Below are 129,799 nucleotides of genomic sequence, written 5' to 3'. Positions count from 1 at the left end.
TTATTCATGGGAAAACTCTTCTGACTTTTTTTGCACTTTAAAAACGATTCATTTTCCACATCACTTGGAACAATTTAGAGATCTCTTTAAGATATATGAAGAGCTCCTTTGCCTAAAAAGGTCGATCTTGTGAGTAGCCAGCATGCAAAAAAGAAACGTAATGCCTAATGGCATGAAAGGGTTAAAGAAAACTCTTTCAGGTCATGCATCTTAAAAACTCCTTGGGATATTTTGAGTGTCTTTTTGTTTAAAAAATAATTACTAAATTGAATGAGTTAAAGTTCTTCATGTGCAGTAATGATGGCTGGAATTCTGTTTTGACGAATATTGGTACATTGCATGAAGTAATATTTGGAGTTTTTTCATTGCTCCTAAGAAAAATGCTAGAATATTTAACGGATAACAAACAGAGTGAGTAGCAGGTTTACGTATCTGACATCTTGCTTGTGTTAACTCCTCTTTTCCCCTTTTTTGGCAAAGTTTCATGTGTAAATACACCACAAAAATCCTAAGACTCTTCTTTGTCTCTCTCATTGTCTGCTTGTTACTTGTATTTTTGCCGGTTTTACTCAAACGTGCTCATATGTTATGTTCTTGATGCGTTTAAAACTTGAAAAAAAAAGAATCCAGATTATGTTCAGAATACCAGATTGTATTCCTCCTTGTGTGGTTAGTTCCTCCTTTAGTTGATTTTTCAGATTACTATAAAAAGAAAAAGAGTACCTCTTTGTAGCTGTTTTAGAGGTGCATGTGTGCGTGCAATTTTTTTTAACTTTAAACCTGAAGATAGTGGTGGCAGACAGTTCTCCTGTGGTTCAGTGTATTCCACGTTAATAGAAGCAAAGCACACATTTCTGTTTGGCTCATCCATGCACTCTGTAGCTAATATATCCAAAAAAAACCCTACTGGTAGCTCACCATTTCGGCAAATATTTGATAATTGAGACAAAAAGCAAAATCCAGTTTATAGTGGATTCCAAAATATTTGGGGGGGGAGTTGGATCAAGTCTTTTGTGGGTTCATAGTACTAAAATCTCACCTGATTGAAGGTGTTTACCTTCACTAACTAGAGTGAAGGGTCACCAGAATCATAGCAAATTAGGGTTGGGAGGGACCTCCAGAGGTCACATCTAGTCCAACCCCCTGCTCAAAGCAGGACCAGCCCCAACCACACCATCCCAGCCAGGGCTTGGTTGAGCCAGGCCTTAAAAACCTCCAAGGATGGAGATTCCACCACCTGTCTGGGTAACCTGTTCCAGTGCTTCACTACCCTCTTAGTGAGAAAGTTTTGCCTAATATCCAACCTCAACTTCCCTTGCTGCAACTTGAGCCCATTGCTCCTTGTTCTGCCATCTGTCACCACTGCGAACAGTCCAGCTCCATCCTCTTAGGAACGCCCCTTAGGGTAGTTAAAGGCTGCTGTCATTCACTGGGATATGGGCAAGCTGGTTTTATTATACAGCATTTTGTGATATCTTACGAATTATTGCCCAAAATAATTTACATCCAACTACTACTACTGCCGCAATAGAGCATAAATGAGAATCAGATCTGCTTTGCACTGGATGCCAGGTTACCAGGGTAATTGTTGGCACGTTATTATGCTGATGCATTAATGTACCAGGGCAGCTACTTATTGAAATGGTCTGATTTAATCTTTCACTCTGTATTAGCAGGATTACTACTAACTTCAAAGTGAACTGCAAGCACGGCTTCTCCCTACTGAAATATTTTGGTTTTAAGACTAATGTCCTGGGAACTTTGCATAAATGATCTTCCAGGCATTTTTGCATGTGGTGGCTGTCAATGAATACTTCTTGCCAAATTATCACTTCTAGCCCTTATTCACAGGCACAAGCTAGGGCCAGAAATTACACACAAACTGGCATAAGGGATTAGAAACCAGTTCAAATCTGTCACACAACAGACATTCAGTCTATATAAACTGCTTTCAAAATGGCTGAAACCAGTTTAAGATAAATCTGAGTGGATGTTGCATAAGACTTAACTGAGTTAGGTTAAATCAGTTTATTGAACTTCTGGCCCAGATCACCTTCAGACTCAAGTTAACTTGCAGTCTCCCAGGATGCTTTGCAACCCCCAACCCTGCCCCAGAAACCTCCCCTTGCAAGATGGGTGGGCTAACCTTGGCCCAAGCTGTCTGCTACAAGGCAAAGTACAGAGAGTCAAAAAGCCTGGGGCTGAATCTATTCAGTGTTTGCAGGTTAGTCTAAAATGTAGAGATTAAACTGAGAAGCAAGTGAACAGACATTCACTTTTGATTTGGGAAATGCAGCCACATGCCTGCAATGGCCCAGGCCAGAAGCTAGGGGGTGCTAGAGCATGCCTGCCAGCCACTGCCAAAGGGAGGGACTGGAGCTCCAAGGCTTTTTCCCCCTCCCTGCTGGAGTGAAGGGGGCACGGCCAGGCCCCCAGCCTGGGGCTAGCACACTGGTGGGAGGAGGTTTAAATCCCACATAGGACCCCAGCCTGAGTCTGCCTGGGTAGCGTGGCAATGCCTGCCAGGCTTCTGCTGCCCCTGCCAGGCTGAGGAAGGGGTGGGTGGGGAAAAAGGTAGTGGCATTGAATTCGATGTGCTTTGTCTCTGCTTTGGTATTCCAGTCTCCCACCTTTTACAGGTTCTGCTTTATAGTGTAAATGTAGTTCTCTACTTTCTTTAGTCACACTAGCCCAAGTAGTCTGGGACTCTCTCCTGTTCCCTTAGCTCTGGCTCCAGCACATACACGTGAAGATTGTGCCAGGTCTTTGCCAATACCTCTCAGTCTGGTCCTGTAGGGTTGGCCCTGTGCTCCCAGCTGGCAGGGGACCAGTCCTTCCAGCTCTGGTTCCCCAGCCTCTTCCACCTCCCCCATGGCCTGGGGGCACTGAGGGGAATTATGCCCCCACCCCTTATCAGCTGCTTACTCCAGTCTCTGCTAGAGGTGGGAAGGGGTGGACCCTGCTGGTCTGCTGGCCCCCTCCCAAGCAGACCCTGGCTGGGGTCCCATTCAGGTGGGAGAGGGGGTTTAAATCCCTCTTCCTCCCCTCTGCCTGAGCCTGTCTGCCCACACCCCCACCCCTCTGCTCCAGCAGGAAAAGTCTGGCAGGAGTTGCCACCACCCCTGGGCAGAAACCCAGCCGGGTTTCCTGCCACCACCCCCTTGTCAGCCAGCCACTGCTCCAGCTAGGGAGCAGAGAGGCAGGGTAAACTCTGCTCTGCTCAAATAGCTCAGCCCAGGGCTGCAAAGCATCCTGGGATGCTGGTGGACTGTGATTTAACTTGAACCAGGAAGGAGCCTGGGACAGAAGTTTCATAATCTGGTTTGACCTAAATCAGTTAAAACTGATTTTTATTAGTAGATGTTTTGGATGGGGAATCCAGGAAAAAGATGACAAAGTTGAGATGGAAATACAAAGCGCCCGAGTGAGGGACTAACAATCGAGGGATGGGGGAGAGGAGGGGAACGCGACTAGGTTACATACCATACAATGTTAGCCAACTAAGCCTGGGGATGGGGGGATGTGAAAGGAGGAAGGGGAGGGGAGGGGGGGGTTGCGACACTGAGAGGGAAAGGAGATAGATACACGCATACCCGTTACAGTGGTCTGCAATGTTGGAGGAAGTGGCTCGGAGAGAGCGTCTCAGTCCATAAAGTCTGATCGTGGGGGTCCTCTTTGGGTGGGGCGGGGTTGTCCGTGGCAGCGAAGTCCTCTCGACGCGAAGCGAAGCGGGGCGGGGGGCGGTTCAGGCAGCGGTGTCCTCCAGGTCCGGTCCGGCGGCGGCTCGTCTGGAGGGGTCGATGTACTGGCGGTGGCCCGTGATGTGCTCCACGTAGATGTCGCGGGACCAGCGGATGGTGTCGGACATCATGAGGCAGCGCATCAGCTTGGTGTAGCGGCGGGAAACGCGGCATGTGCGGAGGACAACCAGGTTCATCTTAAACCAGTTTCAGCCATTTTGAAACTGGTTTATGTGCACTAAACTTCTGTTATGTTACAGGTTTAAACTAGTGTCTGATCACTTAAACTGGTTTATGTGTAACTTCTGTCCCTAGCCCAGTGAGCAGGGAGGCATGCTCTAGCACCCCCCCTCCTCCCCCCGGGCCACTGCATTCTGGAATCAAAAGTGGATGTCTGGTCACTTGCGTATTGGTTCAATCTACACAGTTTAGGCTAACCTGAGAAGATTGAATCAATTCACCCTCGGGCTTTTTGATTGCCTGTACTTAGCCACAAGAAGCAATCTCCAAAACACCAATAGGATGCTTTCACCCATGGGTAAAAGCAGGGGAGATGATGGCACTGCAGATGCCCTGTCACTGCAACCCCAGGATAGTTACTGTATGCTAAGAAGATCCTATTTCTCTTTGTGTTAGTTTGTTCCCTGACTTCCAGAAATGGGGGTAGTGAAACCGTCCCTCTCTTCTTTTGAAAAGGGATCTAATTCAAAATTAGATCCCAAATTCAAGTATTGTATTATGCAAATACACTATCAAAAACTGTCTCATTCCCTCCCATACACACCCTGGTGTTAACATGTTGGTAGCTTTTATAGTGCTAATAAATATGCCTTGAAACACCCCGAGGAAAAATTAAGCAACTGTGTGAACTACTGTTTGTTTTGAAAGGAGGAGAAAGGAGTGAAGGAAAAGGAAGCCTTTCTGTTTGAAGTTGGGTCTGTCTAGGTTGTAAAGAAGTACAGAGATGGGTCAGACCATTTTTACTGATGTACTGAAGATTCATGGAAATAACATCAGTGGATTAGTGAGTGATGCCAGGAGAGCCTTGGGCTCAATGCCAAGCAACAAAACAATGAAAGGAACTCAGAGGTGTGGCAGAGGCCAAAAGGGTCTTTGAGGGGCTGACAGTCTTAACAATATGCTACTCTTGCACGTGGCAGAGACTGAACTAAACCTAAGGTAAGAGGAGGAATTAAAACATTTCAAGAACAGGTTAGATGGACACTTGCCTGGGATGGTTTAGTCAGGGATGATCCTGCCTTGAGCCAGGGGGCTGGATTACATGACTCATAAGGACCCACTATAGCCCTACTTTCCAATGATCTTACTTCTGCCAAACTAAAATAATTAGTTAATAGAGAATTAAAATGTAGAATAAAAGTGACACCAGCTTCCTTAGCAGATAGAATTGACTTGTCATTAGTTGAAATTGATTTGTTTGTTAACTTGAATTATTTCACATTAAAGTGCCTGGCGTCCATAAGCATTTTTTTCTGTTGTTGCAATTCATCTGGTGTTTCAGCAGACAGGCTTAAACGCACTGTAGAAGCGGGTTTACCTAGAGGTGGATGGAGTTTACCCATTCAAAGGTACATGGCAATGCAGTCTCCATCCTGCAACAGGTCTCGCACACCGCCTAGGTTCTCCCACTCGATGCAGGGGTGAGGCAATCCAGTATGAAATGTCTGAGTACAAGTCTGAGCTCATAATCTGAACTATCAGAATGATACAAGGTGAAAGTGCCTTGATTATAGCGTGACAATGCAATGCATGTGAACTGTACTTGTAGCCACTGCTGTGGATTACTTAATGCAAGTACACACAACCCACAAGTTGCAAGAAAAGAAAAGAAACATTGAGCAGTACAACAGCTAAGGAGGCAATTATCTTCAACTGCCTTTTATTTTAGGGCCGGTGGTAGGGGGAAAAAAAACCAGGTTTCTTCACGGTTTTCTAATGGCCGAAGTTATTTCTTACAGATTAAATGGATCCAAGATGCTATTTGCAAGCCTTCGCACTGGATGTTGATGAGCTTAACAGACACGGGGCAATGGATTTTTGCATTAACTATTTCAAACAGATGACAGAATTGGCAAAACCTGAGCTCAAAGAGACTTCACAACAAGTGAAAGTCTGTTGTTATGGTTGCCTGAACTATACGATATTTTTTATGTAATACTCTTGAAAAATAAGATGCCACATTGTCCCCCTGGTGTTACACAAAGATAAAAATATTAAAAATGACAAGCTCTGTATGATAACCCCTGGTGAAACGGAGAATTTGTTCGTTTTCATATGATACCTTAATCAATATTCAGTTCTTTCAGAAGGTACTATCATATAGGCTTTTAAGCTTAGTAGTAATTTGTCATCCCTTTGTAACAATATGAAAACGGTTCAACAGTGTCTTGGTTTTCTGAAGAGAGTAACATAAAAGAATCTCACAGGCTAGGTAACATTTTAAGTTGCTAAAAAATAGGATATCTTTATTTCTCTGTGCCCTTAAAAGAGGTTTGGAAATTTTTCATCTTTTCTCTTACTAATCTAAAAGCTTTGAAAAGGTTTTTAACTCTATCGTGAATCAGAGGTTGAAGTTTAGCTGAATTACTCATCTGGGGCTATAACAAGAAATTTAATTGAGTAATACTGTGAAACATATGTTGTGTACTTCATGCAATAGTACTGATATGTATTGCGCACCTAGTCAGACTCACATGGTGCTGAAGACATATCCATAAATGGTCTTTCCATACTTAGATATCCATACAGTATGGATACATTATATAATTATAACAACTAACAGGTATACTGAGGATTGTTTTATTGTGCTTTGCAACTGATTATCCTATGCATACTGCATAACATATTCTATGTTAATGAATGGTTGGACTTAATATCCAATAATTTACCAACAATATCTGTATTTACAAACATTATTTTATGTCCAGTCCACTTTTTTCAGAAGGCAAGCATTCTCTTACAAAGTTTTAAAGACTAGAACTTGGTTCCCTAATCTCAGCTAGAGGTACTCTTTTATGGCTTGCATCACTGTTCTAACCACACACCTTTTCCCCATCAGCTATTGCTTAGAATAATTATTAATTAACTAAAAAATGGGTGGGTGGTGTGATGCTGCAGCATTCTCATCTATAAAATCAGCCATTTATAATTACATCCTTCATTGTCAACTGCTTGCTTTTACTTGAACAAGTTTTCTAGCCTGAAATGTGTCTTGCCCTCAAGAAGGTAAACTTCCCAAGAGTTTGTACCCACTATTTTCCTTGCAAAAGAAACACCTAGACTGTTTTTCAGCCTAGTCTTAAAAACTATTAAAGCTGGTCATTTTTCCTCAGTAACATGCAATGTTTTTTACTTCTAGTTTCTTCCCAGCCTCGATTAAAACAGCAACACTTGTCAGAAACAGAAGAGAGGGAGTGGCAGGGATGGGGTGTGGCAGAGAAAAGGTACAAAAGCAAATATAGAAAAAAATAACTTGCTGAGAAACCTAAGTCCTGATTCCATCAAGTTGCTCATGCTTTGGTATATGCACACTTAGTGCAGCTTCACCTGAATTACGCAGTGGGTAAGGCCTCTTATCAAAGCAAGGTGGCTAAAAACTTTCCCTTTCTGGTGCTTTTATGGAGGAAAATGTTACTCCTAGAATAATCAAATGTTCACTTCAACCCTAATTGCAAGCTCAGCAGAGGATGGGTATTTCAGTTCTTCTAATGCTTTATTTCATAGTTTCACTTGAAATTGTTGGTAACAGCCAGGGACAATATTTTCGTTTGGGCAAAAAAGTGAAGATTAGATTTAAAAAATAAATCAGTCGGGAGATTTTTGAAGGGAAAGGAAAAGCCCAGTATGTCATTACCTGTATTTTCCTTTCTATTTGTTTTCACGCATCATTTTTTCCCAAGGTTCATTTAGGATTTGTTTCAGTGGTGAAGGCAAAGATCAAAACTTTGGTTGCATTCCAGCATATCCTGGGACGCTGTGGTGTGCACTCTACATTTCTGGAGGCAGCTTGTGACTGCATGTATGTGTTCTTAATCGGGGGTTTTATTAATACACTGCAGATATACTACACGTTATCCTGCCTGCTCACCAACTGCATACGGTAGCTCGTCTACTTTGCCATAACGCAGTGAATGGGAATGCTCACTTAATTTGTCAAATGGAGCAGACAACTCCTTTACGTGTGGGATACAGCGTCGTGAAGGTGGGGGGACCAGACTGTGGCACTGAGGTGCATAGAACAATTTAGGACCTTTACACATGCTATTAGCAGCTTTGCAAGAAGAAGAATCTCCCTGAGCTTGCACAGAACCAGGACAGATGAGAACTACAGAGTATCTTTGGAGTGACATTATAGCCTCAATGGTCTAGGAAATGTGCAAGGGGCAAGAATATTTTTTTGGGGTACTGTCCTTTATTTAGTTCAAGCTCTGCTGTTTTTTGAGACCTGAGAGGGGGGTGTGTGCATATGTGGGCAGAGGTTGTGTTGCAAGCCTAATGGGGGTGCAGCTTTCTCTGTCTCTGCTAGGGCCAGGCCCTGGTTTCTTGGTGCTCTGAAAACTTTCTTAAAATCTCTCTCACTCAGGTAGTGAGTTCAGCTGATCACCTCTGTGGGAGCTTGATGCCGAATTATATAGGACTGAATTAAGCACAGGCTCAGACCTGTTCAATTTAAAGCTTTTATTGTTTCACAAAGTCATAAACTAAAGGAGGTCTGTTGGTTCACGAGGTTCCCAAATCAAGCCCTTGCTCTCTAACCCGGAGGCTAGGCGCGGCTCCCTGATTCAGTAGTCTCAGAACTGGTCAACAGCTCATTTAAAAGGAGTCCCTTATCTTTTTTTTAGGCAAAAGATACAAAACTGTCCCCATGGTGGAAGTGAGGCATCTAACATAACTTTACTATTAGTTATATATGATAACACTTATACATACGCATTTCTAATTCTTACTTCTATTGGTTATTTAGTTAACTTATCTATATTATAATATCAGGTGATACGCTTTGTATTATAATCATTACACTTCTTATGTTAATCCTTAATGACCTTTATATTTCTTATGCTAATTTTCTATAACCTAAATACATTATTCATCTATATGTTTTGCTGGTTTTTGCAGGGTTAAAATGTCAAAACTGACATAATATGCGGTTGTTTTTTCGTCATTGCGGTTTAGCCATGCAGTTTCCTATTCTTAACAATGTAAGCGGCATGTCTGCTATTTTTATCAATGTTCAAAGGTCAGAAGTTCAGTATTTTCATCTAAGGGTCAGAAAGTGATTACCAGAATGTCAATCACTGACTCCTCAACCTCCTTGAAGCATTCTGGGAGTTTTAGTGCATTTTTTTTTTAATGCTGGCCTTGCTTCGCATAAGCACTCTCTCACAACCTCCATATCTAACTATGGCGGTAGGACAGATTTCTCTCTCTGAGCCAGCTGTGCTCTCTAGGCCTGTCCTTCAGGGCTGCCTACGTGTGGATACTTTTACAGGTATCCAGGTTGTAGCCGTATCGGTCCAGAGGCAAAAAGGAATCGGGACTTGTGGTAGAGATGATGGCAATCAGGACCCATGGTAGATGTGATATCTTTTATTAGACCAACAATATTTTTGCAAAAACATTTCTTTAATTGTAAGCTTTCAGGCACAAACACCCTTCATCGGGCACTGGAGAAAAGATTGTAAAAGTTCTCCTGGGTAGAAATGAAAGTTCGTATTTCATAAGATTTCACAGAGGTGTCAATAGATGGACAAATCCATTGTTGATTTAATAAAAGATCATCTCTACTACAAGTCCTGATTGCCTTTTCCTCTAGACTAATATGGCTACAACCTGGATACCAACTATTTTTGCAAGGGGCAGGAAGGCAGCTGGGGTCAAATGATTTTTTTTTTTTTTTTTTGCAAAAATCTGGTTGGTCTAATAAATATCACCTCTCCCATGAGTGGTGATACTCTTACAGATCATAAAAGGGTAAGAGGATGAGCCATGGTGTTTAGCAGAAGGCTGGTGCTGCTTGGGTCAGCCTCAAGCTCAGAGGCATGGGCAGACGCAGCTCTTTGAGGAGTAGTACCTTTTATGAGACCAATGAAATAGCTTGGGAAAAAATTGTTCTTTGCAAGGTTTTGGGCACAAACACACAGGCACTGGGAGTCTGCTGGCGTTATTGGAGTTCTCCAAGGTAGAAAAGCAGCTGGGGATAGTTGAGTGGCTCTGTGCACGCCTCAGGGGTGAGCAATCAGGAGTCATAGTAGAGATGATATCTTTTGGTAGATTTTTTTGCCAAAAAAAAAAAATTTTAAGCGTAAGCTTTTGGGCGCACACACCCTTCGCCAGGCATCAGAGCTCTTTTCCAGGCCCCATGGCAGAGCAGCCTGCCAGACCCGCCCCTCCCGGGCTTGGAGCCGCGCCTGCGCATTGCCCCTCTCTCCCCCCTCCTCGGACATGCGCAGAGACCACCCCCGGCCGGGCCGAGCCCCGCGCCTGCGCAGTGCGCGCCGTCCGCCTGCCCGCCCGCCCGGCTGGTGTGTGCGGGAGACAAGATGGCGGCGGCGGGGGCCGCGGCGTGAGGGGCCGAGCCGACGCCGAGCAGCCGGGGCCGCGGGGGCGCCATGGCGCTCAACAGCGCCCAGGTGAGGCCCAGCCCCGCGCGGGGGGCCCGGGGGCCGCTGGCGGAGCCGGGGGGCGGCGCTGGGCGCGGGGAGCATGCTGCTGGCTAGGCCCCGCGCCCTTCTGCGGCCTCATTCAATCGCCTCGCGGCGGCGCCGGCGCCTCCCCGCCCCCTCCCTCCCGGGGCTGGGGCCGCTCCCGCTCCTCCGCTGGCTGCGCCGGGGCGACCCCGCCGCGTGCGAGTGCGGGTGTGAAGGGACGGGAGGTTTGCGGACAGGACCGGGGTGGGGGTAGAGGGTGCAACACTAATGGGGGGCTGCTTTTCTAATTTCTTTTCTTTTTTTCTTTTCTTTTCCATTTTTTTCCTGATTTTTTTTCTTTTCTAATTTCTTTTTCCTTCTCTTTTCTTAATTCCTTTTTCTCTCTTCTCTTCCTTTCCTTTATTTTTCTAATTTATTTTTCCTTCTCTTTTCCTGATTCCTTTTTTCTCTTCTCTTCTTTTCCTGTCTCTTTCTAATTTCTTTTTTTTTTCCTCTTCCTTTTCCTAATTTATTTTTTCCCTTTTTTTCCTTTCCTTTCTTTCACTCTCTGCCGGGCCCTCAGGGCTGTCACTTCCCCCCCCCCCCCCCTTAAGTTGGAGCAACTCCCACGTTCGGGTAGCTCTGTTTGTCTGTGTGTCTTTGCCAGGCCCTGGTTTTTCAGAACTAACCCCCCCGCTTTTAAAAACTTGGACCAACTCCCTTGTTGGGGTAATACTAGCCAGGCTTTCCAATGCAAAGCTCTCTGCCTCGGGCACAGGAAGCTGTCTGCTCTGGATGAAATGCCCTCCCCTCCCCTTTCCTTTTTTTTTTTTTTTTGGAAGTTGGGGGAGGTTGAAAGGTGTCCCAGTAGCTTGCTTTGGGCCTCCTGCCTTTGCAAGAAGAAAAGGCAGGGGGCGGGGCAGGCAGGGGTTGGGGCGGGGCGGGCTGGGGCGGGACAGATGTTTGAATGGGCAAGGTGGAGGTTTGGGGTTTTAAAGAAGGGTGTAAAGCAAAAAATGCCTGCGCGCACTGACGGGTGCTTCTTTTTGTAGGCAGATGAGGTTGTTTGAGTCAATCGGATATCTTTTCTTAGACCAACTCAAATAGTTGGAAAAATGCTTAGCAAGTTTTCGGGCACAAACGCCCTTTGTCAGGCTGAGGAAGCATCTTTTTGTAAGCATTTATCTTGCAGGGGTGGGGGCACGCCAAAGTTTTCGTGAACTTGGATGCCTGCTGCCCATTGTTTCCTGGGGTTGGGGGAAAATGACATTTCATTTAAAAAAAAAAAAAAAAAAAGTGTTAAACCAGAATGGTCATATACTAGGTTTTGTTCTGTTTTCTTTCTGAAAGTTATTGACTAAAAGATACATCTCTAAGAAAACTTACTATTAATTATAGCATTTTTTTTAAAGCAAAATTTATACTTGATGAAACTACTCTAGTTGCATTTTTGTCAGATCTGATTTTGTAAGCTTTTTTTGGGGGAGGGGGACACTTAGTGCTTGGTTTCTTTGCCTTGTCATTGTAATTAAAGTTTCTGCACCTTGTTCATTTGTACTTAATGTATTAGTACATAGCATGGTGATTATAAAGTTTTATGCTCCATAACTTTGCAAGAGCTTGACCAATACATGGTAATTAGCGAGCAGACTACAACTTGCAACCTTTGAAAACAGAAATTGCAAGGTTCAGCTTGCAAGCATTTTTGTTTTCTTCTCCATCCACCCTGCTCTCAGTCCCTAGAGTTGAGAATAACAGGCATTGTATACAGGTATTTTTATTCGAGTGTCATGTGAAAACTGAAAGGCAGGTTTTCATGATGTACCGCAGATCTTGGTTCATGTCCTGATGTTTCTTGTTGAGAAACAGAGCTGATCAATTAGTAGAACTGCACAATACTTAAAAATAAACTAGTTAAGTGTAACATGCCTTCAGCGTTGTGTTGTTTTGTAATGAAAATCATTAAGGCCCTGATCCAAAAGAATTTAGTTTAATTTTACATACTCTTGAGTATTCCTGTTGTCAGTGAGACTGCTTTTGAGGTAAAAATCAGTATATCAAAGTCAAGATTTAGGGCCATTTGTGCATATCTTTAACAAATAAGTTGCTAGAACAGTTTTGCCAATGGTCTTGGTAAATTTATTTTTATCACTGGATTTTACTCATCTGTATTTCTTAATATAGAAAGGTATTGCTTTAAATGTTTGAAGTAGAGAGATGAGTGTAACTTGGCAGGAAAATGACTTCTGAGGGCATCCTCAATAGAAGTTTATGGAAGGCTGAGGTGAAGAAGAAAAGTTCCTTATATGAGCGAAGGTGAAGTTTTTGATGCAGCTGTGTTACTGTTTTTTAACTTCATTAAAATGTATTGGTGTAAAGACTGAGGAAAAAAAGCTTAATATGAACAAAATGTTTCAAAATTGGAACTCTAAATCACATTGTTTTATTAGCCTTGTAATATTGCACATGGCATCATGGAGACAGGCAAGCAGCTAAGAGTATTTGTCTTCCCCCATGATAGGTATATTTGAGTTTGATTGCTAAAAATAGTTTGTCACAAAGGAAAAATCATAATTTGCAGCTCGGGAAGACTGTTTTGAGAAATCTGAACTATGCAGCCTAATTTGCACAACCAGTGTTCTCATACCAAGAGATTTTTAGCAGGATGGGGGAGACTAAACATAGGTTTTCATTACACATATAGTGCTTTTATGTCTGTTGAAAGGAGAGTGTCTGACTCGTTGAAAAGCTCAGTTTAAAATTAGTTTTGATGATCTGTACAAAATGAATTTGAGAATATCCCAGCACAGTTCAACTGCACTGGCTGCTTGTGCTTTTTAAAATTATTATTCTAAGAAGCTATTTTGTAATCATCTTAGTTAAACACTTAAGAATAGTTGTCACGTTGTTATGGGTGTGTTCTGAACCTATTTCAAATCTATACAGTGATTTTTGGTTCTGGGTTGGCTGCTTTCTTTTCAAAGGTAGATCTCAAAGTAAACCAGTTGTAGAAGAGATTAGGCTATTTTTTAATATTATAAATGCTTGAAATTATATTTCAGTAGGGAAACTTCCCAAAAAATCTCCCTTTTAAAATAAAAATGAAACTTCAATGGAAGTGTAGAAATTTCTTTACAGGAAAATGGCTGCAATGATAGTCATGAGTCCTGTGAACAGTTCCTGGCTTTGTATATGGAACTTGTGAAGACAAATGGGGAGAGAGATATAAAGGGAGAATGCTCAGAGAACAAAATAAGCAGAAACAATTTAGTCTGGTAGTAGATAAATTTTGTGTCATACTGACTGTAACATGACTAAACTGAAAACTTATGAACCAGTTTGCTGTGGGGACTTCGTCAATTCTAGATCGCAGCACTTTTTAAAAGGCCTTTTTATTGTTGATAATGTATGTCTTTAATGAATCCAGTTTCCACACTGTCTAATTAGAGTGTGTCTGTTGTCTAAGCATGCTGCTGCTTCTTCCATTCGGTTATTTTACTAGTTCTAAAGCTGAAGGGGAAAAATTGATTTCTCATATAGATGAACTGAAGCTGTTCAGTTTCTTTTTTTGGTGTGATACATGTGCAACATGCTGTGTCATACAAAACAGACAAATCTGTTGTAATAGAGCTTGCTGGCCTTGGTCCAGTGGATTATAGTCATTTGTCACTTTAATGCCATTTCAGCAGTGTAGATAGATGTTCATCTCCAAAGAATTACACATGCTAGAACTGCAGTTTTTCTTTTGGTGGAAATGCTTTCTTTGTGATCATTTAACATACAACTCAGGATTTAGGAACATTGTATGGAACAAAGATGCTTCAGAGCAGAAAAGCCTCATGGGATATTTTGATGCTTTTAAAATTGGGATTACAAACCAGTACTCTGTTGTGTAGCCATAAGGTGGTTCTTTTACGAAACAGGACTATAAAGACTGCTGATTTGGGATGGTATTACCAGTAATGGGGAATGGGTGGGGTTGGGATCTTTTATTTTACCGGGTTTGTCCTACAGTGTAATGGATAATTCTTCTAAGTAATTTAAAATATAATTCTATCTGAAAGTTAATATTAATGTGTTCAAAGTTTAACTCTTTAAGCTTGTCTGTTCACATTGGTTCAAACAGTTTTTTGTGATATGGAATGATTTAAATGGGGATGATCCTACACTGAGTGGGAGGGTTGGACTAGATAACATCAAGGCTCCATCTAGCCCTATTTTTTTGTGTTTTTAAGTGATAATCAAAGTGATAAGGAAGCACGCTAGTTTTCTGACTTGTACACAAAATATTGAGAGTATCTAGCTTATTTGCATGTATTCTTAATATCAATATAGTATTTACATTTCCCCTCCCCCTTGGTCTGAAATAACTTGTATTTAATATTTAGGCAATGATGCAAGGCTAGTCTGTTTTTTTTCCTTGTTTTTTGATGATAGTTAAGTCTGAGTGGTGCTGCAGGCAGATCCAAAGAATGTATTAAAAACTAGTTGCACTCATACTTATGTATCATGTGGGTTTTTGAAAACAAATTGTAATGGGTGCTCTTTCTTGTAGCATACTGAAATGTAAATAAATGATCATTACTATTTTGTGGGTGTGATGCAAGTTATAGTTTCTAAATTTACATTTACATGGGCTTCATGTTTAGCAAAACACATCCTCAGAGAGTTTATATCTTAAGGAAGGAGTGGTGGTGGAAGCACTCTTGCTGTGCTGTTGTAACAGCACTATTTGGAAATCATTAAAAGTTCAATATTCTGTAGCTGTCTTTGAAAAGTAGTTGGGGGATTGACATGGCTTTGGCTTTGCAGTCATGGACTTTACATGGGTTACCAATCTGTGTGGTTGGAAGTATATTTTCTGCCTTGTGCACTTCTGCATGCTGTCACATTTGAATAGGTTGAACTGATTACTGTTTGGTATGAGCTGTAGTTAAGGAAATATCACTTTGGTTAATGATGGGGAAGGACAAACATTTTTATTTAATGCTTAAGTTTTCTTAATGAAGGAGGATTTGGAAGCTGTTGAAATGGAGAAGAGGAAATACTCTCTGTACCAAAAACTCTGCTGTACAGACATACCATAAAAGTAATGTGAGCAAAACATCTAAAAGCAGTCTTAAAAAAAAAAAAGTAGATTTTCTTCCAGTGATTTTATGTAGTAGATGTCTCACATCTCCTTCCTCCCTCAGAACAGGACATAACATACTAGCTAAAAGGACAGCACAACAGTAGTGGTCTGTATTTTTTCAGTGCAATGGATAGGATTTTTCTTTTTATGCATCATTTACAACTTACTGCAGTAATTTTAGGAAGTCAGGGTATTTCCTCTTATTCTTTTCCCTGTGAAAGCTACAGATTTGCAATGATTTTATCAGCCTTATTAAAAGTAAAGCTGCTGCACATTTTTCTCACAGAGAGAGTGTATTTGTGGTGAAACTGTAAGCTTAACTCCTTTGCTGATATCAGTGATGTGCTTACCCTTCATAGTACTTCTGTCTTGAAAGTAATGACTGTTTTCAAGGGTAGTCAACTCTTTTACCATATACAGCATGTTACTTACCATGTGCATAGACCTTTTTTTTTTTTAGTGTAGAAAAACACTAATGCAGACTTTGAGGCTCCATGTATGCAAGAAACCATGCTTCTTTAGACCTCCAAGGCACTAGATATTGTGCTACAGACTTGACTTCTGGTGTGCCTTAGAAGTTTGTTTGGCTGATCTGGTCTGCTGTAGTGGTGGAAAAGTTACAAATTCAGAAGCAGCTTCCCCTGCAAGCCCAGAGGTAATGGGTGCAGATCTAGAAGAGAAGGGAAGGAAGATATCGGTGAGTTGCATCATGGTGTGCGGGGGTACCACGAATACTGTTTTATTCCAGGCTGGATGTTAGGTAGAGTTAAAAGAAAGTAAAAAGGAAATGGTTGCTCTGAAGGTGGAGACTCAGTTTGATTCAGCTGCCTGTCTAATTATGTTTGTATTGCATTACCAATGTGTACTTTGAGGGTGCATAGTAAAAGACATGCTTCATCCTAAAAGCATGAGACAGAGGGATGGGAGGGTAGAGGGGCACAGAAGTACAGACATGTTTGACATAACAGGTAGCTAGAGTTGGAAATAGGAACCAGGTGTCTTGAATCTCAGGCTAGTGCTCTAACAATTAAACCATGCTGCTTCAACTGAGGCATTGGTAACCAAAATCAGAAATAATGCCACTGCAGGGTGAAAATCCTCTCTCTCTTTTTCCCCTTGTCTTCATAAAAATATAAAGCCCAGCTCTTTGAATTCCTAGCTCGTGTTCTACAATTCATTGGTATAAAGCCTAAGATGTGGTGTGTTGAAAATCAAAAGTAATTATGAAGTGTTTTGGGAGAATGATTAAAATGTAGGTCTCTAAACATAAATTTGAGTTTTAGTAGGGGAGAATTAGCTTTATTGATTACATTATCTGTAGATTACAAACAACAAAGCAGGAGCTATGTAATAAAACTGGGAGCGTGAGTTGCAAGGCAGAAAAGATGAAATTATAAAATTTGGTTAGTCACCACCTATATTTTATTCTCAGCCTCAACAAAAAATCAGTTTGAGTAGCTGCTCAACAAAGAAACCTCCAAAAAGGTCTTAAATCTTGTGTTTGCAGACAATGTTAATTATTTTCTCAGCCATTTTATACGTAAGCTTGTGGAGGGGGGGTAAAGACAGGGAAAGTGTATTCCTTCTAGTCTCTCGGCTTCTTATTAACATTACGACATTATGATGTTTGCTGCTATTAAGGAAATTTAGCAGTTGAAATATGTAAGAGCCAGCAACACGCATCCCCTGTGTTCTGGGGACCACTAACAGGTGCTCTGTGGACAACAGCGTCTGCATTTTTGAATGGATTAAGATGTCAGTGTAATCAGCTTGCTGCATGGCATTCAACACCAGTGTGGTGCTTGGCTAAACCCCAAGTTTTCGAGTAATACATCATATCATGCTTTGTGTGTTACTTGAATGTGCTTCAGAACGACTTCTTGCATGATAATCATTGTGTTTAAATTGTTAGTTTTTACTTCATCCAACCACAGAGGGACTACGGCCAAAGGCCAGAGGATAACTCTTCCATAATCATTTCAAATGTAAGGTTCCAACACATTCCATATGCTTTTGGAATAATCAAAAGTTATAACACCGAGTTTGCGTGAAGTCAGGGAAAATGATATTCTTGTTCACCGAAGTCTTGTTATTAGTATCCTTCCACATTTTGAACTGATTGATGTGTAAGTAAATAAGATAGGAATGACTCTGGTGCTATTTGATGTCTGTATGGCTTAATAAGACACACTTCCAAAGTGGATGTGAAACCAAAGATGACAACACTGTCTGCTTAGAAGCTTTCTTTTTTAATGTGCTGATTAAAGGTGTACAATTTCAAAGTGAGGAATATCCTGGCTTTACAAATGACAGGTCACAATCTATAGAAATCTTATTCTGTGGGTTTAAAAGAGTATTTTACAGTTTTAATGTTTTACTAAGTTAATTTCATTTCAAAATTTGGAAGAAGGGAAGATATGTTAGCTTGTTATCTTAATAAAGTGAGGAGTTCAGTATTTCCTATATTCTGCTTGTTGATATGTGCAAAAGGAACATAAAGGACCACAGGAGAAAAACCAATGTAAGAATAGTAAAGGACAGTATAATAGGTAGTAAAACAAGCATAGTTTTTGTATATAGTAAGATGATAACAAATTTGAACTTGGAGCTCACAGTGTAAAAAAAAAAAGAAAAAAAAAAGGTAGGTTGTAGAAAGTAATAAAAAACTGTCTCCATACTTGTACGCATTTATGTTTAAACAGATTTCTACGTTTTTCAGTATAAAAACTCTGAGTAAGTTTTAGTATCCTTATGTTTTGTTTCAATGATTTTCAAACTGTTCTCATGCAATGCATATTTAATATATAGGAATTTACATGTTACAAGTAGAATGAATCCCAAATCTATTAGACAGTTGAAATTTTCTCTTAAGGGGAATGAATAACTCTCATTATTTGGATTTTTAAAACTAGGCAAAGTCTTAGTACTAGATAATGATCCTGCATAGACAAGAGAAGATCCTAGGTCATCGTAAGCCACTTTTAAGTTGATTAATCAAGCGCTGTACTAGTAAAGTTTTCTAATGTAGATATTTCATCATACATTTAGGATTAGTGACAGAGCACGCATTGCATCTATCCACAGACCAGTATCAGCATGTGCATTTAAACAAGGCACCAACTGCATGTACAGGTCTCCTGTGGAAGAGTCCAAAGAGAGTGTGACATGTTAAGTCATAGCATTTCACTAAAATTCTGAAAGGTGCTCAGATGCTGCGGGTATTGTGATGGATTAAGAACTCATGTAGAATTATGAAGAGTTCATTAGAAGAATGCCACTCAAGTTGCTACTTATGTACCAAAAGGAAAGAAATGGCAGAAATAAGGTTATTTGTGAAATTTTGATGTAGTCCCTTTTTGTATACACCTCATGATACATAATTTTATTGCTTGAGCATTTTTTTTTTTTCACAGGACCACTGGCTTATTCAGCGTGCAAGGTACAATGGTATACATTAAGCTTTATTCATCTTTTTTTATTGTTTAATGTGTGGTCCAGTACTTTATTTATTGCCCACAATTCAAACTCTGCTCTAAAGGCAGTTACTAACATCTAGCTTTTTTATATTGGTCAACACAATAGCATTAGCATTTTGTAGTGCTCAGGTGTTTTCAGACTTTAGCTCCTCCTATTCGCTTGCATTACAGTTCTGAACATTTAGTGCTTCTGCAAATTGTGTTCTAGCTGGACAACACAACAAAGAGGAATGTACGTTTAATATTTCTTTGAGAAGCTCAGGTTCAGTGACTTGTGAACATCCCATGGGGACATTGGCACAGGCACATGGAAATTTTAGTTCTCCCTGTTTAGAGTTAATTGCAAATTCATTCCCAAAGCATGTCCATCTTGCTTTGAATGAAACTTTTCATCATCTAATTAAAGAAGGTATCATGGTGTGCGTGCAGAAGAGGCTCAAATTTAGATTGTGTACACGTAACCTTAATTTCAGCACATCCAAACTTGACATGACATGTCCCTTAAGTTTTTTGGTGTAATTTCTTCATTTTTTGTTTTGTTTTGTTTTTAAAGATAAATTTAAGATAGTAAATTTCATTGGGTATATTCACATTGGCATCCACAAGGTTGGAAATTTAAGATGTGCAGCTCAGACCTTTGCTATTTTAGTTACAGTGGTAATTGATAACTAGGGACCTACCTAATTTGCAGCAACTGCCTGCCAATTTCATGGGCAGAACACAGGGCCTGGCAGCCATTTCATGGGCAGAGCGTGGTGGGTCCTGGTGGCCCCATCCCTTGCAGCTGATTGGCTGAGGCCTGTCTGCCATGGAGTCCCACCCCTTGCCACCAATTGGTGGAGAGGGGTGAGGCCACATGACAGACAGCCCTCACAGTCAGTCAGGGGCAGGGGTGGCAGCCATCTTGCTGGTAGGTTTTTGAGTAGGCAGCCCCCTGCCTTTCCTGCCCCAGTGGTAGTCATCTTGCTGGTTAGCATTCAGGTAGGCAACTCCCTGCTTTTTCTGCCCCCTCCCTCTTTCCAGTATCCACCATGAGGACTACTGAGCCAGCATTTTATTTTCCATGGCTTTTTTTTGCCCCCTGCAGATTTTGCGAGCATTGCCCGGATTTGGCAAAATCCATGAAAACACAGTTGTGGTAGGTTGCTATTGATAACTCTAGTAAGTTGTTGACTAGCCCTTTAAAAAAAATAGTTAAGACATTTACTTGGCTAATGGATTTCACAGATAGCTAGCTGATGGTGAAGTAATGTCATAATTTCAGAATCTTGGTTTCTCTTCCAGAGGGGCGAAGGGAGAGGGTTTTAACTAATGCAGACTCTTCTGCTCTCTGTCCACCCAGAATTTGTCCCCCTCTGCTGTTCTCTCCAGCCTGCCTGTTCCATTTCACTTGGTTCCTTATGTGCTTCTTACTTGGCAGTCAGTCCCTGCTACTAGGCTTGTTCTCCAAATCTTCCCTTTTCAGAGCCATTCTGAGATGCCTTGCAATCCCAGTTTCTCTCCTTTTAACGGCTCCTTGTCCTCTTTGGTCCCAATATTGTCAGACATGTTGTACTAATCTACTGTCTCTACTGCAATTTAGTTTTTGTCCCCTTTTACAGTCGAATCAGAAGGTGGCCTTGGTGTCAGCGTTCCTATCAGAAGCCATTACAGGGGTAGTCTGCCTTAATTCTTGTAACTGTCATCCAGTGAAATTTTCCCCGACTGTGCTTTCAGAAATGGCTTGATTTGTACCTGAAGTTATCTTAAATTCAGTCCAAGCTGGATAGTCAATGTGAAAAATTTCACTCCTAATTGTTGAGCTTCCTGAGTTTTGCATTGGGGAGTGTTTGAGAAGCTTAATACTAGGCCCTGTAACATAACAGCAGGAAAAATGTGGTCTTCCCAGTACAGGGGTGGGCAAAATGCAGCCTGCTAACTGACTGTATCTGGCTTGCAGGTCAGTGGCCACAAAGTCATAGGATCTGGCCTGTAGACAGCCAGTGGTTCTGGCTGCAGCACTGTGTTGGGCTGGCAGGCACATCCTGGCCCCATCCACAGCTTACAGCAGCTGCTGCCCCATGTGCCCAAAGCAGCGTCAGGTACACACTGGCATCAACTTTGGGCTTTGCCTTCAGGTTTCCACCAGGGATCAGGGCAACTGCCTGGGACCACAGTTGACACGCTGATGCAGCAGCATCACCTGCAGACCCGGGAGGATGCCCCAGTCCCCAGGGGGAAGCTGCCATCTGCGTCCATAGCTGTTGCTGGCACCTGCACAGTGCTGCTTCTGGTGCGTGGGCTGGGAGCTGGTGTAAGCCGTCGGGCCATGCTATAGGTGCAGGACTGTTGTTGGAGGGGTGAGAGAAGAGGGTGGGGAAGAAAGAGACAGAAATGACCCTGCCCCTGGTGAGGGCACCAGGCAAAAGCGGGACCTGGCAGTGGGTGTACTCGCTGCTTCTAGAGCCCTTCTGGTGGCTGTGGCTGCCTGGAGCCTGCACTGGGGCTGCCTTGTGGTTCCTCCCTGCTGCTGCCTCTGCCATCTCCAGGCTGTTCCAGTGCTGTCTGGAGTAGAAAGCCCAGCCCAGCCTAGGGCTGGGATGCTGGAGGACTCTGGTTTAACTTAAACTAGGAAGGGGTCTGGGGCAGGAGTTGCATAAACTGGTTTGACCCAAAACAGTCAAGTCTGACGCTACTTTCAGCCAGGTTTATCTTAAACCAGTTTCTGATCACTTAAACCAGTTTATGTGCAACTTCTGTCCCTAGCCCCTGGGTGCCCTTCTAATCCCCTTTCCACCCAATTGGCTGCTTTTTTATTTTTATTTGGCTCCCTGCCTGATCTGCTCTTGCTTTCTGTTCCCTGTCCTGTCTGTTTCTGTGCTTCCTGTCCCTTTCCCGGTCTGCTGTTTGCACGTGACACACAAGCTGCCTGTGCCACGTGTAGCCACCCCTGTTCTAATCCATGCCAAAACCAGTTTGTTAATGACTCATCTTCTCATTTTGGATTCAACTGTTAACAAAGTTTAGCAGGGCCAAAGTATTTACAAGCTTTCTGGCTGTAGATTGCTTTAAAGGGTATACTGGATATAAGCCACTTGCAAACTGTAATTGTGTGTTGGTTTGCCTGAAATAGGATCTTATGTTACCAGATCACCCTAATTTGCATAAATCTGTTAAACAAAATTTGGGTTTGCATAAAAGTTGGAGTTTATTTAATAGAAGCAAACTTAGAGCCAAACCACTTTGTTCCATCTTCTAATTGAACGAAACGGTATAAAATAACATTTAAAAAAATGTTTTAAAAATTTTTTGTTGGCCAGTATCATGACAAAGTGCTATATCAGGAGTCATCAACCTATGGCCTGCAGACCAGATCCAGTCCATCAAGACAGGATCTGGCCTGACGCAGCTCAGGGAATCAGCAGCACATTCTCGCCGTGGCATCTGAATTCCATTACAAGTTTGGTCACAAAGATATTAACAACAAAAGGCTGTACCCAGAACCTCTCTCCACGTAGTTTTGTGAGTACCATAAGTCTAATGATTGCTTCAGTTTTGTATTGAGCTGAATTTACGTAGAAACATAGAATCAGAAAATTAGGATTGGAAGGGGGCTCAGGAGGCCATATCTAGATCAGCCCCCCTGCTCAAAGCAGGACCATACTCAACAAGACTATCCCATCTGAGGCTTTGCCAAGCTGGGATTTAAAAGACCTCCAAGGATAGAGACTCCAAAACCTCTCTGGGTAACCTGTTCCAGTGCTTTACTACCTTCCTTGTGAGAGAGTTTTTCCTAATATGTAACTTAAACTTTTCATTGCTGCACCTTGAGACCATTGCTGCCAGACCTCATTCTGTCATCTGCCATCACTGAGAGCAGTCCATCTCCATCCTCTTTCAGCCCCCCTTCAGGTAGTTGAAAGCTGCTGTTAAATCCCCTCTGTCTTCTCTTCTCCAGCCTTAATAAGCCCAGTTCCTTCAGCCACTCCTCACAAGTCATGTGCCTCAACCCCTGAACCACTTCCAATTCATTTCAGATTTGGTATTTTGGGTGCCGAAACAGCTGCCGAAATGTCACACGCCCTACCAATCTTCTTGTCATAGAAGGCAACCAGGTTGGTCAGGGATGACTTGCCCTTAAGTTGCTCCGATTACTACAGGTATCAGGAAATCAGTCCCCCTCTTTGATTTGCTCTTGCTTGCTGATGTTAAGCTCTCTATCCCAGATGCTAAATTTTCTACCAAGCACCTCTTTGCTTCCTTCCATGCTTCCCTTTACCCATAGGAGCAACTTCCCATAATTATCTTTATTGTTCTCTAGATATCTCCTAAAGACTCTTGGTGTCATGCTTATAAATAAAGTTAAGCTGCTTCTGTGCTGAGATCTCTCTGCCTGTCATAAGGACCAGTATTGTGTCCCTGTGATTAACTATTTGTTTCTGTCAGAACATTCTTATGTAGTTTGTAAGTTGTCTGAAGTAAAAGGTATATTTTTATAATCAGTTTTTACATATGGTGTAGCACGAAGCCCTGGCCTATGTCTAGGGCTTCAAGGTTCTGTAATATAAATTAATGACCTAGACCATTAAATCCATTTCAGAAAAGTGGGATAAAACCAATTGAGTCTAATTTAATGCAGCTCTAGCTGCTTTGCTTTTTTTTTTTTCTTGTGCAAAACTTGTTATTTATCTCTGGCTGATTGCAAATCAGTTTTTAACAATGGTTTTTATTTTAAACTATAAGATCTCATAGAGCATGTTTAAGCCACAGTTATTGAAATTGAATATTCATCTGCTTTTCAGATCCATTTCTTATAAGCTAATACTCTCTGTTTGCATTTCTAAAATGTATTTAACTTGAGTGCAAGGTAAATGGATGAAGAAAGTGTTATTTTAGGTAATTTAGATTATACATGCTCTACTGCAAATTAAGGCTTTGGTGAATCCCTTTGTAGAACAACTAATGAGATTCTTTCCTGGATGAATGCCTTCAGCTTTCCCAGAATCCTAGTGCTCTGTTGTTTAAAACAGTTACATGCTCAGCCCTTCCAGATGTGAACAAAGTATAAAGTGTTGGCATCCTAAGGCATCTTTTACATCAAGATCACAAAGTTGAGTAATACCAGCCTCTCTGATGCCAGTGTTTCTGTAGTATCATAGCTGGCAGGCAGGGGGGTTACTACTATTTTGAGATCCCTGAGATAAAACTGCTTCTCAACCCTCTTTCATATATTTGGACAGATTGTTCACTTCGAAAGATGGGAAACTTGTTGCAGGTATGGTATCAGAAAGCATTAACTGTTTTGCATTTGTAGTAGTAGAAAAGTATTACTTGAAAGCTTAGGTTTCTTCATGCTGAAGTGACGAGCAGGACCTGCCCACTAGGAAGCCAAATAGAATTGGGTGTATTAGTTAGTTTAGCTTATTTTTCCTTGAGTAGGTTTAGTCCATAGATTGATAGGGGTTGGTAAATTGTTCATGTCCCATTTCAAGCCATTGGGGAAAAGTCTGTCTCACGTTAATGTTTATATATGAAAACAGTAATTAGAAGGTTTGTATGTGATATTACTACCATTTTAGTTTAGTTTTGACCTCTCCTAATACTAAAATGGCACTGTAAGAATTGTTTTCTGTTGGACTCAGTGGAAGATTTGCTTTTATTTTTTAGCTGAAAGAACAGTGTCAGACCTGTTATGTATTGGTGTAGAGCTTTGGTATGGAGGGAGAAAAGAATGTATGTGGGAATGAGTGTGGTTTGTATAACAGCTTTTAAAACTAGTTGGGGGGTTTTTTTTTTTTTGCTTTTTGCATGACTGCATCTAAAATGTCTCATAAAAACAGAAATTAGTTGTGATTCAGGAAATGTTTATGTTAGAAATATTTTTGTGAGGTGTTACATGTTAACTGTAATTCTTATAAATACACATTATTTAGTTATATTTGAAAGAATAAGCCCAGCTTTACTTCCTTGATTTAAGTATTTCAGTTCAGATCATTGAAATTATTTAGGGTATATATTTTTGAGAGATTAAATGCAGCTTTTGGGTGCTTTATGCCTAGCAGTATTATGTATTGGTTCTTTAAAAGATTAACTCTTTTTGCCACTTTCAAATGTTGATATTTTTGTTGTAAGGATTTTACATGCGTATTGATTAGTTTTAACACTGATAACTTTTTACATGCCTATCTAAACCCGGAGCTGAGTTGCGTCTCTGTAGGCTCTGGCAGGCATTACATTTATGACACAAGTAATGTTAGTCTGGTTTTTATCGCTCTTTGAATTGAATGTATGGTGTACTGTACTCCAGTTAAGCTACCCTCTCCGTACTGATAGAGCATAAGAACTAACTTCCAAACTGAAGTCCAAGCTAGTGAGTCTGCTGCATTATAACCTTATTTACTGACTTTACAGTATCTTCTAGGCATCTGGCTATCTCTTCAAACCACTTACGTAAAACCTTTGACAATTTTATTATGTCCTCCATTATGCCAGGTACCTTACTGTCTTTTTATCATCTGTATATTGGACAATATTCAGCTAGTCTGACCTCCTATCGTTCTAAGAGACAGCATCAAGCTGTGTGAAACCAAATCTGGGTATCCTCATGAGGAATTATTACCATTACCTACATTAATATTCTGTCAGTTTTTCTTTCTTTTAATATAAAAGCTTGTAGTGATGTTACTGCTGCAAAACTGTTAGTAATACGACTTATAAAATCCAATTACTTTCCTCAAAGCAGAAAATTCCTTCTATTATGTTACACTTTTTTATAATTTTGTATATAGTAGTTTCTTAAATGTATCTTTAGAATTTATAAACATACTACAGCCAGTAGGAAAATTTTGGTTGTTTCCAGGGAGGGTGTCAAGTTTGGTCAGTTTTTTTGTTTATTCAGATTATGCATTTCTTGTGACATTGCACATATATATGCTGTTTTACAAACTCAGATGTAAGTGTTGCATATTTAATGGTACCCTCAGTTGTCAGTAGCCCCAGCACAAACATTTTACATTTTGCCATGGAGCTAAAGAGTTCTAAGGTGTGGACTTCTATAAACCATTGCAGCAACTATGTCTTTTCAAGTTTTACAAAGATTTAAACTTTGACATTTACTATTTGCTAAACAGTCCAGTGTGGTTTTTCATATTTCAGTAAAGAAAGGGAAAGAAAATGGAAGCATAGGTGATAATTTGTTTCCGAAAGTATTTGAATTTCACACTTTGTTTTGGAATGTAATGGGGCTGGTCTTGCAAAGCTTTTGGCTTGTTACTAATTATATTAATGTGAATGGTTCCACTTAAGTCGAAGGTTATTTGGTATGTGTTACCGAAAGATGTGGAATCTGTTAATATGGTTGCTTCACATACTGGTGTTGTGGCTGTAGCTGAACTGTGGAAGAATACAGGAACTTATCCCTTAAGAGGAGTTTTTCTGCAATTTAAGCAAATCTAAACATAAGAAAAACTGTAAAGAAACTCTAAAATTGGCAACTTTTTCCTTCTCTTGACTTCCTTAATAAAGCAGTATTTCTTTATGATAAATGCGCTGTTTGCATTCAGTGGGGCTATTTATATGTTGAAGTATTGCAGATTTTGGTACTTGGATGACTATTATTTAGATAAATATACTGAGTGTTACTGCTTTAGTATCAGACTGCTTAGTAAATTTGGAAGAAAATTAATCTTTGTTCTGAAAGGTGAGTAGGTTGGGTGTTTTAGTTTCATTCTTTTTTTTTTTTTATGGGGGCAAACAGGTTGTCGGTTCTGTATAAATAAGTTGCTTAAGTTTAACCAAATTGATTTAGAGTTGTCTCTGGTCCTTTGTGCACACTGGAGTTCATTCTGTAATTATAGTTAATAGGATTGTAAGGAAATACTGCCATGTAGATAAAGCTGTAGAAATTATGTAAATTTCCCAAGGCAAAGCAAAAAAAATTGAGTGAGCTGAAATGCAAAATTTAAGATTTGCTGACTTCAGTTGTCACTCAGAACTTTAAAAATACAGTATAACTTCATGAATACAGCATGGACCCAAGCACCTGCCGAAAGTGTGAAAACTCAAGATTTTTGAAACTGGAGTGGCGGCCAGTCCTGGAGCAGCGGGTGAGCGTGGGAAGGGTAGCAGCTGGTCCTGGAGCAGCGGCCACATGCGGAATGGTGGTGTGGGGTGGTGGATGACAGTGGCAGCTCCTGTGTGCAGAGTTCCCCCTCTGCTGCTCTGGGACCGGCTGCCGCTACTCCCCTTAGGAGTGCCATTTTAAAAAGTACTGGATTTTCAGTAATTCCAGGTTTTTGATACCTGGGTTTATGAGGTTATATTGTACTTTTTTTATGAACCCCTCCCCCCATCCCATTAGTGTACCAAGTGTAAACTTTTATGTAACATACCTTTTTCTTTTCTCTCTTTAGTATATTTTTGGGGAGTTCAGCCCTGATGAGTTTAATCAGTTCTTTGTGACTCCTCGATGCTCTGTTGAGGTAAGACCTTTTATCTAAAGTACAATGCATGTTTCAGCAAAATGTCCTATAAAGAAATTTTATTTATCATTTTCAGTTTAAATTTTTTACAAGAAAACTGATAGCAGTTTCTCCCTCTCCCTCAATATATACACATAGATATAGAATCTAGAGAGACATAGTTAGCCATGTAAGTTTTAAGTTGAGTAGAAGACCGGGTAGATTTGCACCTTACAGATTGGTAATTCTCAACCAGGGTACTACCAGATTTTTTTTAAGGGTGTTGTGAGGAGGTTATCAGATAAATTAAGCAGATAAATGCAGGTTTAGGATTGTTCTTGCCTGAAGATCCCCTACCCCTACTGCCAGGGCCCTCTGCAAGGAAGTAAGCATTATAATCTGTAAATTTGTTTTTGAAATCGGATGCCACTTTATTAACAACATTTACTGAGGGATGTCTTGAGCTCCAGAAAGTTGAGAACCACTGATGTAGACCAGGGAAGCTCAACTCCAAGCCTGTGGAGCTGTGTAGTCTGGCCTGTGGGGCTCCCCATGGGTCTGAAAATTTGATTTAAGATTTTGTCATCTGACACTTAGTTTGTCAGACGCTGTGAAAGTAAATGTTGAAATTAAAGAGCAAGTTGGTAGTAGCAAGATGTGGTGTTCTGTGTTTGACAGCGATAGCACGACTAGTTGTAATTATTTATTTTTCTCCTGATTACTGCATTTGTTGATTTGAAGTCCTTTCACCAGATTTTTTATTATTCGTATACCGAACCTTGGCAATTCAGGCTCTGTTTTTAACACAATATGTAGGAGTCATTTGACTTACCAAGAAAAGAGCTGACAGAGTATTCTGCTCACATGAGGGAGCTGGGAATGAGGGATCAGCTAAATGAAACCAGTAGTTCTGCCTTGATTGACTTTTCAGAGATGGAATAGCAACTCTCAGGGCCATTCCTGGATCTAGGCATAATCTTGGATCTCTTGAACTTTGGCAGGAGAATGGCTCTTTCCCTACAAAGACTGGCATAGCCATCTCTCACAAATGCACTAATCTACAAGGCACTCTGCCAAGGTCTTGTCTGCAGAACAGGCTTTTTGCCAGCAGATGACAGCCACCACAAGGAAGTTGCCTGTGTGCCATCACCTATATAGCTTGTGTTTTTGTACAGCATGAGCAGCGATATGGCTCCATTACAGCATCCATGCTTGTCAGGCATTGCCCTCTGGGAGGTACCATCTGTTAAGAGACTGCAGTAGCTGGCAGAAAGCTCTGGGTGGCAGCAGAAACCTGTGTTGCTGTTCTAGCTAAGTGAAGAGCTTCTGATATCCTAAGGAAGCCCCCAAATATCCAAACACCAAAAACTCCCTCAACTTGATCCATATATGGAGATGTGGGGAAATGCTATTGCTCAAAATGCAGTTTTTAGTAACTAGTAGCTACTATCTATCTTCTTAATGTGGCTTACTAAAATTCCACTGTAATTAGTTTCAAGTTCTTTGCAGCAAAAAAAAAAATCCCTCTTGTATGTTGCTTTTGTTCCTGAAAGTAGTGAGAGAGGGTTACTAGAAGAATAAAAATAGGTTGAAAAACATCAGCAAAAGATGGGGAGGGGAGAGAAAAAGGATAGAGCAGCAAAAAGAAGGTATGACGCAAGTTGTGAGTAGACACTGTCAAACTTTCATGGCTTAGAAACCTGGATGTAAATGCATACTTGCTGGATTCACATAAGTTGCCCAAGGACAGGTGGGTTCTGTTATCCCAGCATAGAGTATTATGGTGGTAGGTCAGAGGTCTAGTGAGGTAATGCGAGCAAGATAGAATTGAGAATAGTTTTATTGTACTTGATTTGAGTTTTTAAAACTCTTCAAAGACAACGATATCAGGCTGAAGCAGAACTGGGAATCCCAATGACAAGCTTCTTTTATGGTTCTGTCACAGACTTCTGTTTGGACTTTAAGCAAGTTACATGAAAAGAGATCATCTCACTTCTCATTAAAAAAAGTAGGCACTACCCTCCACCCTCTTAATTTGTGGTATGCTTTGCTGTCTGGGGTGGGGGGCATTTCTAAAGTGAGCGGCTTGACAGGTTAGTGACTGTGATTGTCCTTATCCATTTCTAATTGTGATGAATTAATTGGTGCAAAACATGAAATTACAGTTTGAGAATGAATGTGTATGCAAGTATAAATCCAAGTTAGTCCTTTGGAAAACTGGATATTAACAATGAATATCAGTGAGCTATTTCTAAAGATCCAGCTATGAAACTGATATAAAATGGTACAAATATTTTGCTTTGCCTTTTGGTAAATGTCATTGTTTTTTTTCCATGCAGCTTCCTCCATATAATGAAACAGTTTCATGTGGTATTAAATCTGCAAGTGAGCTTCATGACGGTAATGAAAACATTTTTTTCTCTTTATTTCATTTTCAGGTTGTTGGCTTTTCTCAAGAGTGTTTTTATGCCAGAGGTTGTCTTTAAATGACTAGTTCAGCTTGATTTGTATGTACATGTAAATACATTTGACAAGGGTGGGCCTTGCTGCTGGGTCCTGCTGCCCCTGGATCTTGCCGCTGGCTCCTCTTGGGGCCTTCTGCCGTTGGTGCCTTGTCATCTTTGACAGGCAGCCAGGGGCAGATTAGAAAATTAATTATTAATTTGGGGGGGGTCCTGCAGGCCAGGTAGGATGGCCTGGCAGGATGGATCTGGCCTGCAGGCTATATTTTGCTTGCCCCTGGGTTAAGGTGTATTAATGTCTTAGCCAATAGTATCCAAGGGAGTGATTTGGTCAGTGTGATATCCGGCCACCTTTTTGATTCCCTATCCTGAAAGACCAAATACCCATTTATAGCTTGAGTCAGCTAGAGGCAGCTTTTGCTTTGGTTCTAGAACCAGGTCTTAAACTCATATGGTGTCTTAACTGCTTTGTCACCACACACTTATGGTGCACTTATGCAAAGAGTTGCACTTTCACCTGCCCCTGGTGTAGAAGTTTTAACACTAGTATATTTTGGCAGCTGCAGTACTAAGATACCTTTTCAGGTTTTTGCTTGGTTGTCTTCGTTACCTTCTGTTTCTGCCTGGTTTAGCTGTTTTTCTGGAAAACGAAAGTATGACTTGATATAAAATGTATTCCAGAGCTCTAGTTTAAAGCCTTACTGGTCATGATACTTCTCTCTTTGAATACACCTTTCTTCCCCCCCAACCCCACATAAACTATTAAAGGAACCTGCTGGGTTTCCTATTTCACACACAAATAGGACCTTCTATGTAAGAGCATATAAGCTAAAATGGAATGAAACGCTCAGGTGGAGTTAGTGTAATAACACTGACATGACATATTAACCATGTAACCACTCCATAATAACAAAATGTTGCTATGCTGATGGTTCTGTTTAGCAGTGAATGACAGAAGTTTTGACATGTGTTAGGAATAATCACCTTCTGACTAGAACTGTGTGACACCTGGTGCATGCTAATTGATATGGGTTTGCAATTTTCACTCTGACACATCGACATAATGCAGTGTAACATCTGCAAGAGGCATCTTGGCACAGTACATTATTCTTCAGGTGCATGTCTTGCAGTCGACACGGAATTAGATCCTCAAAACACTAGGATGAAATGAAACAAAACTGTCTGGAAGCATAGTGAAGGATACAAAAAAAGGGTGGCTCTTTCATATTTTTCTTTTAAAAAGCAAGTAAATGTATTAAAATTAGTCTCAGAAATAAATGACTCTGGAAATGATGCTGTAATCCTCTACAATTCCTGTTAACCAGAGATCCTGCATGGATTTAATTTTTGGAAAAAGTCTGAATTACTTTTTGGTTTTCTCCACCTCAAAATTACTATAACATGAGTACTCTTTTATTTTTACCCCTGAGTATCTGATGTAGGAACTTCCTTTTAAAATCTCTTGTTTCATTTTACTCTCAAATGCACAATTGTATTCCCACATAGAATTTAGCAAGCCAAATCTTAGTCTAAAACCAGATTTTTCTAATCAGGATTTAGGAGGAAAAATATACTGCTCAGTTGGTTTTTAATTTTTCTATTAGTGGATCTTAGCTATGGGAAGAAAATAGATTTCAGTAGTTTTTAAGATAAGGAGCTCAGGTTTTTTCCCTAAGCATGTAATATTGACCACTGGTTCACTAATGTTAGATCTGAAGGACTTTGCCTTCAGTAATCAGTGCTGCATTTTAGTCCTATAATATAATGGGCACAAAAGCTACTGCTAATAATCCAGACTCTTGCTTAAACTAAAAAATATGATAAAAATAATTCAAAATCAGTGCAACTCCCTGTAATGTACTTCATTGTATTTGGTGTGGAATAGGGCTTCAAGAAGTTGTGTGATCGCATGCAACATGATTATCTAGCTGTGTTTAGGTAGTGGGTTGAGCTCAGCCATGAATTGAACTGACTAATCATTACTGTTCTTGCCTGTTGTGGGAGCAGCTTCTGAATGTTTTACAAATATTTTTTTTGTCACAAAAGATGAATAAATGTACATTTCTGTGACTTCTCTGCTCCCAGAAAGGAATGTGTGCCCTTTTAAAACTAAACACTTTTGATAGCCTGTTTTTCTTTTTACATAATCATCTGGAAAATAAGTATACGTTACTGTACTAGTCGTTTTCAACCTTTTTTTTATTTGTGGACCCCTAAAACATTTTGAGTGTAGATGCCAGACCCTTTTGGAAATTTCAAAGGGAGGTGTGGACCCTTTTGAATTGTAAGTGTGGGCATTCACATACTTTTGGTTGATCATAGTCATCTTTTTCAAACCCCTTAGACATAGTCTGAGGACTCCCAGGGATCCACAGACCACAGGTTGTACACATCTGCCTATCCAATGCATAACAGCCATATGATATCAAATTATACCAGTATAAGGTGCAGCTTCTGTCTGCATGCTCCTGTACCAGTACAAGTGTAGCAGAATCATCACTCCTTTTAACCTTTATTCTTTCGAGGTTAATGATCTAGCAATTTAACTAAACTTGTAGTGCTTCAGGAGCATGCAGACCAGTTAGACTGTAACAGCTGATCCATGCTTCTGAGTGTCAGCCCTTCCTCCCCTTTTAAAAATGTTTAAAAGTTACTGTTTTCTATAACCTATCATATGTGTATTCCTTTTGAAATAGCGTTCATTGTTGTTTGATCTTTTCCCTGTAGAATTCTTACTCATCTAAAACATATTATGGCAACACAAAGCTAGCAATTTCAAGATTATTGAAACAGTAACGTATGCATCACAGACGTTTATATTAAACTGTTTTCTAATTTAAATATTAAAATATGAATTCATTCTGGAAACTACTTAAGTTTAGGATTTTATTAATCCTATATGCTTAATTATATTATTTCTATTTAGTTTTAATGAAAATTACTGTAATGGTTATACAGGCACACAGTCACTTAATGTTGTCCTGGTTAATGTTATTTTGTTACTATGTTGCCGATCTATTAAAGGACATACTTGTTTGGCAATGTTTGGTTATAATGTTTAGCTGCTGCCTGCCAGTAAGTAACTACTGTGACGTAATTGGATTCCCTTAACATGGTTTTGCTTAGTCGCATTTTTCAAGAACATAACTGTGACATTAAGTGAGGAGTAGCTGTGCATTTGAAATATCAGGGTAGCCTAAGGCATGCAGTATTACTTATTTTATAAAGTATCGCTAAAATACACATGCTGCAATTTTACCAAATTCCATATATTTGCAACATACTTTGATATCATTTTATAGCGGTGTTAAGATGTTCTGTTTAAAAATGCCTGACAGCATATTGTGAATTTTAGTCTATTATGATAACATTTCTTAGTGCACATCGTATTTGCTATATATATCATATTATAAAAATAAATTAAGAATCTTCGTGTTCATATATTGGTCACCAATAGCATTTTAAGTGTAAGATTGTGGCTGGCTTTAATTCAGTTGTATTTCTTAAAACACATGAAATAGATGCAGTATCTTTTCATTATAAAACTGTTTATATGTCTCAAACTTGAAATTGTAAAAATTCTGTCTAGTTAAATTTTAAAATACTTTGTCATTTGTGGTTGATGCCTTAAGGTTGTAACTGTTCACTGCCTCTTCCTTTCCCCCTTCCTCCTCCCTCCTGGAATAATAGCCACCTGAGTCTGTTTAAAAATTCTATTCTTTTATTATAACCATAAAAATTATTTTAATAGTGTGGCGTCTTTGACTGGGAATAGTAGTTTGATATTTTACCATACTCTGTAGGCCCCATCTTTTAGTTAAATATATGTAGACTATTATACTCATTGGGTACATATGCCTTAAGGTGCTTTTCCTAATGCACATTAAATTTAGTATTAAAAATAGGCTACTGTGCATTAAAGCACAGGTTTAGATGTGCCCATTGAGTTCCAAATTACTGGAAGAGGATGTGTTTCTGCTACTTGAGGGTTTGGAGTCCCTGGCTTTGTAAAACCGATGTGTTTGTTCTGTGTGATCCAGAAGATCTCTGTAATGCTTGATTACAATTTATTAATTTACTCATTACAATTTAAGAAGCTTTAAATCCATCATTCCCCCCCACAAGTTTTACATAGACTTTGAGAATAACTTCAGTTTAAGGAAATTGGGTTATGCTACTTAACATGTAGAAAAACCAGATTCTCTTAGTTTTGTAAGCTTTGTGTATTTTCACTAACAAAGGTCTGATTTCTTTTGGCCAGGGGAAGACTATCAGAGAATTGAATTTGGTGTTAATGAAGTTATTAAGACAGAGTCATCTGTGCTGAATAACACCGACTACAGTATTTCAAGCACTCTGAATCCTCAGGCTCCAGAATTTATTCTTGGTTGTGCGCCTACCCAAAAAACTTCCGATGACATCCTTGATGAAACTAACTACAACTCCATTGACTGCCAGTTTAGTGATCCTGCCCTTGCTTTGGATAGCAGTTCCAATGCTGAAAACGATGGCTTATCAGGGGGCCTTGGCCAAAGGGAGCGTAAAAAAAAGAAGAAAAGACCCCCTGGATACTACAGTTACTTGGAAGATGCCAGTGATGGCATGGTTCCCACAGAGGCTCTTGTCAACGGCCATGCAAATTCTTCAGGACTGAATAATATAAGCACAGAGGATACAGAACTTACAGGAGACATAGCATCATCGGTCACGCCAAGGACTTGTAACAGCCCAGAAAATTCTGTGGACTTCATTAGTGAAGCTGTGTCTGATGATTCTGTTTCTAGTGCACTAGATAATACCAGGACTGCAGGGCAGCCTGAGGTATACAGTGTTACTAATTCTGAACAGTTTTGCATCCCCTCAGAGACTGGCAGGGATAGCCCTTTAAGGACAGCTGTTGTACAGCCTTTTGCTGGTACTGATACTACTGAGAGTCTTGGTGTTACTAATGGACAAACACTTGAATCCTCTGGTGAGGGTACAGCTGCCAATGGTGTAGAATTGCACACTGTGGAAAGCACTGACTCAGACCAAGCTAAGCCTGAGGATGCTTCACCTACTACTGAGGCACCAGCCCCGGTTGCAGGATCTGCCCCTGTTAATCAGCCTACAAAATCGTGGGCTAGTCTTTTCCACAATTCCAAGCCCTCTGCTTCCACATCTGTGGCCTATGTTGAGACTAAATATACCCCTCCTGCCACTTCTCCTGTGGTCCCTGAAAAACAGGTTGAAGTCAAAGAGGGGCCTGTTCCAGTTGCAGAGGATCCTGTAGCCATAAAGATTGCAGGTATAGTTAACACGCTAGAGCGGATGTTGCAGTAGAAGGATAACACATTTCTGTCTTTAAAAAGAGTGCACAGTGTTGATAGAAGAAAAAACCTACACTGCTACAATATTAAATTTGATGATGTTAACTGCACAAATTAAAAAAAAAAAAAAAGTCAGATGGTTATTTTAACATTTGGAGCATGCAATGCAATAATGTATTATTTAACAGAAGTATGGTAATACCAGTCGCTTATATGAAGCATTTAACTAAAGTGAGCAGTGATTTAAATATAACAGTACAGATTTTAAACAGTTTGTAGGATTGCTGTAGAGGAGAGAGGTTTTATTTGTATATTTTAGATGGTGTCTTGTTCCTAGTGATTGTGATTTGTTATGCATGTATTCAAACGAAGAAAGTTCAGACACCTTACGATAAGGGTAAGGAATTCAATTAATAACAATATTATCTTGACCATAAAATTGGATAAACATAGTTCGTGATTTTTGAATAAAAATGAAAAACATTGTTTCAGGAAGCTGTGAAAATCTATCTGCATTTGTGTGAATGTTTCATTCCCAAAATCTGGAGACCGAGTCTTCAACATGATAAACCCAAAATAAGCATTTTGTGTTAAAACTGTTGTGACTGATCTGAGAATAAGAAACCTCAGTCCAAATGATACTTTTCAGAGGAGATAATGAAGCACAGAAAAATATGCGTTTTGATCAAAGGTGCCGTTACATAATAGCTCAAAATATTTAAAGAATATGTAAAGGAATCTGATTTAGTAATTCTTTGTCACTCTGTGATGGATGTTTATAATACTGTTTATAATACAATATTATCACATGAATCTGCAATATTGGTGTAAAAATGTGCACGAGTCCTGCTGATATGAGGTAAATTAACTTTGTAAGTAAACTGGGCAGAAGTGAAAAGACTTTCAGGTGAAAGATTGTGAGCATTACTCTGGAACATTCGTGTCAAAACAGTTCCCTAAAAAATGGACTACCTAAGGAGCTTAGAATAGTCAGGTGTTTTTTTTTTTATCAGAGTGGTTTTCTTTAAGGCTTTGAACAGTACTCTCAATTACTGATAAAATATATGTTCCATAGATTTCTTCCTTCCTCTTCCTAGAAGAGGGCTTGGACCTTGCTTAATTCATACCTAAACAAAACAACCCATGTAAGACAAGCATCAAGCCCAGCCTTCCTTAGCTTTTAAACCAAATGAGATCAAATATAGTCAATCCTTCAAAGAAATGGCTGTTTAAAGGTCACTGTCAACTTGAAAATGATTCTTCAATTGAATTTTTTATCAAACTGATACAGTAACTTCTGAAAGATTAAAATGTTTTCTGTAATGATGGCTTTAGTTGAAAACAGATTATTATGTACAAATGATCTTGATCCTATGGGTTCACATGTATGTACTAAAACTACAAAGTGCCTATCATGCCTATAATGCCCTAGGTAGTGAACTTTGGCTATTAAATCACTTTATGTTAAATATTAAATTAGAAGCAGCAGCCTGAGATTACAGGCATCATATTGCCTTTCTCTAGTCACTTGAGCTTTTCGCTTGCATGAGCAAAATGTGTTTGTCTGAAGGGGAAAAGGAATTAACTAAATCATACTTGAATACACCCAACCCCTCATAATACTACATGTATGGAACCAGCAAAAGTCTGTGGTATTAAGGGGAGATGACGGTAGCTGAAGTTGCGTGCAACTGGTGCTTATTCATTTTCCGATGGCTTCACAAAGAGCAGTGCCTCACAGCTAAATTTGCAGGTGATTAGAATTTCTACCCTGCCCCTTTTGTGTATTTATGTGAACTTATATAATGTCCACGTGTGCCATTTATTTAATATCTAACATAGGACCCATAAAAATTAAGGTCTTTAAAAAAAAATTAGAAGGTAATGAACTGAAGGAAGGATGGTATAGTCAGCAATAATCTTGCTTTGAGCAAGGGTCTGGACTAGGCGACCTAGGGAGGTCCTTTCCAGCCCTACTTTCTTATCCTGTAGTTGCAACAGGCATGTTAGATAATGGTACCTTTTCAAACTGATCTTTTTCACATGCACTTCTATCTGCAGCACATTTATCTTGCCACATGTTCTCGTGCTTCAAGAAACTGAAGACTGCTAAGCATGACTCACTTTTTCCAGCAGACTTTTTTTACCACTAATTTTGGAAGGGGGGATTAAAAAAAGTCAAGGTGCATTGACTTAGCATGCAGTCTGCCTTTAAAATGGAGTTTCAAGTATGCTGATGATAACTGGAAAGGACTGTTCAAGTCTAGGAATACACGTTAGACTAACATCTTTGAGTCTTAAATTAGGCCTTGCCATTTTTTTGTTTAAAAAAGCAGGATTTTTAATAAATCCTGTACTACTGTTTTTTTGCCACCAGGTGGGAGCAGAGACTTTTTGGTTTGTAATATGCTAACATAACATGGTTTTTCTTCCATTTCTTTTGCAATTTGGCTTCTTGATAATGCTACTTTGACACAGGAGACATCTGCAATATAGTTCATTTTCGAAAAGGAGACAGCAGTTAATTAGAAATTACTTACTTGTGATGCTGTTACAGCTCTAACTTTGAGCTATAATTATAAAGGACAATCAACATAAGATCTAAACCACTCTATTAAAACTCTCTTCCACTGTCACATTTCTCATATTTAGAGAAAGATAATGATGTATATTGGCTGTTAAATATTGGAAAACATTTTGAATCTGTTTTGGACAGCAGATACATTAAGCAAGTTTGAGGGGTGTATACTTTATATATACATGTAAAATATGAAAACACATTTCACAATATGCCTTATCTGGGGCCAGGGACGGACCTAAAACAGTTTGTTCATGCAACTGATGGATTTGCTGTTAAATGAAATGAGGCATTTGCCTTAGAAACTGCCAGAATAGAGCCGAAATTAATATTGGAACTGAAGTATTGTACAGGTGGAAACATAAATATAATTTCTACTATTTTTCACAAAAAAAGGGTTAATAGTAATCAGAAACGCAACAAGTTTTTTTTAAATGTAGGAATAGGATTTCAGGGTGAGGGAGGAATCACTGAAGAAGGTAAAAATAAGGTGATATATTCAACAAATTAAATGTACTATTTATAAGCATCTAAACTATAGTAAAGTGATAAATGCAGATTTAAAAAAAAATAAATTGTTTTAAATTCAGCCTAATTTTACTGCTTTGACGGGATAACTGACTAGTAAATAAGAGAGAGTCGATCTGAAATAAGTTGACTTCAAAGGGATTTTTAATACTCATATGGATTTCTTATAAGCAAAAAAAAATCTGGCGTAGATGAATTCATGATGAGGTTAGCATGCTGGTTGTAAAAGGCAGGGTAGAGATGCACCTTATAGACTAAGATATACATATACATATTTAGTGTGTATGCATATGCGTACCTTAGTCTATAAGGTGCATCTCTACCCTGCCTTCTGCCTGACTTCAGACTAATGGCTAACTTCTTCACACCAGTTGTAAATTCATATTCGTGGTTCCTTATGTGGCTTACTGTTGAGCTGGAAGGAATTTCAAGTTAAGACACTCTGCAGAGGTCTGCACTGAGTCTGATTGTGTCTTTATTAATGACTTGGCTGATGAAGTAAAAAGTACACTTATAAATTAGTGACACTAAAAGAAAGATGTTGAAGGCAGTTCAGGGGACAGGATTAAAATTCAAAATGATCTTGATAAAATGGATAAATGATTTGAAATGGCCAGATGCAGCATCATACTTAGGAAGGTGCCGTTGAATACGTGGGTGTCATATTGGATCATAAAATGAAATATTAATCATTTGTGGTGCTGTTGTAAAAAGGACAAATGCCACTCTGGATAAACTAATAGAAGTGCCTTTGTTAGGACTCAGAAAGTAATTGTTCTGTTTGGTCCTAGGAAGGTATTATCTGGCATACCATGTCCAGTTTTTAGGCACCATACTTTCAAATGTGGACAAATTTGATAGTCTGGAAGAGAGAAATGAATAAAAATGTAGAACATTACCTATGACAAATGGATGGAAAAACTAATTGCTCTAGAAGGGCAGATTGAAAGATGGGAAGTCACAGTTAGGTCTGTAGAACGTATAAAGAAGGCAGTTATTAATTGCCGTCTAGCATTATTATGGAGAGAGCCAAAAGAAACTGGGTTTTCCACCAAGGATTTAGCTTACATTGTTAGGAGGACATTTCTTGCTGAAAAGATTTTTAAGGATTGTGTCACAATCATAAGATTCTTAAATTTACATGTTTGTAAATAGTTTACTTCTATGAAAGTATTGCTTTAAATGAGTGACTGACAACTCTTTCCAGTGCTTGACCATATTTTACGACATGGGGTCAGTATTTCCCTCTTATTTTACTCAGAAAGGGGGAAACATGTGTAATCCTTTTTCTTCCTGTTACTCCCTCAGAGCAAGAATCCACGCTCCCAAATAGATTCATTTTTGTTTTGAAACCATGATAGAAATCGGCTTGGCAGTCAGTCATTTTGGGTTGAGTAATTTCTGCCTCCTTTCTTGATTGACTGAAATTGGAATTTAAATGAGTGTATGTAACTACAAGGAATAAGTTATGATAGTATGATTATCAAATTAGTGTTAATAAAATGCTGCTAAAAAGTTTGAGAAAATGAGATATGAGTGATGTTTTAAGAAGATACTGGGGGTGGGGAATGGAATAAACAAGTTTTTTCCAGATTTCTAACTAAAGTAGTAGTTACCATTAAAAGGGAACAGTACAGTGTTTAGCTTACCCTAAGAACTAGAACTGCAAAGAATACAGGGAAGTATGTTTATGTGTTTATGAAACTTCAGCTTCTGTTTATACTTTTGATTTTTTTTTTTCCCTGTTCATTAGGTTTGGAAGCAAGATGCTAGATTTAGCATGATAATTGGGTTTTAACACAGCAGTTACTGGAGGTATAAAATACCCAGTGTTATAATGGACATCTCTGGTAGAAATTCCAAGAAATAAGCCTGTAAGCATTCCTACCTTTAAAGGAAAATTTGTGGGGCAAATATTCTAAGACTAAATCATTAGCTACAGCTTCTGAAACATTTCAGCATTAATCAGTTAGGTAAAATTAGTATACAGAACCTCTTTAAACAACATTTTATCACAAATGTGTGTGTCAGTGTGGAAAAGCTGTAGTCTTTCCATTTAGGGCCAGTCTGTACATGCAGGTAAAGGTGCCATAGGATCTAATGTGCAACCCATGTAATTGCACCTCCTGCCATGCCACGTGCATGGTAGAAAGTGTGATTGTGGGATCACTAATCAGATCCCATCACGCCTTACTGCTGATACAGGATAGGCCTGACCTTGGGCCCCCGCTGCACTGGCAGGAAGCAAGTTCCCGCAGTTTGGAGCTTTCTGAGCTGATAGGGTTCCCAGCTGCAGGAGTGCTCCAACCACCCCTGCAGCTGGGAGACCACAGCAGTTGCTGTGTCCCAACTGTGGCGGGGTGCATGCGGCACCCTGGCAAATGACAGATTTCAGCACCTGCAGTCTCCCAGCTTCAGGGGCGTAGGCTACACATGCAAATTAAAGCTGGATAGAAACCAGCTACCAAGTTATTACACGTTTTCCAACAATAACTATAGTTTGCTGGACCTTTTTAAGGCACCATAGTTAGTTTGCACATGTAGCCAGTCTGAATTCATTGCAAAGTTTTACCAGGTAAATGTGCAGTAGATGTAACATGTAGAGAGGGCCTTTATACATTTTAGATGGTTTTACTTTCCTGATGCCAGAAATAGTTATTAATTAGATTGGTGAAGGATTTAAATGTTCTGAGATTTCCATTCTGTTTCCTTTTGATAAGAGTGAACTTGTCACAAAATCACTAAATTAGCATTGCAGAGTAATCCGTGTTAATGAAGAAAAATGATCTAGTAGAGCATACTGTGTGAAAAAGGACTTGGCTTTTGTTCACAGTTTTGTTTACCTGCTGTGTAATCTTGAGCAAGTTGCTTCGCTACTTAATGCCTCTAGTTCTCCAGTAACACCTTTTTATTCTTTTGGATGCATTTGACCTATTTAATCCCTGCTGTGAAGATTTTAATGGAATGTCTACATTGTTAGTTAGGGTTGCTCCCAGGCCCACTGTGCTCTGACCCTTGTCTGCCAGTCGCCCACATTACAAACTCACAGGCTTATGGCTGGAAGGTTAAAACTAGATGTTGCCAAATGAAGTGGATCACTGTGCTGTGGCGCAGCTAATCTGCTTCACAGGGTGAAACACATTGCCCCTTGGTACAGGACAAGGGGTAATGTGATCTCCCAGCTTTCCTTGCCCAACCATACCCAGGGCACGGGTCTGGCTGAGCCAGGAAAGTGCTGCAGAGGTAACAGATGCCTGCCTCAATAAACCAGCAAAATCTGTTAGCACCTTTTGCTCTGCCACTGGTTTTTCCTTTCATGTGGTGTGGCAGAGGGACTTGGCATCTGTTCAGCATCTGTGCTGCCATAAAAATTTTTATGGGGGCACAAATGAAACATCAGGCAATGTCTGGTTCATATTTCCTGGCGTACGTCCAGCCAGTTTTCCTCCTTAGCCTACGCCTTGTCTTAAGTGTGTTCCCAGTCTACCCAACCTAAGCAGGGTTGAAATACTGAGATTCTGCTTGTGACCTTTTTGCACCTATTTCCTGTGTCCGCTGATGTGATCTGAGCATAGTACAGAAGGAAATGCGGCGGGGCGGCATGAGTCCTCAAAGGGCACTGCTTGGGTTTCCAGTTGCTTTTCAGTGGGCCTTACTAGGAATTAGTCTGCCTGCCACTTCTCTCTCCTGTGTTTCACATATATAACAGCAAAAAAATATTGGGGGAGGAGCAGCTTGTGTGGTTCAGCACAGTTGCGGGCAATCCTAGAGTTGCCCGAAATAAGAGGTATAGAAATACCCGTAGTGTTTGATACATTTTTACAGTGCCTAGCACTGTGTGGTCCCAGTTTAGTTTGGAGCTAAATGCTACTGTAATAAAAATAACAGTAATTTTCTCTTATTTTGGAGGTGTATTTGCTTAAGTTCCACATTTCATTTAAACATTTGTTGCCATCGTTCAAGTTCTAAACAGCTCAGATTTTAGAAACAACTTCCTGCCTAGTTTCCTATTACAGGTTCCTGAGTAAGGGACAAGACTTTCGAAAGTGCTCAATCCCGGTTGTGCTCGCTGTTGCAAATTTGGCCACTTTTTTTCCTTTTTTTTTTTTTTTAAGTGCCCCAGTTGTGGATCCTGAACAATTTTCAAGATTTGACTCAAGTTCTTAAAAGTTACGCCACTGCTGAGACATTTGAAAGAAAAAAAAACAATGGGCAATGTTTTATATAGGTCAATGTTTTATACTTCCTCTGTGACTGTAAACCAGCCAGCAGCTAACACAAACTTCCCAGAGCTGTGTTAACATTAATCCCTGTTGTTGCACAAAGATAGTTTTGGCATAAATCAGGGTTAAGTTGAAACTTCTAAACTAAAATGACTATCTCAGTTGAATTGCATTCAGACCAGGGGAGAAGCTTGCCACACATTCTAGAAGATTAGTGTCAGAGTATTAAATTGATAAGAGTTATGTATATTAACTTCCCCTTTCCCCAAAGAAAAAAACCAATATACATGTTGTTATAAAAAAGTAATAATAACCGTACCCAAATCCTGTAATGGTTTTAGAAGATCATTAGAGTTAGAAAAGCTTTTGATATAGCAGCCTTCACTCCTACCTAAAGTCGAGATGATTTTCCATAGAAAAGAGAATGTATATTTGATATCAATCTCCTATTGCTCTTAAGAGGACTCTGAGGTATTACAATCTAATGATTTTAAGAATCTTGATGGATAATTTTTACTATGATGAAATCTTTAAACTAATTTAACTCTCTCTTCTGCTAAATTTATTTTTTCATTCTACAGAATTACTGGAGAATGTAAAATTAATACATAAACCAGTATCTTTGCAACCACGAGGGCTGATCAATAAAGGAAACTGGTGCTACATCAATGCTGTATCCTTATCTTGGAGAATGAATTTAATTTAAGCTTATGTTTGTATATTATGGCAGTTGTCAAGTTAAGTTTGTTCTGTTTGTACAATAAACAATTCACATTAGATTAACAAAGTAATTCCTGGTTGCCTGCTCGCTAGTATTTTTCTTTAAAAAAATAAAAATAAAAATGCACTTCAGCTATGATGCATGCATTAAAAAAAACCCTTTATATTTACATAATAATAGGAACGGGGGTATTCTGGTGAGGGTCGGTTTGTTTTTATTTTTTCTAAGAAAGCACCTACAGAAAATGTTATCTTTTGTTTTCCATATCCCTTCCTTGCAGATGTTTCTGCTTTTTGTGTTGACAACACAGAATCAAAGAAAGTGAATCAAAATAAGTTAAATAGGTACATTGGGAACATAGGACTGGAAGGGACCTGCTTAATCATGGAATCCAGTTCCCTTGTAGACCAATTGTCATATGACGCTGTTCCTAAATTGCCAGGCTTAATCTTAAATCTGGCTAGCTTGTTTGTCCCCCAGTACTTCAATTGGAGGGCTGTTACAGAAATTTTAATCCCCTGGTTATAAATTCTCTGATTTCTAGCGTACATTTATTCAAGGACAGATTTATGTCTGTCTGTTCTTGTGCCAACGTTGGCCCGGTATTTTAAGTTGCTGATCTTCCTTGGTTATTTGTCCATCTATGTAGAGAGAGCAGTCATATCCCCTCCCTGCCTTCATGTGCTTTGTAAGCACTCTTGAAAGGTAACTTGTGCATTCTCATGATCATTCTGATTAGTCCTGCTTCAGTTTGGGAGTCTTTCATGAACATAGGCAGAATTGTATACAGTATTTCAGATGAGGTCTCTTCTGCTGCCTTGTTGAAAGGTGTTAATTCTACCTTCAGTCTGCAGGAATGCATTTTCTCATATGTTCCAGCTTCTAGTTTGCTTTTTTCAAGACCTTATCACAACTGCACAATTATGGTCATTTTGTAAATGACTTATAGTCCTAGATCTTTTTTGTCCTTGTTTCCAATTGATATGCCTCCATTCATTTTTGGCTTTGCTAGTAATGGTCAAGACATTTGATTTTTGGGACTTTTTGAGGGTGAAAAGCTGTCTTACGTTCTGTATTCACTTTGTCTTCTTCCTAATAGCTCTTCAGGAAACCTAGAAGGTCTTACCATTTATAAACTCCCTCTCTCTTTTTTTTTTAAAGACGTTTTTATAGTTAGTTTTTACCTGTATTGTATGTTTTCCTTGAGATGAAAGATTTGAAGTGTGTGAAAGAGATGAATAGATTGAAGCTAAGTCATGTTATGCTGTTAGGTTTTTTTTAATGTGATTTCTATGAGTCAGTTGTTTAACAAGCTTACATAATGTGTGTTCGTTAATTGTAATGATTGGATTGTCTATGTTTCAGATTAATATTAAGCTTTAAAATTACTGGAGATTAAATATCTAATCTTGCTTTTGTGACTGTTTCCTTAATACTATTATACAGACATTGCAGGCCTTGGTTGCTTGCCCTCCAATGTATCATTTAATGAAGTCCATTCCAATGTATTCAAAATCACAACGGCCATGCACCTCAACACCAATGATAGACAGCTTGTAAGTTAAACCGGTTACAAATTCTCAGTGTCTCAGTTTGCTTAAGTACATGAACTCAACCCAGTGTTTTAGCAAACCACTGTATTACTGCAGTTGAAGAAAACTGACACAGTAACATTTAAGACCCATAAATTACTGGGGATATTTTAGTTTAGCTTTCAAATGGCATTTTAATTTTATAGCCAACTTCTGATATTACTTACAGGCAGTCAAGGAGGGAGAATATTTTCCACTGTTTTATTTCCTGTGGATCAGCTTAGCTCAGAAAGATTGTTTTGAATAAGCTGAAGGGGACTGAATCTGCAACATGGCTGTGTAGTAAAGCTCAAAAACCCATTTAATCATTTTTTTTTCTTTGGGAGACAAAGGATGACCATGTTAATTTGTGCATGGTTTTTTTTAAATCTTACTAATGTGGACTTGGGGTTTTTTTTGGACTTGTCAGGGACTACTGTGATCTAATATTCTGACTGTTTTATCTGATAACTTATCCTGCACAAATACTTTTTATGTAATATGCTGATGATGCCTAGATGTTCTTTCTGTCTCATTTCAGCATTCGCTTGATGAATGAGTTCACTAATATGCCGGTACCTCCTAAAGCAAAACAAGGTGAGTTGGGAGTAAACACCTTCTTCAAAATAGATTTCTACGTTAAATATTAAAAGCCAAGGGTGTCAAACTTACGATCCCTTGGCTGGATCCACCCTATGGGTTGCTGGATCCACCCCATTTGCCAATCCCGGCGCCATGTGCTGCATACACTGTGCCACTGGAGCAACCCTGCATATTGACTCTGAGGCTGGTCCGGATTGGGCTGTGCCAGAACCAGCACCCAGGGCCAGTCTGGTGAGGCACTGCAGGCAGAGTGCATCCTATACTGCCCCACCTGTGCTGCATATGGCATGTATGGCCATTCCAGTCCTGCACACTGCATGCAGTGGCCCTGGGGCTTGTCCTGCATTTGGAATAGGGGTCTGGCACATGGGCTATATGCAGAGCCCCACCACCGCACCCCTGCACATGGATTGTGGTGCAGCCCAATCTGGACTGGTCCTGGAGCCAGCATGCAGGGTTGGTTCAGTGAGGTGCTGCATGGACTTGACCCCCTGTACAGCCTGCAGCACTGGCTTCAGCCAGTACACATCCCATGGTGGCCCCACATGGTGTGGGCATAGCAAGCCCCAGGGCAATGTGTACTATGTGCTGTGCGTTGACTGGACCCAGATTGAGCACCATGAGCTCTACGTGGGGGATCAGTCCTGGTCTGGGTTGCAGACTAGCCCAGTGACCATCATCCAGCCCATAAGCCAGAAGAGTTTGATACCCTACAGTAAGCTCATGGTGCAGGGATCTTTTCTGTATTACGTGCTTGCATCAATCAACCAAGTGCCATCTTTGTCAAGAGGGTTAGTAACATGATGGGCAAGTGCTCTCCCTTTGGTTCAATCTGTTGTTAGTCTAGCCGCTCTTTATATGGAATAGTCTTCTGTGTCTGTGTATCGTCTCTTTGGTTGACCCTCTTCCCTGGTATATAGCCCTGTTATATCCTTTTCTTGCCTCTTTTTTCTGTTCAGCGCTTTCTTCCCATTTTGGACCATAACAGAGAGAATCATCTCTTTGTTGTTGCTTGTATAGTTCCTGACATAATATGGTTGGGAGCTCATTAGTATTTGTTCTCCTCCTCCTTCCTTTCAGGCTCTATGAATCCTTGAGTTTCTTAGCTGCTCTTGGACTAATTCTACTGCTCTCTGTCAAAGGAATATTTCTCCCATTAGAGAAGTAACATTTATGAACTTTGGCCTTTCCCAGTTGCCACAATTACTTCTTGCTTGATTAAAAGGGCATGCACTGCAAGCATTGCTTTTCTGTCTTAACTTGGACAATCTGCTGAAGTCGTGGGATATGCCTCTAACAGAATAAAGCAGTAGGGCTGTGTGAAACGGGCCCTATTCAATTCGGATTCCGATTCGGCCTGAATCAGGGACAGTGATTCAATCGATTGATTTGGATCACTGTCCCTGATTTTGATTGGGCCAAATCCAAATCTGAAGATTTGATGCTGATTTGACGAATCAGCCATTCGGACACAGGCACAGTTTAAAAGGTTTTTTTTACTTACCTTGAGGTAGCAGATGCAGCTTGTGATTACTGTGGTGCTGGGGCGCATGGAGCATACCACAGGAGCATGGGGGGCTCTCCAGCCTTCTCAGCAGCAAACCCGGATGTGGACTGGAAGTACTTCCGTGTCTGCCGAGGAGTGCGCTGAGGGCCTCCCTGTGCCTGGCTCAATGATTGGCTGCAGGGGACCCCAGGTTCCCCCCAGCCCCAAGAGGCACCAGTGGCAGAGCCGGAGGGGCGTGAGGGGCCACCCTGTGCGCTTGCCAGCAGACCAGAAAGCGGACCAGAAGTGCTTCTGGTCCACTTCTAGGTCTGCTGCCAAACAGGCTGGGGAGCCCCCCGTGCTTCTGTGGGATGCTGCATCTGCCCCAGCACCACAGTGTTCAGAGCTCTTGCTACCTAGCGATGTGTAGAAAAAACATTTAAAGATGTATCTACATCCGAATCTGTCTGAATTGATTCGGAGGGGTTCCAACTCGATTCGGAGAGATTAAAGGGTCCTCTAATTGGATTCAGATTTTGAGATTCAGCCACCGAAACAGGCCGTATCTCCACTGAATCAAATCAGGGACCGAAGCTTCACATAGCCCTATAAAGCAGTACCCTGCAGATAACCTAAGTTAACTACACACACTAGGAGGAAGCAGGCTAGGTGCTTCAGCATGGCATATTTACTAGGTTTAAAAAATCCTGTTAAGAAGTAGACCAAATTTGTTCTGATGCAGTGCTGTGCACTGATCTGGCTATTCTGTTTCTACTTAGAGAGCTACTGCACAGGGAGCTAGTTGAAATATTTCTGCTTGGTGTTTTGCCCTATGTAGGCAAACCTTTTGATTTCAGTTTATTTACAATCTTTGATTCTGTTCAACCGCCCTGGTTCCTATTGTATCTTTTCTGTTATCATCATCCTCCCTTATAGACCCCAAGAATTTATCTTAGTGTTTTTAAGGTAGTTGTCTGCCTTTGTTTTTTTTAATCAAGGGCCTAAACTTTGCATCCAGGTGTAACAATACAGTCCTAAAGCAATCATTCCTGAGTTGTGCTTTAGTTTTTTCCCTTACTTTACATAATATAAAAACTTTACAAATGTGTGATTTCTGTTTAAAAATTTAAAAATCTGTCACGTGAATACATGAAGGGGGAAGAAGTAAGATCTTCCCTACCTTAATTACAATATCTTTTTCAGTTTCATTTTATCTCTAAATTCATTTTAGTCTGATTTTTTTCTTAAAAAGAAAGAAGATATTTTTACTTGAGTAATTTATGCACATGTATTTCAGTATAATCCTGGATTAAATATGGTGTATGTTTCATACTGTAAGGAAGCATGATGGAAAAAGTCAGCTGTTCTAATGGTTTCCAAATAGGTTAGACATTTTTTGTGGTTTGTCTTAAAATTTCAAGCTGGAAAACAAGTGTCTTTTGCAGTTGGTTAATTTTTTTGGTTACTAACTGTATTCTGGTAATGTCAACATAATTTTTGAGGCCAGAGCTCTGTATCAGTTTGAGCATTCAGTGTCAATAAGTATTGCTTTTTTCCTAGCGAATATAATGTAATGAGTGGCCTCTTAGGTGTAGAAGCATAAGCAGGGAGGTTTACTCCTGGGCTCTCCGAGTACACAGTCGACACAGAAAATAGAGAAAGTAGATCTCAGATTGTGAATTTGTCCTTGGGTTTTTTGGGGGGGGGTTTTCCGTGTGTACTTTCACATTTTTTGGTCAACATTACTTGGAAGAGCAGAGAGACTACTGACATGTTTTAAAATACTGTTTGGTGTTTTCAGGTATTAGATGACTTCCTCATTAGAATGGATATACATGATTCTTGAGAAGTTGCGGGGATAGGGAGCTGTCACTTAGGGAGCCTAGGCTTGATTTTAAGAAAAGCTCACTTCAGTTTTTTACATTTAATAATAAGATAAGTTTGAGACCCTAAAAAGCTGCTGATATACAAGGTTCTTTAGCAAATATGTATTAAAAATCCATGTAAGATGCAGTTCCAAACACTGGTAAGTAAAATATCTGAAGTGGAACTGTAGGGTGCCCTATGTTAATTATGGTAGCTAGTAAAGTAGATTTGTAAAAATATACTCTTATTTCACAGGAAAAGTACCTGATTTTAAAAAAAATCTTAATACACTGATTTTTCTCAGGTCAGACAAATTATAGATTTTTTTAATTTGTTAATTTTAACAGCTTGGTTATAGAAGAACATGATTCATCTATAATCTAAAGATGCTTTCCCCTTAAACTTTCCACTTCACAATACCCTCCATACGGCTTATCTTCATACTATGTCATTTCTGTTTGCTTTGCAGCTTTAGGTGATAAAATTATGAGAGACATTCGGCCAGGAGCTGCTTTTGAACCTACGTACATTTATAGACTGTTGACAGTTATCAAGTCTAGTCTGTCAGAAAAGGTACTGTTTTAAATGTAAGCTGCTTATTTTGCAGTGTATATACAACAGATTATATTTGAAAGCAGTGGGTGCTCTTAAGATAATTTTTCTAAATAAAATAAAAACCATAACATTGGTCACATGATGAAGTCTTATAAGAAGCTATAGTTGACATTAAGACTAGCTTTCAGCCTTAGGCTCCGAGTTGTGTTATAACAACTGAAATCAGATACATTTCTTTTCGTTTTTGAAATTTCCTGAAAATGGAAAGGATAGTGTCTTGTCTTATATCTACCGTTAAGTCTGTGGACACTCAAAAGTAGTGTATTAATAGCTTAATCTTTTATTCAGGGCAGACAAGAAGATGCTGAAGAATACCTGGGATTCATCTTAAATGGACTACATGAGGAAATGCTCATCCTAAAGAAACTTCTGTCTCCGCAGAATGAAAGTTAGTTTTCGTAGCAAGCTTACCTTTATTTTTTCAAATACTTAACATGTAAAGTCTTCATATTTTTGAGTAGATGAAGGTGAGGGAGATGCATTCTCATTAAGGGGAGGGATTTGACCATGTGTTAAGCTGATGGTAGAATTCCACGTGGCACAACTCTAGAGGGAGCTTACGTGACACAAGTGTATAACTTTTAACTTTTTTTTTTGACTTTTCAGAATCTGCAGCTAGGATAAAATGGGATTGTATTTGCAAAGTTTATTACTGGAGAGTATCTGTTGGAAAAGCATAAAAGTATTATGTCAAAATAGTTATAGGGGGAAGCATCTCACTCACACCTAACACTTCTACTGGCTATGAGGACTTGGTTTGATAACAGTAAAGTAGCTTGTTATTGAAGGCATGAAGAGATTTCAACTGAAAAAAATGATTGCAAGTAACTCAGTAGTACTTGGTACGCAAACTTTATTTAAAAGTAAATATAGCTGTGGTTTCCTACTACTCAGAATGTCTTAATTGTGATTTGTCTGGCGTTTTTGACCTTTTTCAAGATGGCACCGTAGTAAAAGAATATAATTGATCCGTGACTTCTGAACAGGTGTTGGTTAAGCTGTTATTTTCTGTACGAGAAATTTGGGCAAACAAGCTCTAATAGTTTTGTATTTATTTATAATGGGGCATATTAATTGGTTTTAATAATATCTTGCTGACAAGATTAAAAATCCACAAAATTTTCAGTTTATTTTGAACAACTGGCAAGGTTTCCAGGCAGCCTAGAAACAACAGAATTATAGTTTATATAAACTTTTATTTTTATGTTTGGGTGCTCAATTTAGAAACGAACAAAAATACAGTAGCCCGTTTTATCATCCTGTTTTCTTTTTTCTTTAAAAAGAAATAAAAAACTGTCTATCTCTGTAAGTTCTCTCTAGCATAAAGCTATCAGTCATGTATTGAGTGTAGCTGTATAATAAAATACAGAACTTTGAGTCTGGCACCTGTAAAGGAATATATTTGCTGAACCTTAAGTATATTGTAAAATATCTGTGTAAAAAAGGAGTCCGGTTTTACTAAGAGATAGGTCTAACTCTTCTAGAATAACATTTGACTTTCTGCAGTTCTACCGAAAAGGTTCATTATCAGAAAATACTGTATTCTCACATACAAAACATCCCCAAACAAATTGTGCCCCTTGTTTTTTGAAGGCATCTTGTAGGGCAGAAAAAAAGATTTTTCGAGCCCTGGCCAAATCTCTGACAGAGTAAGTCCTGAAAACACAGAGTGTCCAGGAAGTGTGTTTTCTCAGGAGACGAGGCAGTTAGCATCAGGAAGCTCCCCACTTCTTTGTCTTGGGATGCCACATTCCTGGACACTCTGTTCCCAGAAGGACTTACTGGCCACATCTGTACGAGATGCTACTGTGCAGTAGCATTGGGGGTACTAACTGTGACGCAACGCTACTGTGCAGTAGTAACAAGCTGTACTGATTTCGGAGATGATGGTGCTTGTGAGAAAATAGGGTATATAGGGTACTAACTAGTTCTGTCTTTGCATTTTACAGACTCGTAGGCAAGCTGCATAGGCTTGTCCTACTGTGCAGAAGTGTCAGAAAAAAACCACGCAGGGATGCTACTGTGCAGTAATGCCAGTTGCTGCGCAGTCATTTAGTACTTGGTTATGCGCAGTAACAGCTGCTTGGTCTGCCACTTGTGTAGATGCAACCACTGTGTCATCGAGTAACTGTTGCACAAGGTTAGGCTGTAGACGTTGGAAGGGTGGTAGCAAGACCTGTTACTCACCTAGTTCTTTACATAAGTTCCTGTAAATAAAGTTGTGTTTCTTCATCACGAGCTTCATAAAGATACCGCCAGCAGCTCACTTGCTTCTTCAGGCACAAACCACAGTACTAACCCACTCAGAGTGGCTGAGAACGCATTAACACCAGGACTCTACCCCTTCAGCTTGTTGAGCCAGATGCAAGTGGCAGCCATCGTGGCAGCTGCATGGCACGTACAGTGCCTCTAGGCTTGCCGCTGTTCCAGTGAAGAAAACACTTTCCCTGCTTAAGATGTGCACCCCAATTTTAGGAGGCTGATTTCAGAGATAGAGGTGCATGGCATTTGTGAAAAAATAGGGTATAGGGCACTAACTAGTTCTGTCTCTGCATTTTGCAGACTCATAGGCAAGCTTCATTCCATTAAACATGTGAGTTCCCAATGGCAGAAGGATCAGGAATGCAGTTGTATTGTTTCAAAATACCTTTTCATAAGTGTTTTGATAGTTAAGATAGAAGAGCCTCATTATCCTTATAGCAGGGATAAGGAACCTGAAACCCAGTCAAGTTCTGCACAGAAAATTCAGGCACATTAATTGCACATATAGATGTGCCCACTGTATATTTAAAGTTATACTTCTCATGAAAATTCAAGTTGCATCTGTGACCTGGTGTTAATTGAAAAAGGAAATCTATTTAAAAGTTTTAATCTTTCTTTGTAAAGAATAGGATCATTTTATTTGTAAAAATCGGTATCTACATTTTCTTTTTTTCTTAAGAACTCTCTGTTTCCAATGGTCCTGAAACACAAACTGTAAATGAAGAGGAGGATCCGGAAGAACAAGGAGAAGGTAGTGAGGATGAGTGGGAACAAGTGGGCCCCCGCAACAAGTCCTCGGTCACTCGACAGGCTGACTTTGTTCAGACTCCAATTACTGATATTTTTGGTGGTCATATAAGGTATAGTTCTGTTTTTTTTTACTTAGTGCACTACTTTATTTTATTTTGGAACACTGAGAGCCACCCATAAACTTTAGAGAGAAGATGCATATCCACTAGTAACTGTGGCTTTATTTCATTACCAGACTTTTAGTGGGGGTTAAAAATGTACAATTCACAAAGGCCAGATATCTTAACACTATAATTAAAAAAAAAAAAAAAAGTTTTACAGGAGAGATTTTTCAAAATATGTCTTTGTGTATTTGAATTTGTAAAGAATTAGTCAGAGTTAAGAGTTCGTTTGAAGAATGGGTATCACTAGTTGTTCAGGGAAGATGAAGTTAAAAGAAGATGCATGCTTTGCTTATTTACAGTTCCTTTCATCCACAGACTCTAAAGCACTTTATACATAATTAATAGTTAATGTTTACAGGAATCTTGTACATTGGTAAGCTGAAGCACCATTGGTTTTGCCCAGAGTTGCATGTCCAGTCAGCGAGAGAAAAGGCAATAGAATTCCTAAGTCTTAAAAACAGAAGAGACTTCCTTTTAAAATATAAATAGGAAGTTAAAGACAAAAGAGACTGTGGGTTCTAAACATTTAAAACTTTCCAAATTTATTGCAGGAGTGAAGGCAATGTACTGAGTTAGTAACACGCACATGTGATAATGTGTACAGGAAATCAGAAATGGATACCAAAAAAAAAAAAAAAATGAGTATTACTTATTTGAAAAAATGTTATTTAAAAATAAAAGATAAAATCAGCATAAATACTTGGAGAAAATAAATTCCCAAATACTAAGTGTTAAGAGTTTGAAGAGATTTTAAAAAAATCTGAGCGCAGACAGTTTGATTGCTATATCAATCCTTGTGTTGTCAGATATTCAGACGAGCGGTTGGTTGGTGCCTTCCACATGTGAAACACACTAAAATTATTCCTCGGGGTTTTCAGTCAGACAGCTGGCAAATAAAAAGACATTTTTCATAGAAGTTGGCAGACAGATGTCTGTACATATTGGCATACTTTCCTATTAATTGGCATGTCCACATACCCAAAGTATTGTCAAATACTTTTGTATATACTGGAAATTTTATATTTGTCATGGCCAGGTTTGTTTGGATCTCTGTATGATTGTTTTTTATTTTAGTTAAATGTCAGGGTATTTGGGGAGCACTGCAAGAACCTATAGAGAAATGAGATAAAATTGAGGGATTAATGAAGAAGGTACTTTTGTACCGAGCAGCAGAGCCACAAGGTCCATTCCCACATCTGTTGTCTCAGTCACCACACCCATCTTATTTAGCCTGCTAACTAGGTCACACAGTAGACCGCAGAAGCAGTATCCCATGTTGAGATTTTGGAAAACTTCCTCCTCTGAGGTTGAAGGTGGAATTAGGAAGCCTTTGAATGCAAAATCTTCAGTAGTAGTCCACCAAATAAAAGCATCGGGAGTAGAAAAATTAAATGGAAAACAGCTAAGAAAACAAGGTTGAATTGGCACCTTTCTCTTTAGGGGGACTTTAGCTTCTTTTTTAGGTTGGTTTGTTGAACTCTTAATTGGGTGTCACTCCAGCAAGAAATTTTGTAGTGAGGAGCAGTTCTAATTACTTACATGTAAAGTATGGGATTGACATTTTCATGAGGCTTGTAATTTTATGCACAAATTGGAATTCTTTGATGTCTATTGCTTGTGCAGATTTGCCTGTGCACGCTAACTTTTCTCGCAGATGCCCTGTGATATAAAAATACTGGTCTGTGTTCACCGTTGGCATGGGTGGAAGTTTGAAGTGGGGAATATGCTTAAGGAAATTTTAAGAATTGATTTTTATTCATTAGCTGAATCCTCTTAAATGCTATTAGTGCTACTGCATTCACAGGATAGTGATGAAAAGAATGCCTTTTCATAAGAAATTCACTTAAATTACTAAATTTGGGTGCCCCCAGAATTGTTGTTCTGATCTTCCCAGAAATTGTTGCATATAAACATTCTTTGGCCAGCTTTATTTAAAGAGGTGAGATGCAGTATTTTGCTATAATATAAAAGAACTATTGGTACAGCTAAAATCTACCAAATTTATTGCTATGTAATGCAGTATTCTGTGCACTTTTGTAGAAAAGCTATACTTGTATTTCTAATTCCGTTTGAAAAAACATTTACATTGGAAATTAACATACTGGAATACTAGCTGCATTTTTAGCTGCATCTGATTTTCTGTTTGTTGAGTTAAAAACAGCTACTTTGCAGTAGTTTGTTCTGTTAAATAGTTTGCCAGTTAGAGTGGGTAGAGGAAGGTGTGCCTGAAAAGTAGCAAAACTCTTAGACAGTAGAGAATTTGTTTTTTGAAACATCAACCTTGCCACGTTAAAGGTTTTGTCCTTAAATATAGCCAAGGAGGCAATGCTAACCTGAAATAAAGATGCCACTGTCTTTAGTAGACTCCTTTCCTTCTAAAGAATGTGCATTAGCCAGTATAAAGAAGGATTATTTCAAGGTTGGGTCTGAATCAAAGGAGCTATTTTTCTGAGTTTTAAGCTCCCATGTTAATATTCTATCGGTGCTCATGAGGGAGTTCAACATAATGACCTAAATTATGGTTATTTCAAGTCTCTTATTTTTCTGAAGGACTATATTAAATTGGGTGGTATCTGACTGTAGAAAACCACACTTGTATTCCATGTGGGTTTTTAATATCAGAAAGGACCATCTTCCAAATAAAAGAAGTTAAGATCTTTGTGATTAGATATAGCTTCAAATAATATGAAGATCAATAAAAATTCAAATTGTACAGTCTTTGCCAAATAATGCAGTATCTCACCTCACAAATAATTAAACTACTTTCAAGCTGTTTATTTCATATTGGGTCTGAAACTGTTTTAGCTTCCCAGATATTAATAGGAAGTCTGTTCTAATACTGCAAGGCAAAAATGCCAAAAGCTCTTAGTCTTCAATTTATATTCAAGACAAACTAGCAAATGTGGCTGCAAAATTTCTATGGAAGATAAAGAAAAAGCAAGCCTTAAGGCAGTCTTGTTTTATATTGTTAAAGAGCATGCAATAAGAAAATTTGCATTAAAACATTGCATAACTTCACTGGTGCGCTCTCTGTAAGATGGACTGTAAAAATGAAATATCTGGATCCAGTTAAATTTATCAGAACAACATCATAAAACTAATAGATGAGCATTCATGTCTGCCTGTTAAGCATCTGTTCTAAGATATTAAAGTATCCATTCTGATAATATTTACACTTTTCAAAACCCACACATGATCACTAGAAATTAAAATGACATTCTCTATTATGAGCTGTTTTGTAAACACCAAATATCCTCTGGAGTAACTTTCAGCCGTTTGTCTTGGTGCTATGCATATTCCACAAAACTAGTCATTGTCACAGTTAAGAACATAGCAGATTCGAGACCATTGCCAATTTATGCATGCCAGTAGATCATGCAGTTTTATTTTTAACATCTGATTACAGACAGCTTGGGAAATAGGACTGGGAAATAAACAGCAGGCCATGATAATGTCTGTATCTTTCGGATAAATTTCATTCACTTTTCACATAGCTACTCCCCACTCTGGGCTTTTTTTGTTTTTGTTTTTGTTTTTTTATCAAATCAATCTGTTTCTGATGTTAAGAATAGGTAGACTAGTTATACCTGAAAACTTCACTGACAAAGATTTTAAAATCGTCTGAAGTCCCAAAGCTGACAGTAGTTGGGTAGATTTAAGCATAATGCTTTATTTGTAAACACAGTACTTAAACAGTTCCTTTTCTGTAGTTGTCAGAGACTTATTTTTTCCCTTGTTAAGTTGAATGCAAGTGTTTTCAGGTGACTTGGGTATCGCTGCCAGTTTTTGGGCAGCAATACCCAGGTGAAATTCTTTAAAAGAAATTATTTAACAGATTCAGCTATCATGCGCTCTTAGAGTTTTGCCAAATACTGTTCTCAATTCTTCCATAAATTGCCTTAATTCTTGCATATATACAAAGATATAATTATGCACGTTGTTAACAAATATTAAAATCAAATGATTTTCAAATGTATTATAGCACAGCCTAGTTCTTGAAACTGAAGCTTATTTCTTTATGTCTATGTGGTCTTTTCCCCCCCCAAGTGATTAAAGAATGTACGAGCAGGTGCATAGGTTTGTTTCTTATATGTACTTCTCTGATATTAAAAATGGTGATATATCGTTTTTGACCTTTTTCCTTTCCATAGATCTGTTGTTTACCAGCAAAGTTCTAAGGAGTCTGCTACTCTGCAGCCTTTTTTCACTCTGCAGCTGGATATCCAGTCTGACAAGATACGCACAGTTCAGGATGCCTTGGAAAGCTTGGTAGCAAGAGAGTCTGTCCAGGGTTACACCACAAAAACCAAACAAGAGGTGCGTTCTGTTTTTGGTCTGCTGAACTTTCTTACACGTGAATTTTAAGGGCTTTTCCATCTGTTGCCTGAACACTAATCCTTAAAAGACCTTTCAAAATATGCTGCAAGGGTGACTTGTTCATGTTTAATAAGCATAGTCAGGGTCACTCAGACCAGATGACGTGCTAATTCCATTGAATAAAATGATTGACTGTAAATTGGTATATTTCTTGGATTGGTCTAATAATTGGTTAGAGATTTCTTTTGGGTAAAAATGGAAATTAAATTACTATATGAAATGACTAATAATATGTTCTGTTATGGAGAAAACCACTTTCAAATAATTCAAAGCACTAGTGATAATTCCTGGGTTGCCAGACACTCAAAGCAAGATAGAAATAATTCTTCATAATATTGAATGAGTATTTCCTGGCTTTTGAAGAAAGCATTTTATAATATAAGAGCCTTGTGAATCAGAACAGTGATTGCTCTGTGTTTGCTTTCTCCAGTCAGTTTGGAAGGAATTACCATGGTGTATGGCCAGAAGAGGTTTTCAGACCTTTTTGCAGTGTAGACAGTACTTAAATTTACAGAAAATGCATTGTTAAATCCATTTCCATGTGTGACTACCAAACCACTTACCATACTTTTCACAGTAACACAAAATCCTTATGAAATCTAGAATAATTGTTCATGTTAAGGCCTGACCTCTGCTTGCTGCAGTTTGGGCACTTTTGGTGCAGAATTATAGGCTGAATTATTTTGGTTTTAGTTTTCCTCACAGCTCTCTTACCCTTTTCTACTACTGACTGCTTCATTGACTTTTGTTCAAGCTTCATAATACCTTTAAATAAAAGCTTCAAATTTTCCTGCATCTGATCTGCTTTTCTTCCTGTATTTTGTATCAGAGTGACATAAATGTAGTTTGCAAGAAACAGGCCACTTAAAATCCTTGTTTCCCTCATACTCTTCACATAAATTATACTTTTGATGTATAAATTCAGTGCCTAGTGCAGGGGTAGGCAACCTCTAGCACAGGTGCCAGAGCATGGTGCACAAAGGCATTTTGATTGGTACGTGCAGCTTGGAGCAGATGGCGGGGAAGGAGCCGGGGCTGCACTGCCGCAACAAGGATCAGGCCTTCAAGGTTCCCCTACCAGCCGCCCCTGACACATCAACATCTTACAGATTGAGGTTGTGGCTGTTTTTGGTATTCTGCCCAAAACTGTTGCCAACACTTGGCCTATTGTTTTAGTTTTTGTTTTGTTGGGATTTGTTGTTGTTGTTTTTAATGATGCTGTGAGTTTTGGAAAAAGCTGTGTTAGCAAAATTAGGATGTTCTTTTCTGCTGGTCCTCTTAAATGCTCATCATTTAAAAAACTTAGGCTGTTTATGTAAATTTCTGCCCAGAAGATGGTATTTAAAAATAAATAAATTAAATAAAATGAAGTGGAACTAGAGCTCTGCAGTGGAATAGTGGTTTGCTGCTGTATGTCTGTTATGAGTATAATTTGTTGGATCTTGTGGCAAAAGAACTAGATGATTTGCAGCTTATTGCTTCTGGTTTCACAAATTAAATTGTGTTAACTTGTTAAAATGCATTCTTAGTTGCAGTTTAAAAGCACTTACTGTTTTCTATATTAAGATTTTGAAGACATGTAGGCTTGGATCCTCTGTTATAGCTCTAATCTCTTGTATCTAGGTGGATAAAGCTGCCTATTACTTAAGTGTATGATGATTTTTAGGAAAGGTGGTATATATAAAGATACACACTGGTGCTTCTTACATATTTTAAAAGATTCTAGAAGTTTGGAATGTTGCTTCTGCTTTATCCTTGGCAACAGGAAGTGCTTTATCAGTGAACACCTGTTTATGCCAAATCTATTTGCTCATGTGGAGGAAGGGAGGGAAAATCTCCTCTTTTGCTTGTGGGAGGATATCAGTTTTTGTATCCAAGAAATTCTTGTCCAAACCAGTTTTGGAGAATCTTAAGAATTACTTAAAATTTGGCACAATAAAATAATTATACTCTGCATGCCAGTATGGACCATTTATGTTTCAAGCACAGCTGAGCCCGCCCAGACCCACCATGGGATAAAGAATCAGTTTCCTAAAAGAGATGCTTGTTGCAACTCCATTTTAAGAAATTGTTTGCAGTCAACATTAGTAAAGGTACTACTTTTTTTCTGTAAATGTACTATCTTCATATTAGTGAGAACCAGCAAGCATTTTTCTAAGGTGGACCAAATTTTCTGCTAGCAAAATTTGCCCAGATACAATGATGATGCACTGTGAAAAGCGTGTTAAATGTTTGTTCTCAGTTAAATTTGGAGAATTTGTAAACAAATGAAGATATCAAATTAATAAAGTATGGTTGTTTTAATGTTTTTAATTACTTGGATGTATGTATAAATACTTACCTAAATCCATCTAGTTTCATTTTTTTTAATTAAGTTCTTAAACTCCAAAGAGCGTTTTTTTCACAAAAATCTTACTGTTGGTTTGAAAGCATCTGTGACTAACAGTCATGAACATGGTCTGTTTTTAGGTAACCTAGAATAGACTGAGAGCTCACCTGTTTCTAGTAGGAGCCCCTAAGATGGTCTTTTAAATATTCCAAGTATTGTACAGCGATTCGCTTGCATTAGCACAATAATACATTAGACTAATCCATTAATCAAAATAGCTTAACTAATTATCACTACCCTTTCATTTTTTAGGTCTTTAAGTGCAGTTTCAGTGTAGGAAGGGGGTTTAGGATCCTCAATAAAGCAGCAGCGTTTTGTAATTTTTTATGAGAAAAGGGGAATATAGTAAGTACATCAGTGTGCTGATGATGGTCTTTAAGACTGAAGGATTCCTGTTGTGATTTGAAGAAATAGTTCAGCTGTTGGAGCTAGCATTTCAATGGAAGATAGTGAGTTATGTTCAGTAACTTCAGTAAAATGTTCACAGTAGCCATAATTGGGAGCACAGAACATTATACTTAAAATAAGTGTAGAGATGGGTGTTTACACTAATGTATTGTAGAATTCTGTCTTTACTCACATAGAATTTTTCTTTTCACAGTAAGACATTGCAGGATTTGAAGTGTTAAATTGCTTTTTCAGCTCTTTCCATGGCAAATAGTCTGTCTTAGTTTAAAAGAACTTGTTAAGTCCTAGGTATTGAAATGTATACAGAATTATAATGTCACTTCATTAAGTCTCAGCATTTGAAGGTAAAGTTTACTATAAGGTAGTAAACTTATGCCTTTATGAAGGAAAAATTATGGAGAAAAATCAAACATAAATGGGTCCATTGACTGCACTGTAAGTCATGGATGAACTTCATGGAAGAGGAAAAGTATAAAGTATTAAAAATCAAAAAATGTAAGTTGTCATGGCCATATAATAACGGTGTGATTTTTTAAACCATGAAATACAATCTGTAAAACGTGTTCAGAGCTAAGATTAAAAATCAACCTGAACACACTTCTAAGGTCAGTTGTTGTAAAGCTTTCAAGTATTCTAGCTGTATTCATGATGGAGCTGAAAGACTTTGCTCTGAAACTTTGTCTATTGTTTGTAAAAACCTGCTTGCAAGTAGAATATGTCAGTTTGAATTGGTATTACTATTACCTATAGTTTTTGACTTTATTAGTAATACTGAAGAGGTTGACAGTTGGCTTGCAGGAACATAGCACATTCATAAAGAAATGTTGCTTAAGTCATTTTTGTATTTGCACATTTAACACGATACAAACTTACAAGGACCCTACTTTAGGTAAGGTTCCTGTTCCAGAGATCCTCAATATTCCTTGACTGTAATTTTTGAAGGGTTATCTTCTAACTTTAACATTAAAATGAGGTGAGGACATCTTTATATGTTTTTTTTGTGTTTTGTTTTGTTAGGTGGAGATCAGTCGAAGAGTGACTTTAGAAGAGCTCCCTCCCGTTCTTGTTTTGCACCTCAAACGATTTGTGTACGAGAAAACTGGTGGATGCCAGAAGCTTATTAAGAATATTGAGTACCCTGTTGACCTGGAAATTAGTAAAGGTGACATTTTTTCAGTAGAACTTTGCTTTTGAGGGAAAGGGAATTTAATGGTTTCCAAGGGTTGGTAATGGCTTTCTCCAAGCTTCCTATGAGACTTGATTTTTCTCTTCATGCTGGTTTCTACACTTGCATTGGTCTATTTATTAGTTGGGGAAAAACATTATGAAGCGTCTTCATTTGTACTCGTATCTTAAGATGCTTTGGCTTCACAAAGTACATGTATATAAGAGAGTGCGTATGTGTACTTTATTTCTTATTTTTTGTCCAAAAAGCTATTCACGCTATTCTGTTAATCAGTTCATATTGTGCTGTAGTATTATCTCCCTGTAATGTTCTAATCATCTGATGCATTTACTTCAGCAGACTGGTTTTTGTTAATTGCTAAAACATATTACCGGGATTAACATTTACAGCCTGAAAGCTCTGGTTCATCAGGGCCATCCTTTTTGGCAAGCTGGCCACAAATTGGCTCCACTCTAATCCCTCCCCCTTGCCTGATCTGCCGCTGTGATCTCTGCTCCTTGCCCTGCCACCATGCTGCCTCCTCCCTTCCTGTGTCATTTCCAGTACTCATGCCGCAGGCTGGCAACCCCTACTCTGGGCTGCACTGGTCATGGAAAACAAGTAACTATTATATCCCAGGCAGGGTTTGAAATTCATAGGCTCACCGTCTTACCCACTGTCAACATGACTGCGAGACAACTTTCTCACTTCCCCTGTTTCTCCCAACTTTTCCCCACTGTCTTTCAGTATTACTCTCGCAAAGCTCCACAAATGTGGAAGGCCTGTAGCCACAGAAATGTCTCCTGTGCCTGTGCCAGCAGAGGGAGGTTTCAGCCATTCTTTGCAGCTGATTTGAGAAGCTTTAATGGCGAAACTGTTCTAGCCTGTTTTAGAAATAAATGCTTTAGACCTATGTAGACACTAACCTTTTTAGCTTACTAAGTACTGCTTTTATTATAATTATTATTATTTTTTTTTCTACAGAGCTATTATCTCCAGGTGTGAAAAGTAAGATTTTTAAAGGCCAAAGAACCTACCGGCTCTTTGCAGGTATTAAGCCGTTTGTCTTGTCATCCCCAAAATATTGCATTACAAATAGGAATTCAGGTTGTATAAACTTGGGACTGTCTTCTGAATTGGATTATATCTTATGTGGACAGTAAATTCCAGCATAGAGTGCCATATATAGATTGCTAAATTTTTCTGTTGTGTGATCACTTGACACGCTGTTTAAACTTCTGTCTAAAGTGATATATAATTGGACTTCTGTAGAAGATCTGCCCTGTAGACTGTTTGCTTAGGCATTTGTTATAATAAAAGAATCCAGACAGAAAACCTGAGATTAAGATGTATATAGATAACTGACTACTCTGTTTTAGTAACGGTCCTATTCAGTTTTCTCTCATTTTTATTAGTTTAAGTATCAGTGCTTCTGTATGTATTTGTGGTCTGTTTTTTGTTGTTTAAGCAATAGAGTGATGCAGATTGTAAGATATAACTGTTGACTAATTGTCACTGGTAACATGCAGCTTCACTAGTAAATAAATCTTACGTGGCCAAAAGCATATCTACAATTTGAACAAAGCTGTGCATAGCATATTTCATACATACAGGGCAGCTTCTGAAAAGTCTTATAAAATGTGGCTTTGATGTTGATTCCGTTGCATTATTTTGAATGCTCCTATATCAAAGTATAAATTCAGTGTATAGTGTGGTGTTTTTATTTTTTGACTATATTGTGAGTTCTGGGAAAAGTTGTATTCATAAACAAGCACAATAAGGATGTTCTTTTCTGCTTGTGCTGTTAAATGCTTATTACTTACAAAAAAAACAAAAAAAACCACGCTATTTAATTGTAAATTTCTTCAGTAGTAAGGATTGGAAAAAGTTTTAAATATTCAGAAGGAGCATTTTAATGTTAAACAAGATTTGAACCTGCCTATTTCTATTGGTGTTAGACGGGTGGCTGGGGGCTGGAGCTTCTCACTAAGTCACCTGTTCTGTTCCATTTCTAGCGGCCTTGTGTAATTTTAGGATTTGGACCTAGTTCTGGGACTAATTGGGTTATGGGGGATGGTGGGCATTGTAACTCTCGCAGCACAAAGCAAGAAATACTTCAGCAAAACAAATCTGTCACCTCTAGGGTGCAGAGCATGAGTTGAATTGGTTTAATTAACTGTACTTTTCATTGCTGTAAAAGGGTGTGCAACATTTCTGGTAAAGCAGACAAAACTCTGGCTTGCATCCATAGATGCTTCTCAGGTAAATCCCAGGATGTCATCTTCCCGCTGTACTCAGCCTTGGTGAGGGCGCAGCTGGAGTATTGCATCCAGTTCTGGGCTCCACAATTCAAGAAGGATGTGGAGAAGCTTCAGAGAGTGTAGAGGAGAACCACGCGCATGATCAGAGGGCAAGAGAACAGGCCTTACGATGAGTGGCTGAGGGTCTTGGGGCTCTTCAGCTTGGAAAAGCGCAGGCTCAGGAGGGAACTGGTGGCACCTTATAAGTATGTAAGGTGTGTGCATCAGGATCTGGGGTAGCATCTGTTCACCAGAGCACCCCAAGGCAAAACTGTTGGGTCATAAACTCCTCTGTGACCATTTTAGGCTGGACATAAGGAAAAATGTCTTTTACTGTCTGAGCCCGTAAGGCCTGGAATGGACTGCCTCCAGAAGTGGTGCAGGCACCTATTCTGGACTCTTTCAAGAAATGGTTGGATGTTTATCTTGCTGGGATCCTTTGACCCTAGCTGACTCCCGGCCCCTGGGGCAGGGGGCTGGACTTGATGATCTTCAAGGTCCCTTCTAGCCCTAATGTCTATGAATTTCAGTCGGCAGTGTTGCCTTTCCAGCACTTTTCATATGAACAATGTTAACTAATGAGATGAATTTTTACCTATTAAAATTTGATGGTTCAGAATTAAATCATTTCTTTATAAAATTATCACCAGAGATTTTTCTGCTGAAGGATAATAATATATACCCTTGTATCTCAGGAAAATTTGTGATAGTATCCATTTTAAGAACTTTTGAAATACATCCATGTTTAAACGCAGCAGGCAAAGCCTAGCTGGTTTGCCTCACTTAAAGTATACTAACATATATTTGCCCTCATAGGAGTGCAAACCAAATCGCTACTTAACGTGCAGTTTTCTTCTGAAACAGTTGACTATAAAAATGGCTCTCTCTATTTAGGAATACGCTTTAATGACACAAAGGACATACATTTTTACTTTATTTATTTTAACACTACAGAGCCCGTCAGAGTTTACAGAATGAGCAGAGTTCTGTTTCCTTTTGAACATTATTTTAATTGCATGCTAATATTTAGACACTTGCATCTGTGTGTCTTCAGTAAAGAATCAAGGGCACCAGTGCTTTGTGAGAACAAAATCGCTTGCTATAGTTTGTGCACAGAGAACTTGACCTGCTTCTCAGAACGCTCAGTGGCACCGTGTTGAAATTGCTGGAGTGGCAGTTGACAGAACAGAGCTGTGCACTGAGCACATTTGATAAGGAAACTATTGAGAACTGAAATGTGAAACTTCCACAGAGCTCTTTTTATAGGAATAGTCTTCAGGTTAGAACTGGACTTAAAGCAAAACCAAAAACGGTTTCTTTTCATAGTGTCGTTATTATGTTTATAAGAGAGAAATATTTTGAACAGAGTGTTCTGGCTTTGCAGTGTTGCATGATGTCCTCTTTTTGTATGAAAAGACTGGAGGTTTTATGATAAGATACGGAGGAATGTTGACTTAGTATTTGGTATTGAGCTGTTCAGTGACTCAAAGTTTCTGTGTCAGTCAATGCTTGCATTCAGACATGGATTTTCTAGTGGGAAGTTAAATCCTGCATTCTTTGTTTTACAGTTGTGTATCATCATGGAAACAGCGCAACTGGTGGCCATTACACTACGGACGTCTTCCAAATTGGTCTTAATGGCTGGTTACGCATTGATGACCAGGCTGTTAAAGTGATAAATCAGTACCAGGTGGTGAAGCCGTCTGCTGAACGCACAGCCTACCTCCTGTACTATCGCCGAGTTGACCTGCTGTGAAACTTCCCTCTCTATGCTGCGTGTGCAAGATACCTGCTTTGTAGAACGCCAACTATCACTAACTTTTTTCCTCCTGTAAATGCTCTTTTGAGTGAATCCTTTTTTTTCCCCTTGCAACTATGGGATAAAGTGAAAAAGGAAACTACCTTGAGGTTTGTGCACAACATAGCTTGTGTGTTGACGTTTGACTTTATAGAATGAAGTCATTTGGTTGAAAGACTCAGTCTCGTGAATCACACAAAATAATTGAATTAAGGCTGAATCCTAAGATAAAAAAGGGGATTTGAATTCGATTCCCACCTTCTAATTGCGTAGTAGAAGAAAACCCTGCACCAGCAACAAAACTTGTAGATTTCTGTGAAAATAAGTTTTATCTTTACTTAAAGCACCCTTTGCTTCCCCAATAGTTTTTGATATGAGCCAGGGAGTATCAGGAGGAAATGGTCCTGTGTGCTTCAAAACAATGTATAAAAGTACCAAATGCAGAGTTGCTGGTTCCTAATAGGAAAACACATTTTAATAATTGTGCGATGAAACTGCTTAAGTACACATTGCAGATCAAATATTTGGAGTTAAGATGTTAGTCTATATAGATGGGTGATTGTAACTTTATTGCTATTAAGAGATTTCAAACTGCATTTATGCTTCTGTGTACATGAGATTTAAAAAAAATGGGCAAAATAATGAAGATATTTCTTTAAGTCTGCTTTGTTTAATTTTGCTGTCTGCTCTCCTATAATGTTGAGTTCCTAATTGTACACAGTTTAGTGATATCTAGGAGTATAAAGTTGTCGCCCATCAATAAAAGTCACAAAGTTGGTTTAAAGTTGTGTGCATGTTTCCTTGATCATGAGGATAAATTTCAACTTTGGGAACTCCAGTCTAAAATTATACATGGTGATTTGGAAAATGCTATGCAGCACTCACACACTGTGACATTTAGCACTTTGCAGAGTATAGTTGCGGGTAATTGTTTTTCTGTCCTGCAAAATGTTGATGATTCAAACGTTTTTCCTGTTCCACATGGAGATGAAATGGACTTCTATCAGGTTTTTGTGGAGAAATCCTTTTTACCCCAAAACAGCCAGTAACCTTGTGGTTAAGAGCAGTTCTCCAGAATCTGGCAGACCCAGGTCGAGCTCCTGTTCTGCAGGAGTGACAGCAGGGACTGGATCCCTTGGTTTCAGATGTTCCATTCTGTGTAAATATTCACTTCTTCAAAAAGAAGTTGGTTGTGGAGTCCTGTGATAGATCACTGGCCTTGGGTATGGTAGATCTGCCTTCAAGTCCCTGGTGTTATTCAGGTATCTTAGAAACTCAAACCTAGTTCTTCCATATGCCTGGTGAATGCTTAAACTTGGTTCCAGAGCAGATGCATTTTTGGTTTGCAGATGCATCTTTCTCTGATTTTTGGTCAGAAAATTTCTATTAAACTTTGTCAACAAAATGGAGGGGGAGAAGAAAAAGATCCTAACTGGCCCTGACACTTGTAAGCCCTATTTTGAGACTTCAGTGCTGCCTCTTTCCTCCTTGGGGTTATGACACACAGTGACGTGATGGTGACAGAAGCACATTTAAAATCCAGTTGGAAGCATTGATTTTTTTTTTTAATTTTTTTAAGGTGGCATCAGACCAATTCTGTCAAATCATTTAAAAAAAAAAAAAAAAAGGAAGAAAGAAAATCTTTTATTTTTTTTCCTCCCTTGTTTTTGAAAAGGAAGTAACTGCATTTTATTTATAAACCTTAGACACTTAAATTCCAACAAATTCCCAGGACACTCTTTTTACTTTCTCTGGGATAGGTAGGGCTGCTGGTCTCAATCCCATTTTCTGTGCTGCCTGCTGTCTTTGGAAAGATCTCTCTACGTGAACATGCAAGAAGATTCTCTTCCCCTTTAATCTGTTTACGTGTTGAGAGCTTAGTCCTTAACATGAGAGCTGGTGTTTTTGTGTGGTAGCTTATGAGTTTTCTCAATAAAAGAGCAATAATTAAATGGCAGCTTGACTTTGAGGGATGCCTTCAGCATCTGCTTCAGAGGCAGCGTAGGAGTAGTTAATTACAGTTGCATCATTCAGAATATCTCCTAGGGCCCAATCCAAAGGAGTGAATAATTTTTTCACTGATAGCTATCAGGCTGTGAGATCTATGTGGGCACTAAATTTCCAATTTCAGCTTTACGAACTGTTAGTTGCTGAGTTGATAAAGCTGTGATTTGAGATTCCAACTGAGAGAATTGATCTTGAGTCGGAGAGGAGGTTGAAAAGAATTCAGTCCCATGGATCTCCAGCAATACTAAATGTTTCATCCATTAGCTATAGGTGTTTTACAAATCACTTGTTAGTCAAATGATTCAGTGTCATTAGAAGAGAATCTTATTTTAGATTATATAAAAGCAAGTAATGTCTATCCTATAACATTTTCCACAATAGTAGGGATGTGAGCCAATATGTTCGCCCTACTTGAAGGTTTGCATTTGGCTGGTCTGCACTTTGCATCTTGAGCTGTCAGCTATTGCTGTGTGTTGTTTCTTTGGTAGTGGGTATCTCCTGAAGCCAGAAACGGGGGTGTATCTTCTGATCTTCATATACACCATGTGCATGATGACTGCTTTGGATGCAAGTTAACATGGATATTCATTTGAGTTCATCCCTAAATTCCAGCAAAGGTTTGTCAAAATTGAAACGTGTGGTGAAGACAGTTTGTTTTCATAGACATTCCACCAGAAACAGTCATTTTCTATCAAAAACTTGCATTTTTTTCCTCCCTGAACAGCTTGTGTTATTGCTGGAGTGCCCAGGCTCCTGCCTCCTTGCTAGATAGATTGCCACAGAGCTTAGAGTTATTGGATAGCCTGCTGATGAGTTTGCTGCTTCAGTTTGCCATCAGGTAGACTTCTGGAGCTGTAGTGACAAGAGCTGGGCAAAGGATAGCAATTGTTTAAATTTTTAGAATTCAGTAGTAATTGCTGCAAATCAGAGTGAAGCCAAATCTTGCAACCTCTCTGTGACATCAAATAATACCCTCTACCTTGCTGTAATGCTTATTATTAAAGTCCCAATTTATTACAACTAACATCTAGGTTTCTCAGACAGTAATACATTTTCACACTGGTAGAGTTGATTGTGCAAAAGAATATTACAACGAGGGGCAAGAGACTAAAGTATTTAATGTCTGCTCCTAACAGCCACAAGTAGTGGTCTTATCTAGGTAGCCATGGCTCTTTTAGTGACGCAGTTGTACACAGTGACCTCCCATTTAGCCACCTGCAAGGCTTGCAAAAATGTCTAATATTGAACAGCTCCAGTTATCCAAACTACCAAACACTCCAGAAACCATTACTGAGATTTGCATGTTTTGTTCTAGCTGCAGGCAAACAAATGGTTTTATGCTTTTAATTGTTAATGGAATAGGCCAGAGCAGGGAAACATGAGCAACTTATGTACAGCGGTGCACCAGCTATTCTAGAAGTCTTGGCCTTGCATGTTTGTGGCATGGCTACAGCCAGAATTAGATCACCTCCATGTTCATAGCTATGGAGGAAAACAGTGGTAACTGTCAAACACTTCTGAACATCTGGTCTCAGCCGCAAGTCCTGAGATTCCATGCAGCCGTTCCATTTTATATGCATCTTTGAGTTATAAAAACATGTTGGCTATAAAAGAAAAAAAATGTTGCCATGTGTGTCCTTGTAAATTGTCAGCATTCTTATGACTTCATTCGTTTCTAGAGCCAATGCCCTAATCACTTTGTTTTTAAAATAAGTCATAGGCTTTGTAACCACTTTCCACCGTTCCATCACCCTCTGACCTCAAATTTAGAGAAAGTAGCACAACATCAATATAAATACGGCCTAATCAGTTTTCATTTGTTGTGCTTTATAAAACAGAACTTGTGTGTATCTACTTTGTAAAATGCTCTTTAAATTTATACATTTCATTGACATTAGGGGCTGGAAGGAACCTTGTGAGATCGAGTCCAGCCCTTCTACCAGAGGCAGGAAGTGTGCAGGGATCAGATGATCCCAGCAAGATAAAAACATCCAAATGCCTTCTGAATGAGTCCAGAGTAGGTGCTTGCACCACCCCTGGGGGGACTCTGTTCCAGACCTTGGACACTTGGACTATAAAGAAGTTTTTCCTTGTATCGATACTGAATTCCTTGTATCGAGTAGAAATTTGTGCCCGTTAGGCCTAGTTATCCCTTGGGGAGCGCTGGTGATCAGCTGTTCTCCCAGATCCTGATGCACCCCCTTATATACTTATGGGCAGCTACCAAGACCCCCTGAGCCTTCTCTTCGCCAGGCTCAAGAGTCCCATGTCCCTCAGCCTCTCCTTGTAAGGCTTTCTCTCTTGGGCCTTTGATCATGCAAGTGGCTCTTGTGTAGACTCTCTCAAGCTTATCCACATCCCTCCTGAAGTGGGGGACCCAAAACTGGACTCAGTCCTCCAGCTGCAGCCTCACTAAGGCCGAGTAAAGCAGCAGGATGATGTCCCTGGTTTTGCTCGAGATGCATCAGTGGATTCACACCAGAGTTTGGTTTGCTCTGCTGGCCATGGCATCGCACTGGGGGCTCATGTTCATCTTGTGGTCAGTCAAGACCCCCAAGTCCCTTTTGGTCACAGTGCTAGCAAACGTAGCACCACCAAGCCTATATATAAGTATGATGCTGGGGTTTTTTTCTCCCAAATTGAAGTACCCTGCATTTCTCTACCCTGAAGGCCATCAGGTTTAGGTCCACCCACTTTGCAAATGTGTCCAGGTTGGCCTGTATCCCCAGCCTGTCTCCAGCGTGACTGCCTTCCCCCTAGTTTCGTGTCATCCGTGAACTTGACTAGTCTGCACCTGACACCCAAATCCAGGTCATTAATGAAGATATTGAAGAGTACTGGCCCAAGCACTAAGCCTTGGGGGACTCCACTGGTAACCTTGCGTGTGGCCCCATCTATTTGTTCCCATCAGCTAGTACCCTTTAGGTCCAACCCCAGAGCCAGTTCCCCAGCGATTGGACCATGGGATGGTCGAGCCCACAGTTCCCCAGCTTGCTTGTGAGGACATCACGGGAGACCAAGTCAGAGGCCTTCTTGAAGTCCAGATAAATGACATCAACCTTGTCTCCCTTGTCCAGGCAATGTGTCACCTGGTCATAGAAGGAGATGAAGTTGATCAGGCAAGACCTTCCAGTAATAAAACCATGTTGGCTGGCATTCAGTAGGTTGCCTTCCATTAGCATGTTGCAGGTGGATCCCTTGATGATTTCCTCCAAGATCTTTCCAGGGATGGACATCAGACTGATAGGTTTGTAATTCCCTGGATCTTCTTTCTTCCCTTTCTTGAAGATTGGGACAACGTTGGCTCTTTTCCAGTCCTCGGGTACATCACGCAAGTGCCACGAGCCTTCAAATATCTTGGCCATAGGGCATGCTATGATGTCCGCCAGCTCTTTTAAAACTCTCGGGTGTAATCCATCTAGCCCGCAGACTTACGGATATATATTTTATATATTTTGGGCTATTGTACTTCATCGCCTAAGGTGCTTTGGGAAAAGCCTTGTTTTTGGAGAAATGCCTAGTTATTGAAGTGCACAGTGCTTCAATAACAGCAGAATTGTTTTTAAATGAATAAGCATTAAATATGTGTTTCTGGTATTCACTCCATATCTACATTGAGTTATGCAATAGCATTCCTGGTAAGCTGCACTTATTTGAACTTGGAGAACCCAAACTTCAGAGCAATCAGCTTTGAAAAAAAACTCCCCAAACACTTGGTTGCTTTTATTCAGGGCTATTTATTACCTGGTTTTGTGACCTGCATTTCTCAGTCAGTGTGGCTGACAAGGTAAATGACATTTGTGGCTTCACCTATAACATTTCTTTTTCTCTTTTTGAAAAAAAAAATGCAATCACAACTATGCTTTCTAATGGGTTAAAAAACAGAGGACTTATTGCCAATCATGGGTTTCCAAATCTGTGTGGTAAATCAGCAAATGGCCAGCTCTCTGCATGCTGCTTTTTAACGAGTTAACTGTAAAGTGCTGTGATTTGGATGTCAGTGTTTGTTCATCGGTAGAAACTGAACAGCATTGCTTAAGATCTTTTTGGGAAGCAGTCGATGCATTACAGCCAATGCACTTCTGAGTGAGGGCCTGGTGGGATGGAAGCCATGCCCCTTGGCTAATATACAGTTAACAAGAGCCAATAGCATGGGTCTTTCTTAAATGGAAGCTGCTTGTCAACCTTGTCCTGCATGTAACAGATATTAGGATTGGCTTGTCCAGGTCTTGACACCCCAGATGGGCTACTTGATGCAAAGGTGCAATAAAACAGTTTCCCGTGGAAGCAAACAACCGTAAGTGTTGACATAATCTCCAAAGGAGCACGGTGCAATGCCCAATCTGGTTTCATCTCCCCTATGGATCTTCTCTTTTCAAACACGCTGAAAATTTCACCTTTACAGTCTGCACAGGTGCAGTTAATTGAAAATCCATGGTTTTAGATAAACTTGTATCTATCCCTAAACTGCAGGCATAGATGTGTGAAGCAAATGTTACCTTCACTTTGGTGCTTCCATGCTGTTTGCTAACAAGTCAAGATGATTTAAAACAAAACTGGTGAGCTAATATTTTGACTTACCAAACCCTGGGCAGTTCTTTTAATAGGGATCTAGGGAGACTTGCAGGTTGTGGGTCACCTTAATAGCAATCACTGGTAGCAGCTCCTCGGGAGAGCTGGTCAGCTGTCCACTTTGGACACCAGTGCACGCTGGTATAAATTGTTTGGGTCCTCCACACTGAAGGACTCTGGGTGTTAGTGCAAGAAAGGAAGGTCATATCTACCCTGCATCCCAATCGTGCTGGAGAGGACTGCAGTGGTGTGTGGTATGTCTGCTCCGTGTACCCTACACCCTGAAGGATGTAATGTAGCTGTCCTTAATACAGTGCTGGGCGAGGTTGAAAGGTTAAGCCCACCCTTGAACCAGCTTGCTTTTTCTTTTGAAATGTGCGCACAGTGGGCGGAAGTTCCTCGTCTCCCCTTGGCCCAATCAAAAAAAAAAATATTTTAACTCAGTTGTTAAAAAAGCAGTAAAATAAGAATTTGGTATTGTTTGAGCAGTGTATGTGACTTTGTCTCAAGTGAAAAGAGTGTGCGATGTAGCATTGCCAAAGAGGAAATGGTTTCGTTTTTGCAAAGCGGTGTTTGCAAGTCAGAGTCACTGTGCCTCTGCCCGTTAACCTTTTATTTTTCGTTGGGTCCTGAACTCTTGGCCCTCTTATAAAGCTCCCCCTTGTTTTGAGATGGGAGAGGAGGCATTGTCTGTAATCAAGTGTTAATGTTCTTTTCTTTTTTTTCTTTTGAGTGCTGATAGTGATTAATCTCAGACAAAAAAACCCAACCCAAACAAGTGTTGCAATCACTCCTGTGAGATCCAAGTTCAGCTGGGATTTAACTTTATTACAATTAATTTTTCACTAAGGATATTACACATGCAGTTATTGCTGAAAGCCCTCAATCATTGGAAGGTGTTACTCAAGGAAGTTAGCAAAAGGCATGTGGCAATGTTCTGATATTAGCACATAACCACAGGTTTAATTTTCTCCATGAACTCGCTGGCTTTGTTTCTGAACACAATGGCTGCACACAACTTTTGGGAGCTTGCTTTCTCTCTGCAGCAGATTGTTCAATGCATCAGACTGAAGTGTTGTAATCGTTGACTGGTCGTCAATCAGGTTTTCATCGTAGATGTGAGAGAGAGAGGCTCGAACGCACATTTAAGGCCCAGATTTTCAAAAACAAAAACTCCATATTAAGGCAGCTAAAAACCATATTTGCAAATTTTTGGTGGAAGTTGATCAGTGCAGGCCAAAGGGTCCTATTGGAGTAGCTATTCTAATGAGTGAGTTTTCAAGAACGCAAGTGTTTTTGGGAACCTAAAATGGCTTTTTTTAAAGAAAATCTCAAACCATTTTTGAAAATTCGCTGCTTTCTCTAGTCAGTGAAAAAACTGTACCATGAAAGCACTGAAGAAACATTCCAGGTCAAATGCCATGCTGGGAGCATGCATTTTGGTAATGCTGATTCTGCATTTCATTGCAGCATTGTGGTGGGAAGGGTATTTCCGCCCCGTCTCAGCTAATCCACTGAGGATCTTCTGCTGGTTGCCAAGGTCTGCTGTCAAATTTGCAATTTATCAGTTGTGAATTCATCCGTGCAAAATGTTTCAAGGCTCTGCCAGGAAATTATTGAAAGCAAAAATGCATAATGATTTGTATTTGTTGAGGCAGGGGGAGGGGGGTCGAAATAGACTTAAACCTTCTCTTCAGAGTTCATAACACGGCATCGCAGCCTCTTCCATTTCCTTGGGGCGGATGGTGAGCACGGTTTGTCTGAGTCTGCCCTTTATCCTCCTGAGGCCTTCCTGGGAAATCCAGAGTGCTGAAAGAGTGGTGATGGTGCTTCCAAGTGAGTCAATATTCCCTCAATGTTTCAATGGGATAATAATGATTAACATGTCACTAGAGCCATGATGGTTGCTCTGGGAAAGAAAACACGATGGCCTAACCATTTCTGATCACTGCAAATTTCCTGGTGCTTTTCTCAAGAGCAAGGCTCTGATGTTACGAGCAGGTTGGTTCTCATATTCCAGCTGCCAAACATCTGGAGCATCTATTTGATTTAGATGGTATCTGTTTCCTGGTTTTTAAATTCTTGCCACCTCGGCCTTTGCACCCCGTTGCCACTATGGACCTTTATGGTGATGGTAAGAATAGGATGCACAGCCCCTTGGTCCAAACCCTTGGTTGGAAAGGGCCTAAAGGGTACTACCAAGTAGTTCTGAGTCTCTCCAGTAGAGGGCAGTAATGACTCACGCACCAAATAATTGTACTTTTAGCCCTAAAAGTACTGCAGAAATTTCCTAACAGTTTCCTATTGGGAAACAATGGCTAAACAAAATGCTTGCCTTAAACTCACTGCATTTAGTTTGCTTAGCAGAACTCAAACCTGTATTTTTTTTGTAAAGTGAAGTTCATTATGTAACCCAGAGAAGCTTATGGGTAACAGTGCAATTTATTTTGTGTTACCTTTTATGGTGTAGGCAACTTCAGAAGGAACTTGTGGTGGGTGCTATGTGACCCAACTAGGCGTTGCAGCATTTTGACTGAATGGTTCCCTTTCTTTTCTGGGGAAGACTCGGGTGCAACAGGGGTGGTCACACCTCTTCACCTCTTTTGTCTGCAAAATGGTGCTGGAGGTTGCACAAAAATAGGCTGTCTCAAAGCGTTTCCCCCCTTCTGATTCTAGCTGCATCAGGAAGGGTGAAGACTTGCAAGAATTAACTGAGGTTTCTGAAGTTATTCAAATGAGACCTTTTGAAGTATATGTATGATCAGAAGTGACTATAAAACCATTCTACTGCTACTTTTACAAACCCCAAATTTGGCTTCTCTTAGTACTACAGAGTTGGTAGGACTCTAGGGTCTTCAACGTGTTAACCGATTGGAGAATATGCTGTATGCGGAAAAGCTAAAAGTGGTCATTCTTTTTTTTTAGCCAAGAGAAAGTTAAGGGGTAATGTGGTTGCAGTCTATAAGCACCGAAGCAGGCAATAGGAATTTGATGGTAAGTCTTAGTTCTAGCAGACAGGGGTATAACAAGATAAGGCTGAAAGCTGAAATGGGACAAATTAAAGTAGAAAGCAAGCAGCAATTTTCAGCAGTGAGTGTAATCAGTTGTAGGAACAACTTCCAGCAGGTTGGATGCAGCCTGCTGTTGTGGAAACCAGACCAAATAATTATTTTAAGACGTGCTCTCGTTGAACCAGAGCAGTTGGACCTGACACGAATAGAGTCAGGGAACCCCGCTAGGCTGCGTGATGCATGGCTCCGACTATACGATCACAATGGGTTTCTAGACCTTTAAGCAGAATTCGTAACTATAGGTCCAAATCCCATCCTTATTTAGGCATAGCGAAGCAGGGTAAAATTCTGCCCGCGCCTGCGACCGAAGAACCTTGTTGGATGCAGAAGGGATGTGGATACTTCAATTTTACTTCCTAACACCTTCGAATCTGGGTTATGGACTCAGCCAAAGGAGCGCAGTGTGATCTGATTCCAGGTTATGTCTGTAGTGCCGTCTTTTTACTTGACCAGGAGTGAGAGGGAACGAACGAGAGGCTTCACGTAGCCAAACGTTAGGTTTAGTTTTGGCCAGAGATACCGACTGGTACTCATGGATCTCAGCCAAGAGTTTAGTCTTCAGTACAGCAGTATCCTATGTTGGATGAAGCTGTTGGGCTGCATGGTTGAGTTTGAGAGGGTGGTGAGGAAGGGTGGACACGTCTTCCGCAGGGCAGGCAGAAATGCAGCTTATGGATGTTCTGATCCACTGCATCGTTCCTTCCTTAATGGCCCAAGAAGAGACGTAACCAGAGGGTGCAGCAGGGAGAGTGCCACAGAAACACGTGGGTGCACGTCCTGCGCATCCCTACATGCTGCGGCATGACACTTAGCCCTGATGTACGGGGCACAGCCTGGCCACCAGCTCATCTGCTACAACCTCAATGGGCAGATGAATCTAGGGGCAGAAAATCACAAGCTCTGTGTGTGTGTGTGTGTGTGTGTGTGTGTGCGCGCGCGTGTGTGCGCACTATGTATAGATATCTATATATACTATATATAAAGATACCTATATAGTGTGTGTGTGTGTGCGCACACTATATATAGATATCTATATATAGTGTGTGTGTGTGCGCACACTATATATAGATATCTATATATAGTGTGTGTGTGTGCGCACACTATGTATAGATATCTATATATAGTGTGTGTGTGTGTGTGTATATACTATATATTATAGTATATATAGATATCTATATATAGTGTGTGTGTATGTGTGTATATATCCATACACACACTATATATATATATATACACTTTATCTATCTGTATATATACTATGTATTAAGCATATATTTAAAAAAGCAAATAGATATATGCTTAATATAATAACCTAGGGGGCCTATGCTTAATATTTGGGAAGGGTTAACGTGTACTGAAGACTCGGATCAAGTGTAGCATCATGGAGAAGTAGGGCTGAAAGGGACCTCCAGAGATCATCCAGTCCAACCCCGCAAAATGATACAAGCTGCCTAGTGAAGATATACTGCCTTTGTTGGTTATTTGTATGGTTCTTAGCACTGGGAATCCTGAGTTGTTTCTGGGACTCCCTAGTTATTATAATGGAAATAAGACAGAGTGGTTACCCCTGGTTTGAACTGATAATCCATCTCCTTGCCCTACCCACGTGAGCCTCCTGTGCCAGCTAATATTTGAATCAGATGGAGGGCAATTCTATTAGTGTCTAAAATCAAGACGTGCTGTCTGCACATCGAATTAAAATGCTGAAACCCATCTTTAGCTCTGTTCGCTGCTTGCTACATAAAAAAGGTTTCTCTTATAATCTATGTTGGCATATTCAGTCCCTTCATGTGGCTTTCACCACATATAAACTCAAGAAGTTATAATCAAGTTGGTAATAACTATGAGGTGAACTGGTTAAAAGAAATTTCTGATTGTTTTGGCATGGGCTGAATGTAGGACCTGGAACAGCTGAATCAAGACAAAATTAAGCGAGTCATTTTTATTCACCAACACCCAACACAATCGCTCTTACCCTGGAGTGAGTAACAGTGCAGCGGAAGGGATGTATTGTAATGCAGAATTCCAGGTTCGAGGAGTATTAAGTAAAATATGAAAAGCAAAATATTAAGTAAAATGACTGACTGTATTTCTGCCCCCCCCACTTATTTTTTTTTAGCCACAGACCTGTCACGTTTAACAAGAGCAAAGGAAGTGCTTCGAGTAATTCAAACTCTTGGGAAGAATCACACTCATGAAACTTACTGAAGTCCAGTAAGTCGCCACCTTTCTCTGATCCCTCTCACTGACCCTGTGTCAAAAGGCAAAGTGGATGAGACGTGTGCGTGTGTGTGTATGAGTACATGGACTTCAGGGCTTTTCCACCATTGACTTCAATGAGCTTTCACCAAGGATGCATTTAATCTGCTGAATCTATATCCATCCAACCTTCCCCCTATAGTGCAATAGTTTTGCAAGGATTTAGGTGATACAGTGATCTATCTGGGACTGAAGCTGGCCCAGAGGACACAAGCCATGATTTCAGTGGCCTCTACCTGAATCTAGCATCTGGATTTGTCCAATGCCATTAGTGGTGTAGAAATGATCCCTTAAGGCATCAGCAATGTTGAGGAAGTTGGCCTGAATCACCTTAAAGGGATCATTTCAAGCAGGAATGTGTGAGAACTGCAAAAGATCAGGTTCCCCCTGGGTCTGGAAATCATTTGAATGCAGTTCGTGGTGTTTGAACGAACTAATACAACCTTCTCGTAATACCCATAGAGCGCACGTTTTTCAAGACATGACTCAGTGCACCCGAGCTGTGTGCGGTTTGCACCACTTATGAGACTGGTATTCAGCGACGGTAACATTTTGGGACGGTTGTGTGTCAGGATTTGGATGATTCACAGTGACTGTCGCTCTAGGGGAGACATTAAAGCGGTCAGTAGGCCTGGTGCCGTTGAGCTGATGAAAGGACTATTCTGCAGGCATAACTAATGCAGCAGTCCTGAAAGAACTGATAGAGCACGAAAAATAATTTGGGAAAGATGCAGACCTATGAACTCAAAGTGACTGGTCACTTGTGTGCCACTGTAGGTTTTATATGGTTTTTATATGGCCCTTACCCATGCTAGCACCTGAGTATTTTCAACCAGGCTGGGATTTTCAAAGGTATTGAAGGGACTTGGGTCTTTCAGCCCCACTGAATATTGATAAGCAATCTAGAGCTGTTGGCCCTGCCTGAGCATACCATGTGCTATCTATTTTCATGTGCAAGTCTTGTTGCAACTAATAGACATGTAATGCAAATACAGGCGGCAGGATCAGCCTGACACGATGGAAGAGATGGCAGACGTACCACGACCTGCGGCTTAGATCTTCCTTAGAAGATGGAGTGTTTTATGGCAAGCTTGTCCCAAAGAACATGGTTAATGAAACTTCAGGGAGGATTTGATTTATTTAAAAAAACTGTGCAGTTTGGAAACCATGCCCAAGGATTTCTGTAATGCCTATGACGAAGAGCCACAGATGTCCAGCTCTGAACAGAGAGTGCACACGTTTTTCGAGGCATTCTTCCAAAAAAAAAAAAAAATTAACACGAGGAAATGGTGAAAAAGAAAGACTGGATAATTAGAGATATCGGTTCGGATCACTATTTGACAGGCATGTAGTTGTTTGACCCTGGGAAGCTATAAGATAAAACTGGGTAAAAGCAAAGACCTTATTCATTATTTATGCTGATGGCATTTCTACAATGCCACAAGACAAGAGAAGTGTGGTGCTGATTTGCACCCATTTGCATGCCCCGTTACACCGAGTGCGTTTCGTTCTTGTAAGCAGCAAAGACTGGATTCTCTCCTGCTCGAAGGAATAAGCATCTCATCATCTTGCAGCTTAAAAGAATGACTTCATGCTCTTTCAAGGACTTGGCGTAGGAAAATGCACAGCCTGTTTGCCAAGGCTTGAGCTGCTTCTCCTTTGGGTGGATTTGTGGTTGTACTGGTGTGCACACAACCTCGCTCCCCTCGCCTTTGATCGTGAATGCCCTTTCATAACGAAGGAGCTAACTACCTAAGGAGCTCCATTCAACCAGTGAATTGTGGTGCATTAGATTCACTCTTCTTAACACTGGCTTTTATTTAAGGAAAATTTTTTTTTAAAAAAAGTCTTTCAGGTTCTCTTCTGCCCCAGCCACTTCTTTTTACCTTGCTTCAACAATTCGTGAACAGCTGCCGGCGACCAAAAGTGGCTGCAAACGCAATACTGTGATGTCTTCACCAGCCAAGCTCTGAAAGAGGGAAATGTGGCTTAGTGATCCTCAACAAGGGCGCTACAGCACCCTGCGCTGCCTAGAGATCCTATCAAGGGTGCCGGGCTCTTGCTAGCACGGCTCAGGGTGCAAACCTGATTCGCGTGATAAACCCGGAGGCTTCAAATGGGAATCCCAGGTGTTAAAACATCCCACCCTGAGTTTTGCAACAGATGAACTGCTGTTATAGTTTGGAGTCAAGAAAGGAGGGGAGGCCAAGGCTGTATTTTCCCTGCCTCTAAGAGGTTGACAGTGACTGGGCTCGGAGAGGAGGGGGTGGCTGGTGGAGGGGAGAGGGGGTTGGGGCGGCAGGCTGGGAAGGACATGGGTGTGAAGCAAGGGGTCCTGCAGAGTTGGTCTGTAAGGGCAAAAGCTGCAAACTGGGCTGTCTGCAAATGCCCCAGCTCCCCCCTTTGTGCCTGGGTGGTGGAAGGAGCTGTGCTCTGCCAGCTCGAGCCCCATCCCCAGCCTGTCCCAGGGGAGGGCAGCTGCGCCCCTGCTGATCGCCACCCACCCCCGAGTCCTCCTAGCCCTGGGGGGTTTGCAGAGCAACCTGCAGTGGGTGGGGGTGGCATAGGGCCCTGCAAAAATCCTATGCCCCAGATGAGTGTGTGTGGCGGGGGTGGTAAACGAGCTGCTTCCCTTCCTGGCAAGGCTTCCCCTGCATCCCCAGTCTGGTCCCCTTTGCATCTCAGCCCAAGCTTTGCCTTTGACCCTCCTCTCCCGGGAGCTGCTTGCAGGCTCGGATGCTTCAGCTTCAGGCTGGCACCCAAACTCCCTTGGCAGCTGGCACAAGGGGCTTTGTGCACTCCTCCTGCAGCCTCCCAGCACCTTAGGCTGTGCGGAGGACTTGGTGCCTGATCATTTGGTTGCAATTATTCCCTCCCCCACCCCACCGCTCCTTTCCCCCCCCCGTCTCCTCCCTCAGCCCCCTCCCCTTGCACCCTCCCCCCTTTGGGATATTATATTACGGCGTGGAGCAGCCCTGGATCCACAGTGCCTCTTGCCCACAGCCCGGGAGCGCTGCCTCTCTCGCTGCTGCTCAAGATTAATTTTTTTTTTCCTTTCCTTCTCATTTCATCAGCAAAGAAGCAGCGGCTGCCAAGAGCTCTCTGCCTTGCTTGGCTGAAGGGTATAAATACCCTGGGGGGAGCTCCACGGGGATCAGTAGCAACTGCTGAGACCACAGCATTCATTGCCTCCACTGGGTCCTTTGCTGATCCTCTCTCCAGCTTTGAGAGATCTTCCCCCCATCTCCTCCCCAGGCAGGAGCCACAACTTCTCGGGGACTCACAGAGGTAAGTGGAGGGTTGTGTGTGTGGTTGGCAGCGTGTGCCCCAGCCCCAGCTCGGTGTTGTGTTGCTCAGACATCACTGAATAACCTCTCTGTGGCTCACACTAGTGATATAAATAGCTCCTGCAGGATTAGTAGCTGCCCTAACCCTGCCATGGATCTGGGTGGTATAATAGAGGGCTAGAAACCCACCAGCAAGTTGTCCACCTCTTAGCGTCTACTGGAGGCTGTAGCAATCACTCGCTGTTGATTGGTCATTTGCTGAAGCATCTAACCAATCACGTAGTCATCCTTTTACACTTTTTTTAATATACAGGTAGCCAACTGAATGAATTCGGCAGCACCTTGGGGTCCTGGCATAGTTAGGAGGTGTTTCTTAGCATGGTTTGAGGTAGCTACCTTGTCCAGTATTGCACTGGAGTGGGTACTATACTTTACCGTGCTATACTATACTACATTAACTACATTACTACATTAACGTAGAATCAAAGAGGATGAGGGTCGGAAGGGACTTCAGAAGCTCACATCTGGTCCAGTGGTTGTCACCCTTTTTTTGTACCGGGACCCATTTGTAAACTTTGATGGTCAGTCCTGACCCAGCCCTGCAGTGTGCGGGGAAGGGGGTGGGTGTGTGGGGCACGGGGTGGCCCCAGGCAGCCCCTTGCAGGCTGGAGCTCTGCCCTCCTGTAAGGGAAAAGCCACCGTTTCCCACATTTGTCTCCTTTAAAGGAGAAACCATTTTTTCAAGTTTTGTTGATCCATTTTAAAAGTGTGTTTGCAACCCTGTCATATATTCTTGTAACCCATGGGTTGAGAAATGCTGATCTAGTCCAGCCCCCTGCGCAAGGCAGCACCACCCCCAAGGAGATAATCCCAAAGCTTTGTCTAGGTAGGTGTTCAAAACCTAGAAGGACAGAGACTCCACAACTTCTCTGGGTAACCTGTCTCAGTGTTTTACTACCCTCCTAGTGAGAGAGTGTTTCTTAATATCTAACCTCAACTTCCTTTGCTGCAACTTGAAGCCATTACTTCTTGTTCTGTCATCATATCAGTATAGAATAATGCACAGTGATGATGATGATATATCCAGATGTTTACTCCAGGAATTTGCAGGTGGGGAGGTTTCGTGTTGGGTTGTACAGATGCTCTGAGTTGCAGGATTTGTAATTTCACTTGGTATTTTCCTTTTTGGAAAGGGAAACCTCCACACCTTTCTAAGCCGTAAATATGCCTGTGTTGGTTAAAAGTGACAGCCAAGGCTATATACCCAGAATATGCAGCAAGTGCAATGCTGGAATTCATCCGTGAGGATTAACAGCTCTGGTAGGCTGGTTTTGAAGTTGTGCTAGGTGAAGGCTTGAATTTCAATTACTTCACTGCCTGCTTTGCACAATATAGCAACACATGTTAATGTAACGTGGATGTATATCATCATGGATAAGCAACCCGTCCTAACCTGGTAATTTAACTCATGCACTTGTGGTCAATAGACATCAAGTATTATGCCCTGGAGAGGGCATCTATTCCACCCAGAAAGGCTGTGCCTTGAGTGGTAGGTTTTCAGCTCTCGGTGAAATCAGAAGACTTGCATTAGTGGAGGAAATAGCTTTCTATAAATAAGCTTTTGAAAGCCCATTTGAATTTGACTTCCTCAGATCTCAGGAAAAATAATGACTTTCCTTTGTCTCCAGTTATAATATATTTTGCATGAGAAGCCTTCATGTCTGGACATTCAGGAGTCAGTTTCTGCCGACTCACTGCTTTCTGATCTGTTCCAGATGTGAACATGGCATTGATACCATTAGCCTTGATGCATTTCAAACAAGGCCCCAGGAACGCTTCCCTGAGCCCCCTCAAACAAAAGCAAAGTGTATTCAGCTGCCTATCCAGTGGGAGCGTCTTGCAGAAGTGTCGAGGTCCTTTCAAAGCAGCCTTCGTTATAAAGGGTTTCACAATGGGGGAGCTGGCACCGTGTGCAGCCTGGAGAACATCTGGAGCTCCAGTTCTGCAGGGCACTGAGGCTGGCGAGATCATATGCACGGGGTCTTGGTGCTTAGCTGAGCGGGGGCTTTGTGAAGAGGAGCTTCATTTGGGGGAAGTTAAAGCCCAACTGCAAGCTTGATTCTCCACTCTTTGCCCACTCTGTTCCTTACTGGCATCAATACGATTTCTGGATGTGCCAGATTATGGCTTATTTGGCCATAATCCAGCCACTGTTGGTGACCAGAAATGAGACGAGTTGAATCATATTGGCCTAGCCCGAAGCTCCATGTTTGCAAGTAGCTTGTACCAGATCTAAAACAACTTCCATCTGCGGGGAATTGTAAGGCATGAAGTACTTCCCAGGCTGTTCACAGTAGAAGGATGCCTCTTTTGGACAGTCACTGCTCTGTCCTATTCGAGTCCAGGTGACATCTGGGAGCATGAAGTCTCGAGGCATCGTGGGTAGCAGTGTGAGCCGCAGGGGAGTTCAGTTGAAATCTTAGCTGCTTCTCCTATTATTTCATGCCAGTTTTCATGCCTATTATTTCAAGCCTACTGGCCTTCCATTATTTCATGCCGTACAGAGAGGTGTGGTCAGCTGGGCAAAAGCTCAGGGCCAGAAGTCTCCAAGTACCTCACCATAAGCCAGGGGCCTGCATTGTCAAAACGGGCCATTGACTGTGTGCACCTTGCATTTTTGGGTATCCAGCTGAAGACAATGGAGGCCTGATGTTTTGGCGATGCAAACAAACCAGAACCCAAGGCATCCTAAATCAGGCAATTTGGGGGATGTACGGTCCCCTAGCTCCTTGTTTTTGGTCACCGCATTTATAAAATGGCAACAGCAGCGCTCAGCATGTGTGCATCCTCTGTTTCCGCTCATCAGAGTGAGCCTGCCTTAGGTGGGTGGATAGGTGGGACATTCACTTCTTTCCTTTACAGAAGAAAGTAGGGTGGGCCAGAGAGGAGTCCCGTTGCAACTAGTGCCAAGAACTCACCCCTTTTTTAAATGAGATGAATGCTCCTGCGGATGGGCATTCACGAAGGATGCAATGGGTAGTATTTATCAAGACCCCCCAACCTCTGTAAGGGAAGGAGCGGAGCAGGGAGTAGAAGCGAATACCCCATCCACCGACTTTAAAGGCAAGACTATTTCACAGAGGTTCGACCGGGGAAAGGGATAATGCTCTCAATTCATAAGCAAGATGCAGGAGAGGACGTTGTCAGAAATAATGAGCCATCTGTTACCCGGTAGGGACAAGCTGCTGAAAAAAGCCTGGAGTGAAGTAGCCAAGCCTGCTGAAGGCTTGACATGTTGACTCCATTGCATAGTAACACGCTGGGTATGTCTCTCCGCTGACAAATGTTACAGCTGATTTTTAGGCTCTGCTCCTTCTGTAACTTCACTGTTTGTTTCCAGCGTGCGGTAGACTGGGCCCCTATTTAGAGAAGGGAGCGATTCCAGCTGCAGCATATGTTAGCTGTCTGTGTCTGCCCACCATACCTAAGGAGTGGGCAGCCTTTAAAAGTGCTCATAATAAATGGTGGCCTTGTCAATGCCCGTGGCACTGCCTCTATTTATAAATGCTTGGAGAAGTGTCTGAAAGTATGAATTTTTCCCTGAATTGGGTCAGACAGTCTACAAAAGTAACAGCTCAGCCTTCTTTTCACCTCCCCTCTCACCCTCCCGTAGCCAGTGAAGTCCGTTTTAGGCTCTTGCTTTCTGGAGGGACTTGCTAGCAAACAATGCTGAGAAAAGGAGGAGGTTAAGACAACATTTGTCCCCCCAGCAGCTGCGAGCCGTGCCTTTGAGACTAGCAAGGGCATGCTTTGCTGTTACCCGGCATCAGCTATCTGGCCACTAAGGCACTGAATAGGGAAGATGCTTGTGTGGTACAGTTGCCCTTTAAAGCAAGGCTATGCACTCAGTGAAGTCATTCAAAGGCACTTCCTTTTTATGAGCTTATTAAATGAAATTCCTTCCTAGCTTCATCGAAATGCAGGCCAAGTGCTTAGCCTTGGAAGTTGGGCTGCCGGTTATGCATTTATATTTCCAGTAGCACTGAGATGCCTCCATCAGGGATCTAGGCAATGTGCTAGGCGCTGCACACGGGGGCAAGGACAGCACGGACCGCCAGGCTCGATTCCCAGGAGTTCTCGCTGACTTTGACTGGTGTCGGGCATGCTAAGCGCCTCTGGACCTAATTATTGGCATCACGATCCGGCCTTATTAGCATGATTTCATCCCTCCTTATCAGCTGCCTGCATGGCGACTGTCTTGCTGAGCTCCGTTTGCATTTGTACTGGAAAAGAAACAGACCTTCTGGTTACAAATGTATAGCACGCTTCATGTTTTCCCTACCCCCAAAGCAATTCTGCTGTCGCCTATGGACATTTTGTAGGCGTAACATGGCAGAAGGCAGAAATCCTTTGTTGCAAATATGTTTGACAGCACCTTAGATGCTGGAAGCTCCCATGCTTTAAGACCTGGAGGCTACAATAGCATAGCTAGCACGGGGCTTGTCAGAGAGCCTTTGATTTAAAATAGCAAAATCTCCCGAAATGCGTCATTCAAAGCAAACTCAGAGGGCTTGTTCGGGTCCATACAGCTACTGTGCAAGAGGAGGCTTAAAAGTTCAGGCTAAAGGGCACTGAAGGAGAGATGTCCCCTGGAGTGAGCACGCTGAAAACCTCTGGTTGAAGAGCAGCTGTGATCCCAGGTTGCAGGTCACTTGCTGTTCTCCATACGGGAGTTCATTTTGCTTTCCTCTTCCTCCCAGACATGTAACATGAAATGTCCTTTGATTGCAAGCATGGCCTTGGGAATACGATAGTCCTATCAGCTTTGTTCTGCAGCGTGAATATGGAAACCCTGGCACATAGGCTTGCTATTTGGGATCAGAGCCACGTTGTGCGAAATACTGCAGAAACAAGTGGGAAGAGACAGGCCCTGCCCTGCAGAGTTTCAGCTGTATAAGACCAGCCAAAGGCATTCAGGGGTCACTCACGGATTATTAATGGTGATCGCTGGAGAAGGGGGTGGAATTGCTCAGAAACGACTGTGCTTTTCAGGCGAGGCCATGGCGTCTAGCAAAAAGTACATCTAAACTCAGGACTGCCGCCCAGCCCTGGTTTACCCATCCCATGAAAGGCAGACTGAGCATGTGCTGCAGTGGTTCAGATCGTAGCCGAGGAGAGGAAATCCACTCTGCTCGTCTCTTGATCTGCAATAACTCATGCAGCTGGCTGCCCTTCTCTCCCGGCTCGGCGGTGCGACCGCGTCAGTGAGAACACCCCAGTGCGTCACTGTCGACGGGAATCTCGATTACTCTGTTCTTACGATGACATTTTATATAAACAGCCACAAATTCTGGGAGCTGGCAGCCGTCTCTGCCGGCATCTATTGGCGGGCCAGGGTCTCTGCAATAACGTAGCTTGCGTCTGACCTCTGAGTTGGCTCAGCAGGAAGCTTGCTTTTTCCCTTTTATTAATATCCCTTCTCCTGTAATGACAGGAGAGGCAACGGATCATTTTTCCTGCTGCATTTATGAGAGAGCACGGCTTGGAATCGGGAGATTTGAAGAGCCCTGGACAATAAAGGATGGCAATTGTGACTTCCAGTGTCGGTGGAGAAAGCCCAAAGGGGGAATTGAGTATTTGCACCAGTATTCAGTGTTGTTTTCTAGGAGCAATTTGTGGCTGCCCTGGCTGTTCTCCTTCTTAAGACAGTGCTGTTCACGTGTGAAATTCTCTCCAGACGCTCATGTGCAAGGGGCTGGCAAAGGGGGTCACAAGAGGGACACTGATGCCGGTGGCTTTCTCTGCCCGCCCCATGGAGCGGCTTCACTTTTAAAGTAGGTCTTATCCCCTTGGAAAAAGGGGATGTTTGCAACCAAAGGACCATTCATGTTGCACGTCTAGGAAGGAAGCGAGGTGCACACCTAGGCAGAAGAGGTTGATCATATAAACTTCATATGCAAGGGCACGTCTAACGAGCTCCTGCAGCCACTCGGATTGCACTTTCCCTGGCACATGAGAGATGTCCGCAACACTTACTTCACAAGCTGCGTGGTGGGTAGGGCATAGCATCTCGTTCCCACGATGTGATAAATATTGAGGTTCGTTGATTCCTTCTGCTGTGTCAGTTTCTCCATAGGTAGGAGGATAAATAACTGGTTTTCACCTTCAGATTGCTATCGCTCCTTTGCCGTGCACGGATCTGAATGCAAGCCTCCGTGCGGGCCTGGAGATTATGGAATACATAAACCTAGCATTATTTTGACTGACTGCCTGTTTCCTTCCTGAATTATAGATCCGTCTAGTGCAACAGGGCCTTCAAGAAAATCAGACGGCATCATCTTCATCTTGATTTCCATTGAGTAGAGAATGGCTGTGAGTCCTGCCCGACCTTGGACCGTTCCTTTGGGATGCTTGCTGATTCTGATGCACGAAGCTCATTGTTTCATCTTGCCCAATGCTACTCACCTGGAGAGCCTCCTGAGCAGGTACCGGGATGAGGAGCCTCGCTCCAGAGCCAAGAGGAGCATCCCGTGGTCAGACAGAGAGGAGATTTTGATGCTCCACAACAAACTGAGGGGCCAGGTCTACCCTTCAGCCTCCAATATGGAGTACATGGTGAGTCCAGCTGCAGGTGCCAAAGGTTGACTTTTTCAGTTTTTTTTTTTGGTCAAATTCCACTATAATAAGCTTTTTTTTTTTTTTTTTTTTTTTAATTCTTTCTTTCTTTTTTTAAATTTTTAATTTTTTATTAAGTGGCTTTCTGCTGCCATCTGGCTTTGGGGGTTTGCATGCTAAGCTCATGGCAAAAAGGTTGAGAGTTCAAGGCTGTGTGTGGGCTTCTGAAGAATTTTTTTAGGGTAGATATCAGGAAAAACGTCTTCATGGTAAGGGTGGCCAAAATTTGGAATTGGCTCCCAAGGGAGGTTGTGCTCTCCCCTACCTTGGGGGTCTATAAGAGGAGGCTGGGCATGCACCTGGCTGGGGTCATCTGTCCCAGTGCTCTTTCCTGCCTAGGCAGGGGGTCAGACTCAATGATCAACTGAGGTCCCTTCCAGCCCTAACATCTATGAATCTATGAATGATGCTTTCGGCTATTGAATTGTTTTGGTTGGAAAGGCCACTTAATGGGGCAACTAGCCCATGCCACTGCATAGTTTCAGGACTGATTTCATTATTCATAAAACATCCCTAAGACTGTGTACTCTAGCCCTGAATATCTCCAGTGATGGTTATTCCACATGGTTATTCCATGGTTATTCCTCTGGCAAGTTGTTCCATTACCTAAATGTCATCAAAGTATCCAATTTTCCCTAATATTTAGCCTACTTTCTCCCTGTCCATTATGACCAGCATTGTGGAATACCATGGTCTGGACAAAGTGACCATATGAGTGATCTCACAAGTGTTTGCTGAGTTTACCTAGCGTAATCCGTCCTTTACTGGACTTCTTTGGCTTGCATGAATTACCACCCGGTACCTCTGGCTATGTGCTGTCCCCTCTCCTTTCTCGCTGCCCCGTGGCGAGGCTTTCGGCCTCTTGGAGCTTCAGGGCTGCAACGACTAATGGGCTAGACCCATTTTGTAGACATGAAGTAGTAAGTGGGGTTTGCTCTTCTGACTTCAAGGAACCGGACAATGTGGATTCCCACTTCAGAGACGGACCCTGAGAAGTTCATATATTAAGTATATTGTTAGCAGTAATTAAAACAAATATATGCTGACCATTGAGCTTTCACACGGTGCTATAGACCTTACCTGAAGTTATTTTTAGTGTCTCTTCAAAATATTGTGCAATTGGGAAACAGTGTTGGATAACCTTTTTTATGCACAGTATCTTCCATTTGAATGTTGTTACTGCAGAAGGAGCTCTGGTTTGACAAGCTGTTTCCTACCGATCAGTTGTGCAAGCCAAGTAATATCCACGGCTCTTTTTATGAATATCACTTTTCCTGCTGAACCGAGTGCCACAAATAGGAAGATCTGTATTTTATAACACAAAGGGGAAAAAAGGCTAAGGATAAAGAGAGCAATGAGGAAGGATATATTGTACCAGCTCTTCAGTGCAGTCGGTATTCAGGGAGCCAGGCTCTAGCTATAAGTCATCCTAAATTTGTCAGTGCGAGGGAATGATATTCCTTTCTAAGAATTGTTATTTTGTACCTGTATTATTTAGTAGGCTGTGATCCTGTCCTTGCAGGCTGCCCGTAACGTACTGCAAGGGAAGAAGTGGCTTGATTAATTCCAAGAAAGTAAACACAAAGCGGTGCAAGAAAGCCCAATGTGTTTTCGTTGGCTTTAAGGATCTAAGAGAGCTGCAGTTGTGGAGTGTTTTCTGCCTGGCTTCTATTGACTTGTGCTGTTTCATGTTTGTCTTTGCTTTTCTAGTGGTTTTATGGGAGATTTAGGGCAAATGAAAGAGCCTTGTATTCTGTGAAAGCAAAGTTGAGTATAACATGGTCCTGTTTGGAAGGGCCATAATCAGTCTTTCATGTATTACTTGGAAATGTTTGCACACATGAATTTCACTTGAATCTTTTGTTTTAAAAGAGGACACTTATCAGCCTGAATATTAAGAGGATAGGCTGTTTTTTAGCACTCCAGAGAAACGGAGGGGAAAATGGTTTTGGGTAGCAAACAGTTCCCGGGAGAAGATCTGATGTTAACGCGGATATGTAAGCACAATGTGCGCTCTCGGCTAGCAGTCTTCAAGCGCTGGCTGTGAAAGCCCATTACCCCACGTCCATTGCTGATGTATTCACATGACTTAAATTTGCAGAGTGGAACTAATGTTTTTTTTCAGGAAATGGAGAGATCAATCTACTGTATCATGAGCTATGTAAGAAATAATAGCGTACCAAGTTTATGCCAACTTGGTTAAAAATGTATACCAAGTTTTGTGACGCAGCTGTATGCATGTTGAGCATCGTTAGATAGCAACGTGCATTAATAGACAGCTTATAATTTATGCACACCCTATATCTACGCACATATATTTGAATTAAAAGAATAATTAATGTAAAAATTATGAGGAGGGTTAGTTGGAGAAAAAAAGAGACATTTAATGAAGAAGGCTTCTAGTGTATGGAAGTTGTTTGCTTGGCTATGTTAGGGTAATGGAGTTCAAGGCTAGCAGTGGTGTGTAGTGCTAATGGAAAAAGCCCTCTCCTGGAGACGTTGTTATAGGCCAGATGTGAATGGTGTGCACATTCCTCAAGACAAAGCTGGCCAAATATAAAATTGCCATAACCACCTCCACGGGTTTATTACGGGCACGTCCATTGTGTGTTTTCATTACAGAACAGTAGCAATGGCGATGGACCGAGGCCAAAACAAAACAAATCCCATGTCAAGAATGAATTTAGAATGAAAAATAAGCCCCGGTTCCTAAGAAACCAGGCACCCTGCAGTTGGCCCAGTCGGCAGCAATGAAAATACCTGCCTTGGAGGATCTTGAAGGCATATGTTGTTGAAGGCATCGAAGTTTGTCTGTCTTCAATGGAAATTACCAAAGGATGAATGCATCACAAAACACAGGTTCCTAGAGGAAAAGTATCTGTGGAGTTAGCCCATCTTTCTTCAAACACGGTGGCTTTCAAACTGGGGGGGGGGGGGCTAAGGAATCACTGTCAACCTCCAGATTTCTTGTGGACTTCCTACCATGCCTCATCACCAAATTTTTCATTGAAAAGGAAGGAGGCCAGGGCCCAATATTGATTCACAGACCACTCAGCATGGCCTTCTGCATGATGTGTGGTCTGCAACATGCATTTGGGAACCGCTGCTCTAAGAGATTTCAGTGCAAGATGGTCAAAATGCAGGAACTGTTATAACTAAGTAGGTCCAATAAGCTAGCCCTACAGTTGGGAAACTGTCCAAGCCTCGGCCCATAGGCTTCATTCCTGACTTCTGTGCCAGTTCCACGCGGTCTGTGAAATCATGATGCCAGGGTCAAGTGTGTCAGCTGGGGTCCTGCATCCAGTTTACTTCAAGAAGGATGTGGAAAAGCTCGAGAGAGTCCAGAGAAGAGCCACTTGTATAATTAGAGGCCTGAAGAGTAAGCCATAGGAGGAAAGGTTGACAGATATGTGACTGTTCAGCCTAGAAAAGAGAAGACTTTGGGGGGCGGGATTTGGTGGCAGCTTGCAAATATATCGGGGAGAGCATCAGGGGATAGGTGAGCAACTATTCACAAAGTGCCCCAGGGGAAAACCATGAGCAATGGTCATAAACTCCTAGAAGAAGGTTTCAGATGGGATATAAGGAAAAATTTCTTGATGGTTCATGTGACTGGACTCTGGAATAGCCTCCCAGCAGGGGCGGTGCAGGAACCTACTCTGGAGATCTCCCAAAGGAGACTGGACACACCTTGCTGGGGTTATTTGACCCCCGCAGTCTTTCCTGCCCAGAGCAGAGGGGCTGGACCCCAGTGCTCTCACGAGGTCCCTTCCAGCCCTAAACTTCTGTGAATCTGTGTCATAGCATATGCAAGAAGTGGGATAGGGTGGGAGTAACAGAAGTGTTATTACTTGTGTGTGATCTAAACAGCTTTCTAGCTTTAGGGCTAGCTTTAAGAAAGTTAATACATCTATGCCTAATTATTCATGTTCCTATTGCATTTGCACCTGTAAATTGCAATGCGGGTTACATAAATTACATTTATGTTTTGTGTGCGCTGCACTTCCTTCAAAAATGACCTCAAATACTAAGAAGTAACACAAAAGAGATGGTGTTAAATCCCTTTATCACACTGATTACCACCTTCCATACTGTCTACTATAGAGTATCATCACACGGATGACTAGTATGCTGACGCAAGATATGTGCTTGTGTCAAACCTATCTGCTGCTATGGTGTTTTGATTACAGAACATCTGGATGTGGGGGGAAAATAGAAAAACAAAACAAGAAAACTCATGATACTGATTAGAGCCAATTAATGTGCCCTGCCTCTTGTCTTCCAAATTGCTTAACTCAGACTCTGCGAGATGGCCAAGGAGTGAATTGAAATAAGCAGAGTGTAGATGCTTAATATAGTTCCCATTTTAATACTGTGCTGAGAGGTTGCATTATAAGAGTTCACGAGAAAGCCACGAAGAGAGTCTGAAATCTATTTTGTCCGTATATTTATTGCATCTGAAGTGTTTCCAGTCCCCTGACCACATAAAAGTCGGCGCGAGAGGCAAGAAGCAAACAACAGTTCTAATTTAAACGGCGTGGCTTTGTAATCTGATGCCTGCAGAAACCAGCCGCTTTTCCAATTAAAAACAAAAAAAGAAAAACAAAGAAAAAAGCTCTTTCCATTCATTCACTAAGTGGCTTTGGTCTGTGTTTATTGGCTTCATCCATAGGCGTCCGCGGAGGATGTAGCGCGTATGTTCATGTCAACTTCCATTTACTTGTTTGTTGCTCATAAGGTGTCTGCATTAAATTAGGAGACTTGGGACGTCTGCCTGTGAGAGCTGTAGATGCAGTCCTTGCTCTGAGCACAGCAGTGGGAAGCTGTCGAAGGGGCAGGGAAGATAAGGGTCACGGTTTTTATGTCATCTTTGTCACTGGCCGGTGGAACTAGATGGTTGAAGAAGGCTGCCTGTCTTCAGCTAGATAGTTGAAGACACTGCTTGTCTTCTGGGGAAGATGGTGGAAAGCTCTGCTGGTAGGTTAGTTAGCAATTTTAGGGGAAAATGTTTGTCTTTCAGAGCTTAGACAGTGTGAATTTCCAATAGGGAGCAATCGCACGTTGGCTCCAGATGGACTGGGTAGGAACTAGTAGGTCTTTCCATCTTGGATGGTATGATTCACTTTATTTATAGACATACACAGCAATCCCAGTAAAAACATCCCCCCAGGATGTTTATGAAACAGCAGGGCTGTCGATGCTTAAACAATGTGCATACTATTTCATGTCATTGCACTCAGGACCATGTTAGCAACTCAGGCCTAGAAGTGATGCAGCATCTCCCCAGTACAGCGGCCAACCCTGAAAAACAGGCCTATTTTGTGCTGCATATTTTTTGACTGATGCATGGGTTTCCATTTTATGCAGTGGGGTGGGAGGGCATTATGGGAAATATACTGCTAGATTAGAGCACTACAGAAATAATAGGCCAGGGGCTTGACTTCATTGTCAGAGCTCCTTCGGTTCTTTTGAGTGATTCCTGGTCTTAGGGAGCTTGCAAGATAAGTTGGGAGAGGCCTGAAAGGATTGGCAAATTGACTGGTTCTTCCTCCCTTCTTCTCTTCCCTAGACGTGGGATGATGAGCTGGAGAGATCTGCTGAGGCTTGGGCTCATGAATGCATCTGGGACCATGGACCTGCCAACCTCCTCCCATCCATTGGTCAGAACTTGGCAGTTCATTGGGGCAGGTAAGAGCTGGAAAGCTGGAAGCAAATGCTAGCGGTGGCCTCGTAGGTCCCCCCCTGGTGCTTGGACGTTTCAGAGATTTGGCTTGTTGATATTTAACAAGACATCTTGACTATTGGGAGCAAAGGCCGGGAGGAGCAGTTGCTTTTCTGGGGCAGGATTGGGAATGACATCTGTCGGGCCTTGCAGCTAGCTCTTCCCAAGATGTTTTAGAAATATGCAAGCGAAGTCTCACTACATGTCTGCATGGCAGTATTATCCCAGAGAAACGGAGAGGTCAAGCAGCCTGTCCGGTGTCGCACTGACAGAGTTGGCAAGAAAACCCAGGGTCCTGATTCCCACGTCCCTTGCTCCGTCCATGAATCAGCAGAGGGCTGAAGTTTCTCAGGATCCATTTTTGGCCACTGCCACTAGGTCCAGCACTCACTATGACGACTCCTTCAAACAACTTGCATCACATTACCTTTCACTGCTGGCCTTGCCTCCTGATTTCTCTTTGCATTTGCTCCATGATGATGGCACGAAGCCGGGTTAGCAAAGTTTGCTTCACGCTCCTGGGAAGCGTGTTAACTGAGAGTTGTCAACCAGGTAGAAATGATGCTTAAATTAAACCCAAATGGTTTTCCTTTGCCACCTCCCGATGAGAAGAGCCCAGTGGTGCTTTCAACTGAAAGCATGCAGTGCATGGCGAGATTTTTCTTTGTCATCCTCGTCCTGATTGCTGTTGGCAAAGCACTTGGATGCTAAGGTGATGCGAGATCTAGACAATGGCTAAATCTGGACATTTTTAACACGGGGGGGGTGTGGCAGGACGGTCCCTAGGGGTGCCGTGACCTCCCCTAGCGCCCTTGCCTACCGTGCCAACCTGGGTCTTGAATGCACCCTCTATCTTGTGTCTTTGATCTTATTATTATTAATGAGAGGCTGCCTTCCTGCCCTCCTTGGCACGGGGCCGGTCTCGCTATACTGGGATTCTGTTCTATTCCCCGTGCTGGTCCTCTCTTGGGGCCTACTCGATATGCTCGCCCCCTCTCCCAGGCCTGCCCCTGGGGCCTCTCTCAGACTGCGCCCTTTTGCCCTCCCCGGGCTTCTCAGTGGGCTTGCCCCCCTCTCGGGCTCCTCAGTTACAGGCAGTGCCCGACCCGGGTCTGCCTCCCGTACATCCCACAGTCACCCGCATTCAGGCCTGTGCCTCACGCTTTCCGCGGTCTCTATGCCTCAATGGGCTTGCTCCCCTCTCGGGGCTTCTCAGTTACAGGCGGTGCCCGACTCGGGCCTGCCTCCTGTACGCCCCGCGGTCACCCACACTCAGGCCTGTGCCTCGCGCTTCCCGTGGTCTCATGCACACTCGGGCCTTGTCTCCTGCGCTTCTCACAGTCCTGCCTTCACTGGGGCTTCACTCACGCTTCCCGTGCTCACGCGCTCCTTGCCCTCACCGGGGCCTTGCTTGCGCTCGCCCGCACCGGGGCCTTGCTCGTGCTCCCCGCGCTCGCCCGCACTGGGGCCTTCTATGCCCAACTTGGGCTTCCCAGAATTGGGGCTCAGGCGGCCTTAGCCTTACCTGGCGCCAGACCCGCCTTCTCGGGCCTACGCCCCACTGGGGCTTCTGCCTACGCACAACACTAAACTCTTCCCGAAGCGGCCCACCCCAAACGCAGCGCCTCCTGCAGCGCTAGGAACACCCCTTTCCACTGGGGAGCTCCCTTGAGGCCTCCTCCACCCCTACAGCCTCGCCCCGTCCTCCGGTCTTACACAAACAACCAAACAGAAAACCCAAAGCTGTAAGCCAACCAGCTGCAACACAAAACTAAGCCCCCCTGGCTATAACATACACTGCTGTCAGGGTTCTCCCCCCCGGCTCATCATGTAGACTCTCAGTCAGTCAGACGGCTGTGCCGTGCTCTGCTCCGCAGCAGAGTTGCTGCTCCTCCGGCTGCCAGAGGGGAACTGGCTCTGGCCTTAGCCTTCTCTGTTTATAAAGGCCAGGCCCTGCCTCCGGCGGTCAGCTGACCCAATTAGTTGCCATAGCAACTGGCACCTGCTGCCCTAATGAATGGCAGCTAAACCCATTTTAATGCTGCAGCTAGTAAAGCGACCAAAACGCTGGCGTGCATCCATAGATGCTTCTCGAGCAAATCCCGGGACGTCATTCTCCCCTTGTACTCGGCCTTGGTGAGGCCGCAGCTGGAGTGCTGCGTCCAGTTTTGGGCTCCACAATTCAAAAAGGATGTGGAGAAGCTTGAGAGAGTCCGGAGGAGAGCCATGCGCAGGATCAGAGGTCAGGAAACCTGACCTTACGATGACAGGCTGAGAGCCATGGGACTCTTTAGCCTGGAAAAGCGCAGGCTCAGGGGTGATCTGACGGCCACCTATAAGTTTATCAAGGGTGATCGCCAGGATCTGGGGGAACATCTGTTCACCAGAGCGCCCCAAGGGATAACGAGGTCAAATGGTCACAAACTCCTGCAAGACCGCTTCAGGCTGGACGTAAGGAAGAATTTCTTTCCTGTCCAAGCCCCCAAGGTCTGGAGCAGCCTGCCACTGGAGGCGGTTCAAGCACCTACATTGAACACCTTCAAGAGCAAATTGGATGCTTATCTTGCTGGGATCCTATGACCCCAGCTGACTTCCTGCCCTTTGGGCAGGGGGCTGGACTTGATGATCTCCCAAGGTCCCTTCCAGCCCTAAAGTCTATGAAATCTATGAAAATTTACTACTATTCAGTAGCAGGCAACCTAGTGCCCTGCTACAGGGTGAAAATTCTCCTGTGAACATCTTCTTCATGCTTACAAAGCAGGGTCCAAACACAAATGAGGTGCATGGTGTTAAGCAACTGTTTTCCCATCTTTTGGGACATGACTGGGAGCAGACCCACTGTGAATCCTGGGTAGCTTTGTGGAGAACCTCCTCTACCATAAAAGTAGTGTGGTATCAGAATGGGGCTCAATACTTTTTGACTATGTGAAGCAAGAGAGGAACAAATGTGGACTTTTGATTCATACAGGATTTCAGGAGATCAAGATGGTCACCCCAGGTCATTCGCTTGCTGTAGTTGCCAATCTTGCTCCCAGTGGAATCGATGAAAAACACTCATGTGGCTTTCAATCCAGGCAGGGTTGGAACTCTGCCTCAGTTTACTTATCTGTAAAACGAGGCAAATAGCGCCTAATTCATGATGCTGTTGACTTAGAGCCATCGTTGCTGAATGGCCGTTTAAAACCCACTGAGATCATCATTCAAAGTTTACGATCATTATATTCTCCCTCGATAGCCCACGTGAGGTTAGTCATCGCGGCTGATATAACTTTGCCGATAGAAATCAGCCTCCAGCATATACCATATGCCGTGTGCATGCGTGTCTCTAAATAGTCGCAACAACGTTCATATTCCTGCCAGAAATGCAGAAATGTGCGGCAGATAGCATTTACTGGTTCACTTGCAAGTATGAAACGGGTTGTAAATGTGTCCTGGACTGTCTGCGCAAGGGAGTTGCTGTGTAATAAGCCTGGATGTATAACTAGCTACTGCATGCTAATGCCTTGGGCGCGTGCTGTTAGTGTGTCGGAGAAGTGAAGCAGCTAGCTCCAGTTTCAAAGCCCTGCAGTATTGCAGCTGTGGACTCTAGTGCGCTTCCAGATTTAGCAGATTGCCAAGAGGTAAAATAGGTACATGATGGCTTCCAGTTTAATATGCTTGGCAGCCCCTGACCAATGTTTACTCTCAAAACACAGCCTTCTGCCAAACTAGAAGTCTTTTGTAATTGAGTGGAAAAGCCAAGAGGACATTTCAGGTTAACGGCATCGCAAGAGAAAGTTAAACCTATAAATAATACCCTAAGTCAGCTTGGGTCATGGGTTTTAGAGGAGAAATTGTCCCTAACGCTTCCCCGTGAGACTTTTTTTCAGTGGTGAAAACATGATGTTGGGTTTTTCTGTTGTTTCCCATTTGTAAAAGTCACAAGGACTTGCTGAGCTGGGACCACGTTGCACTGCAAAATGGCCCTAGTGCTTCACAAACTTCTTATAGTGAATTTCCAAGAACCTTATTTCGGTAATAAAAATGACCGACCCAGGTCCATTGATGTAGGTTGAAAACTTACAATAGAAAATTAGTGATCTAGGTCACAACATCTCTTTGGTCTTTTAGGTATCGCTCCCCAGCCTTCCATGTCCAGTCTTGGTATGATGAAGTTAAGGATTATACTTACCCGTATCCACATGAATGTAATCCCTGGTGTCCAGAGAGGTGCTCAGGAGCTATGTGCACTCACTACACCCAGGTAAGGAGCACAGAGGCCTAAGTCCGCACTTACGGCTTGATCTCAATCCCTGGGAGACACTAGACGTTATGAAAGCATCCCTGGAAGAAAGTGAATAAATGGTTTGTTTTTTAAAAATGTTCTTCCATACGCTTGTGTTGCACTTTCAGATCGTCTGGGCCACGACCACCAAGGTGGGCTGTGCTGTCAACGTCTGCAAGAAGATGAACGTGTGGGGCGAAGTCTGGGAGAATGCCGTTTACCTGGTCTGCAACTACTCTCCTAAGTACGGCAGCTAAGATACGTTGCCACCGCCAAGCTGGCAAGTCGCTTAACTAATGCAGGGTTTCATGCAAAGAGCTCACTCAGACCTGGCTGCTGCTTTTTAAATACTTAAAGGGCAGTAGCAGGTGGAGACCAACCAAGCCCATGGTCTCATTGAACTTGGAGCTGGACAAATATAAAAGAAGTCATAGCCTCTGCCCCAAGGACCTTTGAAAGTTGGGTAACTCCGGCATTCACAATTTAGCCACTCCTGTGTCCTGTTGATATTTCTAGTCTAGCAATAAGCCTCTACCTGTGAAATTCAGTGGGGTTGGATGACACTGGTTCCCTTGAAGGATTGTATCCTCTTTCTGCCTTCAGTCTATTTTGGCCTTTACCTAGCTTTCTATGCATGACAATGCTATGGGCAGTAGCCGCAGGCATGAGGATCACAGCTCAGCCTCCTTGAAATCCAGGGCTTTCAAGTGTGCAATAACAGAAGGTCAAAGGAGAGCTTTGGTTTCTGCAAAGCCAATAATTTCCTAAGAGAATCAAGTCATAGTGTTTGAACCTGGCACTTCCGTAGGATTTCAGTTTAAAAGTAGTATTTTATATGTGTGTGAGCTTAGGTAGGGAAACCCATCTCCAGTAGTAGCTCTTTGAGAAACCAAATGATATCTAAAGCATGAGTCTCCCAGATTTTGTGTTTGGCAGCTGCTTTGGGCTTTGCACAGTAACTGGGGAGAAGATCGCCCCAGTAAAATTGGGGAGTTTTACCCAATGGCCAACGTGAGCAATTAGAAAATGCGGTGTACCGGTCCAGGCACTTGGCATCAGCCTGTTGCCTAAAGCACTCGCTGTGACTCGTCTTTCGGATCCATCAGGGTGAGCTCTGTGTGGGTTTTTTCCTGCTTGGGACCAGCTCCAGGTGGAAAGATGGAACAGGTTTTAAATGGAAAAGTGTTGCTTTCCTGGCTGGCGTGTGTAGCTGCCTGACTGGTTTCGAGAGCAAAGAAACGGTGGTAGGGCTTGTGGCTCTAATGGGCTTTGAAGAACACACACAAAGAAGCCAAAGGCAAATCCTAGTCACTGACTAGGCAATTGTAAAATAAAAGCCAGATGCCTGTGCTGCCCTTCATTTATTTAGTTTGCTGAGTTTATCGCTAGAGAGCTGCAGACTGTAAGTTCGTGGAAGGAGCAGAGTCTGGCAGCCTTTCCCAGTATTTACAGCAATCTATCAGCATGGAGGCACAGAGGAGACATTCATTTTCCACGAGCCCTTAGTGCCTGGAGGCCTCAGAGGCATAGGATGCAGGCACACAGCCTGACTGTGTGTGTGTGTGCATACACATTTCGCATAGAGACCATGCAGAAACACATGTCTTGTATGCTTCCAGGGGGAACTGGATTGGAGAAGCCCCTTATAAAAATGGCAGGCCCTGCTCTGAATGCCCACCCAGCTACGGGGGCAGCTGCAAGGACAATCTCTGTTACAAAGGTACGTGACCAGGCGGTGTCGATCCCTGCTTAGTGCATTGTGGGGGGAATGCGTGGTATGGGAAGGTAGGAAAAAGTTTTGCCTGGAAACTTTCGACCGAAAGCAGGTTGCCATGTTAAGTTTGGTCTTAAGTTTACAGATACAAAACTTTGGACGTACATATAAGAGGTTTTAAGTTTTCAGTTAGCCGGCCTGGACGTTTAAGCAGGAGGAATAAGGTAAAGCAGCCCCTGAATGAATGTGTCTGGAGCTGGAACCCGGTGAAACCCCCAAAATCTCGAGAGCAAATTCTGCTGCTTTTCAGTGGTGTAATCCAGCTGGACTCGACTGGTTTAAAAGCGTTCCTCTGGATTTCCACCAGTTCTCATGGGCCAAAGAGCAGGACAGCATTGGCTTACGACTGGTCTGTGGGGTTGTGGTTTGTGGATGCTGTGGGGATGAGCAAGCCCATCCTCATCTGGTTTGTTTGAGAAGGGCCTGTTTACAAAAGTCACCGTGGGTGGGCGGGCTGGCGCGCGGCGTACGGCGAGTTCCTTATGTGTTCTTGCATGTGCTTCTGGGCCTCAGTTTCCCCAGCTATAAAGGACTAGAGTAATTCCTACCTAGAGGATTTATAGGCAGCTAGTTTGAACTGCATATTAAGCAACATAATGAAAGGTTCTGGACAATCTGGGGATCTTTTGGACTAAATGCTGCTGTGCCTGATGAGTGGGAAATAGTAACCCTGAAACCCTCAAGGCAGTTGCTTACTTCACTGATTATTGAAGACTGTGTCGATAGGATCCTTTTATTTCACTTGTGCAAGCCATTTTCTCTCCGAGGAAATAAGCCTTTGCTCATAGATGTCAGCAAACCCACTGGAGATGTGTTCAAAGCAGGGAAGGATCTTGGGCCAAAATCACTTTTCTTCTTTAATGTTAATAATCTGAGTCATAAGGAAGCTGAAAGAGTGCCGGTCTGTTGTCTAGACACAACAGAGTACACTGAAAGTATCGGGTGTGCAGCTGGAGGACAGATAGAGATCATGAGGGAGTATCGTTGCTGAAGATGAGAGAGGATGTGCTGAATTTTATCACTAAAGTGCCACTTCCAGGTCCCACTTTTCCTAGGCCAGGTGTCTGTGCACGCGATGACATTAATTCTGCCAGCAAAGAGAAAGATCTATGTAATGCATGCTGGGTCTCTTGGCCTAACAAGGATGAACATCAATGAAGTAAGATCTTTATTTTTAGAGCAGATAGAGCAACGCTATGGTGACATCATTCTGAGCAAGCTAACCTCAGCGTAGAAGTCTTTGGTAGGTTTCCAGGGAATTTGTCTGCCCGAGGTTAGGAGCAGATGTTGCATTTGTCCCGGGACAAGTTGTGCTGGTGTTTGTCCTGGAATGGAAATATCCCAGCATTGGCATGTGCACACGTCATCCTTCTTATCAGGGTTTAGTGAGCAGCTGAGTGCACTGCCACTATCCGGCCAGCGATTCAGTGAGGCAATCCCAGCATAACCATTCAGCAATGTGTTGTGATATCCCAGGATAAACTGTTAGTCCTTCTTATCCCGTGAACATTTTCAGGATTTATCCTGGGACAATGGACACGGATGCCTGCATGATTGCACCTTGTCCTGAGATGAAATGGTTTCTTTTGGGATAAATGCAAAGTCTGTTTGTGGTTTGAGAGGAGCTGGCTCTTCCTCGGTGGAGCAGAATCTGCATTGCTAAGGGGGGAGGGTGTAAATAATAGTGGGAGCATCAGCTCGTGCTCATCTGTCTTCCACCACGTAATGGCAGATCACGTCAGACCAGTGTGGTTAAATCCCTGGATCGCTGCTCTGGGTGCAAAACGAGCGACTAGGAGGATGCCAGGTCTCCTTCCCTGGTGTTATGCCTTCTCTGGGAGTAGCCCTTTCTGACTATAACCGCGTGTCATTGGATTGCCAACTATGTAGACATGGGTCTTGTAAATTGAACCATCTCCCTCAAAAAATCTTGGTGCTCCCGTAGCTCGTCAAACTCCACTGTTAATGCCGAAGTGATCTTTTTTTCTTCCCCTCTCTAATAAGATAACCATTATGCCCAAAAACCTGAGACGGATGAGACTAACGAAGTGGAGACTCCGCCAAATATAGAGGAAAAGTATGTGTGGGCACATGAGCCGGTGAATAAACCCAGAGCAACCAAGCCCAAGAAAACAACCGCTGCAGACCACTACATGAGTAAGAGAGCTGCTTTGTCATCTAAAACCTACGAGCTTTCTGACTTCCCTTCAGGGAAGGGTGTGGGCACCCGTGTGGGGGGTCAGTTAAAGAAGAAGTGAGTGGATTTGGGGGGTCGGGGGGAGGGATTGGTGCAAAGATTTGCTGTTAATGATAAAATTGGCCTAGAAGGGGTGGAATCAAGAATTTCAGAAGCGACTAGTGCTTTTTGAGCATCTGATTTCAGACCTCATTTTTCCGGCAGTGCCCCGTAGCGCCTCTCAAGCTGGATACCCAAGAACTCAGGCAGTCAAAATCCCTAATCCCTTTGGAAAATCTTGGCTGTGCTCATTGGATACATCAGCAAGCATTTGACTTTTACCCACTATTGCCTCCTTTAACTATTCTGCACTCCATCTCTCCATCTCAGTCTTTTTCAACTTTGTTCCTTGCCTAAAGAGAGGGGTGGAGGGAAGGAAGGGGTCCTGGTGCAGGTCTTTAGAAAGAGTCGTGCAGTCGATTGTATCTGCTTTAAAGGGTTTCTAATCACTGTCATTTGAAGTGATGTGTTGCTTCTGTGCTGGGGTGAACAAACGCACCCTTCTCAAGTCTATCTGATGGGATGTTGAGAGCCTCTAATTAACCAGAATGGTGGGAACCCTGGGTCTGGTCATTGAAATCCTCTACTGTCAAGTTGGCTTCATGTCCATACTGACAAAAGACACTTTTTTGATGAAAGGAATAGTTAACATGTCAGTAAATGCCTTTTGTAGCTGCAGGGCTGATGTAGCAGTGCTTCAGGGTTATTGCTGTCAGCTGGAAGTCTCCTATTGCTGAGTTATCCTGTGAGCAGCATTCACTCTCACAGTGCTGCAAGTTGCCGTACATTTAACACACCCGAGTGAACGCTGCTTGTGATTTGGGTGGAGCTTTCTCCCTTGAATTCCCTTCTCTTACATCTCTCATTTTGCTTTGTTTTCTAGCTCAAGTCATTAAGTGTGACACCAAAATGAGGGACAGCTGCAAAGGGTCAACGTGCAACAGGTAGCATTTGATTGACAGCGGTCAGTGAAACAGTGTCCCGAAAGCTGGGCTGGGATTTGCAAACATGGGTTGGGCTATGTTCTATTTTTTGTGACTAGCATCCAATTGCTCTGTAAATCCCCATGAACAAGCCTTTCATTCCCCTTAAATACAAGTTATCCAGCCAAGTTTAGCAGTAAAGTGACTTAGTTTATTTCATGCTCGAAGTGATGAATGGGCATGATAACCCACAGCCCCTAGATGGCCAGTGCCGCTTAGTAAACCTTGGCACAGCTATTTTGTTCTCTCCTCATATGTTATACTGTACTCCTGGCCAGCCCAGCCCATTAATTCATGGCTTGTACCCACCTCGATGGTCAAGAACTCCAGTTAAGGTTTCAGGCAAGTACAGTACAGTTTATCGCTTGGAAAAAGACCAAACCCACAGAATCTAAACATTGGTCTCATGGGGAAAAGCGTCTTTTAAATGTAGCTATTTTGCAATACTGGTTTTCAATGGAGTAGTTTAATGAAGTAATTATGAAAAGTAGCAAGAGGCTCTTTTTTCCCCTCATTGTTCCCTCCCTATCATTGAGAGAGATCTCTGTCATTCCCAGGTATCTGTGTCCTGCTGGCTGCATGAACAGCAAAGCCAAAGTCTTTGGGACGTTCCAGTACGAGAGTGTAAGTACTTTGTTAAGCCTCATGGAGGTTTGTGGACTCAGAGGGGAAATCTTTATGGGGTGGTAGGGGAAATGCAAGAAACTGTAAGCGCTGGCAATCCAACTGCAGCCCAACTTTTCTTCCCTCCTGTGTTGGTCTGGCATGGTCTTGTGAAGTTGTATAATGCAGGTTACCTGTGTTATCCTGTCAAAATGATAAAAAACAGTCCTAAAAGGTAGAGTTCATTCAAGAGCTGATCTTGCAAAATAAGTCCTTTCAATGGCCAGCAAATACATTGGAAGTTGAGAGCAGGGGGGCAAAGCATCTTTTAGGATTTGACCTCCAGTGCACAAGATGACTTAGGGTGATGCATCAAGTAAGATATAACCCTTTCCCTTACCAAGCATTTAAAAAAAAATTAGATTTGGAATTTTTGGGGGGTGAAAACTCAAAATTTTCCATTGGAAAAAAGTAATTGTTTTCTCCCAGTTCTCCTTAAGAATTATATTTTAATGGTATATGTGTGTGTGTGTGTGTGTGTGTGTGTGTGTGTATATGTATACACACACACACACACACACATATAAATATATATATATAAATAAAACGTTTTAATAGACTTAAAGGATCAACGTATAGGATGTTGATATCTAGGTCTAGATAGGATGTTCACCCTTAGAATGGATAGGGCTTAAAATTAAAAAAAAAAGCATCGGCATGTACATTCTAGCAATATGAACTATGCAATCTGAGCCTATGTGAAATTTGGTCAGTAAAGGTCCGGGCCACTTGACACTTACAGATTTCTATTACATGTGTGTTTTAATGTGACTTTACCGCCATTTATTTCAGGCTTTATTAATTTTAAAATGCTGTTTTTTATGGTCTTTCTAGTCTTCCAGTATTTGCCGCGCTGCTCTTCATTTTGGTGTTATTGATAACAGAGGAGGCCTGGTTGACATCACTAGGAAAGGGAGAACACCGTCTTTTGTGAAGTCTACAAGACATGGTGTTGAAACATTAAGGTATTGTCCCTTGAGAAAATATACCCTGATGCACCTAGCTTTGCCTTTGTTATAAATTGGTGTTGTATTTTCTCTGCTGTTTATATACAAAATGTATAGATAATTGATTTAAAACGTTTTGCTGTGCCTCTGTATTTTAAAAAGTATATTAAATATATATTTCATTTTTGTGTTTTACAGTAAAAATAAACCCTCAAATGCATTCATGGTTTCCCAAGTAACAGGTGAGTTTAAATGCCATTTACGTCATTATAAAATTGAGAAGAAGGCAATGGTGCTGAAGTTTTACATGAAGCTTTGACACGATCATGCCACGCCATTTTCTCTTTTAGCTTCAGTAGCCATGTCAAATGATTTTGTTGCCAAACTCTGGTCCAGTCCTTAGGGAAGAAACCGTCACTTAGCAGCAGCAAAGGTCATTAAGTCTTTTCTCCTATTGGGAAAGACTCCTTCAGAAAATGAGAAGAGGCCAATTACAATGCTGTCCAATTTCCTCTTGTGTCTAGACAGACCCTGCCTGGCATAGGGAGCGCTTTGGCCTCCCGTGCTGACGATGTCAGGATGATGGACAGAAGTCAGATAACCATCCTGATATTATATTCCTGGGAAGACTTTGGGGCTCTGGATAATGTTGAAAGGGCGGTAAGGGGGTCTTTCTCAAGGTGGGACCACTCATTTATTTTGGAGGTTTATGATGATCCCTTGCTCATTCTTCCTGATGGCTTTACGACAGCAAGGTGTTCATGTTGCTTTTAACTAAAATGCAATATAAACCGAGATGGGCCAGAGCATTTTAATCTACTGATGGCTTTTAGATTGACAACTCTTTCTCGCTTAAACCAGATATTGCTATTTCCCATCTTTACCAGCATGTGGCAGTGGTCATGACCTGGATTAATGATAGCTGGTTTACAATCAGTATGGATAAGACTGAAGTGGCACAAGCAAAAGCCTGTAGGTTTGGGCACCTTTAGTTGAAGGCAAGTGCCCACACATGTCAGGAAGATTTGTGCTTTGTGCTCTTACTGGAATGATTTCTACAGTGTGTTTTTCCAGGGTCTTGTGGTCTAATATTTAATGACCCAAAGAAGGGGCTTCCCACCCCTTTTGTAGTTAGACTGTACAGGCAATTAATGGTATGCAACAAAACATGAAACTTTTAATTTTCTCTTTGTTTGGTTCTGACTGTAGTTTTGCAGTTTATTCCAAACTGAAATCATTTCCTCACAGCTGGCTCCCAAGCTTTTACATAAATATGGATTTTTTACGACTTGAGCTGGACAGGGAAAAATGAGAACCAACATTTTTAACTCCCCCTTCCCCCCTCTTTTTTTGTTCAACTATTTTTCCACGTTTTTTGGTCAGTTTGAATAATGCCTCCGACTAAATACAGTCTGTTTTGACTTTTTATCCTGTGCTGCTCAGAAGAAGCCTTCAGCATTTGCAAACGCAGGGTTGAGAAATACCGTGTTATGCACTGTAAGCTCAGAATTTAGTCTAACGCCTGAATTTATTCTGCCGCTTCAAATGTCTGTAAGAAAGAAATGCTGCTCCGTCCTTAGATATTGTTTTCTACCCCTTTAACAACAGTTTTCTAGCAGTATAATGGATCATTGCCAGAAAGCCTAATACATGTTTCTTTTTAATGCAAACTGTGTGGAACAAGCAAAATGCAGTTATTCTTCTGGCTGCAAATACGCCATTAGTTGGACATGAGTCCTATCCAGTGCAACACGTGACCTTGGCTTTTCTTCTCTGCTGGAAGCTCCAGGTTGTAATTTGTCTCTCCATATTTCTCTCCACAGTGCAGACACTGGATTGTTATACCACGGTAGCTGAACTGTGTCAGTTCAAAAAGCCAGCGGCTCACTGCCCTAGGTAAGATGCATCTCTAAGCAGACTTTGAACCTAAACTTGTACTGGTAAAGGGGCAAATGAGCTTCAGAGAGACTGCAGATAGTGAGCTAGAGGGTTTGGAAGTGAAGATGCTCATTGTGGGAGATGAACTGGAGTGGAGGCTTGATAAGGTAGCTTCATTTCATATCCATAGGTAATATGTGACATGAATAAAGCATTTTCCCTCAACGGCCAGGGTTTTCACCTGAGCATATGCACACTTTGGAGGTGCAGATTAGTGTTTACATAATGTAAAGGCTGTATTTTTATAGGCTTATTACTGAATTCTCCTTGGTATCAAAGGGTCAGACTGAAGAAATCCCCTTAGATCAATTGATATGCATCGATGTGCAGCTTTGCAGATGCTCCCTGCCACGTGCAGTTTTGGGGCACTCTTTCTCATCCAAATTCTCAAGTTCTCACACACCCAAACCTGGATCCTAGTCTGCTAATGGACTTGGCATTCAGAGCTCTCAGCTCCTTCTTTTGCCTACAAAACTCATGTTGGAGAAATATAATTCTGTGCGAACAAGTGTGTGGGCAACGTGATGCATGAATAGAGAAGCTCTGCTTGGAAAATGCAGCTCCAAAGGCCCAACTCCTGTTTTATTGGTCTCATCTGCATTTCAGTAAGTATTAGTGGGGGGAAATATTAGCCACAGCTGTTGCCACCTGCAAACCAGATGTGAGCACCAGAAGTTTTAAACCAGCAATGCAAATTGCATGCTCTTGTTTCCTGATGTAGAGAATAAATGCAAATACATTGTCTCCTAGGGTGTACTGTCCAGCCTACTGTAAAGATGAGCCTTCGTACTGGGCACCAGTGTATGGCACGAATATTTATGCAGATGTGAGTATTCTCTTTGTCTTTATATCACTTCATAAAAATATGTCTATATTGAAAGAGCTTGGTCACGTGTCACTGAGACTTGTATTCCTTGAACTAGGAATTATATCCCTTTAAATGCTCCGTCAGCTGTTTTACAGCAGCCCTTGCATTAGGTCGCCCCATTCATTAAACATTGTGTTGTACTTAAGTGGTGGCCATATTGTGTAGGGCAGAGGACCACAAGCTGGGAGATGAGAGGCTTGGATGTCATTTGCATTTCTGACTCTAACTTGCTCTGCTTCCTTTGGTGTGTAATTCAACTACTCTGTGCTTTTGGGTGTTGGTTTGTAAAATAGTGATAATATCTGTCCTTCTGAGGTCTACAGATGAAAAGCTAAGGTTTTATTATGGCCTATCTTGCTACTCACCATAATTGGCAAAAGTAGATCCTACTCGCCCCCCTTTCTTTTGCAAGTACAATATTATTTTTGAAACACCTGGGAGACAGTACAGTGTTAGTGAAAATAGCAGATGTTTGTTGGGCTTTTTTTTAGTGTTGTGAACAGCTGTACAGCTGATGTGAAGGAACAAAGGTTAAATAGCACAAAAAATATATTGATGAACAGCAAAGGGATCAACTTTGCTTTTTCTTGGAGATTTTGTGCATCTGAAGCCCACTGGCAATATAGGTGCGGTATAGTTTTGCAGAGTGGAGATAGAGGCAAAGAGGATTTCAAAACCTTGAGAAATACACTGGCCCCCACCTGGTTGTTGGCAGTTTGCTGAAGGTCATCCAGAGAGACTTTACTCAAAGCAAGTGCCTTTCTTCCCATTAGTTCATTTTCAGAAAATCATTTTGTGTGTAGCAGGATCAATCAGAGCAATCGCATGCTTCCTAAGGCTGATAAGTCCTGCCACTGATATTGCTTTTACCCATCAGCATCTGGGTATACCATCTCTTCTTAAATTTTCCCTATTGAGGGAGAGTTTTAAAATGTCTTTTCAAGCTAGGTTTCATTTATATGGACTATACCCAGATTGATGATGGTGCCACATGGGAATTGCTAAGTTGTTTGGGAGAGAATCATTTTGGTGGGGAATTGCCTGTTGTGGTCTTGATGTTGGTTAGTAGACTTGTTTTCCCTTTTACCTTTATGGTTACAGGCAGGAACTTGAATTGTGTCAGTTGTGGCTTCACCTAAAATTGACTCGTGGTCAAGTAAGATCGTTCTAGGTTCTTCAGTTCTTCCAATGAAATGGCTGTCCTGGAAGCCGTGAGGAGCTATTTCAGCTGTTTATGCATATGAACAAACTCTAGTTAAAATTGCTTGCCCCTTTTCAGTTTACTTTGTTCAAATATTAGGGCAATATTTTCTTTGCCCATTTAAATATACAGTAAAAACTGGTGAGTGATTGGACTCATCAGCTATAACCTTCCTGGAGTTCCTTTCATCTCAAAAGTTCTGCAAGACTTTCTAAAGTTTATACCTGGGGAACATTTCATGCATCACTGAAATAGAGCCACCCCAAGTGGGGGAATAGCATCATGTTCTTGGAGCAACATGATGCATGCCCAGCATGATAACCAGCAGGAACTTCAGGGTGAGTGAAGAGATGGTGACCTGGACCAGAAGCACTCATGAACTGCATTGGGATAACTTTAAAAATCAAAAGGCAACAAAATCTTGACAGGCTGCAACTCGAGGAGGCCAACGGTCCCTAGCAGAGGGGTTAGTTCAGGAGCATCATATATCATCTTGTGCAATGCGGTTTGATCAATCCTGACTCGGTTGAATTAATGTTTTTCAGTGAATCATCCCAACTCCCTGGAGAACCCTGACTATCATGATGTAATAATGCTGCTGCTGTGTAAAGCAGACCTCTCAAGATCCTATATATGTATATAGGATGTATATATAGGAGGTCTGCTCTCAGGATTATATGTAGAGGTAGAGGTATGTTGAAGCTATCTATGGCTGAGAAGAAGTTGGAAGCTCCTTGGTGCTGATAGTCAATCAGCAGTGGCTCAAGGCCTTTTAGACTTCCTTTATGTTGGCATGATAATGTCATCAGAGATAGCAAGGGTCAAGGGATGTGATTATGACTCAGAGAAGAGAAGCAAAAGACAGAGAAAGGGTTGGCAGTGGGGGAAGGGAGAATACTGCAAGAATAATGAGTGTTGAAGTAGAAATACTTTTTGCACTAATGGTAACCCCAAAGCCCGGAAGTCTTATAAAATAAACACTCAGTGCAGTGTGAATTTAGGCAACCTTCTTTTCCCACAGGCATATGCCCTACAAGAAGGGACACAATGAGTTAACATCAGCCAGAATCAGAGTGCGCAGTAAACTGAAGTAGATACGTGCTAATCTTCTGGTGGGTTCGCATTATGGGGGCACTTTCTGGTTCTCAGGCAGATACGTCACAGGCTGCCATCTTGTCAAGAGGTCAAGTAAAAGACAAACCACATTTTCCCTATGCGATTGTACTTGGCTTTAGAGATCTCAAGACATTTGCAAAAAAAAAAAAGACCTGGTGCTTTACTTTAAATTCGGTGTGTTCCTGTGCCATCCCCACGTGTGCCCAAAAGAGGCAGCGCCTTAGCTGAGCCTGACTTCCCGGTGTCTATATAAATCCAGTGCTTTAGTGGGGCTTTTTGGGTGCTTTTGTCTAAAAGCTGATTGAATCAGCTTTAGCTAAAAGCACCACAAAGTCCCCCTGAAGCATCCGATCTATGCAGATGCTGCAGAGCCGGGTGAAAGTAATGCACCGCTGCTTCCAGGAAAGCATGCATTTTTTTTTAAACGCCTGCAAGCTCTTAGATGATGTTAGCAGCATGTTCAAAGAGCCGTCTTCCAAAATGGTTTGATAGCAATGGGATTAATCACAGAAGCAGCCTGTAGTTGTCCGTGGCATTGAGTCACTCCCGCTTGGGTGTCAGATCCTGTTCCATGAACTTCCAATCTTCTTTTCTACCTTGGAGAGCTTTCATATTTGCATAATCCCAGGATGCTTGTGAAAGCCCATTTATCAAAGGAACAGAGCTGTGACATGAGCAAAAGAGGTTCAACTGAACTGGGTTCTGTTTAGGCTTGTTCATAAAGACCCAGGAGCAACAAACTCTGCGTCATGGGAATTAGCAACTTTAACAGCGTTTCTGTTTCTTCTCATAGAAATAAAAATGTTATTTTAGATCGCTTGATGTCAAGGGCTTGGGAAAGGTATGTTTATAAGAAATGAGGTCAGTTTTGTTTGGGGAAATGAACCAAAGAGACAACGCAGCCAACGTACTCATGATCAATGGCAAAATAATAAGACCACAAAAGCACTGCTGAAGGCAATTGCTCGAGTCTTAAAAAGGTGTGTGGTAAACTGTGGAAGAAAACAGTAGGCAAACCCGGGTCATCAAATCCAGATGTGCTGCCATTCTGCTAAAAGTTATTTTCAGAGTAGAAAAAAGATGTTCTGGGATCTTGGCAATGGCAGGACATGAGCAGCGATGCATAAAAATAGACCACCGACACGTGTCCGGCACCTTCTTCGTACATAATATGGTTTCTTGGGCCTATTTGCTGATGCCTGTTAATATGTGGCTGTGTACCTCACATAGATGGTGTGCTAAAGCAGAAGTAGATACACGTTGATGGCCTTTGTGTTAATTTTTAATCATTCGTTTCCTGATGTGGAAATTTGAAGAGTCTGCGTTGAGTCTTTTCAGTAAGAGAGGCGTTGCTCAACGCGGGTCTGTTTCCAAGCCTTTGCATCCCCCACACTTTATGCCAGTAAATGTGTAGCTTAGTTGGAGGGCTTCCCTGCATACATTTGTGGGTGCACCGATAGTAACCCTGATGGCTACTGATGGTGAGAAGAGTATTTCTGAGGCTCTGTGCAAGCTCTGCAAAAAGCGGGGGTCTTCTCAAAATGGTGTGAGAAATTGTGCGAAGCTTGCAATGCTGGAACATTTGGAAGTGTTTAAATAAATGAGAGGAACTTGCTTATTCCAATCACGGTAGGGCTTTCTCTTGAAAGGGAAGCCTTTGTCCGATTTGTGTTCAGGGGATGAGAAAGAGAGACTGGCTCTCTCTTGTGAGATAAAAGGAGTATTCCCTAGAAATCCCATTTGTCAAGCAGGGGGAGATTTCCTGAAGGAGGAAGCTTATGTGAGAAGAGTTGGTTTTTGTCACTAGTGGGACCGCACCATGTCGGCGGGCCTCCAGCGGGAGATGGCCTTCGTTTTAGACTCATCATACTCGACGGTGAAATGCTGGGTGAGGTCTGTGGTAGTCACAATAGTTTGCTAACTGTTCTTTGCAAAACGGAGACAGGATAAGGGAAGCCCCAGAGACCCCAGTTCTGCGGGAAGGGAGGTGCTCCCAGAGCCTGGCATTTTGTTCAGGGGAGCAAGACCCAGCAGAGACAAAGAGCCAGTGACCAGGTTAACTTCTGCAAGATCTCTGAAGCAATAACGTCCTGCATTTTGGAAGACGACTCCCTCATCCTCTGAGTGCTTCTCATCTTCAAAGCGTTTTATAAACAGCTCATTAAAATAAAACACCACCTTGGCTTGGCAGAGGACAGCAACCCAATAGGGTGCTAGAGGAAAAGGTATGTAAGGACAACAGTCAGAGGTGAGCAGGGAGCAGAACAACCAGTCCCAGAAAAACAGAAATGCATTGGAAAGAGCGCTATTAAGGATGTTTCCCAGTGGAGAGCATCACAAAAAGGTCTTGCTCAGTTGATTCAGATCAGTCTAATTTTATGAGCCAATTTTAGATTTATAGCTTTCCTGTTGCATACTAGAGCAAATTCAAAGCATGTCTTCCAAACAGAGTGTTCCCTTGCTGTCCTGACCATATATAGAAGCAAAACCATATTGGCAATCAAAACCATGAAGCCTGCCAAGAGATAGGCAATCCAAATATATAGGGGACAAGGAAAAAACCTGCCTTTTATGGCCTTGGAAAAAGTTGGCATGATCAATAGCCTATATATTCTACTTGAACGTACAGCTTTGGCAGTCGTAGTGACATTGGAGATCTTGCAGTAGAAGTTTGATTTTTTTTTTTTAGGGGTAAAGAAGTATGTGGATTTTCACCTGTTTCAATCCTCTGTTGCACAGCTGAATTTTTTGTTGTTGTTGCTCAAACTAGCTGCCTATAAATCCTCTGCAAAGTTGACATCCAAGTTTATATTGAGCCTTAGTGTTCTCTTCTATTACTCTATTTCCTGGATGTTTCTGGAACTGAGTCATCATTTGCTAGTAGTTTGTGTTCCTTCAGCAAGCCTGACATTGCACATACGACAAAATAACAATAAAATAACCAAGGGAAAACAGAAGGCAATGGGGGCATAGTGAGTATGAGTTTCAGAGGGACTCGTTTATCTACAGTGCTTGGTACAGCCAGGGAAAGGTCCAAGTTATCAGCACCTTCAGAAATCAGAACTGTGGTGAGGAAAGCTCATCTTAGCTTTTTTGGAACAAGCGATGCCAGCCGTCACAAGTCAGTGATGATAATGTATCCCTCTTAGCTGAAATACATTAAAAGACTCTGCTGTTCATACCAGCAAAATATTGCAAAGCCTTGGCTAAGGGCCTACTTGCTAGCAATGCTAAGTGGTTGTCTCTTATATGGACAAGGCCAAGGTTGGTATGGTCAACATGGGTTATCACAACTCTGAGACGATGCACTGGATGTAAAATAGGGCTGTGGTGACTGGAAATACCATTGATTCAGCCAGCCTCTGGATAACCTCCCAATGAACCCACTGCTGATCGTAGATCCATGTAGGGAAGCAACAGAAACGCTTGTCCTCCATTGAGAGCAGGTGGATCTTCCCTGTGACTTGCATCTCTCTGGGCCGGCCTTGCTGAATGTTGTCCTTTAGTAACCGAGCATCCTCCCTCACCGCTCAGCCTGAGACAAACCATGATCCTGTACTTTTGTTTCATAAAAGTCTCTCCTCCTTCTTTCCTGTTTTTGTAGCTGTCAATTAAAAAAAAAAAAGGCCTCCGAGCCCAGTGTAAATGAAATGCTTCTTATCCTTCAGAATTCCAGTATCTGCAAAACTGCCGTGCATGCAGGGATCATTACCAATGGGGAGGGTGGTTACGTGGATGTGATGCCTGTGGATAAGAAGAAATATTACAATGGCTCTTTGAAGAATGGAATCAAGTCTGAGAGGTAGGCTCATTTTCCTTTGGAGTTTTTATGACCAGTTTCATGCTGATGTCAGTAGGCGATGCGGATGATACGTATTAAAATATTCAAGTAAATACTGTCACTAATTTTTGAAAGAGCACGGGGTTTTTTTTTAAACTTTTTTTTTGCAGTGGTACATGCTGTGCTCAGCTTCCAAATGCACAAGGGGGACCCTCATTGTGGGAGGTCCATGCTCAGTTTCCTACATCTGTGGGTATATTCATGCTGGCTCCGTGCCACTCTCAAGGCTAGTACCGAAAGATAAGCTCTACCTGCTTCCTCCCACTCCACATGATCCTTACCTGGGATCAAAGTGATGGGGACACTTGAGGAGTATCTGACACCACTGCTCTTGAGATTCATCTCTCAGCATCTTGCAAGTGGCTACCAGAACATCCTCACCCCTGCATTGGTGGGTTGGGAGTGAGCGAGCAGGGATTATGTTTGGCAGCAGGGTTAAGAAAGGTGCAGGACCAAGGTCACACCTTCAAGAGTAAATTGGATGCTTATCTTGCTGGGATCCTATGACCCCAGCTGACTTCCTGCCCTTTGGGCGGGGGGCTGGACTCGATGATCTCCCGAGGTCCCTTCCAGCCCTAATGTCTATGAAATCTATGAAATCTATATCACAATCTGTCCCTCAGTTCCTTATCAGTAGAATTGGGATAATGGTCTTAAAGGTGTGTTGTAGGGAGGAAGACTTTAAAAACTATGAAGTATTTAGATGTGTCGATAATGGAGGTGGGAGAGGGATGCGTGCGATAATGGTGGTGGGAGAGGGATGCGTGTAAGGACCATGTTTGGATGGCATCTCTATCCTGGTAACAGGAACAACAGAGGCATGGCCAATATAATTTTATTCACGTCTTTTCAGCCTATTGTGTTTTAAGAGAAACACACAAACTGGGATGAAGACGATGAAGTTGTTCAGATCTAGGTCTTTAATACTGATTCCTCGAGTCATTTCATGTAAGCCATGAAACAGACATCTTGCAGTGATAAATGTTGGCCCCTACTGGCCTGGGTTATTTTGGGATAGGAATCAAAGATGAGGAAAAAAAAAGATTGTATGCTACATTATCCCAATTCCTTTCATCTCTGTTGCATAATTTTTCTTATGAAATATTCCAAAACCATGCTATTTTTACTCTAATAAATTCATGTCTTAGCATGCAACAAAGCATTCCAGAAGGAGCAATGGGAAGAAATGGTAGATGTTATTTATGCAGCAGCCTAATTCTATCGGGGTCAATGTTCCTCGAGCTAGGAGAACACAACAAGGTCTATTTAATTTAGCAGAGTTTGTTTGCTTAAGGGCTTGGAGTAGTGTCCCACACCTCTCGGGGTCTCAAGGAGCACCGCGTTTCTTTTGGCGACAGTTAACTTGCTCTAACTAATGCACAGATAAAATAAGCTTTTGGATTAAGCTCAATTCATGTCTCCATTATACTCATAGCATAACTTTACTAGCTGTATGACAGATGTTGGCCTAGATAAAAGGGCACTGTGGTGCAATTTGACTCAAGTATCAGGTGCTGACCCAGGGGTGGCTGGGCCCTGGAGAAGTTTTATCATATCAGGAAATGGCGCAATGATTTGGAAAGGAAAATTTAGGCCGACTAAGAAGGACACTTAACAATGAGGATTAATTAGCTTATCAGGGAGCACTATGAAAGTTTTTCTCTTTGTTAATTAAAGCTAGCCTATCCAAGGAAGTCGAAATATTCTGGAAAGATGTAGAGAACAGAGTTTCTCATAAGATTAACTGTACTTCCTGATTGGCAACCAAACTGCAGGAAAAACAGAAAAAAAACCCCCCCAAAAAACAAAGCATAAATTTTGTCTTTCTTCTGGGTTTTCATTTCCAATCCCAGCTGGAATCAGGAAGTGCAGATTGGAAATAAACAAGTCAAAGCTCTTGGAGGCCTCTTTGAACCCTGAGTTCAGGTTATATATGAATCTTTATTTCCATTCTTTTTTTATCCAAGCAGATTCAATTCTCCTATCGCCCTCATCCGGACATTCAGCCCCACCAGGGCTGAAAGGATATATCAAGCTTTCTCAGCAATGGGCAAGGGGAATCATTCTTTGGAAAATGTGTTCCCCTTTATGTATGAACCACCCAATAACACCCGCTTATTGTTCACCATGCACCCTTGTGTTAGGACCCAAATCCCTTTGTTAGGTGACACGAGCCCCGAAGAGCTAGTTACAAAGCATGACGTTAGCACGAGTCAGTGCATTTCTGCCTCTCAGCTTTTCTCTCTCTTTATCCTACTATGTACTCCCTCAGTGCACTGGGGAATAAAACATTTATGCAAGCAGATCACAGCCACGGGAGGACCAAAAGCAGAAAGTAGCCTGGAAAATCAGCTATGAGCTGAATCAGAGCATTGCACGAGGGTGAGGAAGTTTAAGTCTAACAGCCTCCCACCTCGGGAGTCGTAGGAGCCCAGGTGCTTCAGCAGCTCAGGACAAAGCTGTGCAAAGATGCTGTTCCGGTTAAATAATAAGTTGGCACCACCACTTTCCTTTCTGGCCTGGGCAGCTGGTACCACCACCTTTGGTTCACGAGGCCTGTTTCTCTTTCAGCTTGAAGAGTCCTAGAGAGGGGAAGGCTTTCCGGATTTTTGCTGTTAAGCAGTAAATTCCCAAGGACATTGCCGAGTACCTTTCCAAGAGTGATCCGCTGATCTCGACACACAGGAGCGCTCGGCTGATGGCATCTGCTCTGGCATGTATACCCTCCCAGCCAATCTCTTTCAGGGAAGAAAAGAACAAGCCGCCAAGAAGTTCTGACTTAACTGTCCACATCTCAATGGCATCAGTTCAGTGTTGTTGTTTTATAATTATTATTATTATTATTATTTTGTTTTGTTGTCTTTTTTTTTTTAAATCCTGGGGCATTCAGCAATAATAGACTGGTGTATCTTTCCATTTTAAAAGAGGCGTGATGAACACAGCAAGCATGGGTTAACTTTCAATCAGCATAGGAATCTTCTATGGGCCCCCATCTAGTATTTCAGCTTTCAAAGTACCTGCTCATGTGGCAGCGACGGTACGTCTCGGCAAGCAGAATCGGAAGTGAAATATTGTACAAGGGGTGGGCCCTTTGAAATACATTGTTTTAAAGTCACGGCTCTTTTGGAGGTGGGGAGCATGGTTTCTTTGGAAGCATGTTTAGTTAGTTTGATTTAAAATTTTTTTTTAAGAACAACCCATTTTTGTCTTCCTAGTCAGGGTAGCATGTGCACAAGAAATGTTGAGTTAGATTGGTGATGTGTTGCGTTAGGTCAAGTAACATGATGATGTCACATGCGGTAGGACATCCGCAGAGGGCTGAAAGATTCCTGGAGTTGAAATTCATTGGAAAATGGTATAAAAGCATGTAAAGGGGGCAAAGATCCCCCTGCCCAGAAGGTGAGGACCCCAGAAAAACCAAACTGTGGGTTTGGTGTTTGCTGGTCAAACATTTGCAAGTGCTTAGCGCATTGGGTGACCCATAACAAGTTGAGGAATTAGTGCTCCTGTCCTGGCACATCTCCAAGTTATACTGCGCACCATTTTTTATTTACAGTTAAATGCAATTTATTGTTCTATACAGCAGTGCTGGTTTTATATGTAGTAATTTAGCAAGGAGAAAAAGTTAATCTTATTTTTGTTAGACATGGGTGCATCCATGTAAAGCGTCTTCACTTTAACCCTAATGGAGATATTTTGTACAGTTCTGAGGCTTTAAATATATGGAATGTAAGGGGGCTGGATCATGACCTTGCATACAGTTGGTGTGATTTCCAACATGATGATTATATCTGTGAGCATTCAAGGTGTTGTTTTGTTTTGTTTTTTAAAGTTTTAAATTTCATTTCTTTGTGATTTCAGATTTTCCTCCCAATAGGTGCATCCTGACAAGCGTACGTGTGTGGTTTGCAGTGCCACAAACTCGTTCGAGTGCATGTGAGCCCATTTGCCATGCTACTAATTAGCGGCATGGCATTTTTTTTTGGACACTGGAAGATCCTAGTGTCAAAACCCCACCCTCACTACTAAAAAAAGCAGCATGGTGCATGTAGCAGCAGCGTACATCACCAGAAACAGAGCCTAGCTGGCCAGAGCCATGCTCTGCGTGGCAGTGAGGCTCTGAACAGCAGGCTTGGCACCGCTGCTGCCCTGGGGGGGCTCCCAGGACCCTAGGTAAGGCTGCTGGCACCAGCACATGTGCTGGCCCCCATGAGCCCTACCCCACCCAGGTCAATTTGCTGCATGCCAGAGCACATCTGGATGTGCCCAACAGGTGTTTAAATATTTTGCATAGAAAATAAGCCCCAAAGGTAGCCCGTTATAATGTGCTCTTTAAGATCATATAGAAATCATTGATTTATAGCTGAAACTAGTTGCTCCCACACTCCCAGACCAGTAGCATTGATCTAACCACAAATCTATTCTTCCCTCGAAGAAATCCTGTGAAATATGAACTTTCCTTTCTACCCAGGAGAACTTTTCCAATCTTTTATCCAATGCCTGATGAAGGGTGTTTGTGCCCGAAAGCTTTCAGCTAAAGACCTTTTTTTGGCAAAAATCGTGTTGGTCTAATAAAAGATATCACCTCTACTACGAGTCCTGATTTGCGTTTTCCTCTAGACCAATCTGGCTGCAATCTGGATACCTTCTTCCCTTGATACGCATACCCACATTAACATGGAGAAGGTTGCAGAACCTTTAGCTCTTTGGTCGCTATGAACATATAATCCCCTTTGCTCAGTTACTCATTTGTAGTATGAAGCATACGGGAAATATTTCACTCGACCTATTCTAATTCCATTGTAGACTGAACGCTCATTTAATGCTTAAACCTCACAAATGCACCAAGAAAAATTAAGTTCATCAACCTGTTTGCCTCATAATTGAGGTTGTCTTTCACTGCAAAATTTGAATTGAGAAAAAGTCCTTCCGTCATATTTCAAACCTGTCGTCTCTAGCAGTTACACACGGCAAGCCCACCTTTGGGATGGCCATGGAGAATTAATTTAATATGTTTTCTTTATTTATTTAATGTGGTCTTCTAAGGTGTGCAGTATTTGCTTCAGATAGTAAGGAGAGCCAAGTAATTGGTCTGTGTGAACTGATGTTAAAAACAGCTGCAATGCATCTGAGAAAAGTGCTTAGTTGGAAGTGTTTGACATCATGGCAGTGAGAGAAGTCGGGCTTCCTTGTATCTGTCCACTATAAATAATATGGCTACAGGCTTTCTAGTTCAAGCCCACGAAATACCATAGCATGACTCTTTGGCCCCCACAGGTCAAAGGGGAATAACAATTTCTGTTACTGAGGGCAGAACTGGAAAGCTGAATAGGTTCAGTTAAATGCCCATTGGGAGGCTTTGTGTTGACTTGATCATTATCGGATTGCTTCATATTCAGCAAAGTGGTACATCACAATGGATGTGGAGTGTCGGCACATCGTTATCCTGTCCCCGGTAATCACTTACTTTGCAAAATGATGAATGAAATCTGAGACGGGGAGGGAAAGAGAACTGAAGAATTGCTAGGAAGCACTTGTGAAAATCGAAATAACTTGGAATATAGCTTTCTTTCAAAGCAAAGAAAGGGAAAGCCTAACACTTTCTATTCTGAATGTTTTTTATACAAGCAGTAAATGATATTCCTGTTCTTGAATTCTCTTCAGCCAACTGGTTTGGAATCTCAGAAACTGGTATTAATTTAAATCCGTGTGTCTTTAATTGTATATGTTGTTGTACAGCAGATAAATTGTGGTTTTTGATACATAATCATTCTTTGACATCCTGGGTGCTACTAATTTAAATAATGCCTCTACAGTATGTAGGAGAGTTCACTTCCTGTAGGGTGCGAATGGCATAACTTCACTTAAAGATTCAACTATATATGCCAGATCACCCATGTTTTGGTGGGATTTGCCTTATTTTTAACCAAATATTTACAGATTTTCTTTTACCTCTGTCTGACCAAAGCATTTCCTAGTCGAATACACTTCAACGCAGCTTAAAGGTCCAGTGTGTCCTTTTTTATTTGTCACCAAATACATCCCGTTGAAATCCAGTTCAACCTAGTAGTAAAGCAAGTGCCTAACTTTTAGCACATGGGTAATCCCCTGGAAATCAAACAGGGTGCCCATGTGGTTAAACACCTTGCCGAATCAATGCCTCAAAAGCCTTTTCAAGTCTGGCTAACCAGTGCCAGGTCAACGCAGGTGATGGTAACAAGGGGCGTCAGGTCACACAACTGTCGGTAAAAAGGTGTCCATTAGCCAGGCTGCTTTTCCAGAGAAATGAAATCGGTTCTCTGAGCAGAGGCCGTTTTTATTTCAGTGTCTCTCCACCAGCAGGTGTGTGGTAGGATGCCTCTTCACTGGTGTCCATTGAGGGAGTCTGTAGTGTTTCAGCCGACACCCGAGTGAAAGTCTCCAGTGCTTTAGGTTTGTTTGGTTGTGCCTTCTAAATATTTAGGGCCAGTTTATATATTTGCTTTTTTCTATGAAAAACGATGTATTTTACTACTTCTTTTGTGCAAAAGTTTATTGTAATTTTTTTTTTTTTGCATGATCTTTAAAAGGGCCATGTTTTTGTTTGTAAAACTCTTAATTTTTCTAAATGCAGAACTGTAAAATAGCTTTTTGGTTGTTTCTGAATTACATGTGAAATAAAACTTTTAAGGAATAAAAAGTCATGGATATAACATTTAATCCTCTTTTAAAATTTTTTTTGGTTTTATTGAGAAGGATGATCCTGGGCTCCTATTTGGGTTAAGGAGGCACTAACTGAGTTTAGGTCACACTGAGTGCCTTGCAAATGGGATGGTTGCTCACCATGAACTGAAACAGGGATATCCAGAATGAAAAGCTTGATTCTTTTCAGCTTGAGCTAAGCAAAAAAGCTATGTAGCTGGAAGTAGGGCTGTGTGAAGCTTTGGTAGCCGATTCGATGTGGAGGAGATTTTGCCGAATCTGAATCGAATCAGGAGACTAATTAAAAGCTCTGAATTGATTTGAACCATCTGAATTGATTTGGAAAAGATTTGGCCATAGACGAAGCAGGCAGCTGACACAGCTGCCTCTAGCTGGTAAGTCTGTTGGGGTCGGGGGAGGAGGGAGGGGAGGGTTTGGGGCAGGGACTGGGACAAGCTGCCCAGCTGGGGCAGGAGGCGTGGGACTTGGGGAGGGGGGATGGGGGAGATGGAGGTTGTGGGGGCAAGTGGTAGCAGGGCATAGCCCCTACTCGCAGCACTGCAGCGCCTGCATCCCACGCTCTCCTGTGCTGGCTGGCAAGTGGCAACAGCGCCTGCTCCTGCTCCACACCCCCTCCCCCCCAGCTTGGCCTGCATCCCATGCTCTCCTGTGCCAGCTGGGCAAGCGGCAGCTCCCAGTGCTGGTGCGGGTGCGGCAGTGCTGGGCGTGAGGGCTCTGCCCTGCCACCACTTGCCTCCTTCTGCCTGGAGAGCGCCGCGGCCACATCCTCCCCCCCCCCCCCCGAGTAATGCACCCCATTACCTCCCGCCCTGGCTGGGCAGCTTATCCCAGTCTCAGTCCTTCCCTTCCCCAACCCCAACAGACTTAACCAGTTGGAGGCATCTGTGTCAGCTGCCTGCTTGGTCTACAGCCAAATCTCCAAAGTGGCGCCAAATCTTTCAGATCTGATTTGGTCGAATAGAATTGAGGCAGTGATTCGAATCTCCAGATTGAATCACTGTCCTCTGAAATGGCCAAATCCAAATCTGAAGCGAATACTTGCCGCTTTGCACAGGCCTAGCTGGAAGCTATAAGTATTGCATATCTTCTGTGAATGAGGTGCAGCTGGGGGCTCCGTATCGCACACACACATGCACAGAGATGGCTACACAGACAAATTATTAAAGATAACTGGTGTCCCAAAGAGCTTACAATAGACAATTCTGAGCTTGTACAGAATTACTGAATACTGCTTTCATGAGCTGTCATGCCCTGTGCAGTTGACGGTGCTAGCTACTATATGGATAAGAAAGTCTATGATTGTCCTCATAAAATCAGGGCCTAAATAGAGAAAGTATACAAGTTCTGGAAGTTCCTGATGCAATAGTGCTACTACTGTGCTGTTAGCAAGGGTGCTGTTATTAAATAGGCTATTATTTTCCAGCAGGAAAGCAAGGGGGAGGTGAGGGGGAAGAGTGAGTGGCAGATTTTCAGCTTCTTCTCTAAACTTCTTTTGACAAGCCAAAGGCACTTAACAGCAAAATAAATCAAATAATAATATATTGCAGCACCATCCAGGTTCGAAATTCAAGCAAATAGGGGTTATGAAATTTAGCTCCCTGAATTAAGTGCCAGGAAATATGAGCTGCGAAGTATCATCTTAGCTGTGAGATCCTCAATGGCATAGAAAACCTAGGAAGTCTTCAAGAGCAAACAAATATTGGTGTTTGTCTGCAGCCAGCCTGATAAGAGTGGTCCTGAGACAGGCAAGCTTTCAAACCCGGTTTATGGGCAGTTAACTCTAAAATGTAAGGATACCCTTATAAACATTGACGGCATTAACTATTTCATTGCTAAGCATTTCAAAGGCAAAAAACAACCAAACCTTGCAGTTAATGATCCTTTTCCACAATTCCAAATGGCTTTTAAGTTACAAAGGTCTGCTACATTGGATGTCAAAGTCCGCAGCCCCCATTAACATTTGGGAGAAGAGTATACAAATTGTATGTAAGATGAAAATAAATAAGCGCAGGGCTTGATGCTGTTGTACAATTTACTTTTCTTTTTAATTCAGTCAACCCCCTCCTATTTCTGTATTTGATTGATACTTCTACAGAAATTCCAGGATGCGCTGCCAGGCTGCTGGAACATCCTAAGGGACCATCCTGTGAAATTTAGGTCCAGCTTCCCGTAGGGGATAGAGTGTCTTGATCAAGGTTTTATGAAGTCCTACCTGGGCAAGATCTTCTGCAGTCACTTATTTTAGCTCCGTTGACCTCAGCACGGCTACAGCAATGGGCACATTTGAGAATCTCCTTCATTGTTTGCTCCTCTCAGCATAGGCAGCGTGCTGTGCCATGCTGACCCTGGGGCAGTGATGCATCCTGGTTGAGAATCACTGCTCTAGAGGGTAAGTGCCACAGCGAAGCACCTGCTACACCTAGAAAAAGATGTAACGGCCCTGCGTTAGCACAGCGCTGGGTGTGAGCCAACAATCGCACAAGAGACTGAGCTTATCAGAGCAATCATACTAAGACAGCTACATCACACCCGTTTTGGAAGAGCAGGCTTTCCTACGGTCCTTTGGCAAGATAGGCGCATGGCCTGTTCATCAATTCAGCTCCGGTGAGATTGTGAGCTAAATTCCACTTGCGTTCGTGCCACTTTTCTGCCTCCCAAACCGTCCCGTTTCTCGCTTTCGTTGTTTCTAATGATGTGGTTAAATGGTCTCATCTTTACGCAGCAATAGGCATGCTATACAGATACATATTCTTTCTGAGCCTTGCATTGACTTTGCATGATGTAATCTGGACAATATTTTCAAAATTGTTTTGCAAATTATAGGCTTGACTCTCATTTCCCCAAAGGGCCTACTCTTAAGGCACTTAAATGACATTTATGCCCCTTTAGGGCAAAGCTGGTACAGTGTCGAGGATGCCTCAGTGTAAAGAGATGCCACCCCTAGATCTTGCTGACAGTGGGTAAAATAGGGTTACTGAGTTATACCAAGAGACAAGGTATCCCTTATGCAAGCCCCTCTCTGCAATGTTTGCTCATTGCTGACAGCACTGTGTATGCCTTCAAAGGTTGCAGGCAGTTTCTGTCCTCATCTGCCTCGGAGCCAAGTACATCCTAGTGCTATTAAGTGACACACTTGAATATGAGATGATTTACAGTGGGCTAAAAGTCAGGGAACAGGAGGCTCAGATGGGATATTATAGTTTGAGCAAAGAGCTCAAGGTGCTGGAAGTCCAAGCTGGTTACGCAAGCCAAGTCCTGAGGGATCCTTGGCAAATGCCAGGAAAGCACTGTCCATCCGCGACACAGGACTGCTCTTGTTAACAGCTGTGGAAAATCAGGCAGGCCCAGAGAAAACTTTGGCGAAAAACCCAAATATATTGTTTTGAGAAGTGAAAGTGAAGGCACACACTTTCTAACATGCTAGTTCTTATTTCAGCAGCCTTTTCCTCCCCCTCAAGGAAGAAACAAAGGGTGCTTCTGTGTGGTTTTTCTTTCAGCCCAGCACTGGACTCCACCAAGAAGACTGTCAGGAGGGCTCAGCACCCACTTATGCTCACAGAGAATAGTTTAGAGACTGGATATCCCTTCAGAGACTCTGTCCCAGGGGGAGAAAGCTGTCGAATCCTGGCTGGTTGGGATTTATTTATATACATCACGGCAGAAGAGATATTGGAGGAAGGATATGCAGTGGCCTCGCGGATGAGGACAGAGCATTTTTGGCCTATAGGAGAAGGCAGGATGAGCCTGCGTATGTGAACGGGAGCCCCTTCTTTTGGTGGAAATCCCTTCCCCTTTCTACTCCTTCACCAGGCTCATGTAGGGTGGCCATTATAGAGGACAGTCTGGGCGTCCTCTGTCCTCTATTGATTCAAAACCTGATGTCTCTATGTCCTCTATTTTTCTCTTCGAGAGAAGTGCCACAGCCAAGTTCTCACAAAATGGGAAGTTCTCATTTTTCAGGAGAAAAATAGAGGACATAAAGGCATTGGGCTGTATCAATAGAGGACAGAGTAGCAGAAAACCGAAATGTCCTCTATGATGGCCACCCTAGGCTCATGGCAGAGCTTCTGCAGTAATGGCCTTAGGGAAGGGCAAACCAGGTGACTGCCTGGGTCCCACACTTTAGGGAACCCACATTTTTTGGGGCGGATGAAGTTTTTGCAAGGAAGTGGCTCATCAAAATTTAAGCCTCTAAGGGACCCCAAATGACTCTCTTGCCCAGCGCCCCAACTTCCCTAAGGTCACCACTGCATTCTGGCTCACTTGAACATCAGGACCCTGAAAGAAGCTGAACCAGCTATGAGAAGGGACTTGGGGAGCCCAGGCTGGTGTAGTCTGTGCCTTCAGGGGACTTGCAACAGACCATTTTGGGGGTAGTTGTGATAGCTTTTAGCACGGAGAAGCGCAAAGGGCAAAATCTGTGGCCACAAAAAAACTTCCCCCCCCCCCTCACAACCTCACTGGTGCTACAGCTCTCGAGGCTGAACAGGGCCAGATTCTGCCACCTTGCAGCCTGCCCTTCCGGAACCGGCTCAGGATGCTACCCTGTTCCCTCAGGCAGTGCTTAGGGAAGGAGGAATTGGGTTTTAATAACCCCTCTGCTTAGTTTGGATTTGTTCTGTGGAGCCATAATGGCCAAAGGCCTCTACACAGAGGGGCTCTCTCTTTACTTAGGCCACGTGTAGATGAGCCGAGGGGCATGCATGCACAACACTAAAGTGGGTTAAATGCTTTTGCACCACTTTAAGGGTATTGGTGTTTGCATGTGTTGGCAATGTATTGTGCATTAATTCCAGCCGCTGTAGCAAATTCACCTTAAATGACTTGGGGTGCAGCAAACCAAAGCTCCTCCGAGGAGTTTTAGTTTGCTGCCCTACAGGTGCGGAGCGAAGCACTGCCCTCCGTGCAGCTTCACGACTCTGCAGGAAGCCCATGCGGGCAGCCTGGCAGCAGCCTGGGAAGGCAGGCTCCACCCAAGAAAGGAAAAAAAAGCGTTGAGCCTGATCTTTTTTTTCCCCCCCGGAGCCCGCCTGCCCGAGCTGTGCGAGGGCATGGTACTTCTCTCCGTGGCTGCGGAGCCCCCTGGGACTGCCTGAGCCAAGGGCCTGCAGGCGGGTGCTGCCTGGAAAAAACCCACCACTTCAATTTAGGGCTCCTGTTTCATCTATACGCATCCTTAGATAGTTATAGGAAAGAAGCTGCAAGCATGACAGGCATGGGTGGCCAGAAAAATGTGCAGTCTACTATGGTTGTGTATATACGTACATGTGCTGACACATGCACACATATACACACAGCCCTGTTATATAATACATGACTTCAGATGAAATTAATGCCAACCCCTGCCCCGCAAAAAAGGATTGCGTGTGTTCCATTGCAGCCTATTCCCGGAGCCCGAACGCAGCCTTCAGCTGTAATAGGTTTGCCAGTAAAAGAGAGGTTTTTCCTCCGCTGTGAGCTCCAAAAGTAAAATTAGCCCCGTCTCAGCAAGGCCGTGCGGAGCGACCCCTGCCAGTGTCCGAGCCGCACTGCTACAACTGCGGGGCCATAAAAGAACCTCGCAGCCCAGTTTAAACAGTAACCAGAAAAGTTTGCTCAGGGAGGGTTCCCTGGCTTTTGACAGCAGGAGTCTCCGTGAGCTCCTCCACTGAAGAGAGGAGTCAAACTTGACACCAATTGGTCCCCAAATAAATATTAGCGAGTCACAGATTCAGGATTCTGAAAGCTAAATATTAGTAATTCATGAATCAGGACTATAAATATTAGCAGGATCTATAAGGCCAGGCTTTTTATGGCTGATAGTTCAGGGGATCACACGTGTTCCCTCTTTTCTTTGTCTTGTGTGGGGCAATCTTTCAGGGCTGAGGTCTAGGCTTGGAGGCGGACCAATATTTCAGGTCAAATAAGCTCATAGGTTTGTTTGAACCCCTGCAGGACAGCAGTGGAGGAAAAAAACGGTGGAGATCCAGCCCTCCTTGGCACAGTGAAGAGGGAAAGCATTGCACAGAGGAAGCAAAGGCTGAAGACCAACCTGCCTGGCCAGTTTGAGGCCAGTGGTGGGGCACTTTTTGGCTAGCAGGAGTGTTTGGTTGGCTCTCCTCCAGCTGCTGTGGCGATGGATCTATTTTATTTACCTGTCTTTTTTTTTAACAACTTTATTTTTATAATCCTTTTATGCCAAATGTATGCAAACTATCAAATTAGGTGCTGAAGTGGAAGAGCTGGTCTTAATAAGGGGTGTGTGTACACATGCTCTGGGCTGGAGGCGGGGGTGTTTTAATTAGAGCAGCTCTCGGGAGCCGCCTTACCTAAAACGCCCGCAGCATCGCATGTATGCAGCATTCTGCACGTCAAAATGGTGGCGGGGCGCTTTAACTAAAGCTCGTTCGATGAGCTGTAGCTAAAGCATCCCTGCTGCTGTTTTGAAACACGGGGACACCGAATACACGTGATGGCGAGGCTGCAGGAGTGTCTTAATAAGAGTGCTCCTGCAGACTCAATTTTAATTGATGAATTAATCTGCTCCAAATACTCGCATCTGCTCTGATGCTTTCTAATTAGAACAGATCAGAGCCGGCGTCTATATTTTCATCAGGCTTTTTTTTCCTTTTTAAATAAGCCCCCCCCCCTTTTATTTTCTTTTTAGATGAAAACAAAGGCTATTGGACTGCAGTGAATAGCTGTATTTCATTTTGTTCAAGATTTTCAGGTTGGCTTTTACTAGAAATCAATTTGTGGTTTTTTTAATGCATGCCAGTTTTCAACAAACCTGTAATTGTTTCAGGTTGCACTTGCCATTGAACGTTTAAAACGTCCTTTGAGAAGCGACGGAGTTTTTTTGACCAGTGTCAGGCTTAAATCCTGACGAATGGCAGGGGGGAGTTAGGAGAGGCAAGGAAAGAAGGCCGTTTGGAGACGAGGTTGGAAAGGACTTCCTTCCTGACAGGACAAGCCTTGTGATGAGCGCTGGGGTCAGCCAAGCAGAAAGAGTGACAACAAGAAGATACAACACATTGAAGAGGTTGGAGGAAGTCCAAGGAAGTTTTTGGAAACAATGGAGATAGTTTTGAACAGGACACTCACACGGATGGGAAATTACTCCCTGAATTGTGTGGTTTGGAGACAAGGGCAGGGAGCTCATTATGTTTTGTGTCCCCCCCTCCTTTTTTTTTAATGCTTTCAAAGAAAAGAGTGTGTTATTCTTCTAGTAAGTCTCATCATTGGTGGCTATTTTAATCCTCCCTTTTCTACTGGTGTCATAGCGACTCCCCTTACTCTAAAGCTGGCTGAGTGTCTAATGGTGCAGGAAGCAGGCCGTCAGCAGGACTCGGCTGCCGCTTAGGTGGTCCTAAATTACTTCTTGTTCCTTGTTACCCAACTCCCTCCTCCTCTGTTCAGCCAAGCCCAAGCCCAAGCCCAAGTGTTTGGGAGAGCGCCGGATACATGAAGATCAGAGCAGCCGATGAATTCGTCGTCAGCCCGAACGGTTCGGTTGGACGTTGTCGATGCTGAAAAGCAGGACAGGCGAAGGGCTAGTTCCAGGAGCCGGGGATTGATGCTCACCTGGACAGTTTGCTGCTTCCTCAGGCTGGGTCCTTTCCAGCCTGCAGAGAGAAGATGCACTGTGAGCTCGAAGACAAACGTCAGAGCTGGGAGCAGGGTTGGCATCGAGGAGCTGGCAAGCACGCGTGGAAGTCACGCAACCTGGGCATCTCCAGGATGGAGGAGGTGAAGGCTGCCTCATGCACCGCGCGGTTCTTGCAGGTCACGCTGTTGGTAGACTTGGCTGCGTATCTCCAGGGTGTGCTTGAATTTTCTCCTCTGATGAGAAAAAGGAGCTAGCATCAGCTGTGCCTTGCACCCTGAGCACGATATGCTATATAATATCAGGCTCTGAAATCCCTCTGCTCATAGGATCATACAGAAGACAGGCTAGAAGGGACCTCATCTAGTCCAACCTCTGCCTGAAGCAGGATCATCCCTATCCAAACCATCCCATACAAATCCACTGTCTAGCCCAGAGGCCCCCAGTCTGGGTACCACCAGTGGTACGCAGACAGCCCATCAGTGGTGTGCATTAACAGATTGAGTATAATTTCCTTACATGACATGCAGGAGCGCAAGTGATGCTGATGTTTGGTGCTGGTGGTACTTAAGGTTGTATCGTTTTAAATTGGTGTGCAATCTGTCACAGTTTGGGAACCGCTGGTCTAGCCTATTACACAGTCAACCTCGACACAAGACAAGACCAAGCACCCTAATCCGCCACGTGGTAGCCAACATCGCATTGCCGAGAAGGTTGTAAAAATACGCTCAAGAGATCCCAGGGAGAGGGCCATGCCTCCCACTACAGAGGAAGCCAAACCACATTATCAATCTGGCTATGGGGTGAAACCATGGTCCAATTTACCAACCAGTCCACACCAATCTGACCATGGGGAAAAACCATGGTCCAACTTACCAACCAGTCCACACCAATCTGACCATGGGGTAAAATTTCTCCCTGACCCCAAATGTAGTTGGTCTGACCCTGAGTGGAGGAGCCAGACCCTCCAGCCAGGAGCCTCTGGGTTAAGGTCCAAGCAGGAGCATGGGCACACCTCCCCAGCCTTGGCTGCAGCACAAGTATAAAATGAGTGCAAAGGCACTTCCCCGTGGGAGAGGACAGTGAGAATGATTGTCCTTTTGTCATTAGCTAAGAGCCACAGCCGGTCCCCGCTGAAGTCAGGGCAATCTTCCCTGTTACATGGACAGGTAGCTAACTGGAGCTCGGGTGCTGCGAGGCATGGAAAAGCATGCCTCCGCGCTTCGGCTGACATTTCCATTTCAATAGTTTATTTCACAGCAGGGAAAAAAATGTGTTCAGATAGGGATGGTTTTATAAGCTACATGAAAAGGGAAAGGCCTCAAAAAGCAACAGCCCAAAGGCTCTGGTATCAACGGCTCACAGAAAGAAACAGATGGCAGCAAGTCCTGCGGCGGGGGCGGTGGTGGCGGCTCGCATGGGAGAAGGACAACTACTGTTTATTGCTCCTCCAGGCACCGCGGTCGAACCAGATGCCGAGTGTCCAGCAAAGCCTCCCCGAGGGTGCTTCAAGCACCTTGGGCCAAGGATCTCCCTTCCCTTCTTATTATTACCAGACTCTCGTTCAGCCTTTTGTCATCTTTCCTTTAATTAGAAACAACTGTGGGAACCTTGCAACTTCTGGCGTTTCCTGCTTCAGATCCTCCGCCCAGCAAGCTGTAATAAGTGGGTCTAGGGTTCGGTGGGCAGGGTGGTGATTAGCCAGTCCCCACAAATTAATGGACTTGGTTGCCAATAGGCCCGGAGGGTCCCCCAGGGCATGTCATGCTTGCAATGCTCCGTTGATCTACGGGAGTCAAAAATTAAAGCATCTGTGTTTAAAGGAGCTGCCCCCATCTGCTTTCTGGCATTATTCTTAAGAGATGTATTTCCATGGAGGTAGAGGGAGGAGACAATCAGTGCTTGGGTTTGCTCCTTTAATTTTAGTTTTACCTGCGGGGGAGCGAGTGTGTCTGCCTGCCTGCCTTTCTTTTCTTCTTTTTCTCTTGCGCTCTCTCTCAAACAGATGCATCCAGTATCCCGAATACCAGATTGCAGAGCTCAGCTATGTTTGTTAACTTTCCTGTCCATTCGAAGGACGCTGAAAGCTAAGCAAAAGCTGCTGCCATGTCTGTGTGTGGTGATCTCGACTGTGCTCAGGCAATGCACAGGCAGGAGGCTATGCGCGAAATGTATGGGAGCATGACCCAGAGGGCTGGGGAAGCAGTAGCAGAGAGAAACAAAACCTCATGGGTTTTCCTCTTCTTTGCACTGGAGATCACTACCGGTTTCCACAGATGTTTTGTTTGGATCACAAGCCTTGGATCAACAGCTAAGGTGTCACAAGAATTTTTTTTTTCAGGCAGGACTTTCAACTTGTACCTTGGCCTTGGGCGCTCAGTCGTTGCATACGTGGTCCTGGCGCCTGACCACCAGGTTTTCACCTCCAAGTACATCTGCACATGCACAACCCAAGTGTCAGGTTTGCAGAACTGAAGTCTGCAAATTTGCCACCTTTTGCTTCTGAGCGTGCCATAATGCTGTGGGACTACATTGCTTTAACAGCGCTGAATCAAGTGTCATGAAGCCTTCACCAGGCAAAGGGCTGCGCCCCTGCAGGGGTTCATCCGCTCCCCCAAGTGAGGGCAAGCAGCATCCTCCCTGTGCTCTCCGTGGATATTTTCCCAGAAAGGAAACTTTAAGCTGCATCTGGGTTTCATAAGAAGCAACAGGAGTTTACTTCAGGCAGTGCTTGTTCTGGACATCCTTGCTTGATTTCAGCTACGCTGCCATGATGGATTTGGGTCTACTGGGCCTTACATACTGCAATCCCCAGGAAGCAAATTTTCTGTGCTGGCCTCTTGACTACCGCTCCAGTGTTTCCATTGCAACCGGACTCCAAGACCCCGCAGCAGCATCCTTGCCCCTGTGTGACCGTGGTCCTCTTAGGATTTTCAACAGAGCAGTGCTTTGGAAAAGCATCCCTGACAGCGACCTGAAGCACGGCTTAGGGAAAGCTCAGCTCCCACTGAGCTTGGCATTTCTCTGCCCGCTCTGCTGAGTGTTGGCAGGCTGCTGCTCCATCTGACATACACTTCATTA

At 42.2% G+C, this 129,799-nt stretch overlaps 2 protein-coding genes across 2 annotated transcripts; both read left to right on the top strand.

Moving 5' to 3' along the window:
* The first annotated feature begins 10,242 nt into the window (after positions 1 to 10,242).
* USP10 (ubiquitin specific peptidase 10) lies at positions 10,243 to 65,791 on the top strand. Its single transcript, XM_090061978.1, has 14 exons — positions 10,243 to 10,390; positions 27,385 to 27,453; positions 29,772 to 29,832; positions 34,156 to 35,181; positions 43,114 to 43,205; positions 44,700 to 44,809; positions 45,366 to 45,421; positions 49,249 to 49,352; positions 49,683 to 49,782; positions 52,336 to 52,516; positions 56,722 to 56,887; positions 60,762 to 60,906; positions 61,894 to 61,959; positions 64,778 to 65,791. Exons 1-14 carry the CDS (start codon positions 10,370 to 10,372, stop codon positions 64,963 to 64,965), a joined length of 2,385 nt encoding a protein of 794 aa, XP_089918104.1. The 5' UTR covers positions 10,243 to 10,369; the 3' UTR covers positions 64,966 to 65,791.
* A 14,095-nt stretch (positions 65,792 to 79,886) lies between these two features.
* On the top strand, positions 79,887 to 119,125 carry CRISPLD2 (cysteine rich secretory protein LCCL domain containing 2). The gene is made up of 15 exons (XM_090062732.1): positions 79,887 to 80,204; positions 86,496 to 86,818; positions 92,448 to 92,566; positions 96,711 to 96,843; positions 96,993 to 97,108; positions 98,484 to 98,584; positions 100,643 to 100,795; positions 101,758 to 101,818; positions 102,415 to 102,481; positions 103,355 to 103,485; positions 103,666 to 103,709; positions 105,291 to 105,363; positions 106,156 to 106,231; positions 112,259 to 112,392; positions 115,003 to 119,125. Exons 2-15 carry the CDS (start codon positions 86,570 to 86,572, stop codon positions 115,055 to 115,057), a joined length of 1,512 nt encoding a protein of 503 aa, XP_089918858.1. The 5' UTR covers positions 79,887 to 80,204; positions 86,496 to 86,569; the 3' UTR covers positions 115,058 to 119,125.
* Positions 119,126 to 129,799: the final 10,674 nt, after the last annotated feature.

This window comes from Crocodylus siamensis, chromosome 9, assembly GCF_052110815.1.
Source record: "Crocodylus siamensis isolate JL-2025a chromosome 9, ASM5211081v1, whole genome shotgun sequence".
In the NCBI taxonomy this organism is placed as follows: Eukaryota; Metazoa; Chordata; order Crocodylia; family Crocodylidae; genus Crocodylus; species Crocodylus siamensis.
This window is presented reverse-complemented; position numbering and strand designations above follow the sequence as displayed.

Coding starts and splice junctions, on each gene's coding strand:
- USP10 (XM_090061978.1), top strand. CDS start 10,370: ATGGCGCTCAACAGCGCCCAG. Junction 43,206..44,699: donor ACTGGTGCTACATCAATGCT/GTATCCTTATCT, acceptor ACTATTATACAG/ACATTGCAGGCCTTGGTTGC. Junction 49,783..52,335: donor TCTGTCTCCGCAGAATGAAA/GTTAGTTTTCGT, acceptor TTTTTTCTTAAG/AACTCTCTGTTTCCAATGGT.
- CRISPLD2 (XM_090062732.1), top strand. CDS start 86,570: ATGGCTGTGAGTCCTGCCCGACCTTGGACCGTTCCTTTGGGATGCTTG. Junction 96,844..96,992: donor TGTGCACTCACTACACCCAG/GTAAGGAGCACA, acceptor TTGCACTTTCAG/ATCGTCTGGGCCACGACCAC. Junction 102,482..103,354: donor GGACGTTCCAGTACGAGAGT/GTAAGTACTTTG, acceptor TGGTCTTTCTAG/TCTTCCAGTATTTGCCGCGC.